At 43.6% G+C, this 144,179-nt stretch overlaps 1 protein-coding gene across 1 annotated transcript; it reads right to left on the bottom strand.

Annotated features, from left to right (window-relative positions):
* Nucleotides 1–27,065: 27,065 nt before the first annotated feature.
* FAM124A (family with sequence similarity 124 member A) lies at nt 27,066–91,420 on the bottom strand. Its single transcript, XM_077158115.1, has 4 exons — nt 91,347–91,420; nt 84,001–84,032; nt 63,989–64,722; nt 27,066–30,504 (listed from the first exon to the last, which is right to left on the bottom strand). The coding sequence occupies exons 1-4, from the start codon at nt 91,418–91,420 to the stop codon at nt 29,722–29,724; spliced, it is 1,623 nt and encodes a 540-aa protein (XP_077014230.1). The 3' UTR covers nt 27,066–29,721.
* Nucleotides 91,421–144,179: the final 52,759 nt, after the last annotated feature.

The raw sequence follows: 144,179 nt of genomic DNA, 5'->3' as shown, positions 1-144,179 counted from the left end.
AGTAGAATTTGCCTTGTGTCTATACTTCATCCTTTGAACCACCCCAAGCGAATTGCACACCTCAACAAAATGAAATGTGCTGGAAAGAGCCCGTTTTAATCATGAGCTGCTTAAATGTACTATGAAGTATTGCAAGAGGGGTTGTATCTCGAAGAATTGTTGCTGCACAGCATCCTGTTACCTTGAGCCCTTTCCTTGGCTTGTATTTTTATTTTTGCAGTTCATTTTTATTAAAAAAAAATTTTCTTGTTAATTATAGCAGCTGTACAAATAAAAGAAAGAAAAAGCAATGATTTTCAAAATGCACTTCAACGAGTAATTACAGAACAGATTTCAGAGTTTGTTATGGGTTACTATTCCACTATTTCAGACTTTTCCTTCTAGCTGCTGACAGCACTGAAGGCTAGAAGAAATATAATTTTTTTCTTTTTTGTGAAAAATAACATATATACTAAAAAGAAATAAATTTCAAACCACATCACAACAATTAGTTGTAGAACAGATTTCAGAGTTTGGTATGGATTACAATTCCGCAATTTTAGATTTTTAACTTCTAGCTGTTCTAAGATACTGGAGACTAAAAGAAATATCAATTTAATGATTCAGCAATCATATCTGCTTGTTAAACCCTACCTTCTCTGTATAACTCCACCATCACCTTTGCTCCTTCTCGCTCTCTCTCTTAGTGGTATTTAGGCTATGGCCATTCTTTCTCATGCTGGAAGGGGCTGTCAATGATATGGGGTAGGGAGATGGAACTAGCTGATGTTCTGCAGAGGCTGGGCCCTCTAGGTTCCAGGACTTATCTTGTCCAAGGACTCATCTGGAGGTTGTAGGTTTCTGGAAAATTACCCTAGGGAATGGAACCTTTGTAGAATCTTACATATTGCCCTAGGTGTTCTTTAGGATTGGCTGGAATGGTTTTGGTTGAGGTTTGGCAAACTATGATAGTAGCAATGTTTGACTGAAGCTTGAAGAGTGACCTCACGTGTAGCCTCTCTATTTAAACTTTCTCAGCCACTGTTGCCTTATTTGTTACACTTCTTTTCCCTGTTTTGGTCAGGATGGCACTGTTGATCTCATGGTGCCTGGGCCAGGATCTTCCCTGGAAGTCATCTCTTATGCTGCCAGGAAGACTTTCACCCCTGCATGTAGGGGTCCTTGGCTTGGATTTTGAACCACCACTCTCGCTTTCTGACCACAGGGCAGTGCTGATGGGGTTAGAAGCTGTCTTAATTTCCTAAGTCCCCATAACAAAGTCCAACAAACCAGAGGCTTAAAACAACAGAAATGTATCATCTCCCACTTGTAGGGGCTAGGGGTCTTCATCGAGGTGTTGGCAGGCCATGCTCCCAGTGAATCCTGGAGTGGGGGGGATCTCCCTCTTTGCCCCCTCTAACTTCCTCGGTGTTCCTTGGCTTGTAGACCCTTATCTCCAATTTCTGTCTCTACCATCTTGCTGCCTTTTCCTCTGTCAGTGTCTCTGCCCGAATTCTCTCTTCTTATGAAGATCCATAAGGTGTATTGGATTAAGTGCCCCCCAAACCTCTTTGGCCTCATTTTAATTTAATGGCTTCCATCTGAAATGACCTTATTTCCAGGTCAGGTTACATCCTGAGGCAACGGAGGTTTAGAACCTTGACACATCTGTTTTGGGAGTGCTACAATTTAACCCATAATGGAGGTGGTGTCTTGTCTCCTGGCCCCAGCAGGGGCTTCCTTCCCTGCCCTCCCCTGGGTAGGATGTGGTGTCAGCACGTGACAGGGGAGTGGGTGGCACAGCTCACCCCTCTGGCCCTAAGATGCCGGGAAGGGGCAGCTCCTCCCTTGTCCAAGCTGGCTTTGGCTCCACCCTGCCTCACGTACCTGGGCCATCTCTAAGGATGAGCAGCTGGGTAGAGAATTAACTCTTTTGCAGAACAGAACCCTTCAATGAAACTAATTGTTTTTATAATAGGACTTTCACAGGAAGGGGGAAAAAAATAAAAAACCCTCTCTCATAAAAGCAAATGGAGTCTCTGTGCAGAAGGCACATCTTCCACCCAGCAGGTACCGGGCTGCAGATGGCATTTTTTACATTCCCAACTGGGTATTTAATGAGGAACGAAAGGCTCTCATCTCTTCTTCCCTCCCTGCCTCCAATGCTGGCGCAGCATCTCCTCTTTTTCTTTGAGATTCACTCCAAGGGGAAAAAAAAGATTTTAAGCAAAAGGTAAAAGATCCAAGATTTTGGGGGATGGGGTGGGTGGGATTTAAATCAGAAATTTACAAAAAAAGGAAAAGGGAATGGCACAGTTGCTGTCAGGATGACAATATTTTAAGGCCAAATCCTGTGCGGACATGGCACCAATTTCAAGTGGTTTCAGGGATGCGGAGCAGATTTTAGGATCCGTTAGGACTCGGCTCAGCTGAAACAGAAACCTGTACACCATTGCATGATCAAGAAAGATCTATTTTCCTCACAGAACAAAAGAGTCTGGTATAGGCAGGCCAGGGCTGGTGTAGCTTCTTGAGAACAGCATCATGGACCCAGTATCTATCTCTCCAGCATTCAGTTCTGCTTTGCTTAGTGCTGAGCCCATCTCCTCCTGGTGGCAGATGGCTTCTCTTCTCTGGATGTTGCCTCCTGAGTTACAGGCAGCAGAAAGGGCAACAGGCAGAGTGCAAAAGGAAATAAAAGCTTTCCTAGAAATCCCACCCTGTAGACCTCTGTTTATACCTCATGCGCCAAAGCTGGGTCACATGACATGCCCCCCCCACCTCTTGCTGCGAGGGAAGGGATATTTTTAAATAGGCCCATTGCTCCCACCAGAATTGGAATACTTCATAAGGAAGAAAGGCAGAATGGATGTTGGTTAGGCAATCTGAAGTGTTTGCCAGTTTCCCCTTCTGGCAACTGGAAAATATTTGTCCCACTGCTGGCTGCCTGATACCTAAAGCTGGCCAATTAGTAAGTTATCCCCTTAAATGAAAGCATTGTTTTCTATTAAAATGCAGCATCTCTGGGAAGGCAGTATGCAAGCATTGCTGGTCACTGTTACGATGGAATCGTGTCCCCCACAAAGACATGTTCACGTCCTAAACCGGGTCCTGTGTGTGTGAACCCATCTGCAAATAGGACCTTTGAATATGTTATTAGTTAAGGTGAGCCCAGGCTGAGTGAGGGTGGGTGGAATTTCATCCCATATAGCTGAAGTCCTCATTGACAGAGGAAATTAGGTAACAGATGGCCATGTGATGGAGGCAGAGATTGAGTTATGGAATGCGAGCAAGCCAACACCAGAATGCTAAAGACTTTGGAGAAAGTGTGGCCGTGCTGACCCTTCAGTTTTGGACTTCTGGCCTCTAAACTGTGAGATGATAAATTCATGTTAAGACAACCGTTTGTTTGGTGGTATCTGTCATAGCAGCTCTGTCAAACTGAGATAGTCACTGATAACTTCAGTTTAGATCAATTTATCACATTTTTGGTGGTCACTTTTCCTCTGATACATTTGCCTGGAGCCCCCATTGCAGCCTGGGGACCTGTGAGCCTATCTCTGTGGCACGGGGAAATGCTGCCCCCTGGCCAGGAGATGCAAAGTCACATCGTACCACTGGGTCCCGAGCTGGCATAAGAGACCTGCTCAAACCATGCCATTGGAGTGGACATTTGTTGCAAATATGACCATCCAACCCTTCCCCGCAATACCTGTCCCACTCTTCCAAGGTAGAAGCCTGCTCTCCTTTCCCAGTCTTCCCTCCAAGCTATGGCATGGGCATGTGACAAAGGTACCAACAAACAGAAGTACCTATGTCAGAGCAACGCTAGGAAGATGGCACTTTGTGGAACCCACTTTCTAGAATGGATGGTGAATGGCCTTGGGGAGAGCTGTGTAAAGTCTGAGGGGCTTCCGTGGTGTCTCTCAACAGCCGTGGGGAGTTTGCCGAAGCTGTCCCAGGTTGGAGTCTGGCCGCTGTCCCTGGTTGTACAACCCCCAAGCCAGACCCCTGGGCCTCCTCAGAGATCCAGCAAAAATAATTGGATTTATAAAAACTTTCTGTTTAAACAAGCAGGAGTGGATCCTGTGGTTTGCAATTCATAACCCTACCTGGTACAAACTCACAATCCGGCATCCTGAGGCCACTGTCCAAAATGCAGGCCCCTCTGGAAGTCTTCCCCTCCTCCACCCACTCACCATCACAGTGTGCTGTGCTTTCTGTCCCCTGCGGTGGTCCGCTCTCCCCTCGCCCTTTACTGATCCCTAAAGAGACACCCGTCCATGGTAAACAAGTTCACCTGCACCCTGAGTCTGGCTGGAATCCTAGCTTCTGGCTGGGCGCTCTGCAGGGGATGTGATCTTACTTTCCTTCATGACACACTTGAGGTGGAGAGTCGCGGCACATCCCTGTCTGTTTGTGGCTGGCACCTGTGCTTCTCGCGTTCACATCATCTGGCCACATCTTTTCATCTTTATAATCTTCACATCTTGATGCTTCAGTTCACAGAGCTCGTGACTCTGAAATCCAGTTCATTCTACTCCCTGGTTGCTTCATTGGCCCTTCCATGGGCTTCTATGGGTGCTTGATCAGTTATTTTATTCCACCAGATTCCACTCTTCCTTAATGCCACATCGAGGCCCAGATTTCCAGATGCTCAAAACCCTTGGGTCTAGTACTATCCCTGAGGATTAAAAAGACAATGTTTGCAAAGTAATTAGCATGATGCCTGACATATCCTTGGCACTCACCAAAGAAAAGGGTAGCTATTCCAGCATGGCATGGAATAGCCTCTCTCATATAGTTGAGAATTTTTCTGCAATAGATGTGCAAAACGGAAGTTTGGAAATGGCCAGAGGTAAAAGCCCTGAGTGGCTGTTTTCCCACCTGTCCTATTCATGGGACATTTGAAATCTGGCTGTGGGTGAGGTGCTGTCTCTCCAGACTTCAGTGCAGTCCTTCTACACTGAGCTTTGTCGTTATTGTTGGCTCTATGCAGGCAAATGGTGGGCTTTAAAGATGGTCATTGGGATGGGATGAGATAGAAGAATACAAAATTTAGTATTAGGCATTGGCATTAGCGAGACTCTTGCAAATGTGTAATGTAATTCAAGGCCATATGTAAAGAACCTCTGCTTAATTCATCTCTTGGTTCCTCCATCCTATACTTCTCAGCATCTAAACCTTTCATCCTGCTTCCTGCTCCCTTTGGTCCAAATATCCTCTTTCGTTATTTCTGGTTCAGCTGCTTAAAATATATCGATTTAAAGTGCTTCGCTGGAGTTATGTGGGAGGGAAGCAAGCTGCCAAATGAGATGTAAGACATTTGCAGTTCCGTAGAATGGTCTTAATTCTGGTGCCGTTTTATACCATGTAGAGGTGATATGATGCAAGAAGGAATCCCAGGCAGAAGAGTCAAATGAACAGAAAAAAATCCAGATAGGCAGGGCAATTGCTGTGAAGGCCTCACATTGTTCCTGTCAAATCAAATACTCACCTTATCAGATTATATTGTACTGAGCAGGGAAACCTGCGGACAAACTTTGATGACATAGGGGAAATCCGTAACCAGATTTTTTTAAATTGTGGTATTAACCAGATTTTTTTTAAATTGTGGTATTTGTTTATTTTTAATTTTATTTTAATAGTTTTACCTTTTTTGGGGGAGTGGGGGAGTGCATTCAACCCGGGTCTCCTGTTTGGCAGGCAAGAATCTACCACTGAACTACCTTGCACTGCCCTAGTTTTACATTTTTTTTTTTTGCATGCTGTATGGCAGGGTCACATTTCATTCTTTTTCCATGTAAGTATTCCATTAATGCAGGACCATTTGTTGGATTTTTGTTTGTTTGTTGTTTTTTGTTGGTTTCTTTGTTTGTTGGGAAAGTGCATGGACCGGGAATCAAACCCAGGCCTTCCCCATGGCAGGAGAAAATTCTACCACTGAACTACCTTGTAGCGCCCTAGTTTTACATTTTTTAAAAATATTTTTATTGAGATATATTCACACACCATACAGTCCATCCAAAGTATACAAGCAATGGCTCACAATGTTATCACGTAATTGTATAATCATCACCATGATTGTTTTTAGAACATATGCATCACTCCAGAAAAAGAAATAAAAAGAAAAAAGAAAAACCGCATACATCCCACATCCATTACCCTTCACTCTCATTGAGCACTATTATTGTAAGCTACCCAATTTTGTTTTTGGATATCCCTCCTATTATTTGTTTATTTGTTCTTATTTTTTGAAGTGACAAGTTTCACTATTTAATTTTCTTATAACTGAAGTCAAAAGTCAAAGCACAGTTGTCCATTAACATTCACAAGTTAAATGTCACGTTATGAATCTGCAATGTTATATGCTGCAAATATTTACCATGTAAATGTGAAGTAGCCAATATCTCAATAGCAATGACAGTATCTCCAGCAACCTTCGGGGAGGGTAGGTTTTAAGGCACAGGTGATTGTTGTTGTTGTTAAAGTTTCTGTACTAAGGTGCTTCAGGGAATGCTCTGGCTAGTGAATTGTTCAGAATTTGGCATAGAATGAATTACAGAACAGGTATAAATAGACCTGCTGTAGCTTATCCATCAGAAGGATGTGCTTATTCATTTACTCATCTGTCCATATCCTGGATAAAGGGAATGTCAGAAACAAGGTTTTCCCAATCACACAGTCACATCCTAAAAGCTATATAGTTATACAGTTGTCTTCAAAAATTACGGCTACTGGATTACAGTTCAACAGTTTCAGATATTTCCTTTTAGCTATTCTAATATACCAAAAAACCAAAAAAGGATATCCACACAATGCATTAGATTAACGTCCAGAATAACCTCTCGACTCTGTTTGAAATCTCTCAGCCACTGAAACTTTTATTCCGTCTCATTTCTCTCTTCCCCATTTTGGTCAAGAAGGCTTTCTCAATCCCTTGATGCCAGGTCCTGGCTCATCCCCAGGATGAGGTTTATACCCCTGGGAGTGTGGCCAGCACAAGTGTAGCTTATTTGAGGGTGAAATCCACCCATGAGAGCTGGAGATTCATTTGCCTGCATGTTTTGGGCACCTCACCCTCATGGCTTTATTTGTTCTCAGGACTCCTGGGCTCGACTTCATCCACCCAGCCCATGGCTGTATCCCTCCTGTCACAAGCTCCCTAGCACCAGATGCAACATTTCAACTTCCCAAATAGAGAAATTAATGTTCGTTTTGTTTTGAAAATTTCTGGACCTCCTGTGACCTAGTTGGAAATGTCACACTTGAGCTCTCGGTCTGGCATTTTATAAACTGGTCTTGGGTGCATTATTATTCCTTTTTGTGCCTCCTCATCCTTGTTTGTGATAAGAAATTTTTTTTTGAGATTATAGTGTTTTTAATACAAATGTCATTAAGGGAAACTGGAACAGGCTGTCTAGGGATACTCCCCAAGCCCTGGTCCTCTTCAGAGCTCCTGGCTTAGCCTCCTATGTAATGGGATTCAAGGCCCCTGACTCCATTGCCTCAGAAGTCACAGCTTCGATAGTCACTCCTGGCCACACTCCGCTGCCTCCAGGATGGCCGCCATACTGCGACATGATGCCCACACCTTTACCACGGGCCGAAGCTGCTGATTGTGTAGAAAGGCTGGCTTTGACATTCCTCAAGAAAGAGCTGATCCTTCTGAGTCTCTTGTTCACAGTGCCAGAACTAGTTGTGGATACGCTCCAGCCTGATGTGCGAGGCGTCTCCTGGACTCCTTAGCCACGGGCGTGTGGCCGGTGCCCCTTTGAGCAGGACTGCACCTGCTGCTCCCATGGCCTCTTTCCTTTCTGGGATAAACAATTTAAAACACCTGTTCTTCATGTCCTCCAGGGGTAGTGTAGAGAGCCGCTTTCCGGGTTTGGCCTAGTGGACATGTTGCAGCCTGCTCTAGAGTTCCCCCCGCCCATCGAGTGAGCCAAGATGGCGTCCGCATCCTGCTTCCGCCTATGACGCATGTATCCGCTTCAACCATTCCCCCAATCACCCCCACACACGTAGTAGTTGTTTATTGGGTACGATCTGTGTATATAAGAACTTACCCGGGTAGAGTGGGGGAGACAACCCGCAGAGAGCCGTGCCTGACGGCCGCAAGGAGGTTGTCCCCCACGGGGTTTCTCCCTGTGTGGAAACTGTATTCGAAAATGAAAGCTTAACCCCAGTAAAGATTAGCACTCGAATCGACTGTGAGTATTGTGTCCGTGCCTGTTTCCTTTTCCTTCCCTCCCTCGGCGGCGGGGATAATCGGAAGCCAGATGGAACAGCGCCGGACAAGTGGTGGCCCGTACGGGGAACCTTTTCCAGCACCGTGCACGGACTCCGGCCGGCCTTCGCGCCTGATCACCGTGAAGGGGTGAGTGCTTTTTATTACGTGAGGGTTAGGGCCCGTGGGTTCTCAGGCCGCCCCGGGGAAAGGGCTCGATAGACGTCATCGAGCACGCTTGAAGCTAGCGCCGACTGCAAGAATGGGGCAGTCTGAAAGTTCACCCCTATTATCTCCCTTGAAGACACTGTTGAAGCAGAGAGGCATTTTAGTGCGAAAAAGCTCCCTCCTGCGATTTCTTGAGGATGTAGCCACCTTTGCTCCCTGGTTTAAGCACACCGGAGGTCTTACCTTGTCTTGTTGGATAAAGCTCGGTCACGATATCGATCGGGCGCGTAGGACGGGCTTATGCATGGACCCAATCTTAGTCCCCATATGGGAAACCGTCCGCGCGTGTCTTGAGGCAGAGGCCGCGACGGGCCTCGGTCCGACCCTTGTCTTAGAACAAGCCCGAGAAGCATTACGAGAGTCCCGGTCAGCATCCTCCACGGGCGGCTAGTGTAAGGGCAAGCCACTGGAGCCGGATGCTAGCTCAGATACTTCTGACTCAGAGTCAGAGCATTGTGAGAGCGAAGGACCAGATGAGCCCCCACTGATTGATCTAGAGAAGCCCTCACAGCCCTCTGCCCCACCAGCGCCCACAACCGCGCGAAAGCTTCCGGGGAGGAGTTTTAATGCCTCCGCCTTTGATCCCCGCAGCGGACTCCCCCTAGTGGCCGGCTCGGGTAACCTCCATGACCCTCGGTTACAAAACCCGGAAGGGAACCTGGAATTCCCCGAGTGCTGGTCGGAGGAGGGGCCGCTCTGCCTACCTCCGCCGCCCGCGTACGCAGGCCCCCAAGATCATCCACCGTTGGTTAGCAGAAGGAGGCATTTCTGGAAATGGAATCCTTTTAGCGCACTGAGCGCTAGTCAGCCAGCCGCCATGTACCCAGTCATTATCAATCCCTCCGGTAATAATCGATATGAGGGTTATGATTATAAGGTTCTGAAAGAATTAAGACAGGCTGTTCACCAATACGGCCCAAATGCCCCTTTTACCCTAAACATGGTCGAGAACCTCTCTGCCCTACACCATACGCCTGCAGACATATATCAGCTTGCTCGCGCCTGCTTGCCCCCAGGTCGATATATCGACTGGAAGGCGTGGTTTGAGGAATTAGCAGAAGAGCAGGCAGCAAGAAACGCGGCAGTAAGGCGTGGTGGATGGAATGCCGACATGTTACTGGGCAAGGGCGCCCACGCCCAGAATCAGACAGGGTTCCCCCATGTCCCCCCGATTCTATACACGCACCTATACGCCCGGTCTTACTCATATGGGTTTTAGTCGAAACGTGTCAATTTTCACCTTTAATGAGACCTTTCCGCTTACCGATGATACACTCATTTTCTCTTTTGCCAACCTCTCCATTGCTAACTGTTCCACTCGGTCTAACCAGACTTGTCCTACAGGTTGTGGTCGTGTGCCTTCAGGTGTGCTGCTTGAGTTCCTCAATGCGACCGATCTTTCCCTTTCTTGTCAAGGCTTACTGGAAAAAAACGAGACGAAGCGATGCCTCAATCTTACAGGGTTCCGACCCGTCGTGTGTTCGTGTGCTGAAGACTGGGACGCTCCCGACCCCCTCTTCCCCCCATATGAGCATGACCTTTTTCAGGTAACCACGATGCAGGAGTTTCAGTGGCACCGGTGCATGTCCTCGCCTCGCCCGCGCCGCCTAGGTGATGACTGGTGGGTTTGGTCCACTGACCCTCACGCCTACACCACCACACCCTTGGCAAATTACTCAGAGGGAAGTCAGTGGGCTGCCCTCTCCCAATGTCGTCACGCCTTGGTTAACCCCTACACCTCCAAGGTCCAGACTTGGGCACAACATATGGTGTGCAATCCCCTAGGGGCCTGTGTGGATCTGCGGTATCTCAACCTTCTGAATGGCACCATTGCCAACACTTCCACGGACGCATCTAAGAATGCAACCGAATGCTCCCTCTTAAACCCTAAGGAGTCATACGCTGATACTAACTGTTCCTTTCCTCTACACAGGGAAGCCTGCGTACAACCTCCTTTTGCCTTTCTACTCTCCATGAACCCTACCTTTAATTGTTCTGCCACCCCTTGTACTTTATCAGGATGCTGGAGCGGGTATCCTGTCTTCGCCATTCTGGTTTACCGCCCCAGCTATGTCTGGGTCCCCGTTAATGCTTCTGACTGGGTTGGCCCAGTCACCCAAACTATCTCTACAAAAAACTTTCAATTCGCTAACCCTGCAATGCCTTCCAGGAATAAGAGGAATGTAAAAAATTGGCTGCTGCGCGTGGGGGGCCTTGCTGCCTCTTTATTCATCCCTGCTGTTGGAGACGCGGTCCTCCACACCTGGACCTCAGACCAGATCGCCCTAACGATGAACGCTGTCAACAATTTAGCCAATGCTACCCGAGATGCACTGCGGGCCCAGAGTCAACGAATTGACTTAAACTCTCAGGCGATATTGCAGCTTCAGTCTGAAATAGATGAACTAGGACTTGAAATAGACGGACTTTGGAAAGTGGTCCAGGAAATGTGTGACACCCGTTAGATTGTCTTTAAGCTCTGTGTCACCCCGGTCAGAGCCAACGTGACCGGAACCTCGGCCAGCGTCAAAGCCTGGTTGCAAAATACTTATCTCCCGAACTTTCGTAATCTCTCTCAGCAGATAGAGACGAGTCTTGATAAGATAGGGAACATTCAGTTAAAACCCGTTACGTTTGACCTGTCTAGTCTCGGGGAGGTAATCAAAGGTTTGTGGAACGGAATCACCTCCTGGTTCTCATGGCCTACCTTGACCACCTGGATTCTTCTGTTTTTCGGGTTATTGGTGGGGCTAGTGGTGGTCAAAAGTCTACTGGAACGGTTGTTTCAATCTCAACAGCAGCTACGTGTTTCTACCATGTTAGCTATGTCTTCCCAGTCAAATGTGGGTGTGCGTCCCTCCTCGATAGATAGCCCGTCTGAATCACCTGGGGCAAAGCTCTTGTCAGCAAGGTTTGTTGCAGGCTCCCTGGCCACTACCCGTGTTTAGCTAGGCACCAGAGGCTGTTAATTTTGCGCGCCTAGCCGCCTCGACGGTGGAGCTGCGGCCGCAGTCCTGGCCAGACTGGGCTTGGCTCTAGCCATTGCACCGAGGCCTCCGCAGCGTTTCCTATGCCCTGGCTGTCGCTCTCATAATCCCCGCTTGACCCAGTTGCGAGGCGAAGCACTGCAGGGAGGAGTCACGTGGTATCCAGTTCACGGACTCTCCGGTCTCTATATGAGGTGAGCATTCTGGTCGGTGCCAGAGGCTCCGTCGTGTGATGACGCGAGCCTAGTCCAGACTCCCCAAAGCACCAAACTATGTTGTGAGCCACTCAGGCCCACGGGAGCACTATCATCAATAGAGACACTGGGTACAAGAATACGGTCTACGGACCATGCCTCTTATAAAAACAAAAAGGGGGAGATGTAGAGAGCCGCTTTCCGGGTTTGGCCTAGTGGACATGTTGCAGCCTGCTCTAGAGTTCCCCCCGCCCATCGAGTGAGCCAAGATGGCGTCCGCATCCTGCTTCCGCCTATGACGCATGTATCCGCTTCAACCATTCCCCCAATCACCCCCACACACGTAGTAGTTGTTTATTGGGTACGATCTGTGTATATAAGAACTTACCCGGGTAGAGTGGGGGAGACAACCCGCAGAGAGCCGTGCCTGACGGCCGCAAGGAGGTTGTCCCCCACGGGGTTTCTCCCTGTGTGGAAACTGTATTCGAAAATGAAAGCTTAACCCCAGTAAAGATTAGCACTCGAATCGACTGTGAGTATTGTGTCCGTGCCTGTTTCCTTTTCCTTCCCTCCCTCGGCGGCGGGGATAATCGGAAGCCAGATGGAACAGCGCCGGACAGGGTAGTAAGGTAGACATGTACATTCCACCTCTACTCCCCATTTAAAAAAAACCAAAGTGGGCACTGAGTGAATTAATGATGCTAAGTCCTCCCAGGAACCCTGGGGTGAGTCCCACCAAGCCTGCGTCCCCCACCTTCTGAGCATGACAAGCAGTGATGGGGAGCAGAGAAGACTGTGTTTCTTTGATTCCCCTGGGGGAGCTTTCAATTCCTTCCATCCTCCTTACCCTTTCTTTATTTACCTTTCCTTTTTCCTACTGCTCCAAATGTCAGTGTTGGGAAGAATACAGCTGTGGAATGGGGCGTGGAGGGCAGGCAGAGACTCATTCCTGTTTCCTCTTTCTCCAGGGTCCCGCATACCCAGGCTCCTTGGCCAAGGACCTGGCGGAAGTGGGGAGAGGCTGGTCAACCCGTCCAATCACGAGTGTGGCAAGGACACTTCGGATGGGACCATGTGTCTCTGCCTGAGCACGGGTGGGCCTGAGATTTTGTGTATTTGTCTCTCATAAAGCCAGACCTTTCCTAAGTTACACAGGGACAGTGTTGACTGCCGTTCAAAAGTAGAATTTGGATTTTTAAGCTGCAAATATTCCTCCTTCTCTCTGATGTAAGCAGGACTTTCCTATTTAAAAGAAGACAGCTTTCTCTACAGTTAGCCTCGTTAATGACCATAATTAATCACGGGGTAGGAGCTTTGACAGAATCTGCATGCAATTCCTGAAACCTGAATCTACTCCCAAACAACCGTGCATTGCTCCTACCAAATTCTTACCATCAGATTCAAGTGCTGATTTGGAGACGACAGGTAATTGTATTTTCAATGAAATATATGAATAACTAAATAAAATGCATTCGTATTTTACTAATACAATAACAATAAAATACATTATAGTGGATGCCACTGGTTTCATTATTACTATTGCTTTGGAGAAACGTGACTTCAGAAATGTTTGTGCATAGAAGGACTGTCTCAAAATTTTTTCCTAATAATTCCCCCCTCACCCCGAGAACCCAACGCAGTTGTTGTTTCTTTTCCAAGGGGTGATTCCTCACTTCTCTTTAGGAATAGAGTGCTTGAATCATGTCCTATCATTTGGCACACACCTCACTCTCCTTCTAGAGATTTCTGTATTGTTTCACTTCATCTGCTTTATTCTAAACTTCACACAGGAGGGTTCGTTTTGCATGCATACTTTTACATTTCCTGGTGTGATTCACTGTGCTTTATATATTTATTGAAAGAAACGATGTCTTTCTTTTACTACTTGTGGTAGGTGGAATTATGTACCGAAGGAGAAAAACATGCTGTTATTCCCATACAATAGGCGTGAAGCCATTGTAAGGAGGACCTTTTGAAGGCATTAGTTTTAGTTGAGACACGGCTCCACGGAATCAGGACGGGTCCTAATCTATTTCTGGAGTCTTTATTAGGGAAGGCCACAGGGAGAAGCCGTGGGTAGCTTCCAGAAGCTGGAAGTCAATGGAACCTGGAGGAAAAGGAGAGAACATCATCATGTGACGAGAAAGCGAAGGCACCCAAGGATTGCCAGGCAGACAAAATGCTGTGATCCTGAGAGGAACCAAGCCTTCCAGCCTCTGAAACTCTGAGACTATAAATTTCCATTGTTAAGCCAACCTGTTGGGGTGGGCCACGGTGGCTCAGCAGGCAGAGTTCTCACCTGCCATGCCAGAGACCCAGGTTCAATTCCTGGTGCCTGCCCATGCAAAAAAAAAAAAAAAGCCAACCTGTTGCATAGTATGTGTCATAGCAGCTGGGAAACGGAGATACTACTATTTGTTACTTGCGTGTCCTTGGGCTAACTTTTTTTAAATCCTCTCTGGGTCTGTTTCCTCCTGTGTAAAATGGTGATGATAGCAACCTTATACAGTTGAGATTAAATGAGGTCACATAGCTAAAGCCTTTAGCGCAATACCTGGCACACTGAGTTCTCAATGCTAACTCCTTGTTTTCCAATGATCAACATGAAACGCATGTTTCAGAGAGTTCAGCTAGGCAGGGCAGTTTCTCTACTGGCCATGGACACCATGAACACGAGGCTCAGCAGCATTTCATGAGAAGCAAAGTAACAGTAATAAAGTTAGAGTAAGTTCAACTGGGAAATGATGCTTTAAGTTTGCTGTAGAATGATGGGCCAGCTTCCAGAAGGGCCTGGTGTACTCTAAATCATGCATTCGCATGCAAAAATACAGCTCAACCTCACCATAAGTTTGAACTATGGCCAAGAGAATTTTGTGCACAATCAAGTGAATGCATGTAGTGCTGGTCTTCCTGTGATACGTGCCTGTGGCGGGTATGGTGGGTAGCCTGGTCTTCTAAAGGCACTCTGCCAGGAAGCTTAAATTAATGCCTTCTTTTTCTCTCCATTCATTTTCCTACAATGAGCAGAGGCCTTTAACATTATTCCGGGATCCTTAGATCAACAGCAAAGTACCTCAAAGAGCTGTTGAAGTCATCTTTTTCACTGCAGATCCTTTCTTTCTCTGGAGATTCCTCTCTCTCTCTCTCTCTCTCTCTCTCTCTCTCTCTTCCTTCCTTCCTTTCTCTCTCTTTCTCTCCTCCCTTCTTCCTTCCTTCTTTTCCTACATCCACTATCTCATCCCTTCATGTTCTCCAACTTTTCCAATTTCACTAAAGCTACTCTGCATCAGACCAGGATGTCTCCAGCAAACAGGAATTATGATTAAGGTACTTTGTTCACTCTTCTATCTTGGGCAGTCTGGTCAATTTCTTTTCCTCTCTCTTCTCTTCTTTCCTCTTTTTACTCTTACCTCCCTCTCTCCCCTCTTCTCTCTCTCTCCTCTCCTCTCTTTCTTTCCCCTCTTTTCTCCATGTCCCTCTTCTTTTTCTCCCCCTCTTCTCCCCTCTCCTCCTTCTTTCCTCTCTCATTCTCTTCTCCATTCTTCTCTCACTCTCATCTCTCTCCTCTTTCTTCTCTCTCTCTTTTCTTCCTCTTTCTCCTGTCTTCCTCCACACCCCGCCCCCCCGACTCCCCTTCCCTCTTTGCACATGAATGTTTGGTGAAGCCACTGAGCTACATCCTGAAGTTTCTCTGTCCTGCAATGTGGGGGTCCGAGTTCCATCTAGTAGTCATTAGTGCTTCAACCCTGGACCAGTGTGCAGCCCCTCCCCGATTTCCAGCATACCCAGATTCTTATGTGATGCCTGGAGAGGCTGTGGGAGTTCTGTGGAGGCTGGGACTCGGCTCCCTAGGGGAACAGCAGGTGGGTACTACAGGAGAGGAAATCTGACTGCAGAAACAAAGGAATCTGCTCTATAATGTACTCAAGAGTTGTGGATCAGAATCCTACAAGTACTGGCTCCAGCTCTTTATCCACAGGTGTTCTCTCCTTCATCCCATCAAGAAGTATTTATTGAGCCTGTGCTAGAGGCTAGATCCTGAGACAATGGTGTGCAAGTTAGAGGCAGCCTCTGATCTAGTCAGGGTGACAGATAAAAAATAAAGAAATGTACAGATATATGCTCATGGATCTTTATGATGCAATCATGTCCTCCACAAAGATATTTTTAAGTCCCAACCCCTGGCTGATGTTATTAGTTAAGATGAGGCCACACTGAATGAGGGTGGGCCTTAATCCAAGATGCCTGGAGTCCTGATAAGCCAAGCAAATTTGGCACAGCCAGGAGGAGACAGGTAAGGAGGGAGACGGCCATGTGATGGAGGCAGAGATTGAATATGGGTCACCTGTGAGTTGCCACCAGCATGCTACAAACTTCAGAAGAAGCATGGCTTTAATGATAGCCTTGATTTTTGTCTTCTAGCCTCCAAAACTGGAACACAGTAAATTCCGGTTTTTAAGCCAATCAGCCTGTGGTATTTGTTATAGCAGCCCTGGCAATTTGAGACATACGCTGTGATCAGTATCACAAAGGAAAAGAGGCCAGAGCTTGACATAGAGAATATAAGGAACAGAGGGAAGGGAATACAGGTGGGTGGGGGTATGTAGACAGATAGGCTGATAGAAACTAATGGATGGTCAAGGAGGGCCTTTTGGAGAGGGGACATCTAAACTGAGAGCAAAAGGATGAGGAGGAGATACAGAGCAAAAAGTCCAGAGGAGAGCATCCAGGCAGAGGGGATTGCACCTGCAAAGATGGTGAGGGGTGTTCACTGAGTCACAGGAAGGTTAGTGGGACTGGGGCAGAGGGAGTGAGGCAGAGGGACCAGGAGATGAGGCTGAGTAGAGGTGGAAGAGCCAGGCCAGGCAGCGCTCTGTGGGCTGGGGCTGGGAAATTGAATTTTTTGTCCAAGGGTGGTGGGAAGCCACTGAAGGGCTGTAAGCAGGACAGTGACACAATCCAATTCACAGATTCCATCACCTCATCTGCCTTTGCTTTTCCACTGGGATGTGAACATATGGCCAATTCTTGCAGCATCTGTCTTGTTGGCAGGAGGTACTTCGCTGTACACTTTCAGACAGATGCCCCTTCTTCCTGGGCACACTCAGGTATGCTGGTCCTCCAAGGAAGGTGGCTCCAAAGCTGTGGATGTACTGAGAGGAAAGACCAGTGCTTTGCCCACACCTCAAGACAGACCAGCTGTCACCTCCATCTTCCACTGTCCTTTGGTCCCACACTGCTGGGTTGTGAATTGCATTTCTAGCAAACCTTGTGCTGGGGTATCTGCAAATTTTCCATTTGATTAAAAAAAAAAAGCTGATGATTGCACAGTCAATACATGGAATATGGTTAAGATGCAAAGCAAATGATTAAGTTTAGGAATAGCAGGAGCCCATGGGCTGGTATTATCACTGCAGCCTGGGGGAACAGAGGGCCCACCCTGAGGGAAAATTTGGAGACATGACAGTGGAAATGATGTTCAGCTCCCAGGCAAAGAAATAGCTCAAACCCATGAACTCCCAGCCCTACTTTAAAATGATATATTTCTAACTTGACAAATATTAAAGACGTGCAATAAAATGTGCAAGCAGTTTCATTGTTCCTTTTCAAACAAGTGGATGGAAGCCAGATGGGCTTCAAATCCACTCAGTTAGTGTTTGCCAGGAATTTTGTGGGTGAAAATTAAAAAAAAAAAAAAGCTACACGAAGGATGTCTGTAGGGGCGGTGGTAAATTCTAGGTGGGAAAAGGGTTCTGTGAGCACATGTCCCCTCCATGTCCAACCCCAAATACCAATATAGACAATAAACAATTCAGATGCCAAAATAACAGCTTTGTCTCACTCTTGGTCAAATCCATTCTTTGTCTCATCTGAGTCCATTTGTGGTGTGGAAAGAATGACTCAGAAGTATGTAATAGGGGACTTTATGGCCCAGGAAACAATAATTAAAATTTAAAAAGTGGGTGCATGGGTGGTTCAGTGGTAGAATGCTCGCCTTGCATGTGGGAGACCCAGGTGTGATTCCCGGATCATGCATGCCCCACCACCCAAAAAAATTTTTTTTTAATGTGATGAGGAGGGAACAGAGGGAAAAATCCCCTATGGACAGTCTAGAAAAATCAGTACTCTTCAGTCTGGAAGTAATGAAGGCAGATAGGATTGAAACGAAGTAAATGGTTAAGGTTAGGGGAGATTGGACTTCCTCGGTAATGGCCTCATGACTGTTATCCCTGCTACAGGCTCTCTTTTTCGACTCTCCAGGACATTTGGGTTGAATGATCATGAAATGGAAACAGCCCTGGCTATGCCAGCTGAGAGACTGGGCCACAAGTGACGAAATCATTCACCCATTCATTCATTCTCATCTTGTCTAGTGATTTTGGACCAAGTATTAGTTTATAGTTTTCCTGGGTAGATATGCTGTGCTTGTTTGAATCTGTGGTGTACCTCAGAAAAGCCGGGTTCTTTAATCCAATAGTGCTGGGTGGGAGCTTTTCGATTATCCATGGAGACGTGACCCACCCCATTGTGGGCGGTAAGTTTTGATGAGATGGTTTCCATGGAGATGTGTCTCCACCCATTCAAGGTGGTGTTGCTTACCGGAGCCCTTTAAGAGGGAACTGTTTTGGAAAAAAATTTAGAGCGCATGCAGCTAGAGATCTTTGGAGATGAAGAAGGAAAACGCTGCCTGGTGAGCTTCATGAAACAAGAAGCCCGGAGAGAAAGCTAGCAGACCTCGCCATGTTCGCCGTGTACCTTTCCAGTTCAGCGAGAAACCCTGAATATCATCAGCCTTTTTGAACCAAGGCATCATTCCCTGGATGCCTTAGATTGGACAATTTTATAGCTTTGCCTTCATTTGGCCATTTTCAACAGGCTTAGAACATGTAAACTTGCAACTTCATAAATTCCCCTTTTAAAAAGCATTCGGTTTCTGGTATATTGATTCCGACAGCTCGCAAACTAGAACATATGCCTTGTGCCTGCATAACTACAAAACTAAGTGACCTGTGGTTTGTCCCAAATCAGGGCCAAGCCACGCACCAGCACATCACAGCAGCAGGAAGGGCAGGCTACCTGCAGGAGGTAATGTCTGTCCTGAGCTTTGGCAGATGGTAGATTTTTTTTTTTAACAGTTTTGTTCACACACCATACAATCCATCCAAAGTGTACAATCAATGGTTCTTGGTATAATCACAGGGTTGGGCATTCATCACCACAAATGATTTGAGAGCGTTCACATTGCTCCAAAAAAAAATGCCCCTTACCCTCTGCTATTATTGACACTTAGCATTGGTCGGTACCTTAATTACAGCTGATCAAAGAATATTACAATACTACTGTTAAAGTCCATAGTTTGCATTAGTTTATTTTCTCATATACCACCCTATTGTTAACACCTTGTCATTGTTTTGCACATTTGTTCTAATTCATGAAAGAATATTCTTAATTTTTACAATAACCACAGTCATTGTCCACCACAGGGTTTATTGTGTAATACAGTTCCATGCTTCATCTTCTAGCTTTCCTTCTAGTGACATATACAACCCTAAACTTCCCCTTTCAATCACAATCACACACACAATTCAGTGCTGTTTGTTACCCTTAAAGTAACATGCTACCATCACCTCTATCCATTTTCAAACATTTGTAGTCAACCTTATTGAAAATTCTGTATAAAGTAAGCATCAGCTCCCCATTTTCTACCCTCTTTCTATCCTCTGGTAATCTATAGTTTAGATTTTAGCTCCAAGAGTTTGCTCATTTGTGCTGGTTTGAAAGGAAGTATGCCCCCTAAGAAAAGCCATGTTTTAATATAAATCCCATTTCATAAAGGTAGAATAATCTCTATTCAATACTGTATATTTGAAACTGTAATGAGATCATCTCCCTGGTTGATGCGATTTAGTTAAGAATGGTTGTTAAACTGGATTAGGGGATGACATGTCTCCACCCATTTGAGTGGGTCTTGATTAGTTTCTGAAGTCCTATAAAAGAGGAAACATTTTGGAGAATGAGAGATTCAGAGAGATTCGGAGAAGGCAGAGAATGCTGCAGCACCAGGAAACAGAGTCCACCAGCCAGCAACCTTTGGAGATGAAGAAGGAAAACGCCTCCCGGGGAGCTTCATGAAACAGGAAGCCAGGAGACAAAGCTAGCAGATGACACCGTATTTGCCATGTGCCCTTCCAGCCGAGAGAGAAGCCCTGACTGTGTTCGCCATGTGCCATCTCACTTGAGAGAGAAACCCTGAACTTCATCGGCCTTCTTGAACCAAGGTATCTTTCCCTGGATGCCTTTGATTGGACATTTCTATAGACTTGTTTTAATTGGGACATTTTCTTGGACTTAGAACTGTAAACTAGCAACTCATTAAATTCCCCTTGTTAAAAGCCATTCTGTTTTTGGTATATTGCATTCCAGCAGCTAGCAAACTAGAACATCATTATAATGAGTTTATATTAGTGAGATCATACAAATATGTCCTTTGGTGTCTGGCTTATTTCACTCACATACTGCCCTCAAGGTTCATTCATGTTGTTGCATGCATTGGGACTACATTCCTTTTTTACAGCTGAATAATATTCCATTGAGTGCATATACCACATTTTGTTTATCCATTCATTGGTTGATGGACGCTTGGGTTGTTTCCACCTTTCGACAATTGTGAATAATGCCACTATGACTATTGTTGTAGAAATGTCAGTTTGCATCCTTAATGGTAGGATTTTGATGAATAGAGATTGTGAGTTGGAGAAATAGCTCAAAACTTAGCATGGAGGTGGCAAAGCACAAGGTATATTTGATTAAGAGATATTAGCCCATTTGGCTGAAGGGTAGACTAGAAAGTGCCAAGATGGGAGAGGAAATTGAGGCCAGGTGGTGAAAGCATTGAGAAGGTGTCTAGGGAGAGGGCACTTGTGTTTAGCCAGCAAGAGGGAGCCATGGGAGCATTTTCAGCAGGAGCATGTGCCACATGCCATTTCTACAAATCATTGGCTAAGGGTAGATGGATGATAGTGGGCAGAGATTGGGGGTATGGGTAGTAGCTGAGAATCTATGGCTACAGTCCAGGAGAAATGCAATGAGGGTCCCAATGACAATGGATCGTGGACAAGACCCTCTGGCAAAAAACCAGGGGTGCAAAAGCAGTTCTTCATTTTCTTTAAACCAAACTAATTCTTACTAAAGCCCATCATCCTGTATGTCATTGGGAAATTCCATTGTAATCATAATTGGGGGTTCCCTTCCTCCACCCAGAGGGACCTCCCAGAGTCCACGAGGATTACTTGGTAAGTGAGAATGGGGAAGGGGTTTCTGATCCATTGTGGTCCTACTGTCAACCTCATTCTTTTTCAAGCCTGTGTGGCCTACAGAGCCAGTTATTGTACCACAAAGACAACCACTCAGAGAGGGTGTTAGTCTTTGATTGCCCTCCCTTCACAAGATGGGGGAAACTAAAACACAGAGGTTAAGGAACCCAAGCCAGTTCTCAGCTAGTCAAGGATGAGCCCAGATTTGAAGTTCCTTGTTCTATCAATTAGTCCACACCACCTGAATAGCTAGGGTGGGAGGGAAAGGAATGCACAGACACAGGTAAATCCTGGGGTGGACAAATGAGCTGGAGTGGAGCCAGGCTTGATGTGATGACTGAGGGGCTGGGGTTTTCTAATCTTATTACCTTCATTTTTAAATTATAAAATCGATAAATGCTGATCATAAAAAACATGATAAAAAATGAAATGGGAAAAAAACCCCACTCATGATTCTACCACAGATGCAAACACTATTAGAGTTGGACGAACTTCTTCACAGTTTATTTTTCTCTGCATGTTTGACCTTGGACCAAGGGCATGTTGTCTATGTAATGTTACATCCTATTTGTTTTAGTTTCAAGTTATATCAAACTTTCCTCATGTCATTAAAAATTTTCTGAAGCATTATTTGTCATGGTTGTGTAATATTCAGTTGTATTTACTCCTTAATTTACTTTACTGTGGCACCTCCAGGTTGTTCTGTGAAAAGCAGATGCAGAAATCTTCGCCTTTGTTTTTGGATAATTTCCTTGGGTTAGAATCCCAGGAATTGAATTTCTAGGCATAAGCATTTTTAAGGCTAGTGTCATACCACTTTCCAAAAACTGGACCAATGACCGCTAATAGCTATGTGCAAGCATACAACAGAATCATTAAAAAAAAAAAAAATCTTTGCTTATTTGAAAGGTGGAAATGACCTCTCACCATGCCAGGCTTGACATCTTGATCTTGTTTATTCTTTGGGACTACCCTGTGAAGAAGGCCTCATTCCTTAAAATATTATTAATCTTGACTGTTGTTTTTTGGGGGGCCTGTTTTGGTTTGCTAAAGCTCTGGAATGCAATATACCAGAAATAGATTGGATTTTACAAAGGGGATTTATTAGGTTACAAATCTACAGTTCTAAGACAATGAAAGTGTCCGAATTAAGGCATCAACAAGATGATACCTGGGCTCTGAAGAAAGGCCAATGGCATCTGGAACACCTCTGTCAGCTGGGAAGACACATGATTGGCATCTGCTGGTCCTTGCTCCCTGTTCATTGCTTTCAGCTTTTGATTCCAGTGGCTTTTTCTCTGTGTCCTGTGGGTCTTCTTTTAGTGTCTCCGGGGTATCTCTTCTCTCTAAGCAACTGTGAGTTCTCTCTTAGCTTCTCTGGGGCAAACTCTGATTCCATCTCCAGACCCACCTTGAATTGGCTGGGTCACATCCCATGGAAACAACCTAATCAAAAGTTTTCACTCACAATAGATCTGCCTCACAAGAGTGAATTATAAGAAGATGGCTTTTCTGGGGGTGCATAGCAGTTTCAAATCAGCACAGGGTCTCTCTTAGATATTGTCCTCCTCACCCTCATCCCAGATCTGCTTCCCTCCACTTTGCAAAGCAGGAAGCCAAGGCCGAACAATTAAGTAACTTGGATTAGGGTCTCCCAGCAAGGAAGTCATAGCATGGGGTTCAAATGCAGGTGGGTGTGTCTCCCAAACCCCATTGCTTTCTACTCTATCGGGAAGGGAGCTTCCCTCCCAGTTTCTGAACATGAGTGATGAGGACAGAGAGGAGACCATTAACAGAAGTGAGAGAAGTCCTGGAGGAGGAGGGGCTGATTCTTTCCGAGGCACACGTGGGTGTGGTGGTTGATGGGTTGACAGTGATTTGGGGTACAGGTAAACCAGGCATACTTCATAGGGCATGTAGCCAGCAGCTGAACATTCAGGTCTGCCTGGGAATCCTGCAAGTTACAAAACTGACCCAAGGAGCCCTGGGGTCACTTCAGGCCTGGAAACCCAGACCCAGCAGTGGACACAGGCCTAGGCAGCCCCCAATCTTTCTGGTGCCCATCCCCGCCCCCTCCCTGCCTCAGTAGTGGAGAGATTTAGCTTGTCTTTGGCATGGGAGGCTCATTTTGGAGGAAATAAAACAACTCATTAGAGCAGCAATGCTCAAATGGTTTCCCTCTGTTCTGCCACGTTGCACCTTCAGTCTTCAGGCCACCTCTGAGAGCTGCAGACCTGGCAGTACATCCATTCTCCACATTAGTCTCTTCTCACTTCTTCCCAAGTTAGAATCAGACACACATTGTGCAATAAGGAGGGAGCGTGGGGTGGTAGACAGTTCTGGCCTTAGTTGAACAGGGGTAGAGGTTAGCTGCTAAGAGTGGCATGACCCAAGCTGCTCAGGGGGCATTTGGGGAAGCTGGGAGAGGCCTGGAGAGTTGCAGGCATGAGGTTGAATGACGGTTTGGCCAAGCAGCAGTGGACAGATGGCATGAAGGAGGGACCAGCAGTCTGGCCTGGCAGCTGTGGGATGAAGCAGAAAAAGTGCAAGAAGGGTTTGGGGTCTGCCAACTTAGGCACACAGAAGGTCAAAAGTGCCAGATGCTGCCAGGGCCACATGGAAGGGCCACCCTTGGGCTCTGGCTGGGGGGCAGGTCTGGAAGCCAGAGGACAGGGGTGGATTTTGTAAGAAGTGAGGGAGTAACTAGGCAGGGAGGTGGCCTGGAGATGGCAGAGCGGGCATCATAGACTCAAGGCAGTGGCAGGGGAAGTAGACAGAGGGAAGGACACTCAGACTTTGAGATGTCCATAATTTCCCACCCGGTATTAAAGTTACCAGGGAAGGTGAATTCTGTCCAAAGAGATTGTTGAGAGGGGATGGTAAAGTGCCTGTCTATAAAGAGCACCTGGGAGCAAAACCTTAGCTGCCCTCCCTCTTCACCAGTGAGTTTATGAAGGGAAGACTTGGCTGCTGCCCAGGGGCTGGCCATTCTTTTAGCCCAAGGGCAGGCAAAGAACATAAGCATTTATTCAACAACTGCTGTGTACCAGGCGGTAGGGGTACGCGCACACCTGTTGCATAATTTAATTCTCATAATTATCCTCCAGGGTGGGTATCATGGTTCATATTTTACAGATGATGATGCTCAGAGGAGTCTAATAACTTACTCGAGGTTCACATTGTAAGTGGTGGAGTCAATTGGAAGCCAGGTCTTTTGCAGCCGATCTGAGACTCTGTGCCTAATTGCTGCAGAGGTTACTTCTATGACTTCTCTCTTGGAGGATTACACCTGTGGGAAAATTGGAACTGAGGATGGTGGTAGCAGAAGGTTAGCTCCACCAGGGCAGAGGTGATGGTCAATCCAAGATCCTGGGCCCCGAGCCCACTACCTGGCACTCAGTTGGGACTCAGCAAATACTCTTTGAATATTGAATGAATGAAAATAAGGAAATTCACTCAGGGCAATAAAGGAAGAAGTTCAGGGACTCAAAATCCTATAAATTTTTAGGCATCTCAGTGGAAGGTGGGAAGACGAGATTTATAAGTTGTCTGGAGGGGTTTCGAAATGCCTGGAGCCTCTTTTAGCTGGGCAGGTGGTAAGGAGGTCAGAAAATTGGAGCTGATCTTGCAACTCCAGGGTCTAGATGAGGATGCTTAGATAGAGATGGCCTCTCTGTCCATGCAGGCTAGAACACCTCCAGTTTCCCAATAGGTCGTCAGCCTCACCACCTGCCCTGCCCTTTCCAAACCTCCCAGATAGGCCTGAAGAAGACTGGAGAGAGCCAGACATCCAGGTACTCTCCTGAGGGTGCATGTCCACCTCTACCCATTGTCATGCAGCTGGAGAACTGATGAGGAGGCTGAGGAGGACATGGGGGTCAATTCCATACCCCCATCCAGAAAGCTGCAAATGTGGACCAGATTCATAACCTTACAGAGAAAATCCCTTTTGAAAATCCCCTGAGGAGAGAGTGATTTTAGAAATCTGCACAAATGCTTGGTTTCCTTTGAGGAACTATATTGAGGCAACTTAAATTACAATGAAACGAGACAATGCCATTTGATTCTTAATCATACACAAGAACTACAAAGCTACTCATGTTTCCCTTTTTGCTCTGGCTTCCAGGAAATTCAATCACTGTGCTTATGGTTTCCTGTATGGTAGGCATATTTAGACTTTTTTTTCCTTGGCCTCGATTTTCCATTTCAATTTACATTGTCTTATTTCCCTGTAATCTAAGTTGCCTCAAGACTTCGAAGGAAAAAAAAAAAAAAAGAAACCCAGGAAGGTAAACACAAATAAATAGTTAAATGCAGAATACCAAATGGGGGAAGTGAAGCGTGTTCTCCTTTCTGCCCAGGTGGAGTCTTCAATGAAAAGAGCAGCCTCTGACCCTCCTGTGGGGGCCCAGCAGTCACTAGGGGGCGCACATGGCTGTCCCACCACCATCTTTAGCCGTGCGATTTGGCCAAAGGGTACTCGTTCTCTCAGCCATTTCTTGGACGATGCCACACACATTGGGAGTGGCTCCAATGCAAAATGCCCAGGGTTTCGTTCCAAGGACTTGGCAAAGCTGACCTAAGGGAGCCAGGGTGGCTTTTTTTAGTTGCTCAATTTATAGGATCAATGATTTCAAGTGAGGGGCAGTGCCTTGCCCTTGCCAGACAGTTCCATTCTCAATGCCATCCTAGCAGCTGGAGCTGAGCGGAGTTGAGGCAGGTCAATTAGGGACATGGGGAAGGGGCCTTTCCACCCTAATTGTTGTACTGACGTCTGTCCAAAATGGATAAATCATCCCTAGGTCAATAGTGGGCACATCATTAGAAAATAACAATGTATTACCACTTCTAAAGTAGAAATTGAGTAATAAAAAGATCAGTGTGCTGACATCAGCATTCATGTTTGCCTAAGAGAAATTGTATCACTTAAAAACATGTTATAACTAGACTCCATACCCTAGGCCAGCAAAAAGCCTTTAGAAGTTTGAAAAATACAACTATATATAGTCTGTATAGGTCCTTGACTCCCTCACGAATCCATTTGCTATAATAAAGTGTGACGAAGGTGTTTCCCTTGAGAATCCATTTTATTCATGTCAACTTCTCAGGTGATTTTCTCAAGCCTCTGAGGTATTTGATCACTTGCATTTACAGAGAATTAAAGAGACGTGGAAACCTATGACTCGTGAGGGGGCATTTATGTCCAGATCAGGCCTTGGTCAGAGACTGAGAAGGCTTGTCCCACTGCTGCCCTGACACACAGCTCCGGCTCGCTGGAAAGAACTGGTCACTGATTCTGTTCTGAGGGAGTGAGGAGGGATGTGCTCTCTGCAGTTGGTTTTATTTGCACTTAATCTCTTCCAGGGGTTCTTTGAGTTTACTTGTGTGCTCCTACCTGGTGAACTGGAGAATTTCTTTAGTTGCAGAAAGTCCAATAAGGGGATAGGAAGATTCCTGTGTTTGTCTTGATTTTCTTGGGGCTGAATATCTATCTCATCTATGGCAAAAGGGCCTCTTACCAAGAGCAAATGCTTGATCTCACCTGGGCAGGCACTGCTTCCCTAGATGGTACAGGCCCATCAGACACTGTGCCAGCTGTGCTAGCTCCTTGCACTCTACCCCAAGGGGCTTAAGGTAGCAACCAGTGCTAAAACCCAACATGAACAACCACACATGGAGACGGAGTCTATGAGAGTCTATGAAAGTCTTCATCTGAAAGGCTATGAGAAGACCCCATAGACTCCTCCAGGGGGCCCTGGGATACTCATTTTAACCAACTGTGGTGACTCATGAAGATTCTTCTAATGCTTGGCTTGGCAGGTCAGTAGGGACAGACTTCAAACATTTGATCTTTAAAGCAGATACTAAGCGGTGTTCCAGGTAGACTAAGATGAGCCTGGGTGCAGTAACTTGAGGGGTCTAATTTGAAAAATACACAAAGAAGTGTTGGGATTGGGGACCACGCCAGGGCACTTACTGACATGGGCCCTGGGCAAGGCTGAGGGAACTGCTAGGCTGAGGAGATACAAGATTGGGTCCATTAAGTGACAAGAAACAGGGCTAAAATCTAGATGCCTGACCATCTAGGAAAGAAGCCACTCATGAGACAACTGGTATTTTTCAATTCAACCAATTTATTGAGCACCTACAGATGCTAGCAGCTATCCCAAGAAGAGATCATCCAGAAGAGTTCGGATCCACCAGTGACTGAGTGGGTGTCAGGACACCTGAGTAAGGAAAATGCTGGTGGCACAGCCAGAATAGAGGTCACAGTCTTGCCAAATGTGTGCCCATGAATCCTTCTCTGTGGCGTGACTGCTGTTTCCAGACCATGCCATGGGAGGCCCCTGGACGTGGTCCATGGTGGGCTTCCCTTCCCTTCTCCCCATTTTGCGTATCCAGCTTTTGGATGGCTTCTCTCTTTGCACATCCTTTGGGGTGACAGCAACATGATAGGTTGGATTGGGGGGAGGGTGGGGCTGGTGCATATCAGGGTTGGGGTTCTCAAGAAATCCTAGGGTGTCTGTGAGTATACTGGGGGTGCTGATTAGGAATGAAGGGAGGAACCACCACCTGGAAGTTGGCTCCCGTTATTGTTGCCTCATTGATTTGTGCTACTGATAATATTGCTTCCCTGGAGGCTGCGTCATCATGCTGGAATTATCTTTCCTTTCTAACATCAGCATGCTGCTTTTCATCATTGGCCATTGACAGCGAGTCAGTATTTTCAGGCAGGCTGGACTGCAAGTAGCTGTCTAGGAATCAGCTTTGCAGAGAGAAGCCCACATTGTTTGTTTCAAGCCCTTGGTTCTGTTGAGTCACTGGCTTGACCTGATGGGCCAATTTTCTTGTCATTATGGATCCCAGAGGCAGTGGGTGCACTTAGATTCTTCGTTGTCCAGGGTGGCTGGGATATTGAATAAAACTCAGGCAACACTCTAGAGCAGCAGTTGACAGACTATGACTTTCAGCCAAATCTGGCCACTTGTTTTTACAAACAAAATATTACTGGAGCCCAGCCAGTCTCATTCATTTTCTTATCATCTCTGGCTGCTTTCGTGCTACAACAGCAGAGTTAGGCAGTTGCAACAGAGACCAAAGTAGTGGACAAAGACGAAAGTATCTGCTACCTGGCACTTTTCAGAAAAAGTTTGCCCACACCTGATCTAGAGCTATGAGAGGCCATAGTTTATAAGCCCCAATTGAAGTGAGAATATTAAAATTCAGTCATGAAAAACCCAGGACACATGGGAGCAGGATCTAAGGCTGTCATTATGACTTGAGGTTTTAGCCCCAGTTCGGCGCTGGTGTGGGTACTTCTAGAGAGGTGAAGGCTTGGCCATGAGTAGTATCAGTAAAGAGCACCAGACTGGGAAATGAGCAAGACCAGCTCACACTCTCCTTCCCCAAAAAGTGAATGACATCCAATGCTCAGCATTGGTCCTGAATTCAGCCCGTGGCATTGCCCACATTGAAACTGTAAACAAAACCCTTCCTGGGGTAGGGGAAGAATGGAAGAGAAGAGAACCACAGGGAAAAACAGTGTCAGGCTGCAGCTCCAGCATTAACAAATCCTCCTTTACATTAGTGGCAGGGTAGCAGTGCAGTGGAGTTTGTTCGGGAGAACGTGACCTTCTTGTAAAATTTCTGATTTGGGGGAGCCAGGGCATTTATTCACCAGTGCAATGGAAATGCCAGTTAAAGCGTTATGCACTATTTAAAAATGAAAAAAAAAACACAAAAAAACCACACACACACACACACACACACACACACACACACACACACACACAGTGTGTGTGATGATGCATGTTTACTGGAGTTCAGAGAAATATAGACGACCCTTAGAGTTTGGCTTTTTAAAATCCAGAATCTTAAAAACTCTCTATTCCTTATGTCTAACATTCCATATTCTGTAATTACCATAAATGAGTCTTTCCTGGTGATAAAATAAATTTTGTAGGAGAGGGCTCTTCCGTAGACCCTCATAAAGCAAAGGTAGTATGGAACAGAAGTATGCAAATCTCATGTTTTGGAAATTAAATCATATTTTCTATGCACCAAGAGTCTGCTACTTACGCTAAATCCTTGTAAAGTGAATTAGTCGCCTTGAATTTAATTTTTGTGTAAATCCAGATTTCCGGATGTTGCGTGGCTTCAAAGGGAGGCTTTATTTATTGCCTACTATCTGTTGATAGTTGTTTTATCAAGCTGACTTTTTCACTATAAGCAATACTTGAATAATCTTGGGGCCCCTGCTTCTATAATGTATACGGAGAACTGAGTGACATGTGCCTTATGCTATCATACTCTAACCTGACATGAGTAATTTAGCATCTTTCTCATAGTACCATATTTTGACTTAAATTGTTTCTCTGCCACAGCATGAAAAATTGCCCAATCAGCTCCAACTGACTAGATGTTCTTTTCATTTCAAATAATTATAGGAAGCATTTAAATTGTAGAAGCACATGAAACCCTATCTCAGATTGAATGGAGTATCCAAAAAATACATTCTCCAGGTTGGCGAGATTTATTTTGCCTAAAAATGGCAGTATTTTCCTTCCAAGTCCTTAGAAATATATCACCCTGACGTAGAATGGGTGGCACTGCAAATGTGCTAAGGATGCCTTGAGAGAGAGAAATTAAATTCCAAACAGAGTCATAGAAGCAGGACAGAGAAAAGTGTTCAAAGATTGGAGGGACAGTGGGTTCCTGGGTCTATGTCACTGAGTTTGTATGCTTGAAAAACAAGTGTGCATGAGTGTGTGTGTGTACATGTGCACTGGTTAGATGTAGAATTCCTCCATTTCACTGTTCCTGGGGCTGGCTGAGGCTGGGGCAGGTGGATTGTCTCCACCACTTGGCTTGAGTTTGGAAGCACTGCACGGGGGCTCTGGGGATGAGTCTGTGCGTAAGGAGGCACCGGAAGCTGAGGGAGCAGCAAAGGGTGTTCCCGAGGAGCTGGGGGACCCTTTGGTGAAGAAAGGAAGGGATACCCAGGAGGTGTCTGTGGCCACCGTGGTCATGGCAGGCAGCGGTCCTTCTCTGGGACCCCTGCGCTCTGACCAGTGGCTGCTGCATCCTTCCGAGGAAAGAGATGTTTCCCCAGAGCTGCAGAACCGACTGGGTGCAGAATATGCAGACACCACCGAGAGATCAGAGGATGACAGCTTCAGGCCCGTGTCCACGTCGGTCTCCTGGACCCCTTCCAGGTCGTCGACGGAGAGGAGGTGGCTGTGCCTCCAATTTGGTGCCCTGTGCCCGGGGGGACCCGTGTGTGAGCCCCAGTGTGCTTCGGCCAAGGAGGACGGGCAGGGGCCATCGGTGGGCAAACAGAACAAGGACTTGCTTCTCTGGAATGACCAGGGATGGCTGGGAGGGCTGCCGGCTTGCCTGGCAAATGCCTGCTGGTCTGCGTTGGCCAGGGTCATGTGGCCGAGCCCCGGGGGTGGGCTGGCCAGCGTGCGGCTTGGTGCTTCGGCGCTCGGGGATAGAAGGGAATGCGAGTTTTTCTCGGAGGAGGTGTGAGCTCTGCTGGGCTTCGGAAACTTCTTGTGCCCCTTCTGTGCCTGTTGGGGGAAGGGGACACAGAATGTTAGCATGGGACTGGGAGTCCCCTGGTGGCAGGACTTCAATCTTAAATGCATCCCAAAGTATTGCATCCCAAAGTATGCATCCCCAAACATACTTTCCCATAACGGGGACCTTCTAGCAATTTCATGGCAAAAAAGGATTACCAGAGTTTCCATTCTCCTAACTCTAGGGTGAAGCTAGAGGTAGGAGAGCTTCAAAGAATACTGGATCAGACTTCTCAGTCTGAGGAGACATGTCCCAGCCCAGATGGAAGCTCAGCTCCTCATCCCCAGGGGGAAGATGCTGCTGCTGCCTCTTTTTTTGAAATGCAATTTGATTGAGATATATTCACCTACTATATAATCATCCAAAGTATACAATCAATGGTTCACAGTATCATTGTATAGCTGTGCATTCATCATTACCATTGAGTTTTTAACATTTTCATTATCCCCCAAACAATAAAAACAAAACTAAAAGTAAAAAAGAACATCCCAAACATTCCACACTCCCTCCACTCCCCAATTTATTTATTTTTTGTCTTTATTTTCGTACTCATCTGTCCATTCATTGGATAAAGGGAGTGTCAGTCACAAGGTTTTGACAATCACACAAGGTATATATATATATACGTTATATATAAAAGGTATATAGTTATACAATCATCTTGAAGAATCAAGGCTACTAGGTTACAGTTCAACAGTTCTAGGCATTTCCCTCTAGCTACCCCAATATACCAAAAACTGAAAAAGGATAATGCATAAGGATAACCTCCAGAATAACCTCTCAACTCTATTTGAAATCTCTCAGCCACTGAAACTTTATTTTTTTTTTAAATTTCTCTTCCTCCTTTTGGTCAAAAAATCTACTCAATCCTATGATGCTGGGTCCAGGTTCATCCCTGGGAGTCATGTCCCACATTGCTGGGGAGATTTACACCCTTGGGAGTCATGTCCTATTTCAGGGATGGTGGGCAGTAAGTTCACCCGCGGAGTTGGCTTAGAGAGAGAGGCCACATCTGAGCAACAAAAGAGGCTCTCTGGGGTGACTCTTAGGCATAGTTGTAAGTAGGTTTAGCCTCTCCTGTGCAGGAATAAGTTTAATAAGGGCCATTTCCAAGATTGAGGGTCTGGCCTATTAAACTGGTTGTCCCCAATGTTTGCGAGAATATCAGGTCTTCCCCAGGTGGGGAAGTTTAATACGTCTACATTTTCCCCAGTACCTCATGGGGACTTTGCAAATACTTTTTTTATCTTCTGCTCAGATTACTCTGGGATATATCAGGGCATCACACTAACCTGTACAAACCAACAGGTCCTTATTCAAGGTTCCAAGAAGTTACAGTGTTCGAATAAACTGACCATTCAAATTAAATTAGATGATCTGCTGCCGAAAATATACATTTTGCACCAAATAAGCATCTCTTCCTTTGGCCCTACACAGAAGTTAAAGTTTTAAGTATAGTCAGGATCAATCTTTAGTCTGCTTTACCTTAGTCCTACCCAGATCAGCTGCTTTCTTATCTCTAATTGAAGTCTGATCTCTTTTTCACCTTTTTAAACAGCTGCTGTGCGGGATAATGCTGACGTTCACAGGGACAGATGCTTCTTGATGAGCACACGCAAATGGCACTCAATAGATTAGCAACAAGAGCGAGGACCCAGTGAGTGTGATGATGAGAAGAATGACCCCTAAATGTGAAAAAGAATGTTCAGAGGGGTGAGGCTTCCCTCCAACCAGAGCATTGCAATTGTGCCCACGTAGTACAGACCCTCCTTTAAAATACTGCTGATGGAGGGAGGACATCAGGCAGCTGCAGGCCAGGCCAGTGTGAGACTCGAGTCCATGCATGTGGGAACACCAGGACACACTAGGGGCTGCCTTTCACTCACAACAGTCCATCCTCAATGAACGAGGCTTTACCTTGAGAGAGCATCTCTGGGCTTGCTCTTAGGCATTACAGATCCCTCTACAGATTTTTGCCTTCCACAAACAATGGTCAGGAAGAGGAGCCCCGAGTTACTGAGCAATTCTGTAAAGCCTTGTCAGGTGCAGATGAGCAGTCTGTCCCTAGAACATCTTACCTGGGCCTCCTCCTTCATGCCAGCCCTCTTCTACTCCTCACCCCAACTCACCCAGGAGCCTGCTTCTGTCCCATGGAACTGGGCAAGACGTTCCCTACACACTGCCACCCATGTCTGCTTCTCTCAGACTCTCCCTGACTAGGCTCAGTGTCCATGTCTACATGCCAACCTTACCTTGCCAAGTTTCAGCTAAATAAAGGATTTGCGGACAGTGGGTCTGGCTTTATGTCCAGGTATAAATAGACTTATGAATACAGTATAGAGTCACCTGAGTTGTGAAGCATGGAAGGGGCCCTGATGGGGTTCACCATAAGGGATATATCCTGGTACCCACTGGGTCTGCCCCAGACAACACCTCTGCCTCCCTGTGCATTCTAATGAAAATGTAGTTCTGTGGAATACATTCATTGTGCACCTATTGTGGGAAGAGGAGGGAAACCATTTGAGAAAGACTACAAGTTTGACTCTATGAAGCTTACCTTTTATTGAGGGGATAGGAGTCAAAGAGAAATATTCCAACAAGATTGAGTGTGACAACAGGCACCATAAAGGGCTAAGAGGGACAGAATGTACCTGGCCAGGGGGAGCAGAAAAGTCTTCAGTGGAGGTGGCCCTACAGGGGTCCTGAAGGACCGGCAGCTGTGTTTCCTGTGGATGGCACGGGGGAGAGCGAGTGGGTTGGGGAGAGAGACCAACACCAGCAGAGACCTGGTGGTGGGCAGGTAAGAAAGGCACCTCAAGGGGTGGTGGCAGCTGGGCGTGGTTAGAGTTCCCGGAGCATGAAAAGGAGTGATGGAGGGTCAAGTTGTGGTCTTCCGTGGAGACGAGGGCCATGTTGGTCAAGAAGGCTGTGGTGATGTGGGTAAGAAACCCACAAATTCATTATCCTCCTGCTGGAGTCACATTCGGTCATTAATTTTGTTTCTTCTGTTTCTTTCATTGATTTCCAAGTCCTTTATTTGCCTAAATTCCACAGATTTCTTAATTCTCTAGATAGACCGATTGGCTAATTCCACCTTTCAGCTGACATTAACTGAGAGTCTTTGTTGCAGAGCTGCTCACCTTTGAGTGGGCATTAAAGGTGTGTTGAGATCCTGATCTTCACAAACAGCCTCTTAGAACGTATAGATATTATCATGATCACTTTCTACATGCTCTTTGATGTAAAAAAATTCTGGAGGTCCAGGCACTTTCAATCTTGAATAAGACATGGTCCTAACCCCATGGAATTAACAAACTAACATTCAAGTATTAAAAGGGAGCCATGGTTCAAGTCCATAGGGGCATTTTAGGGACACCAAGGAGGGACTGACCAATTTTATATTGGGGGAGAGAGTAAGAAAAGCCTGCCTTAGGAAATCATGCTTGAACAAAATCTTGGAAGTTGAAGAGGTGTTTGCCAGCTGGAGGGCAGTGGGTCTGGCACTGGGAAGAACATTTGACCCAGGGCAGCCCAAGCAGAGGCTAGGAGGAAAGAGGTGGGCTGGGAGAAGTGAAGGGATTGCTTCTTGTCCCTGAATCACATGCAGGCAGAAGGCAATTGTGCTTCAAAACCTGAAGGGTTTTCAGAAGATGATAGCCCACTCAGATTTGTGGCAGCGGTGGCCAGAGGCCAGTCTTGAGGCACAGAGACTATTTGGAAGACATCCCTATATTCTTTCACTTCTTAAGATTCAGGAAAAATGAGCCATGATTTCAGTTGCTTGCATGAAATTTCCCCTGACAATTAATTGATTTATGCTGGATTTTCTGCATTTCCAATCCTCTCCCTAATCCTCAGTCACTGCATTTGGTAGTGGTGTGTTTTGCTTTGTTTTGGGTCTCCATGATTTGTGCTCAAATTTCCACTCTGTGCAGTGTACTGAAATTCTGCTAAAGGTGAAGAACAACCATTATGGGGATTTATGACGTTCCAAATCACAGATCCCTGAAGAACATGATGCAAAATGCTTTTAGTAGGGTAAATGGACAAGGTACGGTCTTCTACAGGTCACACTCCCCAGGGCCATTCTCACCATAAAACTTTGGTTTGGAGCAGCTCCAGATTTTATGGGAATGGGGGAAACCAGGAGAAGATGGGCAAAAGGGTTTGAGCGGAACTGATAGCTCCTGGGACGTGAGCCACTCAATAGGGCTTGCTGCCATGTGCTCCTACCGTGCCCCAGAGCATCTGGTTTCACTGTAGAGAACTGGTTACTCCATCTTCTACGCAGGGCTCAATGCTCCATCAGGAAGCAGGGAAGTCCCACTCTGCACATGTTCTGCCCAGGGCCTGACCCATATCAGGAGCTCAAGCAAGACTGAAGAATCACAGCTTTGGGATGGGGTAAGGAGAAGACTCAGAAGGTCCAGGTATCCCTGAGAGGTGGCACAGCTGGTGGCTGTTGGAGCAATAAACCAATTTTCTCAGTCATCTGAGTTTGGCTAAATAGGGGAGAAAATAACACAAGAGGCCTTTGCCAGATGGAAGCCCTTGGATGTGGAGGGGGCTTCCAGAAGCATTTGTTCCAAAGGCCAGTTCTCCTGGGTGACCTAATGTCATTTTCTTATGGGATAAGCACACACCACCCTGCAACTTCCATCTTTGGAGTCTTACTCAAGGACTGTGCTTTTGGATGTTTGCAGCCTGAATCTGCTTTCAAAAGGAAGCCTCCATAGGTATTGATTCATGAGGAGCAAAAGGCCAAAGTTCTCATTTCAGAAACTGCTAGGGGATATCTAAATCTTTCAGGGAACAGGGCTGTGTTGAATTTGGCTTAAAGCAGGCATGACTGGCAGAGTGCTCATACATGGTAGGCTTGCAGAATTTTCATGACTGTGTTTGTTTAACAGACACCTACCTCGACTCTGTCTTATTTTTACTGCACCATAAAGGAAGGGGTCAGACAAACCCTATATCTGTTTTCACAGGAGGGGCTTCAGGTGCATAGCAGATGGGCCCACTGGCGGGCTGGGCTGCACCGCTGGTGATAAATGCCGCCTCCCAGAATGGGCAGCTGGAGGACTGGACTCTAAATCCAGCCTCTCCTGTCTGCCTGTCCGACTTGATCAGATACACTAGAAGCTGCAAGTGAATAATTTTGGAGGTTTCAGGATACCCTTCCTCACCAGACCTTCCAGAGAAAAGCAATAACCTGTGCCCTCCTCACGTCAAAGCCCGCCTGCTGCCAGCTCCCAGGGGGCTGCCCACCTGAGTGTTTCTAGGTGACAGCAACAATTTCCTGGGAGGCTGCTTGCTTGCCTTCTCTTTGAAGCAATGCAGCCTAGCTGGCTTGTTTGAATTCCAGTATTTCTTTCTTTGATACTTAAGGAATTTTCTCTAAGGAACAGAATAGTTTTACATGAATTAACCCATTTAAGGCAACTGGCCAGGGAGAGCTGGTTATGTTCCTGAAATCATCAAAAATCTGTAAAGCTGTCATTGGTCCACGAGCTTCTCGTGCATCCTCAAGCACAGGCAGTTTGCAATTGGGGAGTAAACAGGTCTGGTGGGGACCACTGGGGCCAAAGCATCCTTTTCATAGACCCTGGACTCAGCATCCAGGATCTAGGTTTCTGTTTTAGTTTCCTGGGCTGCTTAAGCAAATAGCATGCAGTGGGTCAGCTTAAACAATGGGAATTTAATGGCTCACAGTTTTGACGCCCAAAATCAGGGCACCATCAAGGTGATGCTTTCTTCCAGAAGATTGCTCTGGGGCTGGCTGCTGGTGATCCTGGGTCCTGGGCTTTCCTGTCACATAGCCATGCACATGTGGCCTCTCCCTTCTCTTCTTGGTTCCACTGATGTTCAACATCTGGCTGCTTCCACTGTGGCCTTCTCTCTCTCTGTCTGAATTTCATTCTGCTTATAAGGGACTCCAGTAATAGGATAAGCACCCATCCTGACTGAGGTGGGCCACACCTTAACTGAAGTAATCTCATCTAAAGGTCCTACTTACAATGGGTTCATGCTCACAGGAATGGATTAGATTTAAGAGCACATTTTTTTCCTGGGATCTGAACAACTCCAAACCACCACACTGCCAAAAGGCTCATTCCCTGGCACACAGACAGCATCTTTCCTTCCTAAAATCTAAGCAAAAGTGATTCCCTCTTGACCCTGGACAGCGGCTCATGGTCCTTCTCGGCCAGGGAGTTCTCTCACATCCGCACATCTTTTCCCCATAAGGTGATCTCCTCTTGTTCTGTCCTTGGCAGAGACGGGGCCATTGTGGTGTTAGCCTCTGTGTAAGGAGCCAGTGATGGGTCTTGTAGTCCAGGGTCTAATATAAATTAGGGGCAGTCTCATGGAAGTCAAGCAATGGGTTCACAGGATGAGTCAGATTTCTGCTCTAAGAAAACCACTTGATTTTGCAGTTCCTTTCACTGCCCTCTGGGTGGTTTCATTTACCCACCTGTGCTGTCTTCTTTGAGGGGTCAGTAGAAAGAAAAGAGGAGGAGAATTTAGAGTTAAAGGGCAAGGTTCACTTTAAAAGTGGACAAGACCTGTAAAGCACATTTTGAAGAATCAATGACATTTTTAGGTAGGGAGTTTGAAAGTTGTCCAAGAAATCCTTTACAGGACAGAGGATTGGGCAAATCTTTGCAGGACTGTCATTTGTCCACTTTCCTATCTCCTTTGCCATATGGTAATGCAATACTTTTCAGGGGAACAATCGGTTAAGGAAACATCCCAATTCCAGTCCTCATCGGATGGCAGGCAGAATAATTTAGGGTATAAGAAAAGTAATTATTCTTTACTTTGGAATAATGTACTTTTGAATGGTTAAAATGGCAGCAAAAATATATCCATCCATGTCCCACCCTGATGGGTTTCCTGCCTACAGCTACCTAGCTCCTCGGTGACACCCCATACATCGCTAAGCGATCTTTCCAAAACCTAAACCTGACCATGGCTCCTGGCAGAACTGACCCCTTAGCAAGCTCTACAAGTCCCACCTACCCTTTTGGCCTTGGGTCTTGCTGGAGCCCTTATCTGGAAGCTCCAGCCAATGGGACCTGCCATCATTCCCAAAGGCACCAGGCTGGTTTTTACCTCCCTCACCTTTCATGTTTCTCCCAGTGCCTATTTGCTTAGAGAAAACCTACCCATCTTCTGAGACAAAGTTGTAGGTGATGATCTGAAGTCTTACCTGGCTGCCTTCCCTCTTTTGCACTCATTTCTCCAGGAGCGTAACTGCTGGGCCACAGGATAAATCTATTTTTAACTTTAAGAGGTAATACAAACTGAATGTATCAATTTATAGTTCTATCAGGAACACAGAAGTGTTATGAGCTGAATTGTGTTTCCCAAAACCATACGTTCAAGCCCTAATTCCCGGTCACGTGAATATGACTCTATTTGGCAGTAAGATCTTCTAAGACGTTATTAGTAAGATGAGGCCAAATTGCCTAGGGTGGGCCCTGATCTGATGTGACCTTTCCTTAGAAGACGAAAATTAGATACAGATAAATGGAGGGAAGACCACCATGTGATAACAAAGGCAGAAAATGCCATCGATGGCCAGCGAGCTACTGCCAGCAGCAAGGAGAGAGGCATGGAACAGATTCTTCCCTGTAGGCTTCGAAAGGAGTGTGACCCTGCTCACACCTTGAATTCAGGCCTCTAACCTCTAGGACTGAAAGGCAACACATTTTTTTGTTCTTTTAAGCCATCCAGTTTGGGGTACTTTTCAATAGGAGCCCTGGAAAACTAAGCCAGTAAGAATGCAGTTGCCCCAACATCTTTGCCAACATTTGGTGTTATTATCCTTTCTGATTTTAGCCATTCTGTTGGGTAACCATGTTTCGTCACGGTGTTAGTTTGCATATCCCTAATGACTAATGATTTTGAGCATTTTTTACAATATGTTATTGGCCGTTTGGAATTCTCTTTTGTGAAGTGTTGCAGTGTAAACATATTCAGGATGCAACTCCGTTCTCAGATATATTGACTGCAAATGTCTTTATTCAGTTTGTCGCTTGTCTGTTCACTCTCATAATGGTGTCTTTCGAGGAACAGAAATTCTTGGTTTTAACAAAGACCAATATACATAGTTTTTTCCTTTTAAAGCTGTGACTTATTTTTCTGTCTTAAGAAATCATCGCTATCCTATTTAGTGGCCATTCTGAACCAGAGGGGAGAGAACAGATCAGGAAGAAGCTTGAATCACCAAGGACTGCTACAGCTCCAACTTTTCTAGAAGAGAAATATCCATCTGTCCTTATTAAGCTGCTATTTTAAATGCCTCCTTCCTTGCCAGTTGAACCCGAGCTTACAAATAACCTCAACAAAGAAACAAGAGACATTTCACAGAGTGGGGTTGATTGACCTGTCACTTTGCAGTTTTGTAAGTTCTCAAGAAATATTCATATTTGCACATAACAGGACCTTAAATTCTTACGGAATGAATTAAAGGAATATACAAAAATATGTGAGATAACTTTTAGATAACATATCTCTTCTAAAAGCACTTATTATCGAGGGAATATTAAGGTGCTAAGATCATATATGTATATACACACACACACACACACACACCATATACACATATTTATATACATACGTACACACACATATATATACACATATATATCATAAATCATAAATACGAATAGTTATCATTTAGTGTTTTTTTTTGCATGGGCAGGCACCAGGAATCGAACCCGGGCCTCCAGTACAGCAGGCGAGAATTCTGCCACTGACACTGCTGCATCGCCCTATCATTTAGTTTTGACAGGCAAACTGTCATGAGGACTCTGGTAGGTAGGGAAAGCAGTAATAAGACCTAGCAACAGGGAAAAAATTTTCAAGTCAAAAAATATTTGGCGGGTGCCCAGAGATCAGCTTTGTTTAATATCAGGAGCACCCTCTTGGGAAAATGTGGCAAGTATCAGAGAAGACAGGAAATAAAAAGGGACTGTGAGCACCCAGACTGCTAGGCAGCATCCAGGTATTGGTCGATATCTATTAAGAAGTTACCCATTCAAGAAGAAACAACAGAGAAAAATCAAGGCCAGAGAACTAGGGACTGGGAACGAGGCCTGAGGGAGTGAGAGTAAGACCCCCAGATTTAAAGACGGAATCCATAAAACAAAGAGAAAACCCTGAAAGGGGCACATTTTGCCCCTGTAGAAGGCCTTTGTGTGAAGTCTACATTTTTCCCTAAATACTTATTTTTCAGTCTGATTTGTGAATTACCCTGTCCAATAGATGTAAAATATAGTAGATGGAACTGATTTTTACATTAACGAAAGATATCAGAATTTCATTACTTATCACCATTTTAAGGAATCTCAAAAGAGAAATATCCCTTGACATGGTTCAGTGACCAGCTATTAGGAGAGAAATAGCTGATTAAAATGTTTGGAGAAAACTTAAGCAAAACTCTCATTTTTGCTTTATTTACTCAAGCAATAACCAAGAGAAAGGGTATTTTTGATCTGAATTATCCAGATAGTTCGGACCTATCGCAATAGACATTTGGGGCTGGATAACTCTTTTTTCTTTTTGGGGGAGGGGTGGCTACCGTCCGGTGCATTATAGGATGTTTAGCAGCATTCCTGGCCTCTACCCACTAGAAACCAGTCATAACCACCTCCAAGTTGCGACAACCAGAAGTGACTCCAAAAATCACCCCTACTTGACAGCTGTTGCTAATCTTTCATATTATGGAAACGTAATGCCCTTGCTGAAACTCAGGGGTCAAAATTCTGTGCGAATGTCTTCTCATCACTTTTTAAATTCAAATTTTACTTTTACAAAGTGATAGGCATACATAGTTTTAATAACAAAATAGTTCCACAAAACTTATAATGAAAAAAGAGGTTCTGACTTCCTCTGAGTATTACTTCTTACAGCAGTCCAGTCCAAGGGGATGTTCTACAACGATGGAAGCATTCTATCTGCACCATCTAGCATGGCGGCCATGAGCCTGTATGCTCTCCAGGCCCCTGCCTGGGCAGGTGTTATGAGCCTGGCAGTCTGTGTCCTTGGTGGACTCACTCTCCTTAGCAGGAGAGGGCTGGCGGATTTCTTGTTGAGAATGCAGAATTTTCCTCTTAGGTTCATTATGGCACATCCACCCTCTACCTGCTTGGTATCCTCAAGTCTAGGCCTGCTGGGCCACCCTGCCAGAGAATGGCCTTTAGGCTTTCAATGGAAAAAGGAAGAGGTAGCTGATCAAGGGGGTTTAATGGCTTTTTACATATTTTTAGACCCATGTCTTTATTTTCCCCACTCGCCTCATGTAGGCACAAATATTGTGAACACTGTCTGCCCTGGACCTTCAGCTCGGCCTTCTCCCTCCTGTCCCTTCCTCAGAGTCCTGGCAACATTGTTTGAGGCATAACGTCTTGGCTGCTCAGGGTCTCAGAACTATGAAGACAAGAGACAATCACCAGTTCCCTGGTTAGGGAGGGGTGGGAGGGAGTAGGGCACGGGCACTCTCGATCTGCAGGAAGCAGAGGGGATAACCACTTCCAAAGATACCCTACCAGCCTTGGCATGCCTCCCGCTCCTCTTCCACTAGGGTGGGCTGAAAGAAGCTTTAGTTCTGTGGAACGGGGCCATCCACACACCCTGAAGAGGGAAAAGGCTGGTCGCACAGCTGGAGCATCACTGAACTTAAAGAGATAAACATGTATCTCCTTTTTTGTCCTTAGGCCGGGACTCTAATCAGTCATTCAGGAAAAACTGGGCAGCCCTCACCATCATCAGACATATATAAAAATGGATGACCAACATTCTCAGGCAATGCCATTGCAAGGCTGAGATAGCTGACCACATCTGCCAAGAAACCACACCTGAGCCAAGGCTATGCCTGTGAGTGGGGGCTACTAAACACTAAAAAAAATAATTCCCTTGGACTTGTGAAGTTTATATTACAGCTCCAGACTAGGGCCGGTCAGCACATTCTCGCGTTAGCCAATCTCTGCTCCTGCCATGCCCACCATCACTAGGTTCAGCAGATGATGGCACTGGCAGAGCCCTCCAGATAGACTTACTCATGAAAATATATCAAGAGGGACAGAGATGAGAGCATGATGTATTATATTACTTTAGCCAGTAGTTTACAACCCTGACTATGTAAGAATTACCTAGGAAGCTTAAAAAAAAAAAACCACCTGTGGGAAATTGAGTTACATACCCAAACAAAAGACATTCTCTTAGCCTTAACCCAAGTCTGGTGGGTGTTGGCCCACTGGCATTAGAACCTTCAGAAGATGTTATTACTGGTTAAGTGTGGCCAACTCAGTCAGGGTGGCCTTAATTCCTAATACGGAGGTCTTAAAAGAGAAGGGCACAGAGAGGCACATGAAGCAAAGAGTAGACACAGGAGACAGTGATGGCCATGTGAAGGGAGGACCCCAAGGACTGCAGCAGGCTGGCCCCAGAATGCGACCAGCTTCTGGGAGCAAGCATGGCCTTGCTGACATCTTGATTTTGGACTTTTGGCCTCCAAATCTGGGAGCCAATAAACTCTTGTCTAAGCCAACCCTTGTGTGGTATTTGTCATATTCTGGTTATACAAAGACACCACCCCAGATCAGTTGAAATGGAATCTCTGGGGTGTATCCCAGGCATTGCTGCAGAGGGTTCATGGGTGATTTTTCTTTTTTTTTGTATGCTGTATGGTGGGGTCATATTTCATTATTTTTCCATGTAGGTATCCCATGATTGCAGGACTATTCGTTAAATTTTTTGTATCATTTGTTTTTTTGAAATGTATTGACCAGGAATCAAATTGGGTCCCCCACATGGCAGGTGAGAATTCTACCACTGAACCACCCTTGCTAATAGGCAGTCAGATAAGGGACCTCTGGTTTAGGCCAACGTTCTGATTTTCCCTTAGGCTATTTACGTTTCTTGTGTCTGGGAGCATCATTTTTATGGCTACTGGAGGAGGTATGCTGAATGACTATACACTCTTCAAAACTTTACCCATTCTTACTCTCTGTGAAGTGAATTCTTGCAACTATCCAGCTGCAAAATTCTGTGACTTGCGGAGAAAAATGAAAACCGAGACTCCAAAAATTGTGTCATGCATACTTTGCAATGAGAGAGCTAGTAGGGGAGGCAGAGCTAGCGCATGGGACTATTCTCTTCTGTTTCAACCCCCCACTGTGTTAACTAGATTAGCATTCACTTTTTCCCTTTTTCATAAAACCATCTTGACTAAAGTATATTGAGATTGTCTTCTCAATTAACCTTGGTCTGGAAAATTGATATGGATAATGGAAATTCTGGAGAATGAGTTTCCATCATCACATGGCCTCTCGATATTGTGTTTTTTTTTTTTTTGTTTGTTTTGTTTTTTTTACTTTGGTCTTATCTGCAAATCTGCTTCAGCAACAAAGCTTGCTTTTTAACCCAGAATCCTCATCAGTTCCAACCATTCCTAGGGGTACTGTAAGTTGACTCTCATGGTGTCATCCGTGAACCTGCTTAAAAGGAACAGAGAGCTGTTGAAGTATTTGTAATGCTGATGCCAGAAATACAGGGCTGCCTACGTCAGAAAAGGTCAACTCACTGTCCAACAGAACAAAGACTGGGTTCAACAAAGCTCTATCTGGCCTTCATCAGAGCGAACAGGCGTCACTATCACTGTAGAGCCTCAAGAGGAAGGATAGATTTAATCTCTTCCATAAATATGCATAATTGGGGGAAAATGTTGATTGTTGAGTTTGGTCTTATAATAACAATGCCTCTACTCAGCAAATATAATTTAAGACTGCACCTCCAAGCTCCGTGGATTAATAGGAAGCGTGCCAGGACTATGTCAAGGAGAATCCAGCTTTGCTGTTATTCACAGAGCAGATGTACTCATGGCCAAGAGTCCTGCATGGGCTCTCTTGGATAGTGAAAACATTTTTAAAAAATCCTGTCTTGGAAGAGCTTTCTATTTATTAAAGTCATGGATGCAGACACAAGGGGATCTGAGAATGGGACAACTTGAAAGGTGTTCAACAAATATCAATTGACTAACCATCTTCATTGAAAATGAATTGGGTTGCAAGTATCTTTGTAGGTTGTGAGATGAAGACGAGGTGGTTTTAGGTTTATGTTTTCAGATATGGCAATGACCACATGTGTGGTCAGTTGGCCATTTGCCTGAAGGAGCATCAGCCACCTTGTGGTGGTTTGAAGTTTTAAGTACCCCCAAAAGCCATGTTCTTCATTCTAATCTATTCCTGTGGGTGTGGACCCATTGTAAGCAGGAACTTTGATGACATTACTTCAGTTAAGGTGTGATCCACCTCATTCAGAATAGGTCTTAATCCTTTTACTGAAATCCTTTATAAATGGGATCAATACAGACAGAGAGAAGAGTCAAGTCATGGAAGCAAGAAGCTGAAAGCAACAAAAGCTGGAAGAGAAGGGAGAGAACAGCAGATACCACCATGTATCTTGCCATGCAGCAGAGGAGTCCAGGGTTGCTGGCAACCAGTCTTTGGGAAGAAAGCATCGCTGTGATGATGCATTGATTTGGACATTTTTCTCAGCCTCAAAACTGTAAGCTAATAAATCCCCATTGCTAAGCTAACTCATGTCATGGTATCTGCTTTCAGCAGTCTAGCAAACTAAAATATACCCTCACCTGCCAGGAATATCATGGCTGGAAGTGGATTTTGGGGCTGGTGCCACTGCCTTGCATTGCAGGGGCATTTCAAGGGGGTGAAGGTCCATTTCCACAGGATGGAGAGCCCAGGGTAAACAGGATCTCTGCTGGGACACCACTGGTGAGCGTGGGCTACCCATAACATCCCACTGATACCACACCAGCGCAGTATCTCCGAAGGTCCTGGGGACCAATCCTGCCCCACTCCCCATACTTGGCATAGTTCTAATTAAAATAACCTTCCATCTAGTGCTCAGGACTGGGTTCTATGTAATCAGTTAATATTTGGGAGTATCTGTGTAGGTTTTTGGATATCCTTAAGGGGAGACTTTGCATGTAGAAAAAGCTACTTTACAAAACTATTCAATTAATTCAAATTACCAATTTTAAGCTCAATTTTTTCTTAAACTTTTTAATTTGAGCTCAAGTTACAAATATTATTATTCCATTAATAAATCTAGCAGAAATAATTAATGACTAATTATTTTAAAAGGTTTTTTGCAGCTTAATTTAACCAATTTCCTTAAACATTTTAAATTACTTTTATAAATTTAGTGTATTGACTTTCTTGTTAAGTAGTTCAGTTTTGTTAATGAGCAAAACCTTTTAAGTGCAAAAATAATTCTTGTAAATCTAATTAATTAAATACAAACATGGAATATGAAATTCTCTTAAATGATTCAACATTACAATTTTACTAAAATTTTACTCTTACACCTTCAACATAAAATTGCAAACCTAAATCAATTTCCAGCTGCCTTTTAAGTTGGAGTTACAAGATTAACTTCTTACTGTAATAAGCCAAACTGTCTAAATCAATGCAAATTCTTGAAATATCAAAGAGGAATAAATTATTTCTGAACCTAACACAAAATCGGTAATATTATGGGTTTTATTTACTTTGTTATTTCCATACCAAATTCTAAATTTTCCTGGGGGATTAGAACATAAGCATCCACTAAGGAGATAATGGGATGCTATGCTTAAGAATTTGGGATTGCCCATCCAACTGGATGAGGTTGCTCATGCACAGCGATTTAGACCAGCAGGTGATATACAGAGTTGCAGATTTTCAGCATGAAATCCCTCATGACAATGAGGGGCAAGTAGAGCCCTCTTTTATGGTTGCTGGAACAGGTATTCTGGAACTTCAATGTTGTCCTAATTCCTTTCTCCTGACAGACTTCGTCAACACCCACTCGGATTGTGTTGACTTCCATCACTGCCTCACTAGCTCTGCATTTCTCTGTTTCTCCAGAGATAATATTTAACTTACACCCAGTTGGATTCTGCCTTTCTCTCCAGGCTCTGCTGCCACTGTAGTCCCTCTGATGGCAGGTATTCTTGACTGAATGAAAGCGAGGTGGGAGGTGAGTCTAGAGGACATAGAAATATCCCGTGAATCTGGCATTCAAGGAGTACATGAGAATAATGGGGCAACTGAAGAGAGGCAGCTTCAGAAAAAGAGGGGCTCTAAAGCTGTTCACAGCTTGCCTATCGATATCATCACACTTAACGGGGTCTTGGAAAGCAATTTCCTTCACTAGTTTTTTGGGTCTCCCACATGGCACCCTCCTGTGGCCATTCTCTGCCTCCTCTGAGGTCCCACCTACACATGCTCACTTCACTTGGTTCTGCTCCCATCACCCAAGTGAATGAACCAAGGGTGGACACCAGACCTGAAGGAAACCAATGAACAGGCTGGGCTGAGCCAATCAGATTCTCCCTCCTGAAGTTGGGTCTAACAGAAAAATGATTAGTTCTGACTTAAACCTATCTCCTGTGGTGAAAAGGATGCTAAGGACCTTCTTTTATAACATGAGGAAAAGGTTATAAAATTCTTTCTTTATTCCATGATGCCAAGCCCTGGAAACTTCCTCCTTGATCCCATTTGCTATTATTTAATTGTTTTCATGGCACTTTTCTATAACCCTTTCAAAGGATGGTGATAAAAACTGAAGTTTGTCCTCTAAGACGGAGGGTATTGCTCTTTAGGGTATCAAGCTCTTCCCTCTCACTGCAGGGAAGCTTTCTCTATGGGGTGGGAAACACTTGGAGACAACTTCTTCCCCCCAATACCATCTCCAAAATGTCCAAATGACAACCAGGTGCACAGACAGCCCAGACAAATCAACTACTGGGTGGAAGAGGGGTACAGGATTGGGTTATTCTAACGTGGGTACTTCTGCTGTACGGGAATGAATGAAGGAATGGGGTTCTCAACAAAGGTGATATCTTGGTTGCCTACAATATGGAGATGAGCAGTGCCTAAATTAATAGAAGGACATTTTAACCCTGACACTTTGGAATGCTGGTTAGATGGTTCAATATCAGACTTTCTCTTTTTAAAAATTGTGCATAATGCAAAATTTCCCATTTTAATTATTTTTAAGTGTACACTTTTTAAACTATTTTTGTGTGTACACTTCACATTCACAATGCCATTCTTTCATCACCACCATCCACTGCCATGACTTTCTCATGACCTCAGCAGAATCTCTGTACCCATTAAGCAATAATTTCCCCTGGTACCCTCTGTGCTGGTTTGAAATGATGTATGTACCCTAGAAAAGCCATGTTTTAATTCTAATCCCATTTTGTAAAGGCAGCCATTTCTTCTAATACCTATTCAGTATTTTGAATGTTTGAAACTGTAATTAGATTATCTCCTTGGAGATTTGGCACAATCGAGAGTGGTTGTTAAACTGGATTATGTGGAGACATGTCTCCACCAATTCAGGTGGGTCTTGATTACTTTACTGGAATCCTATAAAAGAGGAAACATTTTGGAGAAAGCTACAGATTCTGAGAGAGCAGAGAAGAATGACAGAACCATGAAGCAGAGCCCACCAGCCAGCGACTTTTGGAGATGAAGAAGGAAAATGCCTCCCGGGAAGCTGGAGAGGAAGCTAGCAGATGATGCCATGTTAGTCATATGCCCTTTCAGCTGAGAGAGAAACCCTGACCATGTTTGCCATATGCCTTTCCACTTGAGAGAGAAACCCTGAACTTCATTGGCCTTCTTGAACCAAAGTATCTTTCCCTGGATGCCTTTGATTGGACATTTCTACAGACTTGTTTTAATTGGGACATTTTCTCGGCCTTAGAACTGTAAACTTGCAACTTATTAAATTCCCCTTTTTAAAAGTCATTCCATTTCTGGTATATTGCATTCCAGCAGCTAGCAAACTAGAACACCCTCCAATCTACTTTCTGTCTCTATGAATTTGCTTATTCTAGATATTTCAGGTTAAGTAGAATTGTATGTGGCTTTCTTTTAAGCAGAAAAGTACATTTCTCATTTGCATTCAACTTGTTTGAATGTCTTTTGAATCAGAAAAGAAGAACAGTCTCGAGAAATTCCTATTTACATGCAAGCCATGTGACAAATAAGACTGTGTAACCTAATTTCTTGGAAATTTGTAGGAAATGAACAGGCAGCCAATAGCCTAGTGGTTTAAGTGGGATTGCAGTCTTGTCATTCTAGGTATTTTCTTTGCTTCTCTATTTTAGGAAGACATTCTTTAAGTTCCAAGGGAGAGAACTTTATTTAATCTATTTACAATTTATTACAACAAACATTTCACATAAGCCATAAGCTCAGTCCAAAATGAGATATATTTTGGAATTTACAAAATCCTGCATACATTTTGTGCAGTTTCTCCAAAGGAGGTTTATCTACATCTTCCCAAAAGTTTTTGCTCATTGTTTCTAGTGACTCTTAGACTATGTGATAAATGTTACCACTTGACTAAATTAACTAAAACTTCTTGGGCTTTGAAGGTCTAAAATTGTGTTTTGATAAACAGAAGCAGCCTCGTGTTAAAAGTTTTACACGGCAGGTTGACGGCTGACTCCCTCCCTGCCCCATAGCACCTTCTAACATCCTACAGAATTATTATTTTGCCTATTATTTATTGTTTCTCTTCCACTGCCAGAACACAGCTTTCACAAGGCCAGGGATTTTTTTGTCTGTGGTGTTCACTGGCATATTCTGAGCTCAGAGCAGATTCTCCATGAATTGTCCGAATAAACAGCTGGTTAAATGTAAGCCTGATTTAAATTCCTCAGAACCTAAAGATTACAGGTCTGGGCTGGCATCAACAACTGTCGTAAGGATTGATGACTTTAGCAGGGGCTGTCACAGGCCATCTCATGCCCACGTGTGAACCTGAGGGCAGCCCTGCAGTGTGGTGGAAACCACGGGACCTGTGTGAGCAGTGGCTGGGCGCGTGGCAGCTGCACTCTCCCCAGGGAGGTCACCTTGTCTTCCACAGTACGATAGCCAAATATCTTGCCCTCGCCATTTCTACTCCTCCTTGTATGCATTTTAACAATAGCTTTAAACTTACAATATTGCTAATGTCAAGTCTGTAATCAATCAACATGGTCGACAATGGGCCTCGCTACCTTCTTCTAAGATTTACTTGCTGAGTTCCTTCCTTTGGCATTAAGCAGACACCTGCACTTACGCCATCAGCAGGGTTGCTTCCCTGCTCACTGAAATGGCCTTAGCTGGTCGGGCGGATTCTTGGTCACATGCAAAGTGTGGTTAGGAGTGGAGGGTCATTGGGTTTGTTTTATATATTACCCCATAAATGACAGCTTTTACATATTGTAAAAAAAATGTGGCAGTGTCTCCACAGGTAAAATGGCCCCAAAACTCTTCCCTAAAAATGGCTGAAAATATGTACACATTTCCCTCAACTTTTACTGTGCAACTTTTCAGATACACAAAAAATGTTGAAAGAATAGTCCAATGAATACCCTTAGACCCATCACCTAGTGTTATTTTGCTTTATTTTCTTTATCAACATATGTACAAATATAATAAATATTTATGTATCTGTATATATGTATGTATATATAAAAATATGTACATGTGGTAAAAGTGATATATAGCTTTTTGCTAACTATGTGAAAGTAATTTGTGGTGGCCATAAAGTTCCCTCCCTAAGTGTTTAAGTATGCACCCTGTGGCTAAGGGTGTAAATCACAATCAGTGTCTGAGATTGGCACATCCTCACATGTACCAAACAAGCATCTTAAATTACTGTCTCAGGTAAGAAACTAATTTTTTTCCTTAAACTTTTAATTTTGAAATAATTTAGAACACAGGAAAGTTGCAAAAATATTACAAAAGCAATACACTGATACACAGAACCCCAGTATACCCCTATTCAGATACCCAGATTTACCACTTTTAACATTTCCATATTTGTTGTATCACTCCATCTCTCATCCATCCACCCATCTACCCATCCATCCGTCTTCTAAACATTTGTGAATACACTGCATATATCATGCTCCTTGGGTGCTTAATACTTCCATGTATAGTTTCTAAGAACAAAGTTACTTATGTAACCTCATTAAGTACAGTTTTCAAGTTCAGAAAATTTAACATTGACATAAAGCATACAGCCCATATTCCATATTCTCAGTTGTCTATATAGGATCCAGTCCAGGATCACATATTGTCATTATCTCTTTCGTCTTTTTAAATTATGGAAACAAACATACATCATACAATTTCCCAACTTGGCCACTTTCAAGTATGCAATTCGGTGGGATTCATCATGGTTACAGCTCTGTGCTACCCTTATCACCATCGATTACCAAAACGTTTCCATCAACCCAAACTCTGCACAATCAAGCATGGACCCCTATTCCTTAACCCCACCCTGGCCCCTGGTAACCTATATTCTAGATTCTAACTCTATGAGTTTGCTTATTCGTATTGTTTCATATCAGTGAGATCATACACTATTTGTCCTTTTGTGTCTGGCTTATTTCACTCAACATGATGTCTTCAGGGTTCATCCAAGTTGTCATGTGTGTCAGAACTTCACTCTTTTTTACAGCTGAATAATATTCCATGGCGTGTATAGACCACATTTTGTTATCCATCCACCAGGTGATGGACCCTTGGAATTGCGTCTATCTATTGGCAATTGTAGTGCCGCTATGAACGCTGGTTGGCAGAATGTTATGCTTATTTTAACTGATTCCCACCCACCCCTGCCTAACTACAAGTCATCAAAACCCAGTTAGCAACAGGTTCCCCTGGCCAAGAGAGAGTCCCCTTGTCAATCACAGCAAGGTCTCACCTGTTAACCATGGCAGCACTTCAGGCATGTAGCGGACAGAGTGGAGGGAGCTCTGTAGCTGGAAAGGCAAGGCTTGCTGCAGAAGAGGCATCTTCAGGGATGCCAGAGGTTAGGGAGGTGGGCAAAGTGTGGTCAGGCCTGCAGAGAGAGGCCAGGGGACTATTTGGCCCTTTGTACCCATGCAGTACTGTCAAACACAGCTGTTTCCTTCAAGCCCTGGAATGAGATCACAGAGAAAGTTCTCTTTGTCTGATCTGGGGTCTTTCATTGCCCCAAGTAGCACACGGCTGCCTTGGAGCCAGCTGGGCATCCTGGCACACAGAACACTCTCAGCTTTCTGCAGCAGACGGGCTGCGACCTGCTGACCAGAACCCACCTCCTGCTGCCCCTCCCACTGCAGGCCCTTGGCTCCTTCCACGCCCATCCAGGCCTGCCCCACCCATCCTTGGTCCCCACAGCACAGGGAGCAGGGTCCTGAAGCCTCTAGGGGCAAGGCTGTGGGACCGGAGATCCCTGCCCTCCTCGATGGCCTGGGTAGGGATAGAATGAGGCCAGTGGGTGCTTGCACTGCAGTGTCATTTTTTAAAGCAGATGCTTTAAAAAGAGCCTGCTGGGAGCCAGGCATGGAGGCAGCAGCATTGGTCCCTATTAACTGGATCGTCGCCACACCTGGGAGCCCGGAATCATCTGAGCCCTCTCAGATGGCCTCGGGAAGGCAGTGACTTCTTCGAGGTGACAAAAATCTAAAGTAGCGGAACCCAGACTGTCTGAACGGTGAAGCTATATGAGGCGACAGAGGAACCTGGGGGGGGGTCCTCTTTGCAGGGTGCTCAAAGTGGGGGCGGGGTGCTAGGCTCGGCCTGGGGCCCCGAATAAGGCTGGAGATGTCCTTACAATCAAGGCAGGTGGAAAGCAGGGGGTGCGAAAGAGAAAGCTACTCAAAAGATCCACGCGCTATTCTACATTTTGGGGGACAATTAAGGAAAGAAAAAGGGAAAAGTAATTTCTTAAAAGGAAACTGATACACAGTTGACATGACAAAAAACACCTGGAAGAAAATATACCAAAATGCTCTGTCATGCTGGCTGTACCATGGGTGATTTTAAAAAACAAAACAAAAAACTTCTCTAATTTCTAAAAAAAGAAATGTTAGGGCAATTTGGTTTTAATCCTATCTAATAAAAATCATGATAAAAATAGGAAACCATCAAAGGAAGGCTGGCTAGAAGCTAACAGGGCATATTCATATGGGGGGGGTGGGGGTGGAGTGGAGAAGTCACTGGAAATTGAAGTAGGTTTTTACGTGTGGTGCTTTAAGGTGAGGCTGACCTGACAAAGCTGCCAGGTCAGAGGCAGGTGGAGTTTGGACTCTGGGGCCTCTCAGAAGACTCCTCCTGAAAGTGCTCCTGTGTCCCCAGCCCTGGGAGGGCACCCCCGGGGGGGAACGGGGTGCCCCATGCCGCCTGAACCATGGCTTGTCTTAGGATACTACACGGAATGATTCAGAACAACTGTGCCCTGGAAGACAGAGCCTCTTGTTCACTCTGTGCCCCCAATGCTGTGCCCAGCCGAGCAGGCAAGTTCAAAGTGCTTGCTTAGGCTCCCCAAGGCTGGCGACATTTTTGACAGAGCTCACTCTGCAGTCTCTGGCATGGGCCCTGCCCACTGGAGAGCCCCATGAGGGGGTCAGATACACCCAGAAACAGCAGCCCTTTCTTCCAGACAGGCACGTCTACCCCAAACCCACCCCATCCAGGAAAGATGGACCTAGCGAGGCAGTTAAGCAAAGAGAGGGAGCTCAGCTATGATTGAGAATTGCCTAAAACCCCTCCCTTTCCTTCCTCTGCCTTAAAGATCTGATTCCAAGTCCTGCCAAGGCCTGCAATCAAAGTTCACTTGTTTTCTTTATTTTCTGGAAAATGACTCTTCCTTCCAGCCTTGAAGCAGTGATGATGTCACCCACCGATTCGGCAGGAATATCAAATCCTTATTTGTGACTCTGGGAATATCACATGTATTTGCTATTTGAGATGCTCTGGGGAGTGACCTCTGGGAGGCAAGTTAAAACCACTCTGGGTAAGCCACGCAGATACAAGAGTCGGGTGCAGGCGATGTCATTTCCTGGAAGCAGCGTCCCTGGAGGGGGTGAGCCTGGGAATGGGCACAGCCGAGCATGTGACGGGCTGTTGGTTCAGGGGTCCCACTGCCCCAGGGCCCAAGGGCCTCATGCTCCGTGGGTCACTGCACCCTGCCCTGGAAAATACAGAGACCAGGGGGGAGGAAGAGGCAAACAAATGTTTACAGAGCACTGGGATATCAGACGTGGGGCTGGGGGCTGGTAACAGGGTGTTCTAGTTTGCCAGCTGCCAGAATGCGATATACCAGAAACAGAATGACTTTTAAAAAGGGGGAATTTATTAAGTTGCAAGTTTATAGTTCTAAGGCCGTGAAAATGTCCCAGTGAAAGTAAGTCCATAAAAATGTCCAAATTAAGGCACCAATGAGAGGTTACCTTCACTGAACAAAGGCCAATGAAGTTCAGAGTTTCTCTTTCAACTGGAAAAACACAAGGTGAACATGGCAACATCTGCTAGCTTTCTCTCCAGGCTTCTTGTTTCCTGAAGCTCCCCCAGGGGCATATTCCTTCTTCATCGCCAAAGGTTTCTGGCTGCATGGGCTCTCGTAGGTCTTGTGGCTCTAAAGGGACTCTCTCCAAAATGTTTCCTCTTTTAAAGGATTCCAATAAACTAATCAAGACCTATCTGGAATGGGTGGAGTCACATCTCCATCTAATCAAAAAGTTAATATCTATAATTGGGCGTGCCACAGCTCCATGGAGATAATCTAATCAAAGGATCCCAACCTACATTATTGAATAGGGATTAAAAGAAAGGGTTGCCCCCACAAAACTGGATCAGGATTAAAGCATGGCTCTTCTAGGGTACATAATCCTTTCAAACCAGCACAGAGGGTAAGATGGCTTTACAGAGCTTTGCTTGCCCTGTGACTACCACTTGTGACTGGCACTCGTGGCTTCCTATTAATGAAAATGACAAGATACTTCAGCAAGGCAGCACGTCCTAGGAGGTGATAGTCAGACATGAAGTGACAACCGGATCATCCCACCTTACCATGGCCTGAGGTCTGCAAAGCCGTGGGCAGCAGCAGCAGCTGGGGGCAGCCAGAAATGTAGAATCCCAGGCCCTGCCCCAGACCTGTTAAATCAGATTCTCTGGCAGTGGGGCCCAGGCACCTGTATTTTAACCAACCCTTTCAGGTGATTTTTCAGGACATGCCCTTGGAAAAGGGCAGGAGGCAGGACAGCCAGTGTGGAGTCACGGGGGAGACATGCCCGAGCCTATTCCCAGTTCCACCATCTGCGGCTGGTGACACTGAGAAGTGGGCAGGTTCTCTATCCTAAATCCCAGCATGACTGTCTGTAAGATGGGACACAAATGCTGAGAGGGTTAAGTGAGATGATAGAAATACACTTACTTAGCTTGAAGTCTGGTGAATACTAAATGTGCAATTACTATTAGTTCTCACCATCATTATTGTTAGGTCGTGGCCCAGGCAAGAAGCTGACGGGCTGGAGACTGAGTGTCCCCTGGGACACTGAAGCAGAGGCACTAATCCTCACTGCCTAGCCTGGAGGGTGGAACCGCTGCAGCACATGTTTTAGCCTTCCCAGAGATCCCGGCTGAGCCCTCCAGCTTCCCCAGGGAGAAGGGATCTCACCCAGGTGATTGGGCCGGGTCTGAAAAGCTCCATGGGGCCTCCAACCCCTGGCCTGAGGATGGGGAGAGGGCCATGCTGGCCACAGCAGGCAGCCCCTCTCCCAGCCACCCCCTGTTGCCCCTTGGCTGGGGCTCACACCCTGCGACAGCTTCCTGAACTCCCCCTTCAGCCAAGAGTTCCCACCAGCCCAGTGCCTCCACCGTGCATATCCCCACCATTCCAGAGGCTCCCTTTCTCTCTCCCTTTCCTTCTTTTATTCACTCCACACAGACTTCCTGAGCGTCCAGCACAGACAAGATACCATGATGGGCATGAGAGATGCAGCTGTGGGCAATAAGATAAAGTCCCTGCTCCTGGGGTGCTTATAATTAGATGGGGTTGGGGAGGCAAGCCCATCAGTTAGTGCGCTGGTTTGAAAGGAAGTATGCCCCCTAGAAAAGCCACATTTTAATCAAAATTGCATTTCATAAAGGTAGAATAATCCCTATTCAATACTGTATGTTTGAAACTGTAATCAGATCATTTCCCTGGAGATGTGATTTAGTCAAGAGTGGTTGTTAAACTGGATTAGATGATGACATGTCTCCACCCATTTGGGTGGGTCTTGATTGGTTTACTGGAGTCCTATAAAAGAGGAAACATTTGGGAGAAAGAGATTCAGAGGGAGTAGAGCACAGCAACATAGCCACGAGAAGCAGAGCTCACCAACCAGTGATCTTTGGAGATGAAGAAGGAAAATGCCTCCCGGGGAGCTTCATGAAACCAGAAGCCAGAAGAGAAAGCTAGCAGATGATGCCGTGTTCACCCTGTGCCTTTCCAGCTGAGAGAGAAGCCCTGACTGCGTTCACCATGTGTCTTCTCACTTGAGAGAGAAACCCTCAACTTCATGGGCCTTCTTGAACCAAGGCATCTTTCCCTGGATGCCTTTGATTGGACATTTCTATAGACTTGTTTTAATTGGGACATTTTCTCGGCCTTAGAGCTGTAAACTAGTAACTTATTAAATTCCCCTTTTAAAAAGCCATTCTGTTTCTGGTATATTGCATTCCGGCAGCTAGCAAACTAGAACAGTTAGCGAACGTTCGCTTGGCCCAAAGGTGGCTGGAGAGTACAGAGGCCAGGGCGGCCGGGGTGAGGGAACAAGGGCCCGATGGCCTCAGAGGAGACAGGTCCAGATGGAGGGCCGCACCATGGAGGGGCATCAGGGAGGACTAGGGGCTGGGGCAGCCGCCTGCCCAGCGATTTGGGGAACCACGAGGCCCTGCAGCTGGAGCAGGGTGAGGAGGCAGAGGCGAGGAGAGCAGGCGGTGGCAGGAGCCCCACTGTGGTGTGGAAGCCAGCCTTTCCCCTGAGGGACATGGGGAGCCACTGGGGAGTCCAGTGCAGAATTGACTGCAGGGAGCTGAGGATGGAGGGGCTCAGGAGATGCTGGAAGCTCCCCGGTGGTCGCGGATGTGGTGACACACTATTCCATCCTGCCTGGGCTCTGGAAGTTGAGCGTCCCCAAGAGAGGACTCCCAGTGACTCTGGCATTTTTGGCCTTAACAAGTGCAGAAAGGATCTGCCCTTCCCTGAGTGTGAAATTTCCCCAATGGCTCCCTGACACCACCCGCTGCCTGCAGCTGTGCCCCGGCTTTGGGGCTTCAGCTCCTCTGGCTCCCCTGGGGCCGCCCTGCCTGCCCTGGTCCCTCAGCTGAGATCAGGCATCCTGGGCAGCTTCCCTGGACACTGCCAGCCCCAAGCAACCCATTCTCTGTGTCACAACAGCCACCTCTCGTTGGGTGCCTGCTGAGAGCACTTCAGGGGTATTCTCCCTAAATGTCCCTGACACTCTGCAAGGCAGAGCTACTGCGCTGAATTTTCAGATCATGAAATGCAGGTTCAGTGGTGTCATGCAGCATGCCCGAGGGACCCCTACAAGTCCAGTCACAAGCTGCCCTGGGTGAGTTTGTTTATTTTTATATATTAGAATATTTTACTTATAGATCCTTCTAAAAAACTCGGAGGCTTGTCCCTAACTCATTCTTTTTTTTTTTAATTGGAAAATGCATGCAGTTTTATTTAAATAACATACAATCCATCCTAAGTGTACAATCACTGATATAATCATATAGTTATGCATTCTGCCCCCCCATAATCTATATGAGAACATTCCTATTTCTTCCAAAAAGAAAGAAAAAAATCCCATACCCCTCTGTATTAGTTTGTTAAAGTTGTCGGAATCCAATATTCTGGAAATGGAATGGCTTTAAAAAAACGGGAGTATAGTAAGTAGCAGGTTTACAGTTCTAAGCCTGTGAAAATGTCCAAATTAAGGCAACAAGAGGTTACCTTCACTTAAGGAAGGCTAATGCCATCCGTAACACCTTTATCAGCTGGGAAGGCACGTGGCTGACACATCTGCGGGTCCTTGTTTCCGGTTCCATTGCTTCTAGCTTTTGACGCCAGTGATTTCCTCTCTAAGGGTCTGTGGGCCTTCACTTAGCTTCACTAGGACACAACTCTGGGTTCTGGCTTTGCTTAGCATCTCATGGGAAGGCACGTGGTGACATCTGCTGGGTTCTGCCCGTGTCTAGGCAACTGCTCTCTCTGTTGGCACTCGAAGCTTCTCCAAACATCTTTACACATCATGTCTCTGTCAGCTCTGGAGCATTTGTATCTCAGGTTTCTCTGAAGTGTTTCCCCTTTTAAAGGACTCCAGTAAACTAATCAAGACCTACCTCAAATGGGTGGAGTCATATCTCCATTTAACCAAAAAGACCACACCTACAATCGAGCAGCCACATCTTCACAGAGATTATCTGATCAAGGGGCACACCCACAACTGGGGGTGTTTCACCTCTGTGGAAATAATCTAATTGAAAGGGTTTCTGCCTTACACTGTTGAATCAGGATTAAAGAATGTGGCTTTTCTGGGGTACTGACCACTTTTAAAGTAGCACACCCTCCCTTATCCCCCCTAGGATTGACATTTAGCTTTGGTATGTTACCTTTGTTACAATTTAAAAATATCATGGTATTACTGTTAACTGTGGGCCTTAGTTTGCATTAATTGTATTTTCCCCATATACGACCCCACTATAACACCTTTTTAATAATGACATATGTTTGTTCTGCTTCATGTAAAAAACTTTCTTATATTTGTACAATTAACTACTATCATCGTCCACTCTAGGTTTTGCTAAGTTAAATGGTCTCATTAAATTTTTGTGAACAGGCCCACAGTGGCTTGTTAAAGCTGCCAGAAAGCAATATACCAGAAATGGAACAGTTTTAAAAAAGGGAATTTATTAAGCTGCAAGTTGCAGTTCTAAGGCTATAAAAATGTCCAAACTGAGGCATCCAAGAGCCTCAAGGAAGGCCAAAAGGTCCAGGGCACCTCTCTCAGCTGGGAAGGCACACGGCAGGCATCTGCTGGGGTCTCTGGTTTCAGGGTTAAAACGACTTCCCGGGAGCATTTTCTTTCTGCATCTCCAAACATCTGGTCTCATGTCGGTTCTGTTGCTTCTGATCTCCAAGCATTTGCATCTTAAGAGTTCTCCAAAATGTTTCCCCGTATAAAGGACTCTAGTAAACTAATCAAGACCCACCTTGAATGGGAGGAGACACACTTCCATCTAATCAAAGGGCCACACCCACAACTGGGTATGTTATATGTGCATGGAGATAATCTAATCAAAGGGGTTTTTCACCCTACACTATTGAATCAGGATTAAAAGACATGGCTTTTCTGGTGTACACAACACTTTTGAACTAGCACAATGCTCTAGAATGCTTTGCTGGAGTTGGTGGTTTTGTGGGTTGGCTACTGCCACTGGGCTGTGAGCTCTAGAAGGAGAGGCTGGCACGGAGGGCTTGTCTGATAAATGTTGGCCAAAGGCTAGCCAGCTTGTGTGGAGGAGACGTAAAGCCCTCCAGGGAAGACAATTCTAGGACTTGGCCAAGCAACTCATCTGATTTGTAACCATTCTTGAGGTCAAGATTTCTTTCCTTATAAATCTTACTTAGAACCTTACGTTTAAGGTCATTTTCCTTTCTGCCTTGTAGAGGAGACAAAGAACAGCTGTTGGCCAGTCTTCTGTGGAAAAAAGTCTTCTATAGATGTAGACACTGCTATTAAATTATCTTTCTACTTTAAAGGCACAGAGCGACCCACATCCCACATTTTCCCAGGCTAAAATTCTGTTTGTGGGATTGAACTTTGGGTCCTCAGCAGGCTTTGGTCTTTACGTTGGAGGGGACCCTAAAAGCTTCCACCCTGCCCATGGTGCTTCCATGGCAGCTCCAAAAGAGGCAGGGTGGCCTTCAAACCAGGCCTGTGTCCTTGTGAGTCTTGTCTGATTCCACAGGAGGACAACAACGCACAGCCCAGCCGGGTCACCGGACATCCGACTTTGAACTTTACCAGCTACAGGGAACAGCAGTACTCCAGACTCTCGACTGGAAATAAAACAGCCAAACTCCCCGTCATTCACTATCTGCGTATAGCCTGGCTAAGGCGGTGCGATGGTGGCTCAGTGGCAGAGTTCTCGCCACCATGCCGGAGACCTGGTTTTGATTTCTGGTGTCTGCCCATGCAAAAAAAGAAAGCCTGGCTAAGAGAAACAGATTTGGGGAGGGGGGGGGGGCGTGATAGTTAGGTTCTTATGCCAACTTGGCCAAGTGATGATGCCCAGCTGTCTGGTCAGCACTGGCTTGACTGCTGCTGCAAGGATATTTTGTGGTTGGTTGATAAACTGGAAGGCTGATGTATTATCAGTTGATTATATCTGTGGCTGATTACATCTGCCATCTATTAAGGCCTACCTCCCACAATGAGGTGATCTAATAAATTGAAGGCTTTTAAGGGAGAAGAGAGACTCTTTCACTGCTTCTTCAGCCACTGAGCCTCTCCTGTGGAGTTTGTCCAAACCCTTCATCAGAGCTGCCTGCTTCACAGCCTGCCCTATGGATTTCGGACTCTTCCATTCCCATGGGTGCATGAGACACTTTGTAAATTTCATATTAACAGATGTCTCCTATTGGTTCTGTTTCTCTAGAGAACCCTGACTAAAACGGGGTGTCTCAGTTTGCCAGGGATGCTATGACAGATACCCCAGTCTGGTAGGCTCAAACAACAGGAATCAACGGTCTCAGTTTTGGAGGTTGGAAGGGCTATGTTAAAGTACCAGCAAACCACGCTTCCTCTGGCGATCCATCGTCACATCTCCATGTCCAAATTTCTTCTGCTTACGAAGATGCAGTCATACTGGATTAACCCACTCTGATTCCATTTGGCCTTGTCTTCGGAGAAGCTTTGAAGACCCCATTTTACATATGAATCCACACCCACGTGTTACTGGGGCCAAGTGTCTCCATGGACAGGATTTGATCCGTGACATGGGAGGACACTTTCCCCTGGACTCAGTAACAGGAATATCTGTACATCTGATGAGCATGGCTTATTTTTACTCCACGGACTCTGCATCACATCAGTGATGAGTTTTCCATTTTGCTTTCACTGCTAGAGAACGTAAGGTCACATTTGCTGCCTATTTCTAGGTCAGGGATGTCCAACATAACTGCGATAATGGAACTTTTCTGTTTCCAATACACTCGCCACTAGCCTCATGTGGCCACTGACCATCTGCAAAGTGGTTACTGCAGCAGAGGAACCTAAGTTTAATTTTATTTAATTTTCACTAATTTAACTGACCCCTGTGGGGCTAGCAGCTACCCACTGGACTGCACACATCTAGGAATTGTTTAGGAATTGACTTGCATTTTGGGTATTAACTCGAAACTCCTTTTCTATCAATAGTTTCTCTCTACTTCAGATCCCTTCCGCATCTAACTGCTTTTTATTAATCTTCTTGCATCATATATATCTTTGTCAGCTATATTAAATTTTATTTTTAAATGTGGGTTACTTACAAATAAAAAAAAAAGATAGCATAGCCATATTGCCAATTTGTTTTGAATAAGGCACCTTTTATTCTCCCTTCCATGCACTGTAGGGTAATTAATATGTACATTTAAGGGAAGAAAGCCCAGGAGTGAGAGAGGTAATATTCTGTTGCTTGATGCAACTTACACATATGTGCAATTTGTGAAAATTTCCTGAGCACCCCACTTAAGACCTGTGTGTACTTTTCTGTAGGTATACTATTCATATTATATTATTCTTCAATAAAAAACTTTAAAAAACATATAATGAGGACCTATTATGCTCGAGGTACAAAGTTAATTTAATTCTTTGAGATGTGGAAAGAGTCATAAAACATAATCTTTGACTCCAGAAAACTGCAGCTCAGCATCATGCTAGCAACTCCCCAGCTCTAGCCTCACCTTTCTCCCACCAAGAGTCATGCTGAGAAAGAAGTGAGTTCTAAGAGGACAGCTTTTTTCCCTGTCTTCTCAGACCTTAGTAAAAGGTTGAGTGGTCCCAAGATTTAAAAAAAAAAAAAAAAGTCTCAGCTTCTCCCCTCCAGAGGTATTAAAATAGGAAGAGGAGCTTCCTGATATATGGAATGTTACATCAACAGGGAGGGATTAGGAAGTTAAATGCAATCTATATTTTAAGGAAGCAACTAAGATTTCGTCAATATATAACTCCAGCTCAACCAAACAAAAGCATCTTTTTTGTGTGCATAAATCTACTGTAAAATTAAAAAGTATATGATAAACAATGATTCTAACACATGTTCCCTTATTGCCTTTTTTTCATCATCACAATTGATTTTTGAACATTTTCATTACTCCTCCCAAAAATAAACATAAGAATAGAAGTAAAAAAGAACACCTAAAACATCCCATTCCTCACCTCCCTCTATTATTTATTTACTTTTTGCCTTTTTTTTTCTTACTCATGTCCATACACTGGATAAGGGACTATCAGTCATAAGGTTTTCTCAGTCACACAGCCACACCTTAAAAACTCTATAGTTATTGAAACATCTTCAAGAATCAAGGCTATTGGATTACAGTGCAACAGTTTTAGGTATTTCCTTCTAGCTACTCCAATACCCCCAAAACTGAAAAGGGATATCTGCATAAGAACAACTTCCAGAACGACCTCTCAACCACTGAAACTTTATTCTGTTTCATTTCTCTTCCCCCTTTTGGTCAAGAAGGCTTTCTCAATCCCATGATGCCAGGGCTAGGTTCGTCCCCGGGTGTCATGTCCCACGTTGCAGGGAGATTTACACCTCTGGGAGTCATGTCCCATGTAGGGGGGAGGGCAGTGAATTCACCTGTGGAGTTGGCTTAGCAAGAGAGACGACATGTGAGCAACAAAAGAGGTTCTCTAGGGGTAACTCTTAGGCATAATCATAAGTAGGCTTAACTTCTCCTTTGCAGGAATAAGTTTTATGAGGGCAAGCCCCAAGATCGAGGGCCTGGCCCATCAAATTGGCAGTCCCCAGTGCTTGTGAGAATATCAGGTCTTCCCCAGGTGGGGGAAGTTTAAATTTTCACCTTCCCCCTGCCCTCTCCCCCTTGCCCTGTCCTTCAAGAGGATTTTGCAAATACTTTTTAATCTTTTACCCAGATTATTCTGGAATGTATCAGGGCATCACACCAACCTGTACAAACCCACAAGATCTCACTACCTATTCAAGGTTCTAAGAAGTTACCGTGTTTGAATAAGCTGACTATACAAGTTAAATTAGATAACATGCTACTGAAAATATAAATTTTGCACTAAATAAACATCTCTTTGTTTGGTCTGACACAGAAGTGGAAGTTTTAAAATATTAGTTAGTATTATCCTTCACCTTTTAGTCTAGTTTACCTTAGTCCTACCCAGATCAGCATCATTCATATTTCTAACTGAAGTCTGATCACTTTTGCAGTGTTTTTAACAGTTGCCGTACGGGGTACAAAAGCATCAATCTCAAAGATTATAGCTGAAAACAGGACTTAGGAAAAATATACTGTTAAGGAGAATATGGACAAAAAGGCACTCTTTCAACTGTGTCCCTGCCCCATGACTTAAAAATCTTAATTTTGCCAAAGATGGAAAATATAAGCTGTTCACTTTTAAAACTAACTTAAAAAAATAATAATAACTTAACAAGATGGGCAGGTGCATGTGTCTGTGTCACACCAGTGCAGAAGGCTGCTCTCTGCAGTGATGCCCTAATAACAAACTGTTCAAATGGTCATCTTCAAGAATTATGGGGGGCCATTTGTCATTTTCTCCCACGTTAATTTAACTCCTCCACATATTGCTACTTTGAATACAGGCCTGCATTCCCAAGTTTCAAGATATTAATCTTTTACTTATTTCACGCTTCAGTGTGTTAATGTCAAAAACCTGCTCCTGTACAGATTTTATAACCATTTACACATGTGGATTCTTCTTGGCCATCGTCTTTCAGAGTGCTTTGAGCACAGCCCCAATCCAAGCATGCACACTTTGTTCTTCATTTACATTATTATAAGGACTGAGAGAAAAAAGCCCCCTGGTTACTTCAGAAAAAAGGGACGCGCTCTCTTCAGAAAAAATAACATTACTTTAGGTTTTTCGGTATAAGCAAAATACTTGGCATTAAGTTTTACTTGATGCAACTGTATTATATTTTGCATGAAGAACTGACAGTCTTGAAACACAGAAGAACATTTTTCTCACATTTCAAATGAGATAAAAGAACAAATGCTAGTGTTCGGTTGGCCAAATAACAAGCAATATTACTTAGTTCTGTGTCTGTATAGTTCAAAGGGAAACCTGAACGTTACCTAGTTCCTATAAATAGTAAATATCTCAAGGTGACCTTTTTGACTTTGAGTATCATGAGTCTGGCTGCATGCTTTAACTCATTACCTGACATCTGCCAAATTTGCTTTCATTTCACCGTACAAGGATTATCGTCTTGATGTTTAATGCCCAAACCAACACAAACTATGAAACTTTACTCATGATTCAAGAAATCACAATCAGCACCTCTAAACTTAATGTCTCCCAGTTCGCTGTCAACTTTCTCTTTTCAGGTAGCCAACTGCGAAAAACTGAGAAGTCAGGGCAATTGTTTTCAGAAAAAAATGAAAATAATAAAAATGTCCTATACATCTGGAACCAATTTACCAGGTAATTCAAGCAACCTGGGTTTGGAAAGCATTTCTCAGGTAGGGCCAGGTATAGGACATTCTTAAATCTATAAGCTGAGTTTTGAATTCTGGAGTATAATTCATTATGTCTACAAAGTTTGAGACAACAGTTGGAAGATTGGAAGGAGAAAGGGGTCAGGACATTGAGCCAAGACATTTAACAGTGGAAGAAAAGGACAGTGGACTGTGTCCATTTCATTACAATATTTTTTTTCACTTACCTTTTCCCAAAGCTCAATGGAACCAGATGCTCCAAGCTATCATTTAGCCCTCAAGTGTTCATGAGGAGGTCATCTATGAAGTGAGCCCAGAATTTTAACAACTTGCTGCTTGGCAGCTGCTGAAACGCAGGTAGAGGCAGGGGAGGCACCAGAAGGAAGAAGAGAGCCATTGCCTTCTCTGTTGAATGCCAATATATTTTACAATTTTCAAAGAGATGGGTTTTCCTGAAGTTACTTGATGGGAATGAAGACTACTTTGCTAAAAACTCAGTAAGCATGAGGCAGTAGATTCAGGAATCTTTCATAAACAAGTTCTCCAGATTATACACCCAACTGGACTCAGGAGCTGGGGTGCCTTTAGTGGATGCTCAAATGGCAGGTGAGAAGGAGGCACCTGGGAGAACTGGCAGGTGCTTACCTGACGTACAATGTGAAAGAAGCCCGTAGAAAAAGCCCTGCTGGTTTCCTCTGGTTTGGACAACCTATGGACAACTTGAGTCGATATAGGAGCCAGCCAGGGGTCCTCTCTCTTTTCTTCTAAACCCATCCCTCTGTAACAGGGTTTCTGACAGAGCCAACCCACATTGCTCCCCAGACAGACAGACAGACAGACAGACAGACAGACAGACGTCCAAAGAGCTACCTGAAGAAGGATATTGTTTCCATCGTGGTCCTCCGTCTGCCACCGGCCCTCGCTGATGGGGCTGCAGGGGTTGGGTAGGAGAGGCACCAGCTCCCCGATGTCCTTGACGCGAAACTCCAGCACGCCGGAGTCGGTGGGGACCGGGGCCTGGCCGCCCGGCAGTCTTTTCAGAGAGAACTGGATGTCCACGTCCAGATTGGAGAAAATGGGGAAAATGCAGAAGTCCGCTTTCCTGCGGCTGGGGCTCCGCTTGAGAATCAGCTCGTAGAACTGGAGGAGGTCAGCGTAGTTCTCGTGGCGGCAGTAGACCATGAAGCGCACGATCTCTTTGCCACAGTGCACGGGCCGGATGGCCCACAGTGGGGTCCCCGGCGCCAGCGCGAAGAAGTCCTGGCTGCAGGGCAGGTAGGGGAGGAGGCGGCCCTGCACGCGCTCCGTGTGGTGGTGGCGCCAGGGCGGCCGCTGCAACCTGCCGTGCAGCTGCAGGATCCGCTCCTCCCCATACTCCTCCTGCAGAAACAGGACCACCGCCAGGGCCGGCTGCGCAGCCTTGGGGAGCCTCTTCCGACGCCGCGATGCCCCCCGCTCGGACACTCGGAACAGCTGCAGGTCTGGGTGGATCCACGCCAAGACTTGGTCGATGGCCGCCTGTAGGTGCTGGGCTTCTCCTGGATCTGCGATGATGTGGATGCTAACTAGGAAAGGGTCCTGCGCCTCTTCCACAGAGAGCTCGCCTGGGACCACAGAAAAAGACAAAAAAAATAAAAAAAGGTATTTCTTTAAGGCATCCGACGGCGACATAAACAGCCTCTGCAGAAAGACGGGCTAAATACGAACCTACACTGGCTCCACTATCGCTTGGATTTGGGGTCTGATTTTCTGATCTCACCCTCGCTGTTCATTTGTTATAGCGATTCCAGCGGCTCCCAAGCAACCAGAGACTAAAGAACTATTGCTACAAATGGTTCCCAAGCTGAATATCTCTGTTCTGTATTTCATCAGGCTGAGTGTACTTTCCGCCAGACAACAGAAAGTAAAAGCTCCACCATTTGGAAGTGGCACACACATGTGTGTGCAGATGCTGTAGCCCCAAGGGTGCACCACTGGATATTTCCTGAAGTAGCATCAATGCCTGACCCCCATGAGCATGCCCTGACCCCCTGAACTCCTCTGGTTATTTTATTGCATGAGCTTATTTTACTCATTCAGCAAACACTATAGATCCTTCCGAAATGCCAGCATGGCTGGTGCTGCCTTACAGGTAATAACATGTGCTTGCCTGCAGGGAGCTTACTCCAGCTGACAGCTCAAAACCTGGCTGTGGGGCCTTCTGCAAACAGTGTCTACATGTAGAGTGGGCTGGTGGCAATCACCTTCCCACTGGACTGACAGGAGGGAACTAGCATAACATCCCTGCCACTGGAGCTCACCTCTCCTTGGCTCTGGCAGAACCCAGGGACATGGGATTCCAAGTCTCAATTTGACTGTTTAGCCCGGCCACACTGGCATATTCCTAGTTCAGATAACTATACCTGATAAAGGCCTGCTCTTTTAAAAGATGGATCGGTGTGCATTTATATAAGTTTTATGATGAATCTTAGGGGCATCAAGAGATCTTTAGGATGATTGTGATGGGGGTGGGATGGGCTGTGCTTTTGCACCCATGCCCCATAAGGCCCATGACCAGTTTTGCGTAGGAAATGTGATGTGCCTGTAGGAATCACAACCTCAATTAGCTCATGGGAGGAAAGGCAATTTTTAAATTGTGGGTAAACAAGGCATTCCAAATGGGCTTCTGTGCACATTTCAACATGTGCACCTGCAAGTAACATGGGTTTAACTTGGTTGGATCAAAACTGCCTGAATTTAATTCCTTTTGTTGCTGTTGTCTCTCTCATTCATTCACATGTTTCTTGAGCAATCAATATGTACCAGACACTGGGCATCCAGGGAACCTGGCACACCCCACGCACTCTGGGAGTCCATAAACTCAGACAAGAACAGTGCCCTTTAGAGTTGTGCAGTGCAAAACCTCAGGGAAAAATCTAAAACCCAATAACCATAGATGAAAACTTCATCATCTAATTGGGGAATACAGACATACAAAATTAAACTTCAATCTGATACATGCCTATATGAAATACAGTGGAGTTGTATCTTACGTGGGACATAGATTCCAAAGTCCCCTTGAGGTCAAATGACATATAGGAAACACACTGTTGAAATTCTCTTGAATTTCCAATAACGTGCTGCCTGGCAACAAGACAACACAGCCAGATAGCTGCTTCTTCGGTTGAATGCCAGCTGAAATAACTGCCTTATTACAGGGCCATGCTATGAAAGAACAGTCGTGTATCTTTAAACAATAGATCCCCACTCGTCAGGCCAAGACTTTACTCTACCAGAAGCTTTAAGGGGCTCAAGAGGATTTTGGAACCAAAAGGAAAACTGAGTCTGAATTGAGTCTGAGTTCTTCCCTGGTCACTCAGAAGCATGGTGGGGAGAATTACTTCAACAGTCTTCCCACTCTCTTTCTCTCTCCCCGGCTGAACATATATTTCTGAATCTGAATATGTTAAATAAGAGGACAATGCAATTCCAATTTACTACCCCTTTCTCCCTAGGGCTTCTGAGAAGGCTCTCTGGAGGAGGCAGTATGTGAAATGGATCTTGAAGGATAATCAACATCTGACTCATAAATAATCTAAAATGTGGGAGAAATCACTGCAGAAAAAGGGAAAACTTTATGGAGGCACAGAACTCTGCAGGAAAACAAGCACATTAGGAAGGGGGTGGCAAATAATTTCTGAAACATGGTAACAGATGCGGCTGGAAAAACAGCCTGGAACAAAGACATACAGGGCATCAGCTCAGTTTGGTAGGTAACCAGGGATGACAGGTTTTACTAAAGAGATGATAGAATCAAGTTGGGGGAAGGTTAGACTATAGACATGGAAAGGAATTAGAAGAGTTTGGACAAGAGCTAATGGGTAGTGTAGGAGATTTATTACTGGCTAGCTCTTCATCCATCTTGCATTACAGCCCTCTGCCATGGGACCTGAACAATTCCTCCTGATGAGTGGGTGGAATGTAATTCCACACCTCTTGACTTTGGTTTAGAATATGCCCTTTACTTTGGCCAACAGGAAAAGAGAGAAGGCACCTGTGTTTCTGCTTGACTTCTTGTGCTTCTGACATTTCCATGTGCAACAACATACACAGGCTAGCCCACTGGTCCCAGAAAGAGAAGCAGAGCCACCCCAGTTGAGCCCGGCCTATACTAAGCCAGCTTTCAGCCACCCAAACACACATGAATGAACAAGAATCACCCCCACCAAGCCTGGTCAAGATTAGCTGACCCAAGACACATAGGTAATAAGAGCTGACTGTTGTTTTAAGCTACTGAGTGTGGGGATGGCTGTTACACAGCAGCACTTACAATGGACAGAGTCAGCGGGTATAGAGAAGAGGCACAGACTCACAGGTTATTTGGGAGGCATATAAGACAGGCCTTGGGGACCACCTGTGTGGGGAGTGGAAAGCAAGAAAAGTAGAAGAGGAGTGTACCTTGATGCTTCCAGCTTGAGCAACTCTTGATGTTTAGCTGAGCTAGGAAGTAGAGAAAGAAGGGCAGGTTTGTGGGGGAAGAGAAGGAGTTCCACTTTGGCCTTGCTGGAATGAGATGCTGGAATGACTTCCAGGGGAGTATATCCTGTTGGACCTAGGTATTGCTGAGGTGATGGGTTGGATTTAAGGATGGACCTGTTATCTTTCGACCATGTCCGTGACTTCATGCAGTTATCTGATAGGTCTGTGCTCCCATGCTGGTATGAATCAGTGAAAATTCACCAGGATGGCTTAAAAACAATTTGAATTCATGGATTTTCTTTCCTTGCTCTTTCTGCTTGCCTGGTTCTTTCTGTTTCACTGAACATCAGTGCCACTGCCAACATAAGTGCAGGTGAAACAGAAGCAGTGAAAATGCAAACCAATTAAAATTTCTACCAGTTGGTAACTCTTGCAAAGGCTGGAGAAGATACCACAGTAACCTAACATGGGTAATTTGGTTTTCCTTGGTGCCTCAATCTCCTCAGTGGAGATATGCAACTCTGCAAAAATTAATCAATGCTCAATATAAACAGAAAAGGGCAGAGAGTGAAACATTTGGGGAAGGAGAGATTTACTTGAGGAAATTACAGGTGGTTTCTGTGAGGGGAAGAAAGGAGACACAAAGTAGAAACAGCATTTGCGAAAAGAAGTTGCTGGAGCAGCCAGGCCGGTCCTGTCTGTACCTGTGGCCTGTGCTCAGCTATATATGTTGGATGACCCTGTTTGCTAACAAACCTATGATATTCACTGGGTCCTTGGCACCAAGCACTTTTTTGGTGCTTTATGGGGATGGACTCACTTCACCCTAGAAGGGTGAAACCGTCCCCCTGTTTAAGAGCTGGAAGCTGAGGTGCAGGAACTTGCCATGGTCACACAGCGAGCACACCTGTGTGCTTACGGGCAGGCGGCTGCTCTGGCTGTGTGCTCTGGGTGGACAGCCGCTCCTAGGTCTTGCTAAGAAGTGCACTTGGCAGAATGGGTAGCTGCCGCTCACATCCATGTCTGGCCACGCTGCAACCCCCTGTCCATCTCTACAGCTTTTCCGCCTCGTTCCGACTGCCTGTCTTCCTGACCAACATTTGTGCTTTGGCCACCCATTTCCAGCTCTTTCCTCTGGACCTGAGTTGCTGAGGAAGCAGAAACCAGAAACTGTCTCTCTGTTGGCACAGGCCTGGGTCTTTGCATCAGAGCACAGACCTCGAGGGCAACTCAAACAGGCCCACACTGCAGGCAGGTACAATGGTGGAGAGTACCAGAGCAACACAGAGGAAGCCGCGTCTGGACGTACTGAGAGGTCTGAGTCTCCAGTGCTGGAATAGCACTGCCAGGGTGCTTAGCTTTACGCCCCCTCTATGAGTTGTGCAGAGGTTTCCCACAGAGCAGCGGCAAAGGCCAGGCTGAGTCCTGCATGGGTGAGCGAATGTTTCCAGTTCTGCAGAAGGGCAGGGCACCAGGCCCCGGAGCAGAGGGGTGGGGCCGAGAGGCATTCCCCCAGTACCTCCCAGCTCGGGGTGCAGCCTGGAACAAGCAACGGGGAAGACCAAGCCAGGACGTGACCTCCAGTGTCCCTTGGTGCTTCAAGAAGTGGGGCGATGTGCATGGTTGAAATCCTGCCCCTCAGAGAGCTAATGGGAGCGGGCGGTAGCATTAGTGTGCTTGGCCGTTGCTAGAATGTGCCAGCAACAAGTGACCCCAAAGCAAACAGGCCTCAAGAACCAGACAATGTGGCCCCAAGACCTCATCAGGTGCTGGGGTTACACACACATCAGGGAAGTGCCGCCTATTGTGAGCTAGAGGGAACCAAGTATTTGAGGGGAAAGAGAGAAAATGTGAATAATTAATTGTCACGAAAAGCCTCTGTGCCTCCCTGGAGAAGCAGAGGCGCTGTGGCCGCGTTCTGTGCGCTGACTTTATCATATCTGTTACACGGCTCTCGAGGCCCTCACAGACCACCTGTTTGGGGAAGACAAAACACAGACCCAAAGTGAGCTGGGCGACAGGGCAGGCCTCCCAGGGTTGGTTCGGTGGTATTTGTTCACAAAATATTCCCAAGGCTTTCAAATGAGTTTGTGCCTCCCAGAAGGAGAAGGAATCTCTTTCTCACGCGACTGGATACACCTAGATTTCCCTGTGATAAACTTAACACAAAAACGACTTTCCACAAAGCCTGGCACTGATTCAGGCCTTCTATGAGACAGAAAATGTACTATTTACCTGGGTATTTGTTCCGTTTGTCCCACTATTTCACCTTCCTGTAGATCCCCCCCCCCCCCCTTTTTTTTGGTCTCATAATTTAACAGAATAAAAAGTTAATAAGTTCTTGCCAGGCACAGTCCTAAAAGCTTGACATAGTCTATCTCATTTAAAACACCACCACAGAAGACAAAGGTAATCCCCATTTTGCAGGTGAAATGGAAACTGATGTGCCGAAGGCCCTTCGGCGAGAGGAGAGCAGGAATGGAGGGTGAGCTCCGAATCCTGTGCTCCTCAACACGCTCTCACCTCCCACCACCCTCAGTTCCTCCCACTGGTGGCCTGCCCTGAGCCTCAGCCTGCGTGTCAGGGGCTCTGGGACAGCTGCGTCACTCCTCTGGCCAGCTGGGACAGGAGGCTCTGCCGTGGGCCGACTGACCATTACCCCAGGGCCATCTATGGCCACCCCCGTGATGGGATGGGCATGCTGGCCTTGAGTGTGTTGGAGGAGAGAGGAGGGGACTGAGGTCCTTCTGCCTGCTGGATGTCCACTATCTTGCGGACGCTGACTGACAACTGTCAGAGGTGAACTCCTGATGGGCCATCTCAGCCCTGTCCGAGCCTGGGCTCCTTACCGCCAACCCCTGCAACTTGGGGCATCACGTCAGCCTTGACGACACTGACTCCAACAGTCTGGTGCCTGTCAGACCTGCCCTCTGCACTGGCACACTGATGAACCCCCCCAAACACCTGCTCCCCCATAGCAGGTGTGTCCAGTTGAAGGTCCAGGTCCCTTATCCCAGAGGGGGTCATTTCTGGCCATGACTAAGGCGATGACAAGCTCAGACACCCCTCTCTAGAATTTCTGAGTAGCAATAAATCTCTTATCATTTTACCCACAACGTGTCACGGATAATTTGCGACTGAGCTGCAATATAAACATCTATTATGTGCCAGGGACGGTAGGAGCCAACAGTGAATGAAACAAAGTCTCTGCCTTCATGAAGTGTATAACCCAGAGGGGGAGAGAGACAGCATGCAAACATGCAAACAGATGACAGAAGATGACGTCAGGTCACTGAGCGCTGTGGACACTTCACCGGACGAACACATGTTCCCTGTGTGTTTAACAAGAGGTTTCCAAGGCAGCAGCTGTCACCGCTGCCCATTAACAGAATAAACTGCTGCGCGCCACTCCAGCGCCTTGAGCCTGCCTGCACTTCAGGGAGGCTAATGGAATTGGGACAAGAGCACCCCCAGCTGCTGCAGGCTGCTTGGTGTAAGGGGAACTGGTCCTGGAGCTTGGCTGGAGACCCTCTAACCTCACAGACAGGAGGCCAAATAAACTCCTTATTTGCATTTCTAAAACCCCACTCTGTGGAATGGAACAGCTCAGCAGCTTGGATACTTGGTCTGCCAACCAGACGTATTACACGATTGAGCGGCAGAAAAACCAGTTGAGATGGAGGATTACGTTTGCAGCAGAGACACGCGTGGGTCACAGGCTGGCACTGTGAATAAAGAACAGGTCAGGAAGCAGAGGGGAAAAGAGGATCCAGATGATGGAACACAAAATCCACCGTGCTTGAAGGGTCCGAGAGGGCCCCCCTCCCCCATGTCTTCCCAGAATGGCTGAAATGAATGTTCTCAGAAAGGGGTTTCCAAATTCCTTCCCGGGAGACTATTCATCCGGAATGTAATGAATAACCTGCTTAATCTCTTTATTCAGTTGTTTTAAGGCCAGTTCCACGAACTACTGAACGACTGAAAAAAAATTATAAACAATTCCCTTACCCCTGTCAATCCTTAAGATAAACTCAGACTTGCTCAATTCTTGGTAATTTTATAATTTCGACAAGACCTTGGGTTGGCCTGCAACTTTGGGCTGTCAGAAATTTCAGGGTCCATTCCAGTCTAAGCCCCAAACTAAGGTCAAAATTAGGATGCAGAGATGGAAATCCTGAGAATCTGGTGGCAGTGAGGTGACATACAGGATTCAACATATATGTGTGTCCAAACTGCGTTCATTGCAGCCCCCAGCCTGAATTTGCAGAACTTTCGTGTAAATGAAGAATCGAACATGGGCTGACGTGGTTAAGCCCAAACCTGTAGTTTTTGCAGAGGAGAGCAATTAGGGATCTTTGTGAGCCTTATGCACTCTCGAGCTTTGGTAAAAAAAAAAAAAAGTCTGACTTAGCGGAAACGATTGTAATTTTACTAGTCACTCAATTTCCATCATCTGTTGCCAAAGCAGTGTCAGAGAGCTGGGTGCCTGATGTATGTTCAGGAGCTCGTTCTGAGAGCAGGACACTGTGAAGCCAGAAATAATGAAGTAAGGCAGATAGATAATTTAGATACTCTGCATTCTTTCCACTTGGAAATAACGACATCCATTTTATTTTAAATGTACTTCCAAGCTTCATGCAGGTCCATCGTTCTGAAATACACCCTTCCAGGTAGGAAGAGGAGGGGAAACAAAAGCTAGGAACTAACCACAGAATAACAACCCAGACACTTTAAGTTCCTACCTGGCTTGACACACATTCTGGGAGAGGATGAAGTGTTTGATAAGTAATTAGCCTGAGAAGGTACGGATGCAGCGAGAAGTGCTTAAAGATATTGAGCATTATTATAAGCACTTATCACTGCAGTGATCTTTAAGGTTTATTGGAAGGTAACAGCCTGGCGGCTCACCCATGTGCAATGCTTAATAATGTACCAAGATCCCTTTTGCATTCAGAATGTTCCAAATGACAGCATTTTACACAGAATCCTTTCTTCTACTCAGTAATTTCAATTCTCTCTCTAAACCACGTTACGTGACTGTCATTTTCATCAGTAACAAAGTCTCCCTGACACAGTCAGGGTCCCAGTATTGTGTAGATAATGGAAACAAGGCAACAGGGCTTGGAAACAACAGGATCAGAATTCATATTTATTCTGTTTTAAGAAATAAAATAAATCCACCGAAACAAGACGTTCGCCAAAACCTCTCATAAACCTTTCAGGTTGGCACTAGAACCATCCATGTGATGCCTCACAATTATATTTATTACCATTTGCTTTTAAGAGGAGATTTATTCTGGCAATATGCTCAAGAAATCAGATGCACCATGATTGCTTTGTACAACTGCTCTGGGAAGAGACATCACGTATGTGCTTATAAAATACATCCTGAACACTGTAGTAGAAAAATCAATGAAGAAATCTGGCGTTGGCTCTGTTCATGTTCAAACTAGCACTGTAGGAAATGGAACCAGTTGACCCAAATTTCTTTAGCCTAAAATTCAGTGAACTATTCAAATGCTTTGTCAATGTCACCAGTATACTGACATGTCTCTACTCCTCGTTCCCAAGTCTCCTTAGAAAATACGCAATCTATAGCCCATTTAAGGAGCAAACTTAGTGAATGGGATTGGAAAATGAAGGATGGGTGAGACATTCGGTCTCATCCCCTCATTCTACAGATGGAGCCAGCGGTCAGGAGACTTGCTCAAGTCAATTAATTAGTCAATGGCAGATCGAGAAAGAGAAGGGGCATCTCTCAACTCCCAATTCAGGGCTCCTCCCTTCACACTTCCTTCTCAGCCAGGCTCTCCTACAGGAGATGCTAATCTAAGTGAGAATGCAAGACACTCACGCGTGAGAACTGCAATAAAAATACAAAATGGGATATGATTCTGAACAGAGCGTAGGATAAAATTCAGGAGATGAAGATCAAAGTTTCTCTGTCCCGTAATTTTCTTCATTGCCTTGTGGCCCTTTACTTGGGGAGTCTGAGGTCCCTTGCTTCAGGGAGGGTGGAGACAGTTATTTGTTTTAACTTGTAAGAGAGGAAACAGTCTTGAAGGCTGTAGGGGGCTAGTTTGAATCTGTGGAAGACCCCAGAAAAGCCATATCTTTTAATCCTCATTCAACATTACTAGCTGGGAGCTTTTTGATTGTTCCCATGGAAATGTGATGCACCCAACTGCGGGCATTAACTTCTTTTTTTTTACATGGGCAGGTACCGGGAATCAAACCTGGGTCCTTGAGCATGGCAGGCAAGCATTCTTACCTGCTGAGCCACCGTGGCCCGCCCTCTGGGCATTAACTTTTGATTAGAGGGAGATGTGACTCCACCCGTTTCAGATGGGACTCAGTTAGTTTACTGGAAACCTATAAAAGAAGTCACATTTTGGAGAGGATCCCTTTTCAGAGAGCCATGAAAATGACAAAAACCAAAGCCCATGCAGCAGACCTTTAGAGACGCAAAAGGAAAATGCCCCTGGCGGAGCTTCGTGAAACAAGAAGCCTGGGGAGAAAGCTAGCAGACGTCACCATGTTCGCCATGTGCCCTTCCAGTTGAGAGAGAAACTCTGAAGGTCATTGGCCTTCTTGAACCAAGGTATCTTTCCCTGGATGCCTTAGATTGGACATTTCAATAGACTTGCTTTAATTGGGATATTTTCACAGCCTTAGAACATGTAAACTTGTAGCTTAATAAATTCCCCCTTTTAAAAGCCACTCTGTTTCTGGTATATCGCAGAATACCAGGATATTCTGGTAATATTCTAGTAATGGTATGGCAGCTAGCAAACTAGAACAGAGGCCAAGGCTCCCTATTCCAGAAGCTGAGTTTTTGGTGACAGAAAGGACTTCCCGAGCCAAGAAAGGCCAAAAATCTGGAACAGAGCATTTATATCACAAATTGCAGAGAACATGTGATGCTTTAAGAGGGGACTTTTCAGCCTGAAAGAGATCAAGTTTGGGATTCTGGTGGGAGGAAGGAGACTGGAAGGAACCTAACCAAAGTATACATGCCAGAAGGTTCTGAGAATGGACCATGGTCCCGAGGTCTGCCAGGCTGGGCGGAGCAGGGGTGGGGAGACCCCAGGAGACAAGACCTGTACTTCAGTTTTTAGGGGTGACGGGGACAGCTCAAGTGTAGGTAGGCTCAATTCTAGAGAAATACAGGAGTTTTACACTTATATCTGAGTTTGTGAAATCTATACTCACTATAACAAGAGGTTCTTACTGGAGTTTCTCAGTTGATAGCATAAAGTGTTATAACTCAACTGAGGATATCCCCTACAGCATGCCAGGTTCTGAGTCCGGGTTATGTTCCCCAAACATTTTAGCCTCATTATGTTCAGGCCTGAGGCTGTGAAACATTAAATATGGAATCACAGAGGAAGGGCAAATCTCCCCCATAAAAGACACAGGCAAGACTGCCCACAACTCTTCTTGTTAAAAGAAGGAAGACTCTGTCTTCCCAGCACAGGATGGGCAGCACAGCTTCACCACCTTTTTGTGCCAGTAAGAATATCAGAAGATGTCAGGGTGAGATAAAAATAAAAGTGGGGAGAGAGCAGATGGAACGCTCCTTCCCTTCCCTATCTGGTGTGTTGTATAAAATAGATGCTTAATAAAGGTAGAGGGAGAAAGAAGGTTTACGGGGGTGGGGGGGCAGGATGGCCGACAATATCCTCTTCGCTTTTCACGTCAACTCTGAGTATTGTCACCTTTTGAGGATATGACCTGGGTTTTTTTGCACAACATTCTCCAAGCACTTCCAACTTGTTATACCATCAGAGGTTAAAGGCAGCAGAGCTGGTGATGAATAAAGATAGAAACCGCCTCTGGAGTGGGAGACACTTTTCATAAAGCCTTGTGCAGTGTAGTGACAGCCTTGGTGACAGGTGCCTGATTGGAGGGGACTGTAATCACTGACACGCTTTTCATGAGAAAAAGAGAAAAGGGCCTCTAAAACCTGAGATTCTCCCTGCTTGTAACCCACTCTTCAGAGCAATGATGCTCACTGTTCGTTTATGTGTGTGTGTGTATATATATTTAAATTTATAAAGAGAGATAAATGAATATACAAAATATATAAATATCTAAATAGATATAAATATAATACAGATATAAAAATAGAGAGATTTAAAGGGGATATATATATATATATATTCCTTTTTTGGGACATCAAATCACAATTTCGATGAGAACTTGGCCCTCTCACCCACCCCATGGGACAGTGAACTGGTATCTTGGGAAAACAACCTTGCACTAGGAGTCAGGCTCTTTTTACATTGTTGAGCCCAGCAATCCCATCTGTAGGGATTTATTCTAAGGAAATAATGAAGAAGGTGCACAAAGACCAAAGATTTGGTACAAGGATATATTTGGAGATACTGTTTATTACAGTGAAAAAGTGTGTGTAATGTACAGGTCCAGCAATAGGGTACAGGTGAATGAAGTTTGGTACAAGAAACCAAGTGGAATGCTGCAAAACTTTCCACGTATTACAGAAGTATGTTCACTGATGTCTAATGTTGTTCAGAACACATTTAGTGAGAAAAATCGGACCATAAAGCAAACTGCGATGCCAGATTTTGTAATACTATGTATTTATAGATGCTCAGAAAATAATATTTATGTGTTCAAATATTCAGAAATAGTCTCGCTTCTAAGTTCAGAGTGCCCAGAAATAACATATATATAAAGATGCACATTAAACAAAAAAACCTATAAAGGCATACACCAAATTATAAATTGTGGTTGTTTCTGGATGGGACAATTCTGATTTCTTCTTTTTGTTTATGTATATTTTCTGCTCTTTCTAAAATGCCTGTGCAGTATTTGAGTAATATTTGATCTAAAAGCACCAAGCATATCAGGGGCACAGGGGTCCTTCTATTCAACCCCTCCCCAGAATCTGGAGAACCCAATGGCCACATGCCCCTGGATTTTACTCCAGCCTCTCAAGGAAAATGTAGAGAAGGGAAAGCTCAAGGCACGTTTTTATTTCCTATCCTAGATATAAATGACACCCTCCGCATAGTTGAATTCATACCATTACAACTTATCTTGGGAGCCAGGAAGACTAGATCATATTTTTTGCTGAAACGGATGCCAGGGCAGTCAGGCAGCAGAGGGTTTTCTGTGTGGTATCTTGTCTTCACCCTCTGATTTCCTGACGCCTGTCCTGCTTATTGCTTTTTACTTATCACCTGTCCAATAACAATATTGTCTAGCATTCTGGGATCCCGTTCAGAGGATTCTCATTACACGGGCCTACGCCATCACGTTAACAGTCTAAATGGCGCTCACGCTTTCAGCTTCGGCGGTTTAATTCATCTCAGAGGTTGCATTTGCTACTCCGATGATCCTATCCATAAGGTGGCCACCTGCTTCTCCAACAAAGAAAAAGAGAAACCACACCCACGAAAACAACCCTCCCCCAAACCAACATCAAAAACACATCGAGCTTGCCTCGTAAGGGACAGATTCCACGTTCTAAAATAAGCCACCCTCGGTGGAAAAATGCTTTTTTTTTCTCCTTTTAAATTACCAGGGAATTAATTCAGATAGTTATCAAGCAAATTATTTTCTCATCCAGATATTAAGCTGATCCTCGGGCGTACAGGTTACACCATTAAAAACTGAGAATGTAAAAGTAAGGCGTTTGGATAAACCACAAGGCCCCAGGATGATGGTAGGGAGTTGGGCGGGTTCAGCACCCATCCCACTTCCAGTGCACACAGCTCCCCCGACTCAGGAGGGTCTGGGGCGGGGACTGGGAGTCTGCATTTCTAACACAGTCCCAGGCTGTGCTGATGCTGTGGCCCCTGGATAACACACTTTGACTGCAGTTTCCAGTTTACTGACTCCACGTGCTTTGCAAGGCCAAGAAGACCTTGTCTGGGCATATGGGGTACAGCGATCCCCCCAGCTGAAAGTCGTGGCTCTAAGGCGGTGGACCCTCCACCCAAGTGGCTGCAAGACCCCAATACACCCAGGCCTGCCCCCCCTGCACCACCCCCTCCTTCATTTTAGTGTCGCCAATAAGCTCTGCGCTATGTAGCTCCATCCAGCCCTGCTACGGAGCCCCAAGGATGCAAGTCCCCCACCTCTGAAGCCAGATTCCCACAGAGAACCTCAGTCCACCATGCGTGGTGTGCTGGCTTGAAAGGATTATGTGCCCTAGAAAAGCCATGCCTGAATCCTGATCCATCTTATGGAGGCAACCATTTCCGTCTTTCGTTTTTTTTTTCAGGGGCACAGTCTGGGATGCAACCATTTCTTTTAATCCCTATTCAGCACCACTCTAGGTTGGAAATGTGATTAGGTTATCTCCACGGAGATGTGACTTGCCCAATTGTGGGTATTAACCTTTGATTAGAGGGAGACGTGACTCCACCCATTCCAGGTGGATCGTGATGAGCTTACTGGAATCCTTTAAAAGAAGAAGCATTTGGGAGAGAGCAAGAGAGCCATGAGAGTCCAGGCAGCCAGAGACCTTCGGAGATGAAGGAGAATGCCCTCAGCGGAGCTTCATGGAACAAGAAGCCTGGAGAGAAAGCTAGCAGACGTCGCCATGTTCCTTTCCAGTTGAAAAAGAAACCTGAACTTCATTGGCCTTCCTGAACCAAGGTACCTTCCCTTAGATGCCTTAGACTGGACATTTCTATAGACTTGTTTTAATTGGGACATTTCACAGCCTTAGAACTACAAACTTGAAACTTAATAAATTCCCCTTTTTAAAAGCCATTCTGCTTCTGGCAGCTTGCAAGCCAGAACACCCAGCTGGCTCTGCAGCTGGCCACACAGGTGGTGAGTGTCCTCAAGGGGCAGGGGTGGCCACAGACACCCCCGTGTAGATCCCGGTCTGGGGCTACAGCACGTGACTCTAGCTGTGCAGCAGCTCACCCCGAACCTCATCCAAGAATCGCTCTGCATGCGAAATAAGGAGGATGTTGCCACAACATAATAAAAACGGAAATAGCTCTTATTTGGGGTTCAGTTGCTGGAAGATGCACGCTGGAGTGCTCCCAGCACCGCAGATTGGCTTGGGAGAAATTCACGACCCTGTAACTTCCCTCCATGTGGAAACAGGCAAACCATTTCCTCAACGCTTGAACTTGTTTTATGTCAGCTGGTGGGCTTACAACTGTTTATCAAACCAACCATCAGAATCACTGGCAAGCCCTTTGGAAATGGAAGGAGTCGGAAAGGAATGAAAGCATGATTGACCTCAATGGTGAAACCTACATTTTCTTTTTGGGGCTGTCCCTAAAAGAATGTATTATTGCCCACAATCTGGTCTAAAAGGCTGTACTCTATGCATTAATTTAGAGAAAAAATGATTTTCTTTTAATGCTGCTACTGCAGTGGGGCTGTGGAGCTGGGGATGGAGTGTGTGGGCTTTTTAATCTTTTTGCAAACCTGTGTACCTTGCCAACTCCATGCTGATCATAAAATTAAGCAGGTTCAAGGGCTAAATTGTTCATCAAGAGGTTGAACAGATCTGAATTTTGTCTAGATCTCATGGAATTAAAGACTCCGAAGGAATATTTGTTCTGAGAATCATAAGTGGGGGATGAAAGGAAAATTCTGAAACTGACAAATGGATCAAAGCTGATTTGGCAACTGTAGCCTCTTCTAAAATACTGCTCTTCTTTTTTGGCGATATGTGATCAGATCTGGCTCTAAAATAAGTACAATCTGCCAAGAAGCAACACCTCCACTAATAAAAATAGCTAGAAAAATAATAAAGATTTCATTAACCCACGCCTGAATTTTGCTTTTTGGATATTGAGCTACAGATCGTTTGTCTTCAAATATCCCCCAGCAGGGGCGAGCTTTCTATAGTCTCAAGTCGTATCTTTTTAATGTGTCACTTTAAAAACTCTTACATTTTTTTATTAATTACATCACAATGAGCTCATCTTTTCTTCCAAAATGCTGAGGGTTGGCAAAGATGCTGCCAAAGCCAAAATCCAAACATATGCTCCAGTGTCCTGAAATTGCCAGGAAATGGTGACACTACTGAGAAACCGAAGGGAGGAGCTGGCATCCATGCGGAGAGGACACCTGCAAGGAAAGGTCACCTCAGGGCAGGAGGAGGTGACTGCTCAAAGCTGCCAGGCAGAACTGCCAAGGCCCTCCGTGAAGCCCATGGGTGGCTTCGCCCTGCAGTTAACCAAGGTGCCTCGACTTCCCTATGGAAACAAACCTGTGATGCTCCGACCCTCTTGCCTTGAGAACGTCCGGGGGCTCGAGGTGACACTCGGGACCAGTCAGGGCCCCTTTCAGGACAGTTCACAGGCCTGGTGGCCCCAAGAAGGGCGAGGGGACAGGATGCCTCTGGACCCACCTGCCCATGGGAGCTCCGTGCCAGCAGGGCATGGGAAGCTGCAGGCCCTGGGATCACAGAGCAGGAAGCAGGGAAAAGAAAGCTAGGGTAAATACAGAGGCAGGCAGGACTCTACGGCAAGGACGGGCTGCAAGACAGATTCTGTGACCACCCCCCCCCCCCACCTGCCCATCACGTCTGCCTTTTCCACACAACGTGGTCTCTGCAACCGGGCTCAAGACATAAGCAGACATGAGTTTTGTAGCCCTTTCTTCCAAACGTTCACAGACAAAGAGAGAATTCCCCAGCAGACGTCCCCAGGGACTGAAGGGTGCCCGCTGCATCCCTTTCACGAATCTTTTGCTGTTTGTATTTTGAAAAATTCAAAGGTGCACAAAAATGTAAGGCACACCTGCCATCACTGGTGGTTTGTAAGGTGCAAGGCAAAGAGTCGAGGATTCTACTAGTGTGCTGAGAAGGGAGAGTTTTAGGGCAGAAATTAGGAGGGCAATTAGAGGAGGCTCCTGGGGACGTCTCAGAGAGAGCTAGCTAATTACAAGGATTATTCCGACTGGTATTACTCATGGGCTAAGACCCTTGAGAAAGGCTGCGCTGCCCTAAAAATAATATTTTTGAGCTCCCAGCCTCTTCTAAGAGTAATTCTCCAAGTACGATGATTATTTTTATTTGCATGGAATTATCTACTCATGCATGATAAGATTTTCATTAGCATTACATGGCACAACTGATTGCCCCCACCCCCAGTGGCATAATTACTGTTTTTCATTTATATAGTTTATAAATTTCCCCTCCTTTTAAAACTTAAATCACTTAAGAATGCAAACTGTACCTGGTGCCTTGATGATCTTCTAACCTGATTTCTTAGAAAACAATCTAAATTTCTGAGCGTATAAATTCAGTTCATCTTCCTTAGGAAGTAGTGTGACTTTTGAGAGCTTCTGACGGCTAGCAGTATAGCTTTTCAGAAAACATAATGGAAAAGCCTGGCAAATGGAGCCACTGCAACTGGAAAAAAATTCACCCAAACAAAACAAAATCTTCTCTTAAAGACGCCGCCTTGACCACTCTCCTGCACAGCCGGACAGCAGTCAGGGGACACGGCTGGCTGGCGGAAGTGTGATTCTATGACCCGTGAGGTCCAGGGAAAGCAAGATGCCCCCCAAATCTTAACGCCCTTCCTTCCCCCATGCCTTGTTCATTTCTTTGAAGGGAGAAGCTGCTGCCTCTCTCCTCATGCCCATTCTACAGAGGAGGAAACTGAGGCCCTCAAGAGCACCTGGCCAATTCAGGGTGGAACCAGGATGAACAAGAGCACTGACTCCTACACCACTGTACCTTCCCTTTCCCTTGCTGATGGGCTCCTTTTCTCCCATCACCATGAGGAGGTGCTGAAGAAGCAGCCCCCCAAACTCCGAGGAGAAAGACCACAGCTAAATGGAGTTTGTATTCACTCCACTTCACTGGAGGAAGCTCTCATGGCATTCATTCCCAGAGCTGACAAATGCCAACTGCGGGCAGACGTCACCTCTAACCTCGAGGAAGCATTTCCGCGCCTAGGAACACAGGAACAAGCGGGTAGAGGAGGGCTACATGAATGCCAAATAAGAACCACTCTCAGACAGAGACAAGTCCATTTTCTAACAGTGAATGGTTAGCATCGGCACTCAGATCCCACCCAGCCATGCAGCCGAGAGGCACTGAGCCATGTCGGCAGAGTGACAACAAGATGCCGGGCCACTCCCAGGTCCGACACGTGGGACCTGCGAAGATGCTGCTGTTCTCCAGCCCTCCAGACCCTGCTGGGCACACAGAGGCTGTCCAGGCCGAGGACACTGTGGCAGGGCGGGGCACCTATAACTGGGTCATTCAGGATACAATATAAATGTATTAGCCTTCTCTCTACCCAGGCATCTGGGTGGGATTATTTAGTTGGTGGGAAAATGTTAGTTTTACTATCTACTTAGAATACAACTTTTTTCTTATTAGCAGCACTGTCAGTTTTAAAGGCTTAAAGATATAAGATTCTAGACTTAAACATTTTTTTTTCTAGAAAGGCTCCACTTTGTTATCTTCTGCCATATGGGATTTATGCTTCTGGCTGGGAGGAAAGGCAGGTGAGGCAATGTCCTGGGGGCAGAGTCAACCAGGTGCTCACCTGTGTCCATTCTCCCTGCATCCTTATCACTACAACCCTGATTGCATTGATGGTGGCGATATCCGATGAAAACCTGACATTTCCCAGACTCTCTTTGAGACAGGGATAAACATGTGAACAAAACCTGGCCAATAGGGATGAGATAAATTACCAGTTAGAGGCTCTGGGAAAATATCTTTAAAAGGGGGGATGATTTAGCTGGCAGGTACCTTTTCGTCCTTCCTTTTCCTTCTTCCTGCTTGGAACAAAGATGAGATGGCAGTAGTGGAGGCAGCCATGTTGTAATTCTGAGGCAACAGTAAGGATGGAAGCCAAAAGCTGAGAATGGCGTGGCATTTTGCACTGCCGCCTCTGGACAATTTTTTTAAATGTTAGAGGAAAACAAAGCCTTACTTGTTTAAAGCATCGTCTTCCCATGTTATCTGTAGCCAAATACCTTTCCTAACTGACATGTCTACATCTACTCACTCACCAAGAGGTCACTCGAGAGTCAGGCAATACAAAGCAAAAAGGAAGAGTAATAACAGGACATGGATCCCAGGTGCACTAAAAGAAACTGCAATTAAAACAATGGAAAGGAAACACATCCCAAACCAAATTACTGGTTTCACCTACTAGAGAGTTGCTTTGTTGTGACCCAAAGGACTGATCTGAGAGCTACAAATTGAGCAAAGGCTTTGGGCAAGTATTTCATAAAACACATTCTTAAGGAAATGTAGCCTCTGGGCAAAACTGAGTGGGATGAGGTTGGCTGCCTGGAGAGAGAGAGTCCAAGAGAGCTCTCTGTGATTTTAGGAATGACAAAGCTCTAGGGAATGAGTACAAATCACAGCGGCATCATTCTCATTATTAACTAATGGTCCTTAATAACTAAGGGGCAATGTTCAGTCTCTAGTCGGCTGAAATGATCAGAAATTGCTGACGGCAGTTACACTAATAACTAAATATAATTTGACACTGAATTGCAATTCCAGATATATGGCTTTCTGCACAGTCTCTTATTGCAGTGGAAAACTAAGCCACAACATCAATAACTAGAATAATCCAATTAAATGTCTCTCCATTTGGGAACTATTTAGAATGGCGAGATTAACGGGATAGTGAGATAGGGCAAAACAATTTCATATTTACTGATTAAAAAAATCAGGACTTTTATTTGACAATTATCTTTGGTTATTATAAAAGAAGTGCTCAATCAAACTGAAGGAATTTGGTCAATTACTCAGTGACCTAAATTACTGTAAATTCTTCCTACATATGGAGCATAATTTCCTATGAATAGACTTGCGTATCATCTACTACAAGTAAGCACAATTTTATATTCAATGCCTTTAAAAACATATTCCTAATCTGTTTTTCAATATATTAAATGATCACCTATAAGCCAAGGATTACAAATAAAAAAAGATGAATTGATAAACATGTCTATATTCTATCAAAGAGATGCTGGCTAACTTCCCTAATTATAACCTACTTCAGTACTGCTGGTAACGTATGATGCTGGACTCTCTTGCAGATGGAAGCTCTCCCTCCATTTGGGGAAGGGAACGATAGTTGCCTTCAGATGCAGAAATAACACATGAATTAGGGGCCACCCCGCAGACCACAGAACATGCTCTGGGCGCTACGTTAGCAGAATGCCTGCAGGTAGCAGGTATTTGACAAATGTTTGTTGAATGAATGCATGACCTTGGATCTTTGGGACAAGCATTCTAGAGGGATCCATGCTGATGAAGGCTGGGTAAACGGTAGCATTTCTAGTACTGAAATCAAGGTGCTGCCAGATTCCTAAAGAAAGGGCCTCCACTTGCAGAGTTAGGACATGCTCTGCTCTTTGGCAAGGACAACTTTGGTGACGCGTTTCCAATCCGAGCACACACTAAGTAAACGGCTGTAGGGCATCTGAGAGATACTTACTGCTGGTGGATGACATGTGGCTGTAGTCGGACCTGGAACACAAAACCTCAGTATTAGTCGGATTATGCACTATTTTTCTTCATCCCTCTGATTTATTCTACCCAGAATTTTAAACAATCGGTGGGAAGTAGCATTTAACTGGTAAAGAAGTGTCACACATTGAAAACTGTAGAGCTGAGGTTTGTTACATCTGCATTTAAAAGCAAAACTTTAAAGACACTTTAAAAATCAGCTCTTCGTATGGACTACGTGAAACCCCCCAGATGAGATTCTGGACGTTCTGAACCATCCAAAATTGCAGGTGATTTTTTTTTTGACATTAAAATATTTTTATTGACAAATCTTCACACATATACAGTCCATACATGGTGTACAATCAATGGCTCATAATATCATTACATAGTTGTGTATTCATCACCATGATCATTTTTAGAGCATTTGCATCACTCTAGGAAGAGAGAAAAAAAAAAGAAACCTCATACATCCATACTCCTTACCCTCCCTCTCATTGGCCACCAGTATTTCCATCTACCCAATTCATTTTACCCCTTATCACTCCTGTTATTTATTTATTTTTTAATCCACATGTTTTTACTCATCTGACCATACCCTGGATATAAGGAACATCAGACACAAGGTTTTCACTATCACACAGTCACACTGTAAAAGCCATATCATTATACAATCATCTCCAAGAAACATGGCTACTGGAACACAGCTCTACAGTTTCAGGTATTTCCCTCCAGCCACTCTAATACACCTTAAACTAAAAGGGGATATCTATATAATGCATAAGAATAACCTCTAGGATAACCTTTTGACTCTGTTTGAAATCTCTCAGCCACTGAAAGTTTGTCTCATTCCTTCTCTCTTCCCCTTTTGGTCAAGAAAGCTTTCTCATTCTCATGATGCTGGGTCCCAACGAATTCCAGGAGTCCTGTCCCACGCTGCCAGGGAGATTTACACCCCTGGGAGTCATGTCCCACATAAGGGGCAGGGCAATGAGTTCACCTGCTGAGCTGACTTAGAGAGATAGGCCACATCTGAGCAACAAAAGAGGTTCTCTGGGGTGACTCTTAGGCCTAATTTTAAGTAGTCTTAGCCTCTCCTTTGCAGGAATAAGCTTCATAGGGGCGAACCCCAAGATCGAGGGCTTGGCCTATTGATTTGGCTGTCCCTACTGCTTGTGAGAATATCAGAAATTCTCCAAATGGGAACGCTGAATATTTCTTCCTTTCTCTGCTGGTGATTTTTTGAAGGAATATTTGGTTTTTTATAGAGGGAGGGGCTAAGTTTTCAACTGATTTTCAAAGGGGTTCATAATTCCCTAAAAGGCTGACCCACTGAAAATGGACAGTCTTCAAATGCTCACAGCACACTGCCAGGAAGTGTTTCTATATTGAGGGGGGTGGGGGACGGGCTGGTGGAGCTCAGGTGTGGAGGCTCCCACGTGGGTAGCAGCTGACCATCAGGACACATGAAGGCTCCTGATGTTTGGACGGATCTCATTTCCATTGCAGAAGATACCCAGCTGGGTATTTGGGTATAACAGGATGGGAGCCAGGAGAGGGAAGGGAAAAGCAGGGTTGGGGCCAGGGTGAAACTTCGCATTTCAGTATTCAAAATCATCTGCTGGCATTCTGCCTCCGTGAGAATGGGGATTGGGTCAAGGGCCTGCCCTGCATAAGCTCAGCTTAAGTGTCCGGCCTCCTTGCACAGCGAAGACTTTCCTCTATGGACATGTCTTTGCTGTAGAGATACTGGTTTTCTCCCTCTAAAGTCATTCTCAGTAGGAAATTAATCTCTGAGGCACATAGGGATTTCTTCTGCCAGGGTGGTAGTTAGGAGACATTGTTATGCAAATAAACTCATGAATTATGTTCAATTTTATAGAGAGACACTCCTTTCATTTATTTGGTCTCATGTTGCCTTTTCCAATCATCCCATGCTCACTACATTGCGCAAAAGTCTTCCTCTCACCACATTTAAAAAATACACGCCAACCTTTTTTAAAAACCCTAAAAAGCATGCCTCTTCCTAGTTAAAATGACCTACATCTCTCATGCAAAATGATGCACTCTCTTCTTGGTGGTGGAACAAAACGGGAGAGAACCAGCATGTAGTTTTCTCCTTTCAGATGGAATACTTTAGCAGTGGTGGAATCACTGAATTTTAAAACTGGCAAGAATAACCACAACTAACATTTGCACAGCCCTTTATATATTGCACAACGCACTCACATCCATCCAATCCAAGTTTTTCTCTTGCCGACTGGGATCCTAAAGCACTACGATCTATAAGGAGAGACACGCAAGGGCCTGGACCAAGCGTGCAGGGTGGGTTGCCAGGAGTAGTGAGAAGCTGGAAGGACTGCAGGGACCTTTGCGGCTTCTTTGGGAAGGGAGATGAGAAAGGAGAACAAGATTAGGAACCCAACAGCTATTGTGGAACCCAGGCTTTGTCTGCAACCTCAGCTCTGCTGCATTTACTGCTTTCTGGAACTAGTCAGGACACAAATACACCTGAGGACAGGACTTGGGGATGAAAGTCAATAAATGCATTACTGGCAAGACAATTCCATTATAATCTGCCATTTTAACATGGTCAGGTGTCACAGAAACATCAAGACTACTCAAACACAATCTGCAATATGAATGCACAATATTACTATGTGTTTTATTATTAAACGCATGTCCGTATTTTCAGCTCGGGTTTTCCAAACATTCCTGCAGCAGATGGGATTCACGTGTCCACCCATTTTAAAGAACTGCATACAGATGGATATGTATGTAGAGGAAAATTTACATTTGAAACACATTTCAAGCATTGCCACGGAATGCTTGTACTTTAGAACAGGTGCTGGTACCACGGACGTCCCCACCATGTCTCTTGTGACTAAAGGCACTGCCCAGCTCAGGCCAGCCAAGGGGTCAGTCCCCTGCCCACGCCTCCCCCACAGGGCAGCCACCCAGGCAGAGCCCACATCTGAGCCTCAGTTGCCTGCTGGATGAAGCTTGAGGTCTCTAGCATCAAACACAACCTCATTCTCCAAGAAGGATGGTGCTCGGCCCAGCTCTGCAGCCACAGCCACCACCCAACTTCCATCCATGTCCACCACCAGAAAACAAATCAGACAAAGAAAGAAAATGTACCTAAATCTTACAACTGGAGCACAAACTCTCCTACTGCTTTCTAGTCTGAATGCATCGGCTTGGGCAATTTGGGCACAGCTGTCACAGAGACGGAGGTACCATTTTGAACTGCTCTTTCCCTTTACCACCATCATCACATGGTTTCAACACAGTTTCTGTAATTATAATTTTAAATGAGTTGATGTACTAGAATGTAGGCAATTATTTCCCTTTTGTTGGCTATAGGATCGTTTCTGATTGTTCAAGTTTTACAAAGCATGCTGCAATGAGACATCGGAGAATTCAGCTTCGTATTTATTTTCTTTGCCTGAGAAAAATTATTCCAAGTGGGATTACAGAGTGCGTCAAGGTACGAGTATTGTTATAGCTTGTAAAATATTTTCCAAATTACCCCAAAGGATTATTTACTGGAACTATTGCCCAAAAAGCAAACTGTGAAGCTTAACATAATTCTGAAACGTAAAACTCTATCAGAGACTAGCAGGTATTTGATTAGCGTTCTCTGGAGAAGTACCTCATAACAATTTACCCCAGCTGGCTTTGCATAGGATGCTCAACCCTGCCAGAATGAGATGTGAAAAGCCGAATCAACAAACGATTTTAGGATGAAGAATTTATAGGCGCTTAACACAGATGAGCAGAATAATAAAAGGATTATATACATTTTCACAGACTTGATACATATAGCAGACACATTTCCAAATATGACCCTTATTTAGCATTTGTGCCAATGATAAACAGAAAATTAGATGTGGTCCCTTTACTGTTTTCTAATTACGATGAAACATACAGGGATTTTATATATAAAGGGATTCTGTTTCTTAAAGCTAGTTTACCATCATCATTGGCCTACTTGCCACTTTCTATATGTATAAAGAATGCCTTCCTAAATTCTCTTTTTCCAGGAAAATCACGATACAAATTGATCTTGGCCTTTTGTACAACTGATCTTGATGTGTCTATACATCAGCTTGCTGCATCACAGATAACTGTTAACTTTCAGTGCACTGAGTTAGATGCCACGTTAGCTTAGAGGTGACTAGTTCAGCCTTGGACACAAACAACTAACTGCCTAATATCTCATCTTGTCTTCCACACAAGGTCTCCTCTTTTGCCTCTCTGTAGACCTGTCCCATTTGTAAATTCATTCCACCTATTCTTTCCCAACTACCTATTAGAAAACTCTAGCTCCATGAACTGTTTAAAGTCAGTGAAGTATTTAGTTGGACTTCACAAAGATCAAGGGTATGGTCTGAGCCTGTTCTGAGAAGCTTGTAAACAGATAACGTGGGAGTGGAGGGCCACTAATGTGAGACCTAACCACCCAAACAAGCTATGAGATGTGGTGCTATTTGAGAGAGCCTTAGGAGCCAAGTCTGGGAGATATCGCTAATGAAATGCCTGTCATCAAGCATTTGGCTTATTCTATTTCCTTGCTTTGGGTTCACAGCATGACTGCCTGTCCCTCTGTTTAGAAATTCTGGTTCTTAAGATAGTTTGCCACTGCCAGCAGCTTTATTTGCCAATCTTTTTGAACAAAAAGTACACAGAAGCACAAAGCTTGCTTTCAGGTGGATTTGGAAAATGGGAGATTCAGTTTGAAAAAACAAAAAGCAACAATGCTTCCGGTGATCCTCACCCTTCATTCAACAAAGGCATGTGGGGAGCAGCTACGGGGGAGATACTGTGCCAGGCTATAGGGGTACAAGGGCAACCAGGAAAAGAGTCTGGCCTTCAGGAACTCACAGGGCTGCTCCTGCAGTGAGAGTTACAGGGGGGTGGGGGTGGGGGGATGGCAGAGCAGGTACCAGCTGCAGCAGAGCACACAAGACGAGGTGGCCAGTTTGTAGAAAGAACCAGACCACACATTCTTATTAGACTTTTCAGAAGGGATCACGGGCTATTTTGACAAGCAGATGAAAAATGGGTTTTCACCCCCCCCCCCCCAAAAAAAAAACCCCACTAGGCACATAGTTCTGCACGCCTCTTGAAGCAATTCATGGATCCCAAATGAAGGCTCCTTGCCTTAGAGGATGTGTCACTTGAGCTGAGTCCTGCAAGGGGAGTAAAGTTTCATTTGGTGGACAGGCATACAAGGAGGAGAACAGCACAGCTGACAAAGCGGCAGAGGCAGGGAACTGAAAAACCCACCCGATACAAGGAAGGAGCTGCCCAGAAAAAAGGCCAGACCGAGTGGCATGGACCCCATAACGCTGGGGCTTGATGCCCACGCTAAGCTCTTTACACCTTGTTGAATGTAAATACATTTTAGGTTAAACATGTAGAGGGGAGAGAGGCATGATCAGATTCGCATTTTAAAAACAATGAGTACTAGCACTCCACGTGTATGGAGTGTTTCTTTACATGCTTTACACACAATCTGGACAAATAGCTTTACAAAAGCTGGATGGGGTAAAGGGGCAAGCTCCGGAAAAGGAGGGAAACCATGCATAGCTCTTTGATAACTAAATTAAAGCTCAAAAGGGATATATGCACATATGGCAAATACAAGACTATCTGATAAGTATACACTGAAAATGCTTTTATTTCAGTGCATGCCATCTTTCCTTTATCTTTAGCTTAAGGATGCTAATGAGGCCATATTTCTTTAAACCATTTTGTCCTGTAGCAACACTTTAGTGACAGAGGCAGAGAGCAGATGTTCTGGTGTCAGCACAATCAGTGCCTCTCTCAGGAGCCCAGCAGGCTGGTGGGGAGGATCCCGGGGTGATGTCACCCGGGGTGGGACAGGGTTTCCACTCCGCTTCTCCTAGAAAGAGCCCTTGGGGAAAAAAAATGCCTATTTCAGGAGAGCTCTGCAAATTGAAAATGAATGGACTAGTCAGTGCTTTGTTTAACCCAGCTGAAAATGAGCTGGCTATTTTGCTTTGTTTCTTCTATCAATGGTCCAGCTAAACTAGAGGCAGGAATTAAAAATTAAAAGCCAACGATCGGCAATTAAAGTTCATAAATGCTACCCTACAAAGTGTGGGAAAAAGCAGGGAGTTCAGCATGGGGAATCAGGTTACTCCACAGATTGTAATTACGTTCTGCAGTGAATGAGGAAGGAACCCAAGTTTGGATAACAGGGAAAGCCCATGGCTTTAGGGCTAGGGATGGTGGTGAGACTGCTATAAGGAGGTAAGCAGGAGGGGCTGGGCTGGAGTCTTTCCTCAGGGCAGAACACTGGGTCCACTCTGGGCCCGGGCTCTTCCTGCTCTTACAGCTGCTTAACCCTAAGATTAGCCAGAAACTTCCCCAGACCTTCCAGGATCTCGGGCTTTGCTTAGTCTGGACTGCTCAGCCCTGCCCCCAGGGTCACTCCAGATAGGAAGAGACACCCTTTCCTCCTGGGTCAGTACCCGCGTCCTGAGTGCGCTGCTGACTCTGCACAGGAAAATCTTTGGAGATAGGGACTGGGTGGAAGCCTTGACGACGACATTCCTCTCTTAAAACACATTCGGTCTTTTGTCCCACTCAGGAAAACAGTGCTGTTGGGAAGAGGTTGGAGCTAATTGTTTGAGTCGGCTGAAGAGAATAGGAAATGCCTTTAAACAGCTAGAGCTGGGTCACAGCATCTCTCCATCCCGCCTGCCCCAAAGGCAAGCGGTTCCGCTGGGCCAGGTGCGCTTACAGGCGAGGGGAGTCAAGAAGGGGATGATCTCGACGAGCACAGAATCAAGTCCCACCATAAAGTCGTAAGCTGAAAAATGTAGCCATCTGAGACAACTTCTGGAAGCCTTCGGAGCGCCGGGACTCCTGCCCTAGCCTTTTCTCCTCTTCCCAAAGCAGCAACCTGGGGGCAAAGTCCCCGCGGGGCTCGAGACAAGTGCAAGCGCACTCGGGTCTCGGGAAGGATGACGCCAAAGGGACACGACATCAGTCGGGCACGCCGCCTCAACTCACTCAACAACTGAGGGGCTCGAGAGCCCGGGAGGAGGCGCGTGGGGGGCACTGAACCCCAAGTCCCTCTAACTCCCTCCCCGCCAGGGACATCCACGGACCACGCGGCTCTGCCTCCCGCGCCGGGAGCGAGCGGGGATCACCCAGCCCCTCCGTTCCTCCGGGGCTCCTGGGGGCCAAGGCCCCGCGCCAGTGGGAGGGAGCCCCGAACCGGAAGCGGCCACTACGCCGCTGGAAAGGGAACCTCCCCCCTGCCCCCCACCGCCCGCGGCCCTGCCCCGCGCGGCTCACCCTCCAGTCTCGGCTCCCGAGTCCACGCAGTCGTCCTCCTCGCCGCCGCCGCCGCCGCCCGCCTGGGGCTCCATGGTGCGCGGCGCGGGCGCCCGCCTGACCCCGGGCTCGGTGCCTCGGGCGGGCTTAGCCGGGACTCGCGCGGCGCAGGCTCCGAGCAACAGCTCCCGCGCCGCCGCGCCCCCGGGCGCCGCGCCCTCTTCTGGCCGCGCCGGGCGGGGCTCGGGCTGTAGTGCCGGTGCCGCCGGTCGCCGCCCCGCGGCCGGGGCTACGCGGGTGCGCGAGAGGGTGTGCGTGTGCACGAGGGAATGTGCGTGAACGCGAGGGGATGTGCGTGTGCGCGAGGGGTGCGTGTGTACGAGGAGGTGTGAGCTCGCATATTCGCGCGCCTGTGTGCGGTGCATGTGTGGGCGAGTGTATGAGGCCGCGCACGCCTGTGTGTGGTGTGATGTGTGTGAGTCGGTGTGGTGTGTATTTGTGGTTGCACGCTCCTGTGCATGTATTGAGCGCGTGTGCCCGTGTGTTCCCGCTGGTGATATGACAACGCGTATGCGCTGGACTTGAGCTCCAGGGAAGCCGCCGGGATTGCCCCGAGGTTCCCGAGCCCAGGCTGGGAGCCGCGCCTGCAGGCGCAGTGGAAGCCAGGCCGGGTCTGTTCCCAACACCTGGGCGTTTTCTTACAGTCTCCGGGGAATTCTAACGGTGAATTCATTGTCGGCTTCTCAGCGCAGGTCGGAGTGGCTTTGCCACCAGCCACCTACCAGTTTACAATCCATATCATGCATTCTTTTGCTATTCAAGAACGCCTTTCAAAGTAATTTAAAGAGCGTGGATATACCTGCTTTCAGGGGTTAGCACCTGAGGGTCTAAAAGACTTTTGTCAACAATCTCCCTTGGCAGTTCAGGGTGCATCCCCCACCATCCTTGGAGAACCTAAAAGCTGGTCTTAATTTTAACGGCTCTGTCCAAGACACTCCTTTCTACTTTCTTCTCCCTTAAGACAAGTTATTTAACCTCTTTGAGCCTTAATTTCCTCATTTGTAGAATGCGGCTATTGATATATATCTTACAGAGCTATTGTAAAAATTAAACTCATGTATGTAAAATACTCGTGACAGGGTCTGGTACACAGGCAGCTGTCATTATTTCAGAGCTAACGTGCTACGTTTCCAATCTCAACCCACACAGCCCTGCCACTGTGGGTGAGAAGTGACACTGTGAAGAGGCATGTATTTTCTTACTTCCCTTCCTCTCTCTCTTCTTTCCTTTTTCCTTCCTATTTACCTAATTATCACTCTTTTCTGCTCTTTATTTTAATCAAAATAACACAAAAGAAGAAATCCAAGATACAAGTGAAGAGGAGCAATTCAGTCTCATCATCAAGAAAAGCACAAGCAAATATGCCAGCCCCAAATTTTATCTGAATTGTTCTTCCTTGAGCACCCAAAGCAGAACTGGAAAAAATATACTCAGTTGGTGGTCATTAGCTGATAAAAGGAGCACTCCAGCTCTTCAGGGTAGGCTTTTCCCTTCCCAGCCACTGATTTTTCTAAAAAATTCTCATGTGGTGAAGAAAATACTGCGAGTGATGTACTGCATGTTGTCACTAAAAACCATTCTCAAATTCATTCAATAACTATTTAAAGGCCAGACTGGAGCCTGGGCTCTGGATATATAACTAAGGGACAAGAACAACAGATCTGATGTCTGCTTTCATGAAGATTACAGTCCAGAGCATGGAGACTAATTAAACAAGTAGATTATAGGCATTGAAATACATATACACGAAAGACAAAGAGAATTTAAACTGAAGTGCTAGGGAAAGTTCTCTCGAGAAAGGGATAGTGAAACCCTCCTCTACCTCAGGGCCTTTGCACTTTCTGTTCCATCTCCCTGGAATTCTTTCCCCTAGATTTTCTGCAAAACTCCCTCCACAAATCCTTCAAGAATCTGCTCAAATGCTTCTTCATCAGAGAGGCTTTCCTGACAAATCCATCATCAAAGGTTCTCTTTGCCCTCCTCTACTCTTCCTTGCAACTCTCCTGGCACACCCGATGTATTTATTCACTACTTGCCTGTTCTTCCTTCCCCACCCACCAATGCCTCTCCAGAATGCCAGGTCCATGAGACCTGGGACCCTGCTTTGTTTGCTGCCCTCCCCTCCCCCATACCTGGAATAGTTCCTGGCATAGTACATGTGTGTTGAGTGAATAAATGAATGAGAAGCAGCCTGATGTGGAGGTGGGTAACTGGGAGAAACCCCAAGTCTGCGGCAGGATGGGGCTTGGGGCATTAGAGAGAGAGAGTGAAAGCAGGCTGAGTGACACACAGAATGGCAAAGGCGATGGCGAGACATTTCTACCCTGGGAAATCACCAAGTGATTATCGTACCACATTTGAAAAGCAGAAGGACTAATACAGTGTCAGGTAAAGCCAGATTCAAGCAAGTGATGAAAGTGGCAAAATAAGTAAAGATGATAAACATTCTACCATCTTTTTATCCTTATAGCCATGAGGGAACCTATATTTGTTGATTCCGTGGGGACAATTCACATTGTCACCTCATTTAATCCTCAACGAGGTCCTGTGAGGCAGCTTTCTTTTCACTATTGTACAGGTAAGGAAACTACACCCCAGTGGGTTCCAGTGGCTTGCCCCCGGCCATCCAAACAGTGAGTGGAGGAATCAGGTGGCTCATTTATTTTGAACAGATTCCGTGTCATCTACGAGGATAGCTGGTGGGTGGGGCTAGTGGCATCCTCAGGAAGAGGAAAGGGGCAGGGAAGAAAGGTGGAATTAGCATAACTCTTAGAAAAAGGGCCTTGGAAAATGATTGCATTTTACATTATTTCAGCCTTAGAGAAACGTCAAACCGGACCAAAAACTTGGGACTTATCTCAAAATGATGTGTGGATTCAGGTCTTCCCTGTTAGTCACCATGTGTATTGCTGTCTAACTCAACGGTGCATTTATCATCAGGAGGAGAACCTTGAGCCATAAGCACCGCCCATCTGTCTATTGGCTCTAGGTTTGGGGCGGACGTGTTCCAGGTGACACCTGTGCTTCCACACCGGCTAACCAGCATAAGAACCTTTCAGTGATCACCACAGCTGGCCCATAACCTCTACTTGGCTCCTAAGCTCCATTTTCCAGCTAAGTGATGAGGGTCCCTTCCATCGTGGGGAGTAATGTGCCCTCCCTCCTTGTCCCTGGAAGGTGCCGGTCTGCTTCAGGTGCCCTCCCTGCTGCCTTAGATGTTCCCCTTGGAGGCTGAGGACAGCATTGGAGAGACCCCAAGGGATGGCCAAGAAGCATGAAAACTGACGTTCAGAACCAAATCCACCTTGCACTAGAGTAGGGGATTCTCCAGAGGGAAAAGGAGGATTCTGGACTTTTATGAAACTCTTACAACCTAAGAGGCATAGTAGTGGGGGCTTTATATGTGCAATCTCTTTAATCTTCACAAAAACCTTGGGTGGGCTCTGCCGTCCTGGAAACGGGGCTGCTGATATGAATGTCACAGGTGCCGGGAGACCCACAGCCCCCTAGAGACTCGGAAGCACATGGAACACGAGGGTAGTTGTTTCCTTGGAAAGCTTTGATCAACACCATCATTGGGAATGGACCGTGTCCCCCCATGAAAGACATGCTTAAATCTTAATCTACAATCCTGTGGGTGTGGACCCATTTGTAAACTGAGCCATTCGAAGCTGAGGTGTGGGTGAATTGTCCAGATGAATGGACACTCTGAGTCAGAAGAAGCTGGAGAGGAGAGAGTGTGATATCATGGTGGACTAGCCATGATATCAGTTCTGGGATAAAGCGGGACCTTGCCCACATCTTGATATTGGAATTCTAGCATTCAATGCAATGAGATGATAAATTCTTGTGGTTTAAGCCAACCCATTGTGTGGTAGTTGTCACACAATGGGGGCAGTGAAAACAACTCCTATGCTGTAATTGATCTATACACCAGTCTCAGTGTCTGCTGCTGTCACTGTGTATGTGCGCTTATTAGAAAGCAAGGCTGTTCATTCACTTATTTAATGAGGACTTGCTCTGTCCGAGGCAGTTGCTGGGTGCTAGGGATGTTGGCCAACAGGCTCGAGACAGTGCTTGGCTATTGGAGCATTAGAAGTCAGGAGGGGTAGTTCCATGGCCAAAGGGTAGGACTGGCCTTCTCACCAAGCCCAGCCTTCTTACAGGTGTACCTGCCATTGGCTATTAGAGTGGGACTGGAGCATCAAAACCCAAAATAATCTGAAGTGAACAAAGAGCATCATCTTTGCTGATGGAAGACATAGATTAGTAATCAAGAAGGCCAAAAGCAACTGGGAGGGAGCCAAAATTTTGAATACAGGGAGATGAATAGCTTTAAGATAAGAACTTCAAGGTTGAGACCCAGAAAACAGATGAAAATAAAAATCTTCTGGACATGGGATTGGTCTGGCATTGAGCTTCAAGTTAGAGGGGAGTTAGGCCACTTCCATTTCATGATTACAAACTTTCTATATCAATTGATGTAGAGCCAGCTTGATCTAACATCATCTTTTGAGTGAAATATTAGTTTAGAACATCCAGTAGCAGATGCAACTGAAAGATATGTCAGTTTTGTTCTTTAATATTTATTTATTTGTTTGTTTGTTTAAAATCCACTTTTCCCAGAAACAAACGTTCCAGGTTAAAAAGAGACATGGAAAAAAGCATCTCTTTCTTCCAAGTCTCCAGAAGACTCTGTCTGATGTGAAAAATAAATATTATGATCACGACAAGTAAAATGAAAAAATTATTGACAAATGTACTTAGACAAAGAAAGCCACTAGCCCTACATGCAAACATAAGGGGACCAGATGGCAAAGGGATAAACTAAACTGTAGAGTGGGGAAATAATCTCATGAAAATATCGATGACTGCACTTTGATAAAGTGGAGCAGAGATGGGGTCCTGTGCCATGGGTCCTTCCAAAAGATTCTCAGCCTTTAGGGAACAGGCTTAATGTCTGGAGCCCAAGGCCAGATATCTGATCATGAGTCCTGTTATCCACCTGTCAGGCTGGTGCGAGTCAGGTGAGACAGGAAGGCGAAGGACCTTTGGAGAAGAGCAGAGGAAGTTTGAGACTGCAAATGAACCCATGGTGGTACTGCCCTCTAGGCTATTCTGGGATAGAAGTGGCCTCTGGGAATTATGGTCAAGACATCTGGCTATCCTTATCCTGATGTTCTGGACATGGAAAGGTCTGGCCCTCTGTCCTTGTCCCATCCTCACACTTTACTCCGGTGACCTCATCTTCCACAGTTCAACCTGCCCTTGAAGAAGTCTCAGGTAGTTGCAGGTGAGTATAATGGGTGAGTCTGTGAGTTTGGACTTTTGACAGATGTCAGAGTTCACATTCTCCCTCTGTTACTTACTAGCTCTGCTATCTGAGGCAAGTTACTTACTTTGTCTGAGATTCAGATTCCCCACTAATATCATGGGCATAATAAGGTCCTTCCTTGCAAGGACTGAGAAGTTATCACCTAGAGAGTGCTGAGATGGGGTCGGACATGTGGGGTGCTAGGCGTGATAATTTTGCTCTGTGGCCCTCTCCCTCCAAGAGCTCTCTCAGGTTCTTCATCTGACTGTGCAAATGCTCTTTGGCCCTCTCCAGGGGAAGGTTGTTCACTCATGCAGTCATGCCTCAAAATTATTCTGATGCGGGGACCCCTAGCCCCCAAGTCCTGACAAGCAAGGGAACTCCAAACTCAATATAATGCAATCAGCGTTACCATAGAGGTGAGTGTGGTTCTATTCAGAAACATGTTCAGTATACGATTAGAGGGTATTTTGGTTTGCTAAAGCTGATGAAATGCAATATACCAGAAATGGATAGGGCTTTTAACAATGGGGACTCATTAACTTATAAGTTTGCAGTTCTGAGGCCATGAAAGCATCCAGATCAAGGCATCAACGAGCCGCTACCTGTTCCTAGAAGGCCTGCTACCAGCAGTCCTGAGCTCCTCTGTTATACAGCCGGCACGTAGTAGTGTCTGCTCGTCTCTCCCTTCTCTCCTGGGTTTCATTACTTCTAGCTTCTGGCTTCATGGCTTCCTGTTTCTGTGGTTTCTCTCTGTTTTCTGTGTGTCCCCTCTCAGATTCTCTGGCTTTTCTCTCTGAGCATCTATGTCTTTTCTTTCTGATCTTCTCTGGGCCCTTTCTCGTCTTCTGTCTCCCATAGAAGACTCCGGCAAGAAGATTCAGACCCGCCTGAAAAGGTGTCACCTATACAGGTCCACACCCACAGGCATGGATTAGTTTTAAGAGCATTATCTTTTCTGGGGTCCTTACAGCTTCAAACCATCACAGAGGGGAAGGGAGGAAACAGTATGTCCTAAGGAGAGGTGGACTGGAGGGGGAAATAGGAAGAGGTGAAAGGAAAGCTTCATATAGTACAATGGAAGTTGAGCCTTAAAAAGTGACTATTACTCCCCAAATGCACAGGAGAGAAAGGGCAGACCCTTTCTCCTTTGGAGGTCAGGCTATGCGGCCATGCCCTGCCCACAGGTCCTCAGAGCTGCTGGTGTGTTGACATTGCAGTGCCCTCACCCCACCCCACCGCTGCCCTTACCCCTCCCCTGGTTCACTGAGGACCCCTGCATTCAGTGCACAGTCATCTTGTCAACCTTCCGGCAACTGTTCCAACCATGCTATTTGAAACTCCAAGGTACGAATATACAACCACCAGCTCCAGTCGCTCTGTCTCCCTACCTGTCCTCAGCCTCATAAAGACCACTGTTTATGTCCCTCAGAGTGGAACCATCCTAAGAGGGCTCTGGACACATCTGCTCCTTCTGGAGCTGTCACCCCACGACACAAATGTGATCGTACCACTCACAGGAGATGGGTAAATACCCCAATCCGGTACTTATCTTCCCCCTTGGCTATCTTTCCAGTCTCATCTCTCTCTATAAGCTCTATTATTCCCTCTGATGGGCCCTGTGCTCCTCATCTGTCACCTGTTCTGTGTCAGGGACAGTGCTAGGCACTGAGGACACACAGATAAGAAAGGCACAATCCTACCCTCAATGCTGTCAGCTACATTCATGAGTTAAAAAGTAAATGAGATCAATTTTAGAACAAAATGTGACAATACTTCATAAGCCTGAAGTCAGGCTGAGGGCATCTGCCTTACCTCCACACTTCCCTGGAGCTACTTTTATCCTAACACCTGTTGCTGTGCTCACTTTGTTTGTTTGCTTTTTGTCCAGGGCCATACCCAGGTGTCCAGAGTCCCTTTCTGTGTTGTGTGTTTGCAAGCATTGTGGATCACTGAAGGAAGTGGTTGGCCCCTGGGGTGTGCTGGCTGTGGATGCTCAGCAAAGTCTCCAGGCAGGAGGTCCTCTTTAGAAGGTCCACCAGTGAGCGGTGCACTGACGCTTGGGGAATGGTCTTTCTCAGGTGGCCACGAGGGCAACTGGATACTGATACTTCCTTTGGGGCTCCCTGAGGCTGGCAACAATACTGCTTGCTACACAATGGGGGGGGGGGGGCGGCGAGTGTTTGAAATATAGCGCTGAGAATGTGCCCTTTTCATCACCCGTGTCGACTGTACTTCCCAAGTGAAATCTCTCTCTCTAAACTTTGGCTCCTGTCACCTCCAGCCTTCTCAGAAACAACAACCTGTTACTTGTGGCTTTTCTCTGCTGAGTCTTCAACCTCCGTGGGGTCCCTCTCAGCAGCATTTAATCCTGCTCATCTCTCTTTGTTGAAAAAGAAAAGTAACTTATTTAACTTTCCATCCTCTTCCATCAACTGCCATGCCTTCACAAAGCAATTTTTTAAAAAATTAATTGTCCATATTTGTAATCTCTAGTTCCTCTCTATTCCAGATAGGTTTTGGTTTCCTTAGACACCGCTGACTCCTCCCTGCTTCTTGGAATAGTCTCTTCCCTTGGCTACCATGGTATGACAGCCTCTTGGTTTCCTTCCCATCCTTCTGTTTGTGACTGCTTTGTCTCCAAAGCAGCTTATGCAGCCTAATTCTTTTCTTCAGTCTCTATGGTTGGGAGTCCTCAAAGTTTGTTGCTGGACCACTACTCTTCCTTCTTTGCACTTTCTCCCTTGGCCAGTGATTTCAATGTAAATGCACTTATTGTGACTCCTCACTGTATCCTCAGCCCAGACATTGCCTCTCTGCCCAGGCCTGACCATCTTCCTTCTTCCTTGATATCTCCCCTTGGGTGTCTCAAAGGGATTTCAAGTTCAAGTTATATAGAACTGAATTCATGATTCTTGCCATGCCCACCCCCCCTCACTTCTCCCAACCTCTGCCATCATTCTCTTCCCTGTTCCTTATCTTAGTGAGTGGCACCCCACTTATTCCAGTGTGCACCAGAAGTCTAAGTCTCATCCTTGAAAACTCCTTTACCCTCAGCCATTTATCACTGCCTCACCGTGTCTTCTCATTTCTGCTGCTAAATGTGATTTGAATGTTTCCTTTTTCTCTAACTCTCCTGCCCTCCTTCTAGTCCAGTTGTCCCTCCTGTCCTGACTTCTCTTTTCAATGGCTTCCCACATCCATTCCTGTCCCTTCCCATCCAGTGCTCTTTCTGAAAGACTAACCTGAGCATGGCATATTCTCTGAAGCCTAAAGGACTGCAGCAGCTCCCCTTTGCTCTTAGGATGAAGACCAGAACTGTGATGCACCTCCAGCTATGTGTCTTCACCATACCCTGTTCTTTGCGTTCTCCATACTCCAACCTTTGGTTCCTCACATGGATTGGCTGAACTTCCTCTCCAGGCACAGAGCCTTTCCATGAGCCTGTTGCTGTCCCTGGAATACTCTTCCCAACCCATCTTCACTGTGTTACTCCCAGCTCCTACTTGGTCTTAGATGGCCTCTCAATCATGATTTCCTCCCTGATAGATAGATTCCCCTATTTTATGCATCCAGAGGGTTTTTCTTTTACATTTGTTTTTGTGATGCTTTGATCATTCCCTCTTTCCACCATTAAGTGGTAAGTTCTATAAAGAGCAGACTATTCTGCTTACCAATGTACCTTCAACGTCTAACACACTTCCTGACACGTGGTGAGTTTTAGACCAACAAACACTTATGTGCTTACTAGTGCTCAGTATCATGCCAGCACACAGTAGGTGTTCTGCAAATGCCCACTCAAAGGTTGACTGAAGACATGTGCTGTGAACTTTCTGACAACATTACTAATCCCTTTGAGGAAACTAGAAAAATTCCCAAGGATTTTCTCTCTCTATTTTTTAAAGACATAGTTTTATGAAAGTGTTCATCATTTGCTAGGCAAGCTATGTAACTGAAAAGAGACAGTTCAAACAATTAAGTTTCATCCCACTGGGAGATTTCCTTCCTGGAACGGCATTTGCTAAGGGCACACTGGGTGACAGTGGCTTATTCCCACAGCTACTTGAGAACTGACCCAAGTAGACATTAGGGGTGAGTAATCTAATTTGGAAAACATTATATTGTGAACTGGCTATGCCCTGATGCTTCTATTTTTTTCCATAATATCTTCCAAAATTTGGAATATTTCAGCTGAATCATCTCTAGGTGAATTACGTCATTTTCTTCCCACTGTATCTTTGACTAGCAACCTCCAGACTTGGGGGTTATAACCCCAAAGTGCTTGCAGCTTAGAGGTGCAGAACCCTGGGAATTGTTGATTGGAAGCTGTAGAACCTTCTCTTCTTCATGGGAGAGGAGATGGCTCTTAAATCTGAGCATTTCCCAGGTCCTTGGAGGAGTGGGTTAAATGTTCTTCCACTGAAGGAGAGTGGATGGATTCCATGAGATGCCTAGGTCCCTCTCTGCATCGTGATTCCACAATCCTATTAATGTTTGACAGAAGGGCCAGCCTAAATGTGCAATTCCATATAACCTCTGAGTTTTCTCCTAGGACTGAAATGGAATTAAAAGGGGGAATATATGCTAATGATGGGAATCTGGCTGTATGCTTTGGAATAGTAACTCACTGTACAGTTTTGTCACCTTGGAAACAGGCGAAAACCGATATGGGGTTCTCTGAGGACTTGAGCTACTGACTCAAAATTTATCTGCATTTGGTATTCAGTTAGGAAGCATCATAAAGTGACATTTTGTCTGGGAGTCAGGGAACACTGACAAATGGTGTTCTAAGTCATTTAAGAAACCAACAGAATATAAACCAGAACAGCTAGGTAGAACCACTGTCTTTGAGTTTTAAAAGGTGGAAACGTGGATCAGTGAGCTGTGGAATGTTTTAAGTTGTTTTTAACATGGTGCTAAATATCAGTATGATTCATGGGGGGGAAAACCTGCCAAACATCTGCCTGTTTGGCTAATGTGACACCAAACATTCAGATATTTGGAAACATCCAAGTGTCTAGCATTGCAATGACAAAATTTCTGGGTGAACAATTATGTGGGTAATTTTTTTCCATTTTTAATTTTGGTGCTGCATAAATCATTTTTGAAAAGTTGCTTCATTGAATGCAACTGAGATTTACATTGTATTTTAATAAAACTATGACTACCCAAGGATTTTTTTTTAATTAAAAAAAATCTACGATAGATTCTGTCATAAATTTTTTTTTCCCAAGAGAAAGACTGTAGAAACTTCAAGTTGACCTCTGGGCAGTTCCCCACAAGGCAGCCATGCCTTTCTTCCTATCAGTTTGCTGATGACCTAAATTTGCATCTTTGACCCATTTCTCCCAGCTGAGCTCCAACCGTAAATCTACTTCCCTGCGCAGCACTTTCACTGGGATGTTTCAGAGATGTGCCAACTTCAACTTGTCCAAAATAGAAATTATGCCTCGTCCTCCCCAAGCCTGCTGCTTCTCTGCCGTGTTTCCTTTCTCAGTGAATGATCTCACGATTCGTTAGAAACCAAGGAATCATCTTGGATACCTCCCTGTCTCCCGCCTTTCACAGCCAATCATCACAAACCCACTTCACAAACATCTCTGTCCCCTGCTCTCCTTTAGTCTCTCCAATGGCTCTCCTTTAGTCCAGGCCACCCCTGACCTGGATGACTGCAGTAACCTCCCAGCTGGCATTCTGCACCAGTTCCTTTCCTCTAACTATCTGTTCTCTGTTCCTGAGAGAGAGCTCTTGCAAAGATGCAAATCAGGTCGTGTTAGCACTTGACTTCAAACCCTCTTGTGCTCTCCCAGCACCTCCTTGAATAGCAGATAGGAGGGGCTTGTAGGGCAAGACTGTGAATTATATCTTGGAAACATTGAGCTTGTAACATGCCCATGAGCCATCTAGGTAGGGTCTCCTGGGTAGTTGTATATAGAGGCCATTTTAGGAGTTTAAATATGGTTTTTGCTGCACTAATGGAGAAGCAAATTGAGATGTTATAAAGATAAGCTGGGAGAGCCCTCAATCAGAACCTCACAAAATGGCAATCACCCCTGAGTATGGGTACACGTTCTGGAAGTTTTAGAGAAGGGGGGACTTCATTTCACTCAGGGTCCCCCCTCCATGGTAAGCAGTCTTTTAGGAGCCATTTTGTATACAACTAGCTCGCAAGAGATTGTTGGAGAACCAATATGTCAATTTATTAATTTATGGTGAGAGATAATGAGTGCCCTTGGTGAGCATAGAGTACAAGTTGAGGACCTGAGATGGATGATTCTTACTGATTTGTTGACCCAGAATGTTCACGTACGTAGTTCTAAACACGGTGGAGGCTGTGTCTTAATTTACAATTGTGCTTAACTAAACTTGAAAGTGGGATTAAAATGGTGAAACAGTTTTCAGCTTGTTTATGAGACTTTTTTCTACAAATGCTTTTTGCCCCTTGTATAAACAGAACAAAGCTAAAAATAACAATAACAATAATAAAAACCAAAGCAACAAAACAGACAAAAAGTAAACCGCAGTTTGGCGGTTCCTCAAAAAACTGAATATAGAATTGCCATACGACCCAGCAATACCATTGTTAGGTATCTACTCAAAGGACTTAAGGGCAAAGACACAAACGGACATTTGCACACCAATGTTTATAGCAGCGTTATTTACAATTGCAAAGAGATGGAAACAGCCAAAATGTCCATCAACAGACGATTGGCTAAACAAACTGTGGTATATACATACGATGGAATATTATGCAGCTTTAAGACAGAATAAACTTATGAAGCATGTAATAACATGGATGGACTTAGAGAACATTATGCTGAGTGAGTCTAGCCAAAAACTAAAGGACAAATACTGTATGGTCCCACTGATGTGAACCGACATTCGAGAATAAACTTGGAATATGTCATTGGTAATAGAGTCCAACAGGACTTAGAAACAGGGTAAGATAATGGGTAATTGGAGCTGAAGGGATACAGACTGTGCAACAGGACTAGATACAAAAACTCAAAAATGGACAGCACAATAATACCTAATTGTAAAGTAATCATGTTAAAACACTGAATGAAGCTGCATCTGAGCTATAGGGTTTTTTTTTGTTTGTCTGTTTGTTTGTGTCTTTTTTTTTAACTATTATTATTATTTTTATTTTTTTCTCTATATTAACATTCAATATCTTTTTCTGTTGTTTTGCTGGTTCTTTTTCTAAATCGATGCAAATGTACTAAGAAACGATGATCATGCATCTATGCGATGATGTTAAGAATTACTGATTGCATATGTAGAATGGAATGATTTCTAAAAGTTGTGTTAATTTCTTTTTTCTTTAATTAATAAAAAAAATGAAAAAAAGTAAACATAAGGCTATGGAAAGGTTCAATATTTCATCAGGAATATTTAGCTCAAAATATATCTTAATACAAAGGTAACTTTGTACTGTCAATGGCAACCAGCTGGAAGAATGTTCTACTTTATTAAACTTTTTACCCCGAGGAGGCTAAAGCAGTTTAGTGAATAGGCATTTGATACCACTCTTCTGCTTGTGTCTTAGAAAGAAAAAATAACCAAAGTGAGATAAACGCCTTGCTTCTGATGTAATAGCTTTGGGGAGAAAAGAATCAACGAGGAGCAAGCCGTGCAATGATGAAGAGAAAGATGGGAGAAGCACAGAGAAGATCTGGGGCTCAGAACTGCTGTGATTTGTAATCTTCCTCCTGCCCCACCTCCCCACTAGGGGGATAATAATGAGCCAGGCATCATTTCTAAATATATTAACTCATATCCCCCAAGCCCTGCGAGTTGGATGCTATATTTATTTCCAGTTTGCAGACAGAAAATAGAGGTAGAGTGAGGCAGGCAGGTAACTCGTTGCATGGCACATAATCAGTAAGTGGCTGAGCCGGGAATTTGAATTCAGATGGTTTTGTTCATCGTTTCTAGATCCCAAGCTATTCCATTTGCCTTTCCTGGAGGGGAGAAGGAGTGCCCTGAGTAGAGGAGCTATGGTCCCAGAGGAGCCACTCACATCATGTCTGCTGTCAGCCACCATCTGTTGGGAAGATTTATTGCCATACCCATAGAGGGGTTGTACCTGGGAACCAGGGTAGGGGAAGGGGCTGAGGGAGGAGCTGGGACCCTGTCACCTTTTCTGTCTTTTCATTCTTACCCACCCACATGCCGAACCATGGGATTGTTCTCTTAAGTCCCCTTGTCTTATTTCAAGCAAACCGGGAGGCAGGGCCAAGAGAATCGACTATGAACCTGCCTCTCCCAACCAGTCCACACGGGCTCCATTTCCTCAGGTCTGTGCTTTGGATGGGTAGGTCCTACATCCTGTTGCCCTTTCCTTAGGCTGTCCACTGACCATAGCATTCTAGCCTTCAGGAAGGTCAAGATACCTTGTTCAGCTTTCAGCTTTCTTAGTTAAAAAAAACCCACTCCAATTGTGCCTCTGTCTGATGAGGTTACTTCCAAATTCGCTTGGACTGGGTTTGGGAAAGCAACAATGGCATCAGTGCTGTATTTATTTATATGCCATCTCTTTGTTTTCTTTTCTTTGTGGTTAAAACCACCCGCCATTATTGGCTGTTCTGTATAACACTCAGAAGGTGGCAACACTCATAAGTTACAATGACATTGATGGTGGGGGGTGGGGGAACGGCTGTACTTCTCCCTATGGGTTAATACATGGAGACTGTTGGAACATGTACATGAGTCCGTCCAAGAAGACTGATGCTCTCCTGCCAGAGGAGGGAGGAAGGGATGAAGGCAGATCCTGGGAACATCATCATCAAGGAGGAGCCAAAGGAGGAGACCAGGAAAAAGCAACCACGGATGAGTGGGAAACCATGCCATGGAAGCCAACAGGGGTGAGAGTCTGGGGAAGGTGGTTGAATATCAACAGTGGGAAATACTGTGCAGGATTCAGGAGGGGTGAGATTGACAAAGACGTCACTGAGAATCAGAAAGCCTTGACTGAAAAGCCAGATGAGGGGCCACCAGGATGACGCCCTGAGGGTCAGGCAGTACAGGAGTTTGTTGATTCAAGACTCAAAATCAGAATTGAGAATTTGATAATGTGTATCTGAATCCAGGAGCGGGGCTGAGAGATTGCTCCAATAGCTGGTGGGGACTGGCTGTCCTTGTGGGGAAACTGTCCTAGGCTAAATCGTTTGTACATCTGCAGCTGGTTAGTAAACAACTTTGGTTCTCAGGGGAAGGACCCTGGCTTTCTTGGGAGAGTAACCTCGGCTTACTGTGGTTCCCTTAGGACACTGATCCTCATTTGCTTGAGATAATAATATTGTTTTCTTGGCGTCTTAAACCGGTGAATTAAAGAGCTGCTGAAATAGATCACACCTATTGTATTAATGTTCTTGTGGAAAGTCCAGAAACAATCCAGGTATAATTGAAGTACAAAGCTTCAAAGGATTCAGCAGATTAACTGCTTCTTTCTCAGAACCTTTGTACTTTCCCCTCCTCTACTTGAATCTGCCTTTTTCCCAAGAACCTCAGTCTTTGCTTTCCTATTTCCTTTAGGTCCTTACTCAAATGTCAGTTTATCAATAAAGCTTCCCTTGACTACCTTTTAAAAAATTGCACTTCATCCCTCCCCTCATCTTGCTTCATTTTTCAGAGCCCTAACCACCACCTGACACCCTATATATTTTATTTGTTTAGAATCGCTCTTCCCACTGCATGCCAGATACTGTTCTAGGTGCTGGGTTGAGGATAAAGTGATAAGCAAACCAGACCTGCTATTTTTGGGAAAAACCCCTGCACGAGCTACTTGGAGTAGAAGTGAATCTCCAAGAGCACACACAAGGGACAGAAGATAGAAACTAAAAGGACTCTGCAGGCACAAGAGAATTGGAGAGATAAAACCTCTCTAGGCCTTTACACAAAGTATAGGCCTTCACTTCCTAATGTGATTTCTTAAGGTTAAAAATATGTGCACATGGTAAAAAATTTCACAAATTTACCAAAGCATATAAAATGAAAAGTAAAGCTCTCTCTCACCTCAAACTTTTGGTCTCACTTACCTGGGCTAACTCCCTCCATAAATTTCTTGTGTTTCCTACCAGACGTTTTCCATGTCTGATTTCACACATGTGAATATAGTCTTCTTGCCCAAATTGACACAGGTTAGATACAGGCTGTGCTCTACCTTGATTATTTTTTCATATGGCATATTTTAGATATTCCCATATGAAGACATGCAGATCTACCTCTTGTTTTTTTACAAACTGTATTTCATTGTATAAGTAGCCTATTTTAACTAGTAACTTATTGATGGATCCAAACAATGCCTTGTTAAAAGAGGAACTGCTAGGGGGGTGTAAGTGTAGTTCAGTGATAGAATTCTCCCCTGCTATGCAGGAGATCGAGGTTCGATACCTGATCCATGCACTTCCTCCAAAACAAACAAACAAGCAAAACAAACAAACAAACAAAAATTGAACCAATGGTGCTGCAATAACGGGATACTCACATGGAAAAATAATGAAATGTGACCCTGCCATAGAGCATACAAAAAAAAAAAAAGGTGGAACTGCTGATTTTAGCCTATGTGAGAGTGTAACCCAAGAGTTTAAAGCGCTTATTCATCAAACTCTAGTTTGAATAAAGGCAAAACTTGGTCCTAATTCTAGCATTTCCACTGAGTTAGGCTAATTCAGAGCTTAATCCTTCATCCCTTGCTGCCTGATTTGCATAGATTTTATATCTATGCAAATAGCACACTAGAGTTATAATTTAAGTGCCTCCAGAAAGTACCACTTAGGCACTGGGAGAGTCAATTTAGTAATTCAGCTCCACCAGCTTTTATTAAAGGCTCAGTTAATGGGCCTGGCGTCCCCTTTTGTACATGCCTCTCTCACGCATGAGGACTGCCTGTGTGGCCATCTTTGAAATGGCACGATGCTGAGGCACGCTGTGAAGCATTCAGGGTCCCCAGGAGAGCTTTTCAGGGACTCACATTCAATGGAAGAGGTGTTAAGCACAGAGTCGTTAAGGAAAGCAAGTGAAAGCTTAACAGATTTATTGAGGGGAGCAAGCAGGGAGAAAGCAGGTGGGAGAAGGCATGTGGGAGCCAGCAAAACCTGCTAGCAAAAGGAAAGAAAATGCCTCTGGCTCTCTTACTGACAGCTGCATTTTTAAAGGAAAAACTGCACCGGAGGGGAGGGTGCCTGTTGGATGGGGACACACTGCCCTTCTTTGATGTGCAGCTGCAGATAACAACGAGGGTCATCAAGTGGGTTGCCTTTTGGTGGGTGTGGTGCCAGCATGCCAGGGCCTGCCTGGTGATCGTTCATCTTGCTGCCACATCTGGTTCTGCAATAGAAGCTGAGGCTAAAAAGTCCCTTTTTATATGTGAGGTTATTTTTCTGAGACCTGACAGGAGGAAAACCCATTTCTCCTGGGGAGCCAGGGGTCATTCACCCCCGCCCATCACGTCTGGGCTTGCAGGTCCACTGCCTTTCCCGAGTGTCAAGGGCACCACAGGGGTGGTGCAGAGAGTATCAGAGCAACGGAGCAACCTACTTAAGGCAGCCTTGGAGGAAAACTGCCGAGAAAGCTAAACTTTAATTTTTTTTTTTTTAACAAAGACAGAAATATTATTATCAAGATGTGAAGCTGATATAAAGGAAGGTGGTTCTGAGATGTGCCGTCACATGGATGAAACTTGAAAGCATCATGTTCAGTGAAGTAAGCCAGACTCAAAAGGACAAATATTTTAACCTGAACTATCTAGAATGAGCAACTTTACAGAGACAGAGGGTAGATCACAGGTTACCAGGGACTAGATGGGTGGGGATGGGGAGTTATTGCTTAGCAGCTATAGACTTTCTGTTTGGGATGATGGAAAAAGTTTTGGTAACGGATAACAGTGATGGTAACATGACACTGTGCATGTGATCAATACCACTGGAATGTACCCTTAAATATAATCAAAATGGCAAATTTTATGTAATGTGCATGTTTGCTAACACAATTTTAAAAAAAGAAAGAAAAATAAGTGAAACCACACATTTTAAGGTGGTAAACACACCCTGAAGGAAAAAAAGTGCCCCGATATGCAGTGTTTGCTGGTTTCTGGGGTATAAATTCTCCTACCACAGCCGGTTTGGAAGACACATACACAACTGTCTTACAAGTAAGTCTGAGCTGACCTTAGCTCACCTCTGCTTGTTACCTTTATATGGAAGGGAAAGAATCATGGATTGCTCCAAAGACAGGTGTTGTTTGCAGTTTTCACAATTGTGCCCGTGCCGCTGTCCTTTCTAACTGATATTGAGCGGCTAGATATCTTTTTATAAATCGCAATGAAGGGTGGTCTCAAAAAACTATTGTATTATGCTCACCTCTTTTGTGAGTCAGGAATTTGGACAGGGTAGAAATGGGGGTGGCTTTACTCTGCCACATGATGTCCAGAGCCTGAAGCCTGGCTCTGGGCTTGGGGTTTTCAAAGGTTGGGGTTTCCTTGAGAGCTGGGGTTGGAATCTTCTGGAAGTTTTGCTCACTTACATGTCTGGTGGCTGATCCTTTTATCTGGGACCTGACTGGGGCTATTGGCTGGAATATCTGTAATAAACTTTGCAATGTGACCACCTTCTCGTGGAATGGTAGCCAGGTTCTGAGAGCAAGAATCCCAGGAGAACCGGGTGAAAGATGTGTTACCTTTTGTGACCTAGTCTGGTTTCTTGTTTGTTTGTTTGAAGGGGCCTTGTGAGGCATATAGTGTCATTTCTGTCAAAATTGCAGGGTCCACTCCAATCCAAGGTGAAGGAACACAGGCCGTTTCAATATGAGGCGGATCAAAGTTACATTTTAAGAAGGGTGTGTGGGATGGGAGATATTTTTGTTGATAGTTTGGAAAATATAATGTGCCAGAGTTGGCATTTGGGGAGCTATTCAGAGAAGTAAGTTTTTAATCGACCCTAAGCCAGCCCTTCTCCAAACTTCTGCTGAGGCTCTGGCCCTTTGGAAAGACGTCTCAGAACTCTGTCCATTGTCTTTTCTCTCCAGGTCTTTCAGAGAGTGTATGTGGTTGTGTGTTGAGGGGTGGACTTAAGAACCAGTAGAACCATATTCATCCATCCAACAAAAATGTAGCAGGCACCTGCTGTGTGTTCAACATAGAGTCCAGGCATTTGTTATTTGCCAATTGCCATGATATAAATACAGTCAGACTTGGTTCTTCAGGCTTGGTGCCTGCGTTCTAATGGAGGAGACAAGCAACACACAAAGTAATGAATAAGTGAAACATCGATAGCTTGTGATAAGTGATAAAAAGAAAGTAAGTGGGCGTGTGACTGAAAACGATTGGCAGAGTGCACATGTTAGGTAGGTGGTTAGGGACTGCCTTTCCAAATTGATTAACTTATCTCCATGGAGATGTGATGCAATCAATTGTGGGTATTAAACTTGATTAGGTGGAGATGTGTCTCCACCCATTCTACGTGGGTCTTGACTAGTTTACTGGGATCTTATAAAAGAGGAGATATTTTTTTGGAGAAAATGCCTTTTGAGAATGATGAGAAAGCCACAGCAGAGCCAAGCAGAGGCACGAGGCCGAGACAAACAGAGTCCACCAGCCAGCGACCTTTGCAGATGAAGGAGAATGCCCCTGGGGGGAGCTTCATGAAGCAAGAGGCCTGGAGAGGAAGCTAGCAGTTGGTGTCGTGTTTGCTATGTGCCCTTCCAGTTGAGAAAGAGACCCTGAACTTCATCGGCCTTCTTGAATCAAGGTATCTTTAGCTGGATGCCTTAGATTGGACATTTCTATAGACTGGCTTTAACTGGGATATTTTCATGGCCTTAGAACTGTAAACTTGTAACTTATTAAATTCCCCTTTTTAAAAGGCCATTCCATTTCTGGTGTCTTGCATCTGGCAGCTAGCAAACTAGAACAGGAAATTTGTTCCAGAAACAGCAAGCACGTATAGAGTCTTGGAGCTAGGGAAGAGTGAAGTGCATTATATTCTAGGGTCATACTGAGAAACGGGAAGCAAGAGAAAAAGAGGGATGAGCTGGACATAGAAATGTGGAGTCATCAGCACAAAGATGGCATTTAACACCTTGGGGAGGAGAAGGTGACCTTAAGAGAGGGTATATAGGGGACAGAGATGAGAAGATCCAATGCACAGAGGAATGTCCCCCTTTAGAAGTCTAGGAGGGGAGACAGAGTCAGAAAAGAAGGCTAGGAGCGAAGGTGGTGATGGAAGAGGAAAGCTGAAAAGTGCAGCAAAACAAATGTCAAGAGAAGTATTTCCAGAAGGCAGGAGCAGCCATCTGCTGAAGATGGAGCCAGAAAAGGAGTCCATGGGATAGAAAACATGAGGGCTGTGGTTGATATTCAAAAGAGCTGTTTCCTGGAGTGGAGAAGGCAAAAGCCCCCATAAGAGTGGTGGAGAGGAGACTGGGAGTTGAAGATGTGGACGCAACATTTATAATAAGAGTTCTTAGATATTTTGCTAGAGAGGAGAAAAGAGAAATGGATCCCTAGCATTTTCTACAGTAGATTCTTCAGAATACTAGTTAGAATTGATACTAATTGTTTAATGCAGATGTAAAGTTTTGAGAAGCCCAGGGTTAAAAAAAAGTCTTTACTATGTATCTTGGCTAAGCCTTGATTTGCTAATGTGTATTGTGAATTTTCCTCTTTTTTGGATGCTAGCAAACTTTTTTCATTTTCAAGGTGCATCTTCAGGACTAGCAGAACAAACTTTAGGAAAATACCTAATTTTAAAATACTTAATTAAAGGCGGGCCGCGGTGGCTCAGCGGGCAAAGTGCTTGCCTGCTATGCCGGAGGACCTCGGTTCGATTCCCGGCCCCAGCCCATGTAACAAAAACAAAGAAACAAAATACAATAAAACAAGAAAATGTTTAAAGATGTTTCCCTTTCTTCCTTCCTTCTATCCTTCCTTCCTTCTCTCTGTCTTTCCTTAAAAAAAAAAAAAAAAAAAAAAAATACTTAATTAAAAAATTTTTTTTTTTAATTTTTATAAAAAAATAAATACTTAATTTTTAAAAAATACTTAATTAAGTATTTTAAAATACTTAATTTTTTGTTCTCAACTTTTAGAGAAGGGAGAGAAGGTACAAGAAAAGTTTACTAAACATACATTTCTGTAGCCTTTGCAAAACTGTCAGTTTTGTGCAATATGCCTTATATAAAGATTTTTTTGACAAATCCCCTTACAAATCAATACTAAGAAAAAAATTGCTCCTCCAAATGAACTGGGACATTAAAAAAAAATCAATCAGTGAATAGAGGGTGAATCACAACATTTAGAAACTGAAAATGACCTTACTACCATCTTATGAAATCTATCCTTTTACAGAGAAGCAAACAGGCCAGGGTTGTTAAAGAACTAGCAGCAAGCCGCTCCTGCCAGCCCCGTCCTCTCCTCACTGCCCTGGGGAGAAACTGAACAAGAAGATGTTTTCACCACAGTGAGCTGCAGAAGTCCTGGTGGGAAATCCTGTTCTCAGCTGCAGTAAACAATTTTTATCAGTTATCTGATAGCATAGATTATCTTCTCTTGAAATTCTATTTTTTAAAATACTTTTTAACAGATATACTTTATCTGGATTATGGTTAGCAGCTTCAGATCTTTTTGGAAGGCACCATCCTAATTATATTAATTTTTAATAAATGAATGCCTATAGGAATTTGCAGATTAGCCCGGTGTATTTGGAACCTGGGATGTCTCTTCCTGTGGGAACAATGTTAAGCATGGCATTTAGTTTCTACCTGGTCCATCGAAGTCCAGAACCCATAATGTCACTGAAATTTATTCAAAGTTCCCTGTAGGCTTGCCCTGTTTACTGTTACTGCCCTATGGGGCCTTGGTGCAGTGCCTCTATTTTTGTCTCCCCTGGGAGAGGCTTTTGGGGGAAGCAGAGTGAATAAGAAGAACCTCCAAGGGGCCACAAAACCTTAACTGCAGGGCAAGTTAAGATTTGTGCCTGCAGGCTTCTCCTTCTTGGCTTGTTTCTTTTTTCATAACATGGTGGTGGAACGGCTTTGGGGGCTCCCTGGACCTGTCTCTTTCACCTAACAGGGTCTATTGTTTTTCCTACTGGAAACATTCCTTCATTTGTTTCAAGAAGGTAGGATTCAGGTATTTGTTTTGCTCACTTTCTCCTCCTACGCTTTGTCAATCTGCCACTACCCTTCTCCCCACACCTAGGGGAAGCAAAGGCAGACATAGATATATGTCCCCACATCAAAGGGGCTTTGCAAATTCCAATGAGAACACCGAGGCCTGCAGAGAGAGAGAGAGAGAGAGAGCTCATCTTCACTTCCCATGGTTATGCCCATGGAAACCTCTTAGCAACCAGCCAAGTGGAAGTCTCCAGGGTCAAGGAAAATGGGAAAAATCATGCTGAGACAATCTCTTGATCCTTGAGCCTCCAAGGAATCTGCCCCCATCTTTCCAACGTGGGAAGAGCTAGCTTTTGGATTTAGGGAGAGCAGAAAGCAATTTTGTCTTGAGGTTTTACAATATTCAGACACTTAGCTCTTTTAATAATACCACAGATGGTATTATATTATTTTCAAGATGATGGAAAAACTGTAGTTCAGAGAGGTGAACTTACACAAGTTAGATATTTTAAAAGGCTCTTTAAAGTTCATTTGTATAGTGAAACACACTAACGTACATTCAAGAAAGTATATAAGCAGAGATGTAACAGTTAATTGATCTATCAAAACATTAGTGGAGGACTTCCCCAAGCCAAGGGACAAATGTTCAACTCCCTCAAAAGTTCACCATGCCCCCACAGGAAACTAAACCCCTGAGTTTATGGAAATCACTTCCTCGCTTTTCTTTATGGTTTTTCCACCTATATGCATTATTCTGGCTTGAAAGGATTATGTCCCCTAGAACAGCCATGTTTTAATTGTAACCCATCATGTGGAGGCAGCCTTTTCTTTTAATCCCTATTCAGCATTTTAGGTTGGAGACTTGGTTAGATTATCTCCATGGAGATGTGACTCGCCCAATTGTGTGTATTAATTAGAAGGTGATGTGACTCCACTCATTCCAAGTGGGTCTTGATTAGTTTGCTGGAATCCTTTCAAAGAGGAAGCATTTTGAGAGAATCCCTTTTAGAACGACGAGAGAGTCACGAGAGCTTCAGAGTCCACCAGCCAGCAACCTTTGGAGATGAAGAAGGAAAATGCCTTCCTGGGAGCATCATGAAACAAGAAGCCTGGAGAGAAAGGTAGCAGACATCACCATGTTTGCCATGTGCCCTAGTAGATGTCACCATGTTTGCCATGTGCCCTTCCAGTTGAGAGAGAAACCCTGAACTTCACTGGCCTTTCTTGAGTGAAGGTAGCCTCTTGTTTCGTGCCTTAATTTGGACATTTTTATAAACTTGCTTTAATTTGGACATTCTCACAGCCTTAGAACTGTAAATTTGCAACTCAATAAATTCCCCCTTTTAAAAGCCATTCCATTTCTGATATATCACATTCTGGCAGCTAGCAAACTAGAACATGCATGTATCTCTGATCATTATGTCTGGTGTTGCCTGTTTTTGAACTTCCTAAAAATGAAGTCATGCAGTATGGATTCTTTTGTGTCTGGCTTCCTTTCCTGAGCGTTATGTTTGTATAATATTAAGATGGATGAATATATCACAATTCTTTAAAGCCATTGCATGTTGAAGATTTCTGGGATGTTTCCCTTTTCCAACTACTTCTAATTATGCTGTCAAGAATATTCTTCTACATAGTCACGGGATATACAACAATATATATATCAGGATATATAACTTTCTGGGTCATGTAAAATGGGTATTTTCAACTTTAGTAGTTAACCCTACACTGTTTTTGAAAGCAGTTGTCCAGTTTACATTCTCACCGGCAATATAAGAAAGATCTGGTTGTCTTACACTCTTATCAACTATGTTCAGTCTTTTATATTTTAATGAATTTGGTGCTTATATAGTGATATATCCCAGTGTGTTTTTAATTTGCACTCACCTGATTACTAATAAGATAGAGCACATTTCTGTGTATTTATTTAATATTTAGATTTCCTCTGTGGTGAAGACCCTGTTCAAATCCTTTGCCTTTTTTCTTATTGATTGACAGGGCTTCTGTACATAACCTGTATACAAGTGCTTTGACGGTTATTTGAAAGTTGTAAATATCTTCTCCCACCCTGTGGTTTGCTTTTTTAGTCTTTGCATGGTGTGTTTTGATGAACTGAAAGTCTTAATTTCAATGTAGTTCAATTGATCTTTTCCTTTACGTACTTTCCCTCTTTATGTACTGTCTTTGGAAGTGTTTAAGAACACTGTTCCTTCCCAAGATCATGAAGAAATTCTCCCATGCCATCTTCTTGAGCTTTAAAGTTTTGCATATCACATTGAGATTTACCGAGTATTTTTGTGTATTATTTTTTTCCATATGGATACCTGTTTATCTCTGGACATTTTATTAAAGAGATCATTCTTTCCCTCTATTGATAGAGAATTTTTGTACCAATATTTGTGCTCAAGACTACATTTCTTTTAACTTGAAAAAACCCCATAGTCACTGAAACACATTTGTCTAAAGTTGAGTTCTCTAAAGTTTGGCGAATGTCAAACAAGGCTAAATATTCCCACTATCCTTTTCTTATAAGGTGAAGGTGCAAAGTTTTGGGTTATCTGGTGGCTATTCCCCAGACCCCAGACATAGTTTATGTATAAGGACATCTTAATGTTTTAATTATTCTAAATTTTTGTGCCTGAATTTGGTTAGGACAAAGCTCAAGAGTTGTCAGATATGAAAGTAAGACATGATTAACTAATGGCAAGAAATGGTCACTGGTACTATTTTGGAAGGAAGGGTACAGCAAAAAGGGACAATTTTTTAAAACATTTAACTTTTTAAAACATTTTAAAAACATTTAACAATTGTTAAAAACATCTAACTTTTCCACAAATTAAGAACAGTTGTTACAATGAGTTAAAGTGGCAAAGTTCCAAAGAAAGTATACTTAAAGATCCCTATTTTTCTGACCTATTGAAAAAGTTTCTTTATTAAACTTTAAAAACTCATCTTTTATATTATATCTTACATATTCTTCTTTGGGGATATATATCTTCTTTGTAAGATATATCTTACATATTCTTCTGTAGCTTTAAAAATAACTTATTGGCATATTAAAGAAAACCTCTCAGCTATATTTCCTCTGAGCTCCAAATTCACCCTTCCATGCCTGCTTTGAGATGCTGTAACTAAACCCTGTAAACATTTCTCCTTTGCCAGGTAGCAGGAAGTGGAAGAATATCTGAATCAGTGGAAGGCGCTGGAGGTACCTGGCAGGCAAAAGGGGTCCTCTTTCAGTTTGCTGAGTGCTGTCCTCTCTCCTTGCTCCTGTGGTACTCGGCTGGTACCCAAGGCATCCGGGAGTGTTCCCTCCCACCCCCCAACAAATTTCAGCAGCATCCCTGAGGGCAATTGTCCAGGGAGGTCAGCAGCCCTTGGCCAGTGGATTCCCAGTGAGCTCCCCCACTGCGCAGCCAGCTTCCCTGTGAGGGCTGTCAGCACCCCAAAGGGCAGCTTCCTAGTTCTGTTTGCACCCCAGTGGGCAGCTTCTCCCTGCCAGCCTGGAGGGCTGCGCTTTCTTCAGTGAGATCTGATTCTCAGCCTTGACGGAGGAGTGGGAGGGAAGAGCTTCTTTCAAATTTGTGCCTTCCTCTGCTTCAGCCCTAGAGGTTCACGGCTGCTTCTGATACCTGACACTTCTCATGCTCTTTACGTCTTAGAAGTTGATCCCTTGTTACTGCTTCATAATTCTTCATACTGAAATTTCCTGGTTCAAATTACTCGGTGGCTTCTCTCTCCCAATTGAGCCCTGACTTATAAAATGTATGAATTTGTCATCTTAATAAACTAGAGCAATTTTCTTGATAACCAGATATACTGTATTCATTATATTATAAATAATTTATTTTCTGTAACTCTCATACCTAGAAGAGTCTTAATCATATATGTTAGTTTCAACTCTTATATAAAACTAACTTTTTTTTTTTTTGCTGACTCTAGAAACAGGAACTAAAAGATAGGAAACCAAGAATTATCCAAAGATATTTTTCCATGAACTCATATTTCATATGAACATATATATTATCATCCCAAAGCATTTGCACATTTTGTTAATCTATGGCCATTATGTAAAACTATGTGATCAATGTTGTACATTTTTATTGGACTCTTTATTAATGAACTCAATTAATGTTAACTTAAGGTCTTAAAATTGACTAAGGAAATGATTGGAAATTATAATTTAAGACAACACTCTAAATTCTTATGATTTATGGCAATATAGAAATTCACAATATTCCCCCTTTTAAAAGACATTCAATACAATTCCTTTAGTTAGATGCAATTTTACGATTTTGTACTCTTAAGCAGTTTACAGGAACAGTGCTAATTCACTTGACCCATAAAATCAATGCAGGACATTTAGAAAATTTCAACTCTGAGAAATTTAATCCTAGTCTTCAACAATCTAGAATGCACTAGCATTAGTTTCATATGGTAAAATCATGGACAAGACAGAGTTATTTTTAGACCAATATTAACTCATCCAAAGTTTATCAGAAATAATTGATATATTTTATCACATAAATTATTAACCTCTGTATTCATAAACAAAATTAAAGAGTTTTTAGATCATGCCAAAAGCTTTGAGTGGCCTGTTTTTTTTCCTTATCTTGTAACCCTATAATCAAAGCCATTATTCAAATTCATAGTCAAATCATTTTTTTTCCTTTGAGTTACATGCAGCCTTTTTAAAAAAAAAATCTTTCTGATAAATGAAGTTTCTTTTTTAAATATTTTATTTATTATTTTTTAACTTTTTAAACTTTTTTTATTGCATAGTATAACATATATACAAAGCAAAGAAATAAAAAGGTAATAGTTTTCAAAGTACTCGTCAATAAGTAGTTACAGGACAGATCCCAGAGTTTGTCATGGGCTACCATACGATCCTCTCATATTGTCCCTTCTAGGTGCTCCAGGGTATAGGAGGCTAGAGGGCTTAAATACATATTTTTTATCATCGCAATTGACTTTTTCCCTTCTTTTTTCTTTTGTGAAAAATAACATTTGTACAAAAAAGCTATAAGTTTCAAAGTACAGCAGTACAATTAGTTATAGGACATATTTCAGACTTTGACATGGGTTACAATTTCACAATTTCAGGTTTTTACTTCTAGCTGCTCTAAAATACTGGAGACTAAAAGATACCAATTAAATGATTCAGCACTCATATTCATTTGTTAAATCCTATCTTCTCTGTATAACTCCACCATCACCTTTGATCTTTCCATCCCTCTCTTTAGGGGTGTTTGGGCTATGGCGGTTCTTAATTTTTCATACTGAAAGGACTAACAGGGAGTAGGGAGGTGGAACTATCTTATGTACTGGAGAGGCTGGTCTAGGTTTCAGGACTTATCTGGACCAGGAACCCATCTGGAGGTTGTAGGTTTCTGGAAAGTTACTCTAGTGCCTGGAACCCTTGTGGAATCTTATATATTGCCCTAGGTATTCTTTAGGATTGGCTGGAATTGCCGTAGGTGTTCTTTAGGATTGGCAGATTATACATTAATAAAACAGTAGCATTTTGACAATTATTTCCTCTTCATTGAAAATCATGTGTGATAATTAGGAGAGAGAGCTGTAAATAAAAGATAAGGGAATTTGTCCATTCTGTGCCCACTGATCATGTAGTGTTAGTTCTATAAATACACCCTTTCCTAGAATATAATGGCCAGCATTTTTCAATCTTAGAATTGGAAGAGAAGAAGCTGACTACAGAGGGAGAAAGTCAAATCTCTGCTAAGAGGCCCTCTGAAAGTAAAAGTTATCCTTATCTGCCAGGAATGAATTAGATGTGGGCCTGAGTGAAGGCCAGAGAATAAAGTGGATGACCTTTCATTCTCTTGGCAATATTGATTTGATTTTGGAGACCATGTTCGCAATAAGTTAAGAGTACACTGGGATTGAATCTCTTTTCGTCACTTTTTTTAAAGTCCAAAGTTCTTCCCTACCTCTACTTTTCTGTATATCTTATTTCTTTATCCTTTGGCCCACACAGAAGCTATGTCAAAATGAAAGATAAATACAAAGTTATTGAAATAAAATGCTGTTTTTACATCCTTTCGGAAGGAGATTTATGGACAACATTGACCCTTGCAATAACTGAAGTTTATTTGGTGCTGGCTGTGAGCTGGGCTCCACACCAAGCACTATGTACACATTATTTCATATAACCTTCACCACAGCCCTTGGAGGCAGGTGCTTTTATTATCCCCATTGTGTAGATGAGGCACAGAAGAGTTAAGTAACTTATTCAAAGTTCAAAGCAAATAAGCTTGCTTGAAGCGGTCTAATTCCTCAGCCTTAACCATCTAACTTCTATGCTATAAAGCCTAATGGACGACTATATCTGCTTACAATAATACTTTGATTTTATAGTGAGTCCCTATAAGTTTTTTCTTTCTTTGCATGGGCAGACTCCCAGAATCGAACCTGGATCTCTGGCATGGCAGGCAAGAATTCTGCCACTGAGCCACGGTTGCCTACCCTCCCTATAATTCTGATAAGCCAAGAACCAGTGGTGCAAAAACCTAGGCCAACATGGGGTATAGCCAGCGTATATGAACCTTCATTGCAAGTGTATTCATTCTCAACCCCCTTTCCTCTGAGCTCCTCCATTGTTCCATATTGTTTGACGAATGGTCTCATTCCCTTCCAAAATTTTCTAGCCCTGCATTCCTGAATCTTTGTGCCGCTAAGTATTGATACTAGTTTTGGTTTTGATGGAAACTCTGGATATTTGGGGTTAGGAGCAAAGTGAACTTGCCCGGCATAAAGGATGAGAGAAGACAATGCATGAAATCTAGACTGGGGAAGTGATTTGGCATCAGAAAGAGGAGCCTGTGGATTGAGCACTGGGTGTGGGGAGGGCAGAGAGACGACATCTTCAGGGCGGTCTGGACCTCAGAAATCAGTACACTGTGCCATGTGTTTTGCAACCTTTCCCTACAGTTCTTCAGATCATCAGTGGTGATGTCAGAAAAGATGACATCCTTAGGTACTTGGATTTCCCTGAAAAATTCTGAGAGGCTGAGGTCATGTTGTGTTTGGTTCAGCCTGAATCGGGGTTGGTGGGCATGGGTGAGGGACAGCTGATGGCTGGGTGATGGGAAGCCTCTGAAATGCAGGAGAACTACAGGGTTGGGTTTGCATTTCAGAAGGATCCCTCTGGCCACAGTGTGCAGGATGCATCAGAGAGAGATAGTTTGAAAGGCAGGGGTCCCATGAAGATGGTGCAATAATTTGGCAAGAGATGATAGTGCTAGAACCGGGGCAGTAGAAGTGGGGATGGAGAGAAGGGCAGAGATGCTAGTGTATTCAGGACCTAGATGTGATAGGACTCATCTCTTGCAATGTTTCTTTTCACCTTTGTTCATGGGAATTTTATTTATGCCAATCCCTGGGTTCCCTGTAGCTCCCCCTCCTTTTCCTCCCTAACCCTATTCACTCTTCAGACCTCAGCCCAATGCTCACTTTCTTGGAGAAAACTTCCCTGAATTCTCTGTCTCAGCTAAATCCTATATTGTGCATCTTCATATGTCTCATGCTTGTCTTTCTCATAGCATTTTACAAAAGGAAATTTTACATTTACATGGGTAGTTGTTTGATTCATTCATGCTTGTCTGATTTTGTTCACTACTGTATCCCCCATGCCATCCACAATTCTTGGAACATAGTCACCCAATTAATATTGATTGAATTATTGAATGCATGGATTGGCAGGACATAGAGAGGAATAGAGAAGGCAAGGGTTAGAGTATGTGACATAGAATTTAGCAGAGGGGACTCGTTTGGTGAGGAAAGAGGATGAGTTCTCATTTGAGGAGGTCATGCTGAGTTTGAGGCTCCTGTTGCATATCCAGGTAGAAATGACTGGTCGACAGTTGAATATACTGGTTGAGGGCTGAGTCAGGGATCTGGTTTGAATATGTAAATGTGGCACCCATTAGCACACACAGAATAGTTGAATTACGGATGCAAATGATTTGTCCAAGGAGACCCTGTGGAGAGGACAGAAGAAGACTAAGAGAAAATCCTGAGAAACATTTATGAAGCCTTGGAAGGAGCCCGAGAAGAAGAAATAAACAGAAATATGAAAGCAAATCAGATTTCATGGGTATTTATCCAACTTAGCTGCTTAGTATTCAAGCACTGTCCTATTTGGAGGAAATCTGAAATAAATGGCATGCAGGACCCACCTTCCATGACAGGAAGTTGTGGGATGGGGGCAGATGATCCCTCTCTCCACCCTTGGGCTGTTAAGACAGCCATGTGAACTACAATGCCCAGAACTCTGATTTTGATTATTCTGGCCTCTGTAGGGAAGAGAGTGACACTGTGACAGATGTCTAAGGGCAGCAGAGCCAATGGTGACCATGATAAATGCCCTCTCCTCCCTGCCTCTGATCCAGGAGCACCTCTGGAAGGAGCCGTGATGCTTCCATAGCCCCAGGTCCCACTAGAGAGGGTTTTGCTAACACTGGGTTCTGTTAACACTGCTTCCTCTCTTTCCTTCTCTGATCTATGGTGGTAGTGCTTTTTGCTGCAGCCATTTTCTGGTTTTCCTTCTGTCTGCTGTTTAAGCTCTCAATTCTTCCATTCCCCGTGTGACCAGTTCTCTCCATTGTGAATAGTGAAGCAATTCTCTTTCCTAGTTGGACTTTGATGTTTCCTTGGCCTAATTTTTCCCTTTGAAAAAGGAAGGCAGGAGTTTCTAGGGTTGGTGTAAGAGATAAAGTACTCAAAGTCAGAAAAAGAATGAGAAAGATGAAGAGCCCACGGAGGGAAGAGAGAATTGACTGGGGGAGTTGAGCTAGGACTTTCGTAAGTTGGCCTCATCTCCATTGCTCTTTGGAAACCCAAGCATATGAGAAAAGAAGCAGGTGGTTAGTTGAATTCAAGAGTGAAATGCTTGCAGGGTGATTGCTCCAGAAGTGCAGTAGGGTGAAGGGGCTGAAGCGGCTGAAGGGGCTTCAAGTTGAACACTGAAATAATGGCATCTGCATTACCAAGTGGAGGTGAGGGAAGGAGAGGACTGGTTTCCCTGGAAGACCAGGAGTCTAGAAAGGGGCCAGAGAGTGGAGTGTCATGGGAGAGTGGGTGGATAGGAACCAGGGAATATGAGCCTGACAGATAAAAGGATTTTGATCCGATGGTGGGAAATTCGTGTTTGAATGTTGGAGATGACCATTCCTAACAGTGACCTGGCCCCAGGTCTCATCATGGGAGAAGTGACTGAAATGAAGTGGTGATGGCAGTCCTTGGAATGGAGGAAGTCAAAGAGGCACGGTCCGTTTATAACACCCTTGTGCTCTCATCATCATTGCTGACTCATCGCTGCTTTCATTATAACCAAGTAATCGCTGCTTTGGTGAGTGTATTCCATCTGGCATCTCACAGTGTGTTCAATCTACACAACATCAAAATATCCAGATGGAAAGTGAAAAACGGAAGATCCTCAAGAAAGTGGTTTGAGAACCACCAAGCATCCCGCATTGGGAAGATAGAATGTCAAGGTGATTGATGAATTTCCCCTGTTTGTCCAGATATGTGGTGTTGGATATAAATAACCAGAAAGTGGATCTTGGCAGGCAATTTCTTAGAAATGAAATTTAAAATTGGAACAGATCAGTGCATCTAGCCTGAGAGCCTGCAGAGAACAGGCACCCCATATTATCCAAAATTAAAGTGGACCAAAAGGAGATGAAAGCCAGACGAGAGCCTGGGAAGTCTGTCAAAGGAAAGATTTTTAAATTTTGGGCAGCAGGAAATTAATGACAGTGACATAGCCAAGGTCAAACAGTGTTGGAAGTGAAAACTATGTGGGCAGCAAAGGTCAAGAAATACGGGACAAGTGGAGCTTAGGGCATGTCAGTGGCACAGGCCTGTGGGGAATAGTCTTCTGAAAGCAAAATGGAAGAGACATCAAAGAAAACCTTTTAAAAACCTTAAAGCCTTTTTATCTGTGATTTAAGACTGGATTTGAAACTTAATTGGCACAACTTACAAATGAAGAATAAATCAAATTTGAGTGCACGCATAATGTTCTTGATTAAATAGGAGTTGCAATTTTGGAGAATAGGAATGCAAAAAAGAGGAACCAGTTCAGCTGACCATGCTAGGTGGAAAAGTGCTTTTCAGATGTTAATTTGCAAATTACCCAGGGATTTTCCTACATGCAGGTTTTAACTCAAAATGTCTGGGGTGGAGTCAGAGAGTTGGCATTTCTACAAAGCTCCAAGATGGTAGCACCACTTGTCCTTGAACCACGCTTTGAGCAGAAATGCTGTAGAGCAGGGGTTTTCACAGTGGATGTCCAAGAAAGTGCCCCAGGTGATACTGGTCTATGGCAGGGTTTTGGAACCAAAGCTATTGAAAACCTTGCTGGAGATTAATTAATGCAATAATCAGAGAAATTGGGACCGTACTGGACTTCCTTTAAGTAGAGCTATCACCCTCCCCGCGTCATGGGGGAAAATATTGTACATATTTGTGTAAAATATCTGAAGCAGACATCAGAAATTTGAGAGCGGCTTTGGGATGTTTTTAAAAAGCCTTACAGGGAGGGTGCACAGGTTGTTCAGTGGTAGAATGCTCACCTTTCATGTGGGAGACCAGGGTTCGATTCCCAGACCATGCAAAAACAAACAAATAAACAAAAAAAAACCAAAGAAAAAACAACAATTACAGTGTCTGTTTTAAAGATATTGAAAAGGATAAAAGAAGATAGATGAAATAACCTATCTGGAGATTATTACCGGAGACACAATAAGGTTTTTGTAGCTTCTTTAACAATTCTTTTGCTTGGATAGTACATGTGGCCAATAATTTCCAGATATTTTTGGAGCTAAGAAAAGGGTGTGTGTGTGTGTGTGTGTGTGTGTGTATGAATGTGTGTGTATCTGTGTAAATGTGTGCATATGTGTGTGTGAATGGTGTAAGCAAATAGGGTTTGTGTGTGTGCATATATGTTTCATATGTGTTGAGTTCCCTTCACTGGGAATCTAGGACCAAGAAATGCTGATAACCCTGCAGGAGCACTGTATCTATATTACATACAAGTGGTGAAAATGCAGAGTTCTTTAAGGAACTCCTCTCCTCCACCTTCTCCAGATTCTTCCTCTCGTTTCTATCCACTTCCTCTTTAGGATTCAACAGGATTCAGTCTCTGCTACATCCAATTTCACCCCTTTTATTATACGGTAATTAGATGCAAATACAAATCATGACTATTGTCAGCATTCAAATGGGTTCTAATGAGAATTAATAATTTCCATTTGTGAAAGCACTGATTCAGAGCACACAATAAGAAAAAACCCTCAAAATTGGGCAAAATCACTACTTTCTCAAGCAGAAATAGCTATGCTGTATTCATCGTATAGGAATCAGAAATTTGTAATCCAGATATCAGAGCTTTATGCTATCAATGATTTATTGTCTGTCCTTCCAAATCTCACCCTCTAAATTGATTGAACCAAAGAATATGTGACAGTTAAGTGCATGCTGCTCTCTTCACTTTAAAGTTTTCTTCCCAGGTCTCATGTCATCTTATTAACATAATCATTCTGGAGAGCATTATGTTAAACAAGTACACAACTGTGGTTACTATGTGTATTTGTCAGAATTCTTTTTTTTTTTTTTAGCTAATGTATATACAAAGTAAAGAAAGAAAAAAGCAATAGTTTTCAAAGCACTCTTCCACAAGTAGTTACAGGACAGATCCCAGAGTTTGTCATGGGCTATCATAAAATCATCTCAGATTTTCCCTTCTTGTCAGAATCCTTTTGGTTGCAAGTGACAGAAACTCAACTCAATCAAAGTTGAGATCCCATTGTAGGGACAGTTCGATACAAAGATTTGATTTTTTCAATATCTTTCCCTATCTTCTTTTTCTTTTAAGCATTGGCTTTATGCTTTCCTATAGCAGACAACTTTTTCTAATCAAGGAAGGTGTCACTAAGCAACTTGAACTTTTAGACTTTGTGATTCAAGATCCCAGAAGAAGGAAAAGCATCTTTCGTCACTGCCCTGGCAGGAAAATCCTTGGAAAGTTATGACTGAGCTTGAGCCATGTGTCCATTTCTGAAACCATCATTATGGCCACAGGACTAGAGCCCATAAATTGGCCTGGCTTAGGTCACATGTCATTCTTGGGACCACAGTGTGGTCAGCACTGCCTCCACTTTGACCACATGAATGGAAGGATCTGTTCCCCAAAGAAAGGGGTGATAGGTAAGCTGATAATGTATTTCCCCTCCATTAGATGCCTAGTTTGAATGGTAAGTGAGATGTGACTAGTGGGGATGCCACTAAGGACAGAAATGACTTACTGTGAGGGGCCCAAGAAAGTTTAGTACAAAGCACACCTACATAAGTAGAAGGGTCTCAAATTAACACACACACACACGCACACAGGTACATGCATAGTAGGTTTACACTGGGTGGTAGTGGAATTCAGACGAGTACTCAAGGCTATAATGACCTGAAATGGAAAATAAAGTTGGATTTATACACAAAGATTTAAAGTAAAAAAAACCCACAGAGGGGATTTGGACGGGCCTGTGATCATTAGGTTCTGGGCCTTAGTAGGGAATGAACACTTAACCATGGGCCACCAAGTTACCGTGATGAGTTGCCTATCTGAGCTGGGTGTTGTCTGACCCACCAAATCATAAAGTTGGACATGCACAGTAGCACTCCATCATGAAATGGAAATGGTATATTAGAGATAGGGCTCAAGCAGGTCTTGAAGGCACAAATAAGTTACATGAGGAAGTGGCCCAAATGTCCATGGCCCCCACTCCTGCCACATTACCTTCTCTTTCCCAGACCAGAGCTGTGGTCTCTTGGGGAGTACTTTACAGTCAGTTGACTGAGGAAGAGAAGACTCGGGCCTGGTTTACAGATGGTTCTGCACGATATGCAGGGATCACCCAGAAGTGGACAACTGCAGCCCTACAACCCCTTTCTGGGGGACAGTGGTGAGGGGGAATCCTTCCAGTGGGAAGAACTTCAGCAGTGCACCTGTTGTTCATTTTGCCTGTAAGGAGACCTGGTCAGAGATGCGCTTGCATACTGACTCATGGGCTGTTGCTAATGGTTTGCCTGGATGGTCAGGGAGCACGATTTGACAATTGATGACAAAGAGGTCTAGGGAAGAGATACGTGGATAGACCTTTCTGAGTGGGCAAAGAACTTGAAGATATTTGTGTCCCATGTGAATGCTCAGCAGAGGAAAGCTTTAATAATCAAGTGGATAAGATGACCTGTCCTGTGGCTACAGGTCATCCTCTTTCCTCAGACGCTCCTGTCATGGCCCAGTGGGCTCATCAACAAAGTGGTCATGGTGGTAGGGATGGAGGTTATGCATGGGCTCAGCAACATGGGCTTTCACTCACCAAGGCTGACCCAGCTACAGATACTGCTGAGTGTCCAATCTGTTAGCAGCAGAGACCTGCACTCAGTCCCCAATATGGCACCATTCTCTGAGGTGATCAGTCTGCTACCCGGTGGCAGGGTGATTACATTGGATCACTCCCATCATGGAAGGGGCAATGATTTGTTTTAACCGGAATAGACACATACGCCAGATATTTGCTTTCCCTGAATGCAATGCTTCCACAAACCTACCATCTACAGTCATGGTATTCCACACAGCATTGCTCTGATCAAGGAACCCACTTCATGGTAAATGAAGTATAGGAATGGGCACATGCTCATGGAATTCTCTGGTCTTACCATGTTCCCCATCACACAGAGGCAACTGAGTTGACAGAACAGTGGAATGGCCTTTTGAAGACCCAATTACAGTGCCAACTAGGTGGCAATACCTTGCAGGGCTGAAGCAGTGTTCTCCAGGAGGCCGTGTATACTCTGAATCAGCATCTACTCTATGGTGCTGTTTCTCCCATAGCCAGGATTCATAGGTCCAGGAATCAAGAGGTGGAAATGGGGGTGGCACCACTCACTATCACCCTTAGTGATCCACTAAGGGTGGAAATTAAGCATGTTTCAAGGTGATGTGTACAGCTGCCAAGTTGACAAGCGGGGGAGTATGATGGTTAGGTTCTGGTGTCAGCTTGGCCAAGTCATGATGCTCAGTTGCTGCAAGGATATTTTGTGGCTGGTTAATAAACTGGAAGGCTGGTTTATTAAATCACCCGTCAGTTGATTGCATCTGTGGCTGATTACATCCGCATTCAACTAAGGCATGTCTTTCACCAACAAGATAATCTCATCAGTTGAAGACATTTAAAGAAGAAGAGAGACTTTGTCACTGCTTCTTTAGCCAGTGAGCCTCTCCTGTGGAGTTTGCCCAGACACCTCATTGGGGCTTCCAGCTTCTCAGCCTGCCCTATGGATTTTGAACTCTTTCATTCCCACAGTTGCATGAGACACCTTTATAAATCTCATATTTACAGATCTCTCCTGTTGGTTCTGTTTCTCTAGAGAACACTGACTAATACAGGGCCCTGAAACAAAACCACAGGGTGAGAGCATAGACAAATGACCTAGAAATGGATCAGATGAAAACAAAGGGGATTGGCTACAGGTGTGCCTTCTCAGGAGTTATATAATAAGCTATTCTATAGGATTTCAAAAACCATGAAAGTATTTATTATGAAGTGCAAGAACAGTTTATGGTGATGCATGATCCTTTGTCTAAAATTAATCCAAAATATCTTTAAAGCACAATTATCATGACTGTGCATTTGTTTCTACCAGCATAGCATGTAGGGTAGAATTTTGGTATCATCATAAAAATTCAAAAGTTAAAAAAAAAAAGGATATAAGTATTCTCATGGCTTATCATGGTGAGGAAATTAAGTAAGCTGATGATAAACGAGGCATTGTTATTTCACTACTCCCGATCCTAAGGAATCCTTGCACTATGCCTAATAATAAACCAAAGACTCTCAGGACTAAAAAAACCTGCTGGTTTCATTATATCCACACATGCAACTTGTATTTAATCCACCCATTTCTAAGTTATCAATGCCCTATCAGTGAACTTCACAGACAGGAACCTTGAACTTTCTAAAGCAAGTTGTTACATTTTCTCAGCTTTTCATGGTCAGAAAATTCTTCATTATGGAGACAAATTTTGTCTCCCTTTCTCTTCTACCCTCTGGTCTTAGTTCTGTCTTGGGACCATCCAGAATAACTCTATTCGTTCTTTCAACAGGCTATTATTCAAATAGTTGAAGCTAATGATCACATCTTTCAGTCTAATCATTCCAGAGTAAACATCCTTACTCGGTTGCTTCATTGTCCCTTCTATAATATGGTTTGAGAATCCCCACTCTGTCCACCTTCTCTGAATAACCTTACCTGTCAAAGTCCCTGTAAAAAAAGTTTGGATCCTACAACCATTCTAACAGAGGATAGCGCAACCCAACCCACTTTTGTTTGACATTTTGTATTTTTATTAATGTGGTCCAAAATCAAGTTCACTCTTAGGCATCATTTAAACACATGGATAACACACATTGAGCTTATTATAAAAGAAAACTCCCAAATACTTGTTTTCAAGATGATAAACTGGTTTCCTAATATTCTCTGAAGATGATGAGCAATTAGATTTTTAAAATATCAGTATGAACCCATGGATTTGATATATTTAATCAATTGCAACTATCCTACTGAAGCTCAAAATGTTCCTTGTTTGGCCAGTGGCCACCTCTTCTAATTAGTTTCTTTTTGACATGACCCTAGATGTCCTTGATAACTTCCTTATTGCCTGGTACAACCAGGTGCTCTAGGCTCATCTTGTTAATTTACTGTCCCAGACCTGGAATCCATCATTTTCCCAAGAAACTGAAGTGTCTTTTGGTGGAAAAGGCATTTTAAGAGCATACCCTAGATGTTACTTGTTTCTAGACTTTTGGTGGAAAGAGTGACTATGCAGCTCTGTCTACTATGGGGCATGTATGTTATAAGCGAAGATGTGATGGTAGTGTTCAGAGAGAGTTTGTGGAGCAAAAAGACCCGAAAAGAGAGTTTCAAGGAACATCGTCAACATTTGAAGAATGAGTAGTGTAGGCAAAGCTGGCAAAGGGGACTAGAAGACTTAGCTAGACAGGAAGGAGAAAACAGGGGCCTTAGAAGCCCAGTGGAGAGCGTTTTTCCTGCCGAGCGTCAAATTCTGCTGCGAGTTCTATCAGGATGAGGAATAAAAAGTGTCCGCCGTGTTTAGTAGGAGGAACATCACTGGTGACTTTGTAAGAGCATTTTTAATTAGCCTCTTTCGTAGCCTTTCACATGAGTCCTCCAATAGCCTGCCCCACTCGTTGATTCACAATTTCTTTGGCATTCTTTTGCTAACTCACTACAAGCGGTACTTCCTATTTAGGACCAATTCAGATTTCCTGGATATTGCATCTAAGTCGGCATTTGCAAGGGCCCACTTGTCTGGAAATGAGAATCTGATGTGGGAAGAAGTTAAAGAGATCTTGGGATACAGTTTGGTTAACTAAACTGTGATGTCATAACCAAGATTTGAAAAGAGATTTAAATAAAAGGCAGTGACCTACCAAGCTCCAAGGAAAGGTTTATATTCCTCAAAGAGTTTAGAGAAGAGTGAATTGCAAAGTAAATATTTAGAAATATATTTCCAGGGTAGAAAATGCCATGATGAATAGACAAATATATTCTACTTTGAGGAGGCAGGTTGATCTTTATAATGGGGGAAGCTGATGCACTGAGGCTACCAACAATTTACAAATATGAAATACCTACATAAGCTACCTACCTTTGCTCCGATCCTATAACTTTCCAGGCAACACCCTGATTGTTAACTGATCAATCATTCATTTTTTTGATGATTACATCAATATTTTGTTCCTATTAGAGAACTTGAAGAATAGAGAAAAGTGTAAGGAAGGAAATAGAACCACACAAAATTACACAAACAGCAAGTAACGTGAAAGTCTATTACCTTTCAATCTTTTAATAATATAATATTTGATTCAATTTTTATATACATATATAATTATTATTCTCAAATAATAAATATTAGTGATTATGAACTATTCCATTTAGGATATTTAGATACTTTAAATGTTTTATTACTATAAATGACATTCTTGTCACAAATGTTGGTGTGCTTTTCTGATTGTTTACTTAAGATAGATTCTAAAAAGTGCAACTATTTGGCCAAAGGCTTTAACATTTTTAGCCTTTTAATACATATTGCCACATTGCTTTCCAGAAATAGTGTACCAGTTTAATTCTCAATAGCAGTCCTTGAAAATGCCAATTTGCCAACATCATTGCTAGGAAAAGGTATGGCCTGCTTTTTTTTTTTCCTTGTATGAAGTATATTTAATCATTTGGATTCTTACATAAAAGGATATTAACAATATGTAGAGAAAATCTTTAACATTTTATAAATGATACAGAAAAATTTTTCACATGCCATTTTAGAGAAACCTGATGAAAAACTGAGGCGTGGGAGAAAGACTTTAGTAAGAAAGGTATACATTGTTGTGGTTACTTCATTCATTAGAATTTAGTTAATGTGTCCTCTAGATGGTGTCTTTTAGGTATCGATTCTTTCAGACTTTTGACAGATGCCAGATAGCAATCTATTCAGGAATGAACTCTTCTAAATAGCAGAGGCAGTCAGGATTTTCCAAATAGGGCTTCTCTCATTCTTTAGGAATGTGTGGCAGTCACTGCTGGTGGTGGTACCTGCTTCCTGAATGAACAAATACAGTCAGGAGCATTATTTCTTTAAAAAAATTTTCCTTTAATAGAGAAGTTATGGATTTACAGAACAAGCATGCATAAAATACAGGATTCCCATATCCCACCTTACCACTATACTTTGCAGTGGTGTGGAATATTTGTTACAATCGATAGCCCATTTTTATAATTGTACTATTAACGGAAGTCCATGGTTTAACTTAGGGTTCACTGCTTGTGGACTGTAGTTCCATGGATTTATTTTTTTGTTTTTATTCTGTTACCCTATATGCAATCTAATATTTCCCCTTTTAATCACACTGAGGTATATTTTTCAGTGCTGTTAATTAGACTCACAGTGTGGTACTACCGTCACCACCATCCATTACCAAAATAGCTCCATCATTTCAGATAGGAACCCTGTACATTTTAAGCCTTAATTTCCCATTTCCTATCCCCACCCTGTCTCCTGGTAACTGTATCCTAGATTGTGACTCTATGAGTTTGTTTATTTTAGTTGTGAGTTCAATCACAATTTAATCAGTGAGTTCATACAATATTTGTCCTTTTGTGTCTGGCTTATTTCACTCAACATGATGTCTTCAGGGTTCAACCATGTTGTCACATGTATCAGGACTGCATCCTTTTTTACAGCTGACTAATATTCCACTGTGTGTATGTACCACATTTTATTTATCCATTCATCAGTTGATGGACACTTGGGTTTCTTCCCTCTTTTGACAACTCTGAATGATGCTATTATGAACATTGGTGTGCAAATATCTGTTCAAGTCCTTGCTTTCAGTTCTTTTGGATATATATCTAATAGTGGAATTGTCAGGTTATATGGTAGTTCTATACTTAGGTTTCTGAAGAACCACCAAACTGTCTGCCACAGTGGCTGTACGATCTTACATTGCCAACAGCAATGAATGAGTGTTCCTATTTCTCCACGTGCTCTGTAACTTGCTACTTTCCATTTTTTAAAATAGTATCTATTCTAATGGGTATGAAAAGGTATCTCATTGTGGTTTTGATTTGCATTTTGCTGATGGCTAATGACATTGAACATATTTTCATGTACTTTGTGGACATTTGTATATCTTCTTTGGAGAGATGTCAGTTCAAGACCTCTTCCATTTTTAAATTGGGTTGTTTGTCTTTTTGTTGTTAAAGATATTAATCTCTTATCAGATACATGGTTTCCAAATATTTTCTCCCATTGTGGGGTGTCTTTTTCCTTTTATAACAAAGTTCTTTGAGGAACAAAAGTTTTTAATTTTGATGAGTTCCCATTTATCTATTTTTTCTTTTCTTACTTTGCTTTATCTAAGAAATCATTGCCTAACACAAGATCCTGAAGATGCTTCCCTATATATTCTCCCAGGAGTTTGATAGTTCTAGCTCTTATATTTATTTCTTTGATCCACTTTGAGTTGATTTTTGTCTATGGTATGAGATAGATCTGGGTTTTGTCAAATGCCTTTTCTGCATTGATTGAGATGATCGTGTGGCTGTTTCCCTTCATTCTGTTAATGTGGCATATTACATTAGCTGATTTTCTTATGTTGACCCAAACTTGCATATCAGAGATAAATCCCACTTGACCATGATATATAATTCTTTTAATATGCTGTTGGATTTGGTTTGCTAGTATTTTGTTGAGGATTTTTACATCTATATTCAGAAGAGAGACTGTTCTATAGTTTTCTTTTCTTGTGGTATCTTTGCCTGGCTTTGTTATGAAGGTGATATTGGTCTCATAAAATGAATTATGGAGTGTTACCTCCTCGTCAATTTTTTGGAAGAGTTTGAGCAGAATTTTAAGTCTTCTTGAAATATTTGGTAGAATTTCCCTTTGAAACCATCTGGTACTGGAATTTTCTCTGTTGGGAGGTTTTGATGACTGATTCAATCTTTTTACTTGTTAATAGTTCTGTTGAGGTCTTTTATTTCTTCTAGAATGAGTGAAGGTAGTTTGTGTGTTTCTAAGAATTTGTCCATTTCATCTAGGTTGTCTAATTTATTGGCATACAGTTATTCATAGTATCCTCTTATAATCCATTTTATTTCAACAGAGTTGGTAGTAATGTCCACCATTTCATTTCTTTTTTTTTTTTTTAATTTCAGTCTAGATAAAGGTTTGACAATTTTGTCGATCTTTTCAAAGAACCAATTTTGGGTTTTTTTTTTTTTGAGTCTTTCTATTGTTTTTGTTTTCTATTTCATTTATCTCCACTCTAATTTTTGATGTATCCTTCCTTCTGCTTGTTTGGGTTTAAGTTGCACTTCTTTTTCTAGTTCTTCCAGTTTTGAGGTTAAGTCTTTGATTTGAAGTCTTTCTTTTTTTTTTTTGATGTAAGCATTTAGAATTTATTTCCCTCTCTGCACTCTCTTTGCTTCCTCACATAAGTTTTGGTATTTGTATTTTCATTTTCATTCACCTCAAGATATTTCCTAATTTTACTTCGGATTTCCTCTTTAATCCATTGATAGTTCAAGAGTATGTTGTCTATTTCTTCCTTTGTGAATTTTCTCTTTTTCCTTCTGTTACCAATTTCTACTTTCATTCCCTTGTGGTTGGAGAATGTACATTATATGATTTCAATATAATTTAATTTATTGAGACTAGGTTTGTGACTCAAAATACGGTCTATCCTGGAGAATGATCCATGTGCACTCAGGAGGATTGTGGATTCTGTTTTTTTTTGCGTATGGTGTTATGTCTAGTTGGTACAGTGTGTCAATCAATTCCTATACTTCCTCATTGATTTCTGAGCAGATATTCTACCCATGATTGAGACTGGTGAGTTAAAGTCTCCTACTATTAATGTAGAACTGTCAGTCTCTCTCTTCAGATCTGTCTACATTTGTTTCATTTATTTTGCGGTTTTGCTGTTAGATGTATATATATTTATAATTGTTACATCTTCCTGTTGAATTTTCCCCTTTATCAATATGTAATGACCATCTATGCCTCTCGTAACTTTTTTGACTTAAAGTTTAGTTTATCTGATATAAGTATAGCTACCCCAGGTCTCTTTTAGTGACTACTTGCATGGTGTATTTATTTCTATCCTTTCACCATCAACCTACTTGTGTCTTTTACTTTAAGGTGAGTCTTTTGTAGATAACGTATTCTTGGATCATTTTTTTAATCCATTCTTTCAGCCTGCCTTTTGACTGAAAACTTTAATCTACTTACATTTAAAGTGAGGACTGCCAATATAAGTCTTTCTTCTGCCATTTTGCTATTTATAATGTTTTTGTCCCTCACTGCCATTAAAGCCTACTTTTAAAATTTTTCTTTGCTTTCTTGTGTTGTACCATATTGACTGCCTTCTCATTTCTATCTGGATATATATTTCATTGGTTTTCCATGTTGTTACCACAGGGTTAAAATTTAACATTCTAAATATGTAGCAATTATATTTGGTTTGATACCAACCTAATTTCAATAGCATAAACATGTACTTTTCTTGTACTCCTCTATTCCCTCACCCTTTTATGGTACTTGTTACCACTTATATCCTTGTCCATTGTATGTCCCAAAACCTATCTTTTTCATTACTTTCATGCATGCACATTATACCTCTGTAGGAAGTAAGAAGTGGAGTTACATACCAAATAATACACTACAGTAATACTGGCATTTAAAATTACCTAAATGGTTGCCATTACCCCAGGTCTTTATTTCCTTATGCTACTTTGAACCACTGTCTGGTGACTTTGTTTCAGTCTGAAGAATTCTCTTTAGCATTGGTTGTAGGGCAGTTCTAATGGTCATGCACTCGCTCAGCTTTTGTTTATCTGAGAATGTCTTACTTCTCCTTCATTTCTTAAAGAGAGTCATTCTTGGCTGGTAGTTGTTTTCCTTCAGCATTCTAAGAATCTCAATCCACTGCCTTCTTGCCTGTCTGTTTTCTGATGAGAAATCGACACTCAGACTTATTGTTAGCGTAACACTTTGCTTTTCTCTTGAAGCTTTCTGAACTTCCCCCTTGTGCTTTCAATTCAGTTATGTGGTCAGTATATGAAAGGGTGTATTTTTCTTCACATTTATCCTGTTTGGTGTACTTTGAGTTTCTTGGATGTGCATATTTATGTCTTTTGCTAAGTCAGGGAGTTCATTGTCATTATTTTCTTGACTATTACTTTCTGCCTTTTCTGTCTTTCTTCTCCTGGGAATACCAAGATGTGTAAATTGGTGTGCTTGATGGTGTTCCATAGATGTCTTAGGCTATTTTCACTTTTAATATTTCTTTTTTCCCCTGCTTCTCAGCTTTACTCATTTCAAGTGTCTCATCTTCAAGTACACTAATTCTTTCTTCTGCCAGCTCCAATCTGCTCTTGAAAGCCTCCTGGGAATGTTTCATTTTAGTCATTGTGGTCTTCAACTTCAGTAGTTGTTTGCTTCCTTTTAAAATTTCTACCTTCTTAGTTAAGACTCTCATATTAGTCATTCATTGGTATCATGATATCCTGTAGTTCTTTCCCTGTACTTTCCTTCATCTCCTTGAGCATTATTGAAATCATTTTTTAAGGCTTTATTTAACATGCCCACATTCTAGACTTCTTTTTTTTGGTGTGGTCTGTATTTTTATCCTCTTTCTTTGGGTGGGCCAGCATTTCCTGTTTGCTTGTCTTGTCCTCTTTTGTTGAACACTGTACATTTGAAAACTTTAAAATGTTAACTCTGGGATTTACTCCCAAGGATGTCTATTACTTGATTTTGTAACCGGTTGTTGATAAGACAGAGATTTTTTTTTTTTTTGAGCTTCAGCGCTCCTATCAGGAAGGTCTCCCCAAGGATAATGCAGAGTGCAGGATTTTCCTTGTCTTTCTGGACCCACCTTGTCCTGGGCTTTTGCTTGTTAGTTGCTCTGGAGTTCCCTTGTGTACAGGAATTTGGTTGTCCTCTCTGTTTCCCAGGGGACAGAGCTCCTTCTCTGGGTGACGGAAGCCAGCAGGACTTTGTCCTAGACTGTCCACTCCTATCGTTTTTTGTTTTTTGTTTTTTTCACGCTCCTTTCATTGTCTCACTTTGCTTTTGCCTGGAAGGCAAATTCTGGGAAGAGATTCATTTCTTTCCAATTTGGTCTTTCTCAGCCAAAACAAGGCCAGGGATCCATGAAGGGTGTGCTGACCAGCTCCATAGTGCCCTGAGGAGGGGATCAGGAAGGGCACCAGGAGCTTGTTCAGGGCTCCCCAAAGCTGAGCTTTCCTGGCCGCCCCCAGCCGCTGCAGCCCTTCAGCTACACCCCTGCCCTCCCCAGCCCTCAGGAGGCCCTTTGTCTTTAAAGCTGCACTGCCTGCACTCCTGTCTGGGGAGGACTGAAACCATAGCTGCTCTCAGAGCCAGGACTCAGTGATCCAAATCCACTAATCAAAAAGCAGAATCAGTGATCAGCTGTGTATTCCCCTGTAATTGGAGAAGAAGATTTTTGTGTTTCTTTCTGTCACCAGCAGCTAGCCAGGGACTAGACCCTACAGCAGCCTGCAGTAAGAGCGGTGCCTGGGTGCCAGTAGCAGTCAGATGGAGAGAGCAATTTACAATTCTTTACAATAATTTCTCAGCCTCTTCCTCCTGCTCCTTCCTGGACGCTGTACAGAGTTCTCCTGGCCTCTGGAGTTTCAAAATAGTTGCCGCAGACAGTTTCTGCCTGTTTAATAGTGGTTTTGGTGGAAGAACTCAGCCCTACAGCTCTCTACTCTGACGTCTTTTCTGGAATTGCCTGCTTTATAAGTGTTGGAAATTTGGGGTGGGGGACGGAGCTATTATACTGTTGTTTTAATTTGCACTTTTTTGCTTACTGGAGAGTTTGAACATTTCTCATGTGTTTATTGGTCATTTGTATTTTATTCTATTGCAAATTGCGTGTTCATGTCATATGTTCAGTTTTCTATTTAGATTTAAATAAAATTTAAATCCATACTGATTTATTCCATAATGTGTGTGTGTGTATATTTATATATACATATATAATATATGATTTAATCCTTTGCCTGCCACATTCACTACCTGTATTTTTCTTGCTTGTTGTTTATTTCTTAATTTGTTTGTGGATGCTTTACATCAGGTTTTTGTAATTTTTATCTACATGAATCCATTGTGTTTTCTTTGTGTTTTAGGTATTTAAATTTAGGAGAACAGTTTCCTCTTCACAAATGAATGTTTACCTACCATTTCTTATTATGTTTACACATTTATATTTTTCTCAGTTCATCTGCAATTCATTTTGGTATGTGCTGTAGAGGGATGACAATTAATTTTCCAATCATTTGCCAATTCTGTGGGTCATTTATTTAATCCTTTCTTTCAACATTGTGTGGCTGAGACTGCTAGATGCCCCCTAACATACATTCTCCCTTTTTCATTAATAACAACTTCAATTTTAGCCTCCCAGCTAAGCCTGTGTTACATACACCTACTTTGCAGGAACATGTAGCTGTGTAAATGTTGTGCAGTACTTTTGGAAAGTCTCCTTAAAAGAATAAGATAAGCTAGTCATGGGCCCTCACTCCATTCAGTGGAATGAAATGGGGATACGATGACTAGAGCTTCAGCAATCATTTTAGACTATGAGGTCATGGACTATACCTGGGAATAAAAAAACTTTGTTTTAAAAAAGTTGTTTTCTGAAGTGAATGAACCATTTTGCATCAGCACTGGCATATATCAGAGTTCTGATTACTCCATATCCTCATCAGAATATGTTTTTGTGAGCTTTTCTTAAAAAATTAACCTTTTTATTAAGGGTGCAGTGATATTTTATTGTGGTTTTAATTTGCATTTCCTGAGTGACTTAAGATGGTTGGGAAGTTTTTTTCATGTGCTTACTTGCCAATTCTTTAGATATGTTTTTGAAAATCAGGTAGTTTGATTTCTTATTAATGAGCTTTAAGAGTTCTTTACATATTCTGGGTACAAGTACCTTATCATTCATATATTTTATGTAATATTTCAGGTAAATATTTTATGGTCTGTGGCTTGCTTTTTTATTTTCTCAGCAGTGTCCTTTGAAGGACAAAATTTTTAATATTTGATGCATTCCAATATGCCAATTTTTGTTTTATAGCTCATGCTTTTCTGTCCTATCTAAGAAATTTTTGCCTGGCCTACATTTACTATTATTTTCTCCTATGTTTCCTTTTATAAGTGTTATTGTTTTAGGACTTATATTAAAAGAATGAACCATTACAAGTTAATTTTTAGGTAAAGTGATGTAAGGATCAAGATTCTTTTGTGTGTGTGTGTGTGTGTGTGTGTGTGTGTATGAGTGTCCACTGTTTTTTACCACTATTTATGGAAAGGATTATTCTTCCTTCATTGAATCACCTTAGGAACTTTTCAAAAATCAATTGACCATTTATTTGTGGGCCTATTTCTTAATTGCTTATTTTGTTTCATTGATCTATAAGTCTATCCTTAATCAATACCACAAACACTTGATTATTGTATTCTACAGAAAGACTTGAAATCAGGTACTATAAGCATTCCAGTTTTGTTCTTCTTTTCCAAAATTATTTTGAGTATTTTAGGACTTTAACATTTTTATATAAATTTTGGAATTAGCTTATCAGTTCCTAAAAGTCTGCTGGGATTTTGGTGGGGATAGTTTTGAATTTAAAGTGCAAGACAGGGAGAACTGACTTCTTAAGCACTTTTAGTTCTTCCAATTCATAAATATGATATATCTGTTCATTTGTTTTGTCTTCTTTAATTTATCTTAGCACCATTTTATAGTTTTCAGTTTATAGGTCCTATATCCCTTTTGTCAAAATTTTCCTTAAAGCAGGTGAAACGATTGTACAAATAGTGCAATCTCAAAAAGTGTTCCATATCTCCAGGGCAAGAATCAGATGAATAAAAGCTGAAAAAATCTGATCAGTTAAATGAGCTATTCTAAAGGTCTAGAATATGTAGAGCCAAGTGTCAATGAAGAACCTTAACACAAAGCTAAACAACAATAAAACCCTAGACAAGAGAGAGAAACTGACCTTCAGAGTTAACTCATCAAGATAATCAGATGTCAACCCTGCAAAGAATAGGTCAAGCCTACTTAAAATTAGGCCTAAGAGTCACCCCCAAGAGAATCTCTTTTGTTGCTCGGATGTGGCCTCTCTCTCCAGCCAACACAACAAGCAAACTTATTACCCTCCCCTGTCTACGTGGGACATGACTCCCAGGGGTGTGGACCTTCCTGGCAACACGGGACAGAAATCCTAGGATGAGCTGAGACTCAGCATTGAAGGATTGAGAAAACCTTCTCGACCAAAAAGGGGAAGAGTGAAATGATACAAAGTGTCAATGTCTGAGAGATTCCAAACAGAGTCGAGAGGTTATCCTGGAGGTTATTCTTATGCATTAAGTAGTGTTTTAGTTTGCTAGCTGCCAGAATGCAATATCCAAGAAACAGAATGGCTTTTAAAAGGGGGAATTTAATAAGTTGCTAGTTTACAGTTTTAAGGCCGAGAAAATGTCCCAATTAAAACAAGTCTATAGAAATGTCCAATTTAAGGCATCCAGAGAAAGATACCTTGGTTCAAGAAGGCTGATAAAGTTCCGGGTTTCTCTCTCAAGTGGAATGGCACATGGCAAGCACAGTCAGAGTTTCTCTCTCATCTGGAAGGGTCCATGGCAAACACGGCATCAACTGCTAGCTTTCTATCCTGGCTTCCGGTTTCATGAAGCTCCCCAGGAGGCGTTTTCCTTCTTCATCTCCAAAGGTCACTGGCTGTAGACTCTCTGCTTTGTGGTGCTGCTCTCTCTGAACCTCTTTCATTCTCCAAAACATTTCCTCTTTTATAGGACTCCAATAAACCAGTCAAGACCCAACCAAATGGGTGGAGACATGTCATCACCTAATCCAGCTTAACAACCACTCTTGACTAAATCACATCTCCAGGGAGATGATCTGATTACAGTTTCAAGCATACAGTATTGAATAGGGATTATTCTACCTTTATGAAATGGGATTTTGATTAAAACATGGCTTTTCTAGGGGGCATACATCCTTTCAAACCAGCATAAGTAGATATCACCTTGTTATTGAAGATGTAATGGAGAGGCTGGAGGGAACTGCCTGAAAATGGACAGCTTTGTTCCAGTAGCCATGTTTCTTGAAGACGATTGTATAATGATACAGCTTTCATAATGTGAGTGTGTGATTGTGAAAACCTTGTGTCTGATGCTCCTTTTATCTACCTTGTCAGTAGATGAGTAAAACATATGAAATAAAAATAAATAATAGGGGGAATAAATGTTAAAATAAATTTAGTTTGAAATACCAGTGATCAATGAAAGGGAGGGATAAGGGATATGGTATGTATAATTTTTTTTCTGTTTTTGTTTTATTTCTTTTTCTGAATAGATGCAAATGTTCCAAGAAATGATCACGCTGATGAATATGCAACTATGTAATGATATTGTGAATTACTGATTAAATATGTAGAACAGAATGATCAAAATAGGAATGTTTGTGTTTGTTTGGTTTTTTTTGGTATTTAAGAAAATAAAACAAAAAAAGATAATCAGATACCTAGACATCAGCAAAAAATTACAAGTCAGACTTAAAAACAGGAGGATATTGTTCAGTCAAAGGAACAAACTTGACTTCAGAGGTGATACAGAATTTGGAACAACTAATCAAAGATATTCAGACAAATCTCCTAAATAGGAGGTGAAGAAAAATATGGCTAAAAAGATAAATGATATTGAGAAGACACTGTGTGAGCACAAAGAAGAATTTGAAAATAGAAAAAGAAACATAGAAATGATGGGAATGAAAGACACAATAGAAGAGATTAAAATACACTAAAGGCATACCGCAGTAGAGTTGAACAGGAAGAGGAAAGAATCAATGAACTAGATGACAGGACAGTTGAAATCTTACAGACAGAAGATCAGAGAGTGAAAAGAATGGGAAAAATTGAATAGGGTCTCAGGGATTTGAATGACAACATAAAGTACAAAAACATAGCCATCATGGGTGCCCCAGAAAGAGAAGAGAAGCAAAATGGGGCAGCAAGAATATTTGAGGAAACAATGGCTGAAAATTCCCCAACTTTTATGAAGGACATGAACATACATGTTGAGGAAGCACAAGGCACTCAAAAAGGAATTTAAAAAAGGACCTACTCTGAGATACATAATAGTTAGAATGTCAAGTGCCAAAGTAAGGAAAGAACCCTGAAAGAAACAAGAGAAATGTGTGTTCTAGTTTGTTAGCTGCTGGAATGTGATATACCAGAAACAGAATGGATTTTAAAAAGGGAAATTTATGAAGTTGCAAGTCCACAGTTCTAAGGACATGAAAATGTCCAAAATAAAGAAAGGCTGTAGAAATGTGCAATCAAAGACATCCAGGGAAAGATATCTTGGTTCAAGAAGGCCGATAATGGTCAAGGTTCCTCTCTCAACTGGAAAGATACATGGCAAACATGGGGACGCCTGCCAGCTCTCTCTCTTAGCTTCTTCTTTCATGAAGCTCTCCCAGGGACATACTCCTTCATCTCCAAAGGTCTCTCTTTGGTGACTTGGGCTCTCGTGGTTCTCATCATTCTACCAATCTCAAGCTTTCTCCAAAATTCTTCCTCTTTTAAAGGATTCCAGTAAACTAATCAAAGACCCACTTGGGACAGGGGTGGGGGGCACAACTCCCTCAATTCAAAAGTTAACCTGCAATTGGTTGAGCCACACCTCTGTGGAGATAATCTAATAAAGTTTCCAACATACAGTACTGAATAGGGCTTAAAAGAAATGACTGCCTCCACAGGATGGATTAGGATTAAAACATAGCTTTTCTAGAGTATATCAGTCCTTTCACACTGGCACAATGTGTTTCATCACATACTAGGGAAACACAATAAGGCTAAATGACAATTTCTCATCAGAAACCATGGAGGTGAGAAGGCAGTGGTATGATATACTTAAAGTACTTAAGGAGAAAAACTGCCAGCCCCAAATTCTTCATCCAGCAAAACTGTCCTTTAAAAATGAGGAAAAGTTTAAAATATTCACAGGTAAACAGAAACTGAGAGAATTTATCAATAAGAGACCTGTCCTACAAGAAATACTGAAGGGAGTTCTATGGGCTGAAGGGAAAAGATGAGAGAGGTTTGGAGAAGAATGTAGAAATAAAGATCAACAGTAAGGGTAACAAAAAGTGTAAATATGAGAGAAAAGAAAAGATATGACATATAAAAACTAAAGTGCAAAATTATTGAAGTAATTATGCCTTTACAGTAATGTCAATAAATGTCAATGGATCAGGGAAGAACCTGGCCCTGGCACCGTGGTATCCATACTGACTTTCTGACTAAAAGGGGGTAAAGAAATGTAACAAAATAAGGTATCAGTGACTAAGAGAGCAAACAGAGTTGAGAGGCTATTCTGGACGCTACTCTTATGCAAGCTTCAACTAGATATTACTAATTGTCATGGTTTGACAAACCCTAACAAACATCATTCCTGTTAGCCCTAAAGAACACCCAGGGCTCAGTCTGCGATCCTAAAAAGTTGCATGCACTAAGTTTACTTTTCAAAAACCTAAAACCTTCAAAGTGTTCCTAGGCCAGATAAGTGCTGAAAACCAGAGGTGCCAGCCTCTCTGAGAACATCAACCAGTTCCATCTCCCCTATCCCATATTGTCAACACTCTTTTTTCAACACAAGAAAAGTTAGAATGGGCATGACCCAAATATCCTGAAAGATTGGGAGAAGGATCAAAAGAGAAAGAGGAGTTATAACAGAGAAGCTAGGATTTAACAAATGAGTATGACTACTGAATCATTATATTGATATTTCCTTTTAGTTTTCAGTGTCTTGGAGCAGCTGGAAGGAAAGCCTGAAATTGTAGAACTGCAATCCTTACCAAAATTTGAAGTCTGTTCTGTAACTGCAACTTAAAATGTACTTTGAAATATACTGTTTTTTATGTATATATGTTATATTTCACAATAAAAAATGTTTAAAATATGTTAATGGATTAAATTCCTCAAGCAGAAGTCACAGAATGGCAGAACTGATAAAAATATGATCCATTTCTATGCTGTCTACAAGACACTCACCTTAGACCCAATGATACAAATGGATTGAATGTCAAATGTTGGAAGAAAGTATGTCATGCAAACAATAACCAAAATAAAAGAGCTGGGTTTGTTATACTAATGTTGGACAAAATAGACTTTAATGAAAAATTGTTAAAAGAGACAAAGAAGAACACTATATGTTAATAAAAGGGCAATCTATCATGAAGAAATAACAATCATAAATATTTACTTACCTAACCAGGTGCTCCAAAATACATGAGGCAAGCACTGGCAAAACTGAAAGGAAAAATAGACATCTCCAGAGTAATAGTTAAGGGCTTCAATACACCACTCTCACCAATTGATAGAACATCTAGACAAAGAATCAATAAGGAAATAGAGAACTTGAGTAAGATGATAAATATGCAGACATATACAGATCAATGCACTCTGAAACAGCAGGCTATACATTCTTCTCAAGTGTTCATGGATCATTCTCCAGGTTATATAACACGTTGCATCACAAAACAAGTCTCAATAAATTAAAAAAGATTGAAATTATACAAAGCACTTTCTCTGATCATAATGGAATGAAGATGGAAATCAGTAACAGGTGAAGGACCTGAAGGTTCGCAAATATATGGAGGTTAAACAGTATACTCTTAAATGATCACAGTGTCAAAGCCAAAATGCAAGATAAATCACTAAGTATCTTGAGATGAATAAAAATGAGAACACAACATATCAAAATATATGGGATGCAGTGAAGGCAGTGCTTAGAGGGAAATTTATAATCCTAAATACCAACATTTAAAAAAGAAGAAAGAGATAAAATTGAAGACCTAACTTCACACTTGGAGGAACTAGGAAAAGAACAGCAAGCTAATCCCAATATAAGCAGAAGGAAAGAAATAATGATGATTAGAGCAAATATAAATGAACTTGAGAATAAAAGCCAATAGAATCACAAAACCAGAAGATGGTTGTTTGAGAAGATCAATAAAATTGACAAACTAATAGCTAGGTAGACAAAAAAAAAAAAAAAAAAAAAAAGAGAGAGACGATGCAAATAAATAAAATCAGAAATAAGAGGGAGGATCTTACTTCCAACCCTACAGAAATTGAAAGGACCATAAGAGAATATTATGAACAATTTTATGCCAACAAATTAGACAACCACGATGAAATGGACAAATTCCTAGAAACAAATACACGAACAAACTACAATGACTCTGAAAGAAATAGAAGACCTCAACAGGCCACTTATAAGAGTTTGAATCAGTTAACAAAAACCTTGGTTACCAGGAAATGCCAGGAACAAATGGCTTCATGGGTGAATCCTACCATTCATTTCAAGAAGAATTAATACCAATCTTGCCCAAACTCTTTCCAAAAATTGAAGTGGAGGCACACGACCTAACACATTCTATGAAGCCAAGATCACCCTATGCCAAAGTGAGGTAAAGATGCTATAAGAAAAGAAAATTACAGACCAATTTCCTTAATAAGTATAGATGCAAAAGTCCTCAAGAAAATACCTGCAAATCAAATCCAACAGCACCTGAAAAGAATTATCTACCATGACGAAGTGGGTTTTATCCTAGTTATGCAAGGGTGGTTCAAAACCAGAAAATCAATTAATTTTA

Source organism: Tamandua tetradactyla, chromosome 4 (genome assembly GCF_023851605.1).
Source record: "Tamandua tetradactyla isolate mTamTet1 chromosome 4, mTamTet1.pri, whole genome shotgun sequence".
Taxonomy (NCBI): domain Eukaryota; kingdom Metazoa; phylum Chordata; class Mammalia; order Pilosa; family Myrmecophagidae; genus Tamandua; species Tamandua tetradactyla.
This window is presented reverse-complemented; position numbering and strand designations above follow the sequence as displayed.

Bases quoted from the DNA above. Each gene is read 5' to 3' on its own strand.
- FAM124A (XM_077158115.1), bottom strand. From the start codon at position 91,420: ATGGAGCCCCAGGCGGGCGGCGGCGGCGGCGGCGAGGAGGACGACTGC. The intron at 64,723-84,000 runs GTAAGTATCTCT...CTGTGGTCCCAG, and splicing joins CCACATGTCATCCACCAGCA to GCGAGCTCTCTGTGGAAGAG. The intron at 30,505-63,988 runs GTAGCTCTTTGG...TTCCCCCAACAG, and splicing joins GAAACAATATCCTTCTTCAG to GCACAGAAGGGGCACAAGAA.